This window comes from Macrotis lagotis, chromosome 4, assembly GCF_037893015.1.
Source record: "Macrotis lagotis isolate mMagLag1 chromosome 4, bilby.v1.9.chrom.fasta, whole genome shotgun sequence".
NCBI classification, from domain to species: domain Eukaryota; kingdom Metazoa; phylum Chordata; class Mammalia; order Peramelemorphia; family Peramelidae; genus Macrotis; species Macrotis lagotis.
Genome location: NC_133661.1, coordinates 31,040,600 through 31,184,778, shown reverse-complemented (window position 1 = coordinate 31,184,778; position 144,179 = coordinate 31,040,600). Strand labels below are relative to the sequence as shown.

General features: G+C 45.0%; 2 protein-coding genes and 2 long non-coding RNA genes across 6 annotated transcripts; 3 read left to right on the top strand and 1 right to left on the bottom strand.

Annotated features, from left to right (window-relative positions):
• The first annotated feature begins 27,502 nt into the window (after positions 1-27,502).
• NEUROG3 (neurogenin 3) lies at positions 27,503-28,180 on the top strand. The gene has a single exon (XM_074236310.1). The coding sequence runs from the start codon at positions 27,503-27,505 to the stop codon at positions 28,178-28,180; it is 678 nt and encodes a 225-aa protein (XP_074092411.1).
• Positions 28,181-82,248: 54,068 nt separating this feature from the next.
• Positions 82,249-137,089, bottom strand: TSPAN15 (tetraspanin 15). Of its 2 annotated transcripts, XM_074232431.1 has the most exons (9): positions 136,994-137,048; positions 109,825-110,002; positions 109,025-109,210; positions 108,297-108,371; positions 97,661-97,756; positions 94,153-94,269; positions 84,383-84,430; positions 83,365-83,481; positions 82,249-82,904 (listed from the first exon to the last, which is right to left on the bottom strand). In XM_074232431.1, exons 2-9 carry the CDS (start codon positions 109,828-109,830, stop codon positions 82,737-82,739), a joined length of 813 nt encoding a protein of 270 aa, XP_074088532.1. In that variant the 5' UTR covers positions 109,831-110,002; positions 136,994-137,048; the 3' UTR covers positions 82,249-82,736. The 2 variants fall into 2 exon arrangements, with proteins under 2 accessions (XP_074088532.1, XP_074088531.1); XM_074232430.1 differs by lacking the exon at positions 109,825-110,002 and having other exon boundaries at positions 136,994-137,089.
• LOC141520685 (uncharacterized) lies at positions 115,208-127,703 on the top strand. The gene is made up of 3 exons (XR_012477699.1): positions 115,208-115,260; positions 124,919-125,095; positions 126,681-127,703. It is a non-coding gene; the product is annotated as an uncharacterized LOC141520685 (long non-coding RNA).
• Positions 137,090-137,373: 284 nt separating the features above from the next.
• Positions 137,374-143,549, top strand: LOC141523010 (uncharacterized). 2 transcript variants are annotated; one of them, XR_012478304.1, is made up of 4 exons: positions 137,374-137,594; positions 138,700-138,749; positions 140,865-140,984; positions 143,391-143,549. It is a non-coding gene; the product is annotated as an uncharacterized LOC141523010 (long non-coding RNA). The 2 variants fall into 2 exon arrangements; XR_012478303.1 differs by lacking the exon at positions 143,391-143,549 and adding an exon at positions 142,791-143,007.
• The last annotated feature ends 630 nt before the right edge of the window (positions 143,550-144,179 follow it).

Below are 144,179 nucleotides of genomic sequence, written 5' to 3'. Positions count from 1 at the left end.
AAATGCAGCCTCAGACACCTACTAGTTATGTAACCCTAAAGTAAGTCCTTTCACCCTATTTGCCTCAGTTTGCTCATCTGTGAAATGAGTGAAAAGGGCAAACCACGTCTGGATCTTTGCCAAAAGAACCCTAAATGGGATCACGAGGAGTCAGATATGACTGAAAATAACTGAACAATAACAATGCCTGGCCAATATCTGATTCATAGTATCTCTGAAGTACCTTTCTCCTCTCTCTCCCTTTAAGGAGATCCTAGACTTCTTTAAATATTGCCAAGGTGAGTGCCTCACAGGTCAAATAGTATAAGACAATAGAACAACTCCCTCCACACACACTAGAGACCCAGCTTCACTCACACTGAACAACATACTTGATCCTGGAGCAGAGGGAGCCCCTGCATGGGGAAGGGAAAAGGGCCAGGGCCTCAGCCTCTTGGTCTGAATACAGGCTGGATGACCATTTGGTGGGTTTGCTCTAATGAGCATTCCTTTCACGTCGATCTGAACTAGATGAATGCTGATGCTCTTCATCATTCTCAAATTCTGTGATTCTATTATTTTGTGACTTGCTCAAGGTCACAACAGGTTAGTGACTGACCTAGGACTATGTCCATGTCTGTTGAAATCCAACACAATATTTTCCATTAAACTTAATGGAAATGATGGAGAATGAGATAGGAAAAGAAACATGAAACTGGATCTCCAATAGGAAGCTAAGGAAACCAGTGGGAGGTGGAAGTGTGGAGGGGGTTTATAAAAAGAAAGGAAAATCTAATGAAAAATTTAATGCTAAATAAAAAATACAATGAACTGCCTTAGCAAGTCAAGAATGAACTGTCTTTCTACCAACTAACTCCTAGACCATTCTTTTTCTGATCTCAAATTTGGCTAGAGTACTATGTCTTAGATATTATTGAGGGGAATTCTTGCTTCAGGTATAAAAAGTCTACAATTCTCAGCCCAGGTTGCATTTCTGAGGCAGCTATGCAGTACAGTAGACAGAGTACTGAACCTAAAGTTAGGAAAATCTGAATTCACTAGGTGAGTGATCTTGAACAAGTCACATAATCTCTCAACTTCAGTTTTCCCATCTGTAAAATGGGGATGATAAGAGAACCTATAGCTCTGGGTTGTTGGGTGGGTCTAATGAGATACAAATATATAAAGTGTTTTATGAATCTTAAATCATTAAATAAGTTCTAATTATTAATATCAATGCTGTATGTTAATATTTTGATGAGTAATATTTATATTATATACTGTTTTGAGTTTTATATTAATATTCTTTTAGTTAATTAACTAATGGACTCCCTTGACATTATGACAAATGCTATTGCTTCTTTTTCAGAATAACATTTTTACTGTATAGGATTAAAAAAGGAAATCAATTATATTAAAATATGATTATCAAGATATTTTAAGATAAGGTCATGAATACTAGATAAAGTATTCTTGTTCTAATTCATTACCATTCTATTAAGAGGTGGGAAACATACTTTATTTTAAAAAATATTTTATTTTCCTCCAATTACATGTAAAAACAATTTTAACTTTTTTTTGTTATAAGTTCCAAATTCTATCCCTCCCTTCTTCTTCTCCCCCGCCCCTAGACAGTAAGTAATCTGATAAAGGTTGTACATGTGCAATCAAGTATAACATCTTTCCATACTAGTCATTTGTGGAAGGAAAAAAAAGAAAGAGGGAGAAAGATGGAGGGGGGGAGGAAGGAAGGAAAGAAGGAAAGAAAGAAGGAAGGAAGGAAAAATATAGTACACTTGAGTCCATATTCAGATTCTATCAGTTTTTCTGTGGAATTGGATAGCAATTTTTCATCATGAGTCCTTTAGGATTGTCTTGGATCATGGTATTACAGAGAATAACTAAGTCATTCAATGTACAATGTTGCTGTTACAATGTACAATATTTTCCTGGTTCTGTTCACTTAATTCTGTATCTGTTCATGTAAGCCTTTCCAGGTTTTTCTAAGATCCCCAAGAAACATATAAGCTTTCTCAGTTCCCCTTAAACTTATTATATTTATTTCTTATGGGAAAAAATAATTCCCCAAAATTTATGTAACAATTTTTTTCAATTATTTCCCAACAAATAGACACTCACTTTGCTTCCATTTCTCTGTTATGTCAAAAAGAGGTTTGTGGGGTTATATTCAGTTCTTATCTCTTTTTACCTCGTTGAGGATTATGTCTATTGCTGAGCCAAAGAGTATGTACAGTTCAGTGTCATTTGGGTATAATTCCAAATAACTTTCCTGAATTGTTGATCCAATTCACAACTTCACTAGCAGAGTATTCCTGTACCAGCTATTCCAACAACTGCCATTTTCCTTTTTTGTTCTCTTTGTCAATCTAATAAATATAAGCTGATATGTCAGAGGCCTGCTAATTTCCATTGCTTTTGTTATGAGTGATTTTTATGAGCATTTTTTCCATGAATGCTAATCATTTGCATTCTTGTTTTGAAAACTGTCTGTTCCTATTTTCCGACCATTTATCCATTGAGTAATGGTTTGAGTCCAAAAATACTTATTTTGGTAAACAATTATATTAAATATCAGACTTTTATTAGAAATTTGTGACCTTTGACTTAATGATACCATTAGTAGGTATATAGCACAAAAAACAAGGAAAGAAAGAAGAAATGGACCAATATAAACAAAAAATTTTAGCAACTCTTTTGTGATAGCAAAGAAATGAAAACTGCCAATCAATTGGGGACTGGCTAAACCAGCTATGGGGTATGAATTTAATGGAATATTATAGTACTAAAAGAAAATGATGAACAGGAATTGTTTCAGAAAACCTGGGAGGACTTGTATTAGCTGATACAGATTGAAATTAGCATACCCAGGAAAATGATGTACAGCATTTCAGGAATATTGTAAAGATAATCAACTGAGAAAGACTTTGTAAATTTGATCAACCCCATGACCAACCACAATTCTGAAGGACACATGAAGAAATATGCTCTCTACTTCCAAATAGAGAACTGATTAATTCAGAGTGAAAATTGAAGCATATTTCCTCCTCTTTCTTTTTTCTTTTTGTTTTGGACAGGACTAATACAGAAATTTGTTTTGCATATATTTTAATGAGTTTTGTTTTTCTTCTGAATGAGCAAATAAGGGAGAATGAGAGAATCTGGAAATGAAAATAAAATAAACATACAATATATAAAAATACTTCTCTTGTTTTACATGTAATTATAGGGGATAAAATATTTATACAAATGTTTTAAAAATAAAGGTATGGGGGGGCTAGGTGGTGCAGTGGATAGAGCCCCAGTCCTGGAGTCAGGAGTCCCTGAGAGTCCCTGAGTTCAAATCTGATCTCAGACACTTAATAATTACCTAACTGTGTGGCCTTGGGCAAATCACTTAACCCATTTGCCTTGCAAAAACCTAAAAAATAAAAAAATAAAGGTATATACCATTCTGCTAGGTTCCGTATAAACCCTGAGGGTTCCTTGTCTTAGTCTATTTAGTTTGCCCTGAGTTCCTGATTCAGATACTGCCCTTGCTTTCCCAGGGATGCTGCTAGGAAGTAGATGAGAATCCCAAATCCTTTGACCATCCAAAGTCCATAAGGTCATCCTCTGTGCAAGGGAGAGAAAGGATATGGGTCCTTTCCTCCTCCATGCCCTCCCCTCCCCAGTCAGTTTCTTTTCAGGACCTTGGTTGGAATACTTCTACCACTTACTGGCCAGATACTGTAATCCTAGAATCAGAATTGGGGGCCAACCCCACAGAGCATGATAAAATTTCTTAAATCAATCCAAATATTTCTCCCATGCAGCTTTTTTTCTTTTGATCCAACCTTTCAAGAACCATTCGAGTCATTATTTGACTGAATTGATTGATTCAATAGAACAGTTCCACCAGGTTAAATGGGGGGAGGGGGGTGATTGAGCCAGTAGAGATGCCTTGTCCACAGCCAGTCCATATCTCTGATGACAGGGTCAAAGGAGAGGTCTAGTTGATTCTGACTTTATAGTAACTATAATCATAACAACACTTCTAATATCTATAGCACCTTCCTCATACCAACACGATAAGGCAGGTAGTATAAATACTACCGTGTCTATTCTACAGATGAGGAAAGTGAGAGTCACAGAAGTTGTGATTTAGCCATGTCTACATAGTAGTGCCTGAGATAGTTTTTAAACATATAGATATCCTAACTCATCTGAATTCTGCTCTTCAAATCCTAGGACAGTGTCATTTCCAGTTGTTGTACCTTCATTTTTCAGTCATGCCTGACTTTTCATGCCCCCATTTGGGATTTTTGTTGCAAAGATACTGAAAGGAATAGTCTCAAGGAATAGTCATTTCCTTCTCCAGCTTATTTTACAGATGAGGAAACTGAGGCAAACAGGGTAAAATGACTTTCTGAGGCTGGATTTGATCTTGGAAAGAGGAATTTTCCTGTTTCCAAGTCTAGCATTCTAGCCACTGCATCAACTAGGAGCTAAGTCTTCCTGCTTCCCCCCCACCCCCACACTCCATCCATTGCAGTCCCTGACACTCATCCAGATCCTTTATCTGACTTTTGGGCTTGTCCAAGTTAGAGCTAACTGTTTCCTTACATTAAGCTGAAATTTATCTCTTTATTGTCTCACCATTGCTCTGCATTCTGCCTTCTGAGGTCAGGAAGCCCCCTTTTCACATTACAGTCTTTTAAACACTTAAAGACAAGGAACACATTTTCCTGAAGTCTTCTCTTTTCCAGACTAAATATTTTCAATTCCTTTGACCAATTCTCAAATATTCCAGTTTTCCAAGGTGGGCACATTCACTTCAATTTTGATATTCAGTCATGTCTGACTTTTCATGACCCCATTTGGGATTTTTTTTTGCAAAGATATTGGAGTAGTTTGCCATTTCCTTCTCCAGTTCACTTTATAGATGAGGAAACTGAGGCAGAGTTATATGACTTGCCAAGGATTTGCAGAAAGGTGGCCCGAGACCCCCAAGAAGCCTCAGAAGGCCTAGGTAAGCCTCTGCTCTTTCTGTCCCATGGAAACAGTTGCTGATTCTCCTCCCACACTCTTTCTTTGATATCCCAAAGTCACATGAAATCACCTGAAGAATTGAAGGGAAAGAATAAACTGGAAGCCATCTCTATTTACTGATGCATCATTCTATTTTCCCACTGCTGTCACAAGACAAGAGAAGGTCCAAAGGACCAGTCAAAGTTTTCTGCATCATACTAAAGGGCCAGGTCATTCCACACTAAGCCACACTAGGTCCTAGCTGGGGGGGGGGGGGGGGGGGATTAGATGGCTCAGTGGATAGAGCATTTGACTTTACAGTCAGAAGGATGGAAGTTCGAATCCAACTTCAGACACTTGATATTTACTAACTGTATTATCTTGGGCAAGTCACTTATCCCTGACTGCCTCATATCTAGGGTCATTCCAGTCATCCTGATTCCTATCTGGCCACTAGATCCAGGTGGCTCTGGAGGAGAAAGTGAGGCTGGTGACTTAGCACAGCTCCCCCCTCACTCAAATTCAATTCATGTGCTTGTCATGGCATCACCTCCCTGATGTCGTGGTCTTCTTCAAGAATGAAGGACAAACATTATTATTATACTTGGCCCCCAGGTGTTACCTAAGGAAAGATAATACTACTTCTTCAACCTTATCCTCTGAAGAGACTGCAGAATACTGAATAGTAATGAAATATTCAAAGACAGGAGAAATTGGGGAAGATACCTATGGTGTTATAGACAAGTCAAGACAGGTGGTAGTTATGGAGAAATCAGATTAAAGAGTGAGGAGGAAAATCCCAAGTACTACAATTTGAGAAATTTGTTGAAAGATCCTAATATAGTTGATTTTTAAGAAATACTCCTAAAAAAAACCATACATACTCAACAGGATATAGAAATCTATCTTACCCTAGAGGGGAAAAAAAGGAGAGGAAAGTGATGAGAGAAAGAGGAAGGGGGGAGGAGAGGGAGGGTGTAGGTGATAAAAGACAGGAGATCATGGAAGAGGGAAGTCAAATGCAACACACTTTTGAGGAGGGACAGGGTGAAAGGAGAGAGAGAATAAAATAAATGGGGGTAGGATGGCAGGAAATGGCTAGCAATAACAACTGTGGGGAAAAAAATATTGAAGCAACTTCTCTGATGGATTTTGATAAAGAGTGCCATCTATCCCAAAGACAGGGCTGATGGTATCTGAACATAGACTGAAGCACACATTTTTCTCTCACTTTATGTTTCTTGAGGTTGCTCTATCGTTGTGAGGGGAGGGGGATTATGTTTACTTTTACAATGACAAGACTATTAATAAATCAAAATTTTAAAAAATACTACTGTAAGAAACTTGATTATGCCTCATTTGTAATCATTTTCTCTTTTTGGGGGGGGTGCTGTGGGCCAGTGAGGTTAAGTGACTTGCCCAAGGTCACACAGTAACTATCAAGTGTCTGAGGTGGGATTTGAACTCAGGTCCTCCTGACTCCAGAGTTAGTGCTCTATCCACCACACCACCTAACTGCCCCCATAATCCTTTTCCATATATCTCAAAAAAAAAAAATACCTGGATTCTAGACTTCCTGACTAGTAGAGGGATTCTTTACTTATTAAAAATTATTTGTAGCAAATCTTAAAATGTATTCTTTTGTCATCAAGAGAAGCTTTTTAGAGATTTAAAGCCTCAAAATCTATCAATAGTTGGCAAAGAATGATTAAGTTAGTTGGCTACTTACTGGTGATTTAGGACATAGATTTGGATTACCTGTTGGAGTTTATATTCATAAAATATTAACATGGTGGTAAGGCTGTCCAGAGATGTTGCTTCTGAGTGTAATTTTGCTGATTAACAACCAGGGAATCATTTTTCCCCGGAATTTCAGAAATTGATGAATTCTTCAGAATCTTCAGGCCTGTGCTGACCATAATATGACCAGAACTTAAACCACTGCAGGATTTTAAGAATACAATCCTCAAGAGGGATTGTTGGTTAGGAAGCCTGACCTACATGTCAAAAACCTAGATGAAACATGGCAGAGATTTGCTTTCTACAATGAGAGTCAATGATCTTGCCAAATGAATGTCTGGCAAACTGACATTGAACCATCTATATTTTAATGAACTAGTCAGTTAGATTAAGTAGCTTTCGCTCTCCAGCCAAATGTTTCCAGGGGATTTGCATCAATAATGAACAATCTCTTTTACTGTTAAAAAAAAAAAACTCTATCAGCATTTCTCTCAGATGTGTGTGTTTCCTTTCTTTGTTGTGAAACTAAAGCTTTCCTTTATTTTCAAAGATGTTACTTAAAACTGTTAATGTGCATATTGTGTTTCAGGAGCAGTAAAAAGGATCTTTATTCAAGATCTGCCTCGAGATAAATTGATTGAGTGGCCCTAGGTAAATCACTGATCCTCTCAGTATTACAGGTAACTCCATAAAACTGAAACCTGAAGATGAATTGCCAATCTGCATGAATAAAAAGATTTTCCACACTGAGTTCCCCACACAATGATATCATTGGCCCTTGTTGTTTTGTCATATATGATTCTTTGTGTCCTCATTTGGGGTTTTCTTGGCAAAGCTACTGAAGTATTTTGACAATTCCTTCTCCAGCTCATTTTACAAATGAGGACATTGAGGCAAAGAGGGCGGTGACTTGCCCAGTATTACATAACTAGTAAAATCAGAACTCAAATTTGAATACAGGTCTTCCTGACTCCAGAATCACTGCTTGATCCATCTAATTGTCCTATATTGATCCTTATACTAAATTATATTGCCAATTACTTGGGCATCATAGAATGGGCAGTTAAGGGCATCATTAGGGAGTTGTGTTATTAAAAAGGGGGGGGAAACAGCTGCTCATATAGCAATAACTAAAGGTCACAGATGGATACCCCCAGCACCCTTGATACATCAAAGTAGCTAGATCAAAGCTCCCAAAATTTGGGGTTAAATCTCTATGGAGAAAGAGCTGTGGAGTTTGAACAAAGTTCAAGGACTATTCCCTTTAATTTAGAAAAAAAAAACATATCTTATTGTCTGATCTTGCTATCTTGCTAACAGACTTTTTGTCTGTTCCTTAAGGATGTGATTTCTCTCTCATCACACTCAATTTGGATCAATGTACAACATGGAAACAAAGTCAAGACTGACAGATTGCTTTCCATGGTGGGGGGGGAGTAAGATTGGGGGAAAATTGTAAAACTCAAATAATATCTTTAATAAAAAATGAAATCTCTATGGAGGAATAGGGGATAGTCATAGACAAAGATTTCATGGAACACAGAACATGACCTATCATGATTGAAGATCCAAACCATCCATCTAAGTAACATAGAAACTTAAAGTGTACTATCCATATAAGTTATATGTATGTTCACATGGGTTATGTAAATGTAGCTCATGGAAAAGTATGGATAGATATTTCTGAAATCTTGCCCACCTCTCTCAGAGAGACTGAAATTCTTGGCTTTATGGGAGGAAGAGCAGGAGCCATGAAGCTGTACATTGTTCTCCTCAGAGATAAACAGTGCTGGACTACTCATATATCTGCCTTCATCCCCCAAATTTTGCTATGACATGATTTTTTTTATTTTCAAAGGCAGAAAATAAACAAATCAAAATCTAAAACCCAATAGTTTCCTTGGTCACTATTCCTTAAATTAGAAGGGTAACCTAAACTTATAACACCAGCCTTGCAACTAGATGATTGTTGGACATACACACACATCACAGGCACTCACACACATGCACACACACATACACACAATCATCACAAATTGTGAATTGTGAAGAAACACATTTCTCCAGACAAAACACTAGAAAAAAATTGCATATTATATAAATTAGAATATACCAGAAAACCAGAGAGAAAGATCCCAGTCACAATGTAGGCTGAGATTAATAGATCTCCTGAATGTAACAGTTCAACTTAGCAGTGGGCTATGCCAACCTTGTGTCCGAAATAACTTCAGTATCACTATAAAGTACCCCTAGCCATTAGGCTTCCTGAAGAGAGCTGATCCAATCTAGGTTGGAATTGGAACATTTTACAGTTTTCAGATTGATTAATAGTGCTATTGAACCCATGAGTAGCTCCTGTAATTCCAATCTAGGGAGACCCACTCTCAAAAAAGTAAAAAAAAAAAAACTATTGTGTTTCAATCAAAATGAATTCACACAATGGCCAGGTCCAGACCTATATGTGTCTTTCTGAACCTTAAGTCTATTACCTCTCTGTAAGGAAATGTAAGAACAACAAGGTAGCCCAGTGGATGGAGCACAGGACAGAGTCAGAACCTGAGTTCAAATCTAGTCTCAGACACTTTCAAGCTGTGTGACCCTGGACAAATCACTTAATCCTCTTTGCCTCAGTTCCCTCATCTATAAAATGAGCTAGAAATGGAAATGGCAACTCACTCCATTATCTTTGCCAAGAAAACCCCAAAAAGGGTCAGGAAGAGGCACACATGACTGACAAATTTCTAAAGCAACAACAACAAAGGAAATATGTCTTGAATCCTAAGCCTACTGGAAATATGATTAGTCATCAGAGTTTTTAAGTTTTTCACCATTGTTTTCTTGACAATTTTGTTATCTGTGGAAATTATTCTCCTGGCTCTCCTCACCTCACTCTCCTTCAGTTCACACTAGGTTCTCTGAAATCATCTTTTTTCTCAGTTTCTCCTGGTACAAAAACATTTCATTATATTCATATACCACATTTTGTTCAGCCATCCTCCGACTGATGGGCACCTGCATTAGATTCTAGCTGCTATTTTTTCCTATTTACTTTTCCCTTCAGGATCAGAAAACTTATTTTGCTTGCAGCTATTCTGTCATTATTAAATTCCCTCCTAACCACTGCCCTCTTCCCTGTTTGCTTCCTTGTTGCTTATTTCCCTCTTGAGAAAGATGGCCTTCTATACCAAACTGTGCATGTGTTCAACTTTCCTTGCTTTGGAAAAGAACAAGGTTCAGCTAATGCTATGAACCCCAATTATGTTAACTTTCCAATTTGGGGGTAAGCTTTTTGTAAAACTTATTTAAGGCAATGGGGTTAAGTGACTTGCCCAAGGCCACACAGCTAAGCAATTATTAAGTATCTGAGGCTGGATTTGAATTCAGGTCCTCCTGATTCCAGGGCCAGTGCTCTATCCACTGCACCACCTAGCTGCTTTATGAACCCCAATTATGAAAAATTATAAGTTCCTCTTCTTCCTCTATTCTATACTTGTGTTTTCCCTTTCCTTTCCCTTTTCCTTGATCTCTTCAGACACTCAGTATGGAAACAATCACTTTCAAGACCTCTATTCTTCTGATTTTCCTCCCTTTGAAGAAATTTAAGTTCTGAAGGGAGTCATTTCTTCTTCCTCATTAGAATGTTAGCATCTATATCATCTTACTACTTTCAAATTGTTCAAATAAATTTACTTTTCTAGTTTCCTTTGTACTATTGTGTTTATATTTCAAAGTTTCTATTCAGCTTCAGTCTTTTCATTGGAAATGGAGGAATTCTCTTTTCTATTAAAATAACTAATTTTCCCCTTGTAATCATTTCTGGCCATAAGTCTGTATATTTTGCTTTGATTCATATTTTATTACAAGACAATAAAAGCTGCCAGGTCTTTTGGGATTGTAACTAACATTCCTTGACACTTGAAATTCTTCTTTGTGCATGTTTGCAGTATTTTTTTTTAATTTAGAAGCTCAGAATTTGGACCATATTTAGCTATGACTCTTCAGTGGGATGCTTTGATTTTTTTGTAGGAGGCAAACAGGGAATTCTTTCCAGCTTCACTTTCCCCTCTGGTTCTAATAGATCTAGATAGTTTCTGTTTATGATTTCTTGAAATATAGTATTCAAGTTTTTTTTAAATCATGGTTTACAGGTAATTCAATAACTCAAATTATCCCTCTTTGACCATTTTTCCAGCCTAACTTCTTTTGATATCAGAAATCTTACATTTAAAAAAATGTTTTTCAATCTTTTGGTTTTATTCTAATCCTTCCTTACTGACTCCTGGTGTCATCCATTTCTATTTGAGCCATTCTAGCTTTCATACTACTCTTTCTTCTAAATTTTCTTTTTCTTCAGATCTTTCATTTCACTTTTTATCTCTTGTTTTATTTCTTCTGAGTTCTCATGCAGTCTTTGTGGGAAATCCATAGTTTTTAATAGTTATTTTCACTTTTCCAGAAATCTATAGAGCTACAATTTTTTTAATACTAGTCCATGTTTTATTTAGTGTTCTCATCTCTCTCTCATTTGGTCCTGAATTGAGGCTTTTTTCCAGGACTAGGCTCTGCTTCCAGTGCTGCTTTTGGATAAGCTGGTTAGCCTTGCTTGATCTCAAGGCTTCCCCTGAGTTTCTTCACTGTCTTCTACCTCCCAGTCTCATGACCCAGTGACATTTATGCCCAAGGTTGTCTTTGAGGTTCAACCTTCTGGATCTTCAGGGCCCTCTACAATATTTCAAGATGGAATGACAAATGTTTAAACACCTCTCTGATTGCTGCCAATTCCAGGGCTTCCAAGGTCCCCATCTGGAATTTTTTCATTACCTTGGAATTTTCTGACCTCCAGAGAAACTTCTTGAAAGTTGAAGGAGAAACCTGCATTTTTTGTTGCTTCCAAGCACAGCTTTTACCATTCTACCCATCTTCAACTCTTATCTGGTCTGGGGCTTGTTTGCCTTTGCCGATGATGACTTTGCTAGTAACCCTCATTTCTACTAGTTGAATGGGTGCAAGAAGTCCCTTACTGTAGTCTCTCCTTAGATTTTCTGATCATTCTTTAGTTGATGAATGTTATGTTGGTTTGGTTTTTTTCCTGGAGCAGATTGTTACATATACAAGCGTGTCTTCTAGTCACTTAATCATTTTCTCTGGTGGGGGGGGGGAGTGGAATAAGGAAGGAACTTTATTTTGATTTTGTGTCACCAGAGCCTAATGCTTGTTCAATTGAATTAAAGCCATAGACACTAGATATTAATTAGCTGTGTGACCTTGGGCAAGCCACTTAATCCCATTGCCTCACAAACCCTCCCTCCAAAAAAATTGCATTGAACCCCAAACTCCTGGGAGGGCTTCAGTTTCAGCTACCTCAGCCCATCCCTATATCCTCTATTTGCTAATAGGCCTTATAATTAGGAAGTTCCACTCCCCATGTCTTGGGTGCACTTTTCTCCTCATCACTAATGAGAATATCCAATTTTCTTTAAGATCTAATTCATATATCCCCTTCAACATGAAGCTTTGCTGATACCCCCCAGCTAGTAGTACTCTATTTCCTCCAAATATCTTATTATTAGTGTTTATTGGTTTTATATATTTAGATATGTATGTGTGTATATGCATGCCTTTGTATATGTGTGTGTATGTGTCTTGTCTCTTCTAAGAGAATGAAGTTCCTTAAAGGCAAGGATTGTGTCCCCAGTGTTTAACAAAAGACCTGGCATGAGGTCAACACTTTATAAAGCCTTGTTGATGAATGGATTGCTTGAAAGTTGATGCAGGTTGTTTCTAATTTAAATCCCTGCTACTCCAATCAAAGTTAGTTTCTTCCGGGTCTAACTTCTGTGCTTGTGGAGAACAGCTGGCCATCATCATCCATGTAATTACCCTTCACAGATGCTTATTGAAGGGCATTAAGGTGGTTCCCAGCTAGGGCACATGCCATCTTGCCACCTTGGCACAGGCATTAGCAAAACCAAATATGGGATTGGTGGGGGTAGGGGGTGGAGGTAGAGATGTCCATAGTGTCCTACATTTTGGAGCTTAAAAAAGAGATTAGGACTTGGATTTTGCTACCAAATCTTGTGCCCCTAAAAAGACCAAGGACAAAATGAGGTATAAAGAAACAATTCTTTGAGGTTCAATTATATTTATGACCCTGGATTCAGAAATTTTCTAGAGATTTTCCTTTGTCTCTCTTCCACCACCTTGAACTACAACCATACCCCAAGATACCTAAACAATGTTTACCAAATGGACAGCACAAGACTCCCTGCTGGGAAAGACATATAGTTTTGGGAAAACAATTCCCTATTCTTCACTGAGGTCCTTCATCTAGAAGGGGGGATAAAACATCAAGACAAATAGTTTTAATACACAAGAGTATGTGATAATCATATTGGGGACATGGGAAGAAAGGTATCTTGTGAGGTCCTAGGGACACTAGGAGATGAGAGAGGTGTATAGGATGTTGAGGGAAAACTGAAAATTCTGGTATGAGGGCTGTCAAGTCCATTTCAGGGCTTCCTATCCATCTTTTGAGTTTACTAGGCTTTCAATTCTCACTTCAAACTCCTTAGTGACTTATGGGAGTGCCTACCCCAAGCATCTGAAGATTTCCCAGAAAAGAATGGGTGGATGAGAACAATTTGCTTCAAGGCCATGAAGCTCCATTGTGGAACATTTAGAGTTTGGTCTGCCATTGGAGATGTCAAGGTCATCCCAGTCACTTTGACTTTAGTCTTGCTACTGGACTTTGATGACTCTAGGAGGGAAAGTGAGATTGACACTTTGTGCAATAAGTCTCATCTTAAATCCAATTCACCCACAAAGTGAAGACAGCACCCTGTGATGTCATTGGCCTTTTTTAAAAATAAAGGACAAGGTCGGCTAGGTGGTGCAGTGGATAGAGCACTGGCCCTGGAGTCAGTAGTGCCTGAGTTCAAATCTGACCTCATACACTTAATAATTACCTAGCAAGCCACTTAACCCCAATTGCCTTGCAAAAACCTAAAAAAAAAATTAAAATAAAGGACAAGCAACAGAAGATGAGTAGAAATTCAATATACACAGATAACAAGTTAACATCCTAGGGAGAAGGAACAGCTCAAATGAAGGCAGGGAAATGGAAAGCCCTGAATCTGTTTGTAGACCACTGTAGTAGTACATAGCATGAAGAGAAAGGGTTATGAGACAAGGTTAGAAAGGTAGGAGATTTTGGAGAACTTTGAACGTCAAGTAAGTGCTTCATTTTCTAGTGGAAGGACTATATAATATTCACAAACATGTTATTGAGTCAGTGTCAATTACTGAATTAGGTACAAGAGGTATAAAATAGCTAAGAATATAGCGCCTGTTCTCAGGGTGATTACATTTTGCTAGGTAGATACAGTAAGACCTATAGTGATGTATGTACATATATAATGTCTGTGACCTGTAAGACACACGCATATATAAGTATAATCCATAGTAAGGAATCATGAGAATTTATGACTATAATATCATTGTACTAGAAAAATTGATGAAGGAGATGATTTCAGAAAAAAACTAACTAGGAAACTTGAATGAATTAAAGCAAAAGAAGCAAGAAGAATCAAGAAAACAATTGATATAAAAGTAAAAATATTTTAATAACTTCAGGTCAGGTGAGCAACAGGATGGAGGACTAGACATTTTCTCTGACACCCAAAACCTCTCTCACCTATATAAACATAAATTATGTACCAAACACAACCATCTCCATGGCCTAGGATACCCAGAATTCTAAAGAATGTCAAAAAAAGCAAAACAAAATGAAACATGAATAATGCTTACTGACCTGATCTCACTCAGCACCCTTCCCCCACCTCTCATACTACTGCAGTAAGACTATATTAACAGACCCAAACACAGGATACAGATTCACAACAAAATCCATCCCTACATCCCAGTTCTCCTTCTCTTTTTCCAGGACCATGGAGACCTCAATTCCAAGTGATGAAAATTTGCCTGGGTCTTTCACAGTCAATTGGCTATAGACCTTCAGGAGCAAAAGTTTGCTAGAGGATGCAATCCCCAAACACTGCTCTGCAAAGTTCTGCAGCATTCTGCAAAGTCTGAGGGTAAACCAACAACATGACCCCAGTTGGGACCGTTTCTGACCACCCAAAAGTCAGTTGGAGCAGAGACCTAGGCTGGTGAACTGTGAATTACTGTGCATGGGAAGAGGATGAGACACTTTAAAATTCATCCTTCAAGAAAACCTTAATTAGAGGGGTGGGAAACAAAAAATGAATGATAGGGAAAAATAAAGGGGGAATAAAAACCTAAATTGCCAACAATTTCAAGAAGAAGAAAAACTCAGAGACCTTGAGTATAAACACATAAGCCAAGAAGAAAAATGGCTACCACAGAAGGAAATATGGCCTCCAGAGCTAATAAATGAGTTGAGATATCTATGAATAAATATTTCAAAACTAAGGAAATGAGACAGAGACCCTGTAGAATTTGAGAACAGAGAACCATAAAACACTGTTCCTGATTATTTCAAAATAAATGAGAGTTATACAAGCAGAATTTATCCTATATAGCAAAAAAACTAGAATCTGCAATGCATGGCAAGCCTCATCAAAGAGAAAAAAAAAGAGACAGACAGAGAGAATGATAAAGGGGGGGAGGAAATGAATAGAAGGAAAGGATATTCTAGAAGGAAAGAAGCAAAATACAATAATATTAAAAGGGAATATGCTCAAGATTTGAGCAAAATAGATTTATCTTCAAATGACAAAACAATTAGAAAAAACCTAAGGTTTCCCAAAAGAACATGACAGGACAAAAATCTTTAACACCAAAATTAAGGAAATAGTAGTAGAGAACTGCCCAGAACTTCTGAACATTGAAAATGAAATTCCAATTGAAAGAATTCCAGATTGCATCAACTCTTCCCCCCCCCAACACACATACATACACATATACCAGCAAGCCAAAGCTGCCAACTTCCTGGTGATGGTTAAATTTAATACTTCAATTCAGAAACAAGTTATCAGGAGAAAAACCTTCAAATAAAAAGGAAAGATCATTTGAATAATACAACATTATTTTGCATCTTCTAGAAACATTAGGGAATAGAATAATGAATCCCAAAGAATATTGGAGTTCAGAACAAAGTTAGGGATGATGATGTCCTGAAAATGTGAGCTTAACCATATATTCAGTAATAGAGAAGAGTTGGAGGGGCAGCTAGGTGGCACAGTGAATAGGGCACTGGCCCTGGAGTCAGGAGTCCCTGAGCTCAAATCCGGCCTCAGACACTTAATAAATACCTAACTGTGTGACCTTGGGCAAGTCACTTAACCCATTGCCTTAAATTAAAAAAAAGAGTTGGAAACTTTTTTTTTAGAAAGAAGCGCAGGCTTGAAGAGAGTATTTGCTTTCCAAATATCCCAAACAATGGAAATGTAGGAAAATAAATAAATGAAGCAGGCGAGGATAACAATAGCAACAAAATGACAAATGTGAGACCAGTGAAAGATTTCTCTAAACGTTCACAAGTAGACAGAAGAGAAGGCAAACACCTTGTAGAGCTAACAGTGAAGAGGTAGGCCTGTCTACAGGTGAATCCGATTTTCTTTGTGGGATCAAATTACAACATAGGAGGATACTTGAAGTGGAAAGCAGCCAGGAAATAAAGGAAAATGCGTGCCGTCCTGAAGTCAGATCAAGGGCTAGCATGGGGGGAAGATGACCTACATAGCCTTAGAAAGAGGACTCGTAGGTGGGTGAAGGAGGAAAAAGGGGAAATCTTGAAAAGGGGAGAAAAGAGAACTTACTTTGGAGTAGGAGAGGGCTCTACTGATGAATAATCCTATGGGTGAGGAGAGATGGTAAGTGAAGGGATATGAGGACCTTACACTGGATGAGACCTGGGGGAATTGGGATCCCTTAAATTGGAATGGAGTAGTTGGAACCCCTGGGGGCAACCGGTACCTGAAAGAGTGTGAGAAATTTGTGTCCATGCTCTTCCACTCTTGGGATTAATGACCTAGCTGTGTGGCCTTGGGCAAGTCACTTAACCCCATTTACCTTGTTAAAAAAAACCTAAAAAAAAAAGAAAAAGAGAATAATAAGGGAAATGGTGAGAAGTAGAGATAAAGAGAGAATAGTATTGTTAAACCTCAAACTATACTATAAAGCAGAAGTCTTCATCGGTTTTAAAAAAAATAGATTACATTGGTGCAACAGATTAGACAAGGGAGATACAGAAATAATAGACTAATGGAACTCAACAACCCAGGATTTGGAACAGTGGGATACGTAAGTTATGTAAGGGAAAATTCCCTATTTGATAAAAATCTTCTACCAAAATTGGAAAATAATTTGGCAGGAATTAGATTTAGACCAACACCTTATACCGCATACCCCAATGCATTCTACATGGATATAGGATCTTAATATTAAAGATCATAATATAAAAAATTGGGGGGCAGCTAGGTGGTGCAGTGGATAGAGCACTGGACCTGGAGTCAGGAGTACCTGAGTTCAAATCCAGCCTCAGACACTTAATAATTACCCAGCTGTGTGGCCTTGGGCAAGCCACTTAACCCCATTGCCTTGCAAAAAATAAAACAAAAAACTGGAAGACAAACAGATTATATGCTTCTTATATCTAGGAGTAGCAGATATATTCTTAACCATACGAGAGGTGGAGGCAATTACAAGAGATAAAACAGGTAATTTTGATGACTGAAAACTGAAAAGCTTCTGCACAGTGACAAAGATGATTTTAATTAGATCCCTATTTTGCTCCAGATCAGTATTAATCAATTTAGTGTGATTCTATAGGAGTAAATGGTTATTATCAGTGTAATCACCTAATATTAATATAGGTATTACATATATAAGCATATATTTTACATATATCAAAAATGGATAATTAGATAAGATGGGTTCTTTCTTATAGAAGATCTCAAAGTTTAAAACTATAAATCTGTCCTTCACCACTTTGCCTAAACACAAGAATGCTGATGACCAAACTCAGCATCAGGGCAATGTACTTGCTGTGATATGGAAAGTGCCCCAACTTATTTTCTTTCCTCCAGACTGTCCTCTCTTGCCCAACATGAGGAAGGAACCATCTTATGATCATTTAGTCATCAGAGATGACCTTATTTTAACCATCCTAGAAACACTCTTGCTGATTTCTAGCCCTGTTGAAGGGGAGAAAGCAAGATCTACCAGCCAATGAGATTCTACATATTATGTTAGTTCTTCTGGGTGTCTGGAAATCAAGGCCTACAAAAGTAAGACCTTGGGACCCAGAGGGTATCTCTGATCATGAGGATGATCCGAAGTCCCATTCATTGAAGGAGTCCAGTCCTTTTAATAAAGTCTTAATGGCTCAGAGCTCTACCTCAGTAGTTTTTCTTACAGATTAGCTAATTTTGGACTCCACAACAGACAGCTTGAACACATTTAGAAAACTGTGGTTGAATTGGGGAAAAATATTTGTTAAAGGTTTGATATTGGGACAGCTTGGTGGCACAGTGGATAGAGCACTGGCCCTGGAGTCAGGAGGACCTGAGTTCAAATCTGACCTCAGACACTTGATAATTATCTAGCTGTGTGGCCTTGGACAAGCCACTTAACCCAATTTGCCTTGCCAAAAAAAAAACTAAAAAAAAAAAAGGTTTTATATCCAAGATATATATAAATATCTGGTGTGTGTGTGTGTGTGTGTGTGTGTGTGAGAGAGAGAGAGAGAGAGAGAGAGAGAGAGAGAGAGAGAATAGAAAAGAAAGAACCTTGAGAGACATTCACACAGAATGAGACCGAGAAAGAACAGTCAGACAGATGGGAGAACCAGGAGAGAGCATTGTCACAGATGCCAAGGGAGAAGACCATGTGGCAAGGAGAGGAAGGATGAACCAAAAGTGAAAAATGCTAGGGAAAGATCAAGGAGACTGAGGACTAGGAAAAGGCCACTGGACTTTGCAACTGAGAAGTCAAGAATGACCTTTAAAAGAATAGATTGGTAAGAGTTGAGTGGTTAACAAAAAAGAGCAAACTGCTATTTCTAAGACTTCATCCATTAAAAGGAGGAGAAGTATAGTACATAGTTTGAGAAGATGACAAGGTCAAGTGTTTTTAGGCTTGATTTTTTTTAGACTAGAGAAGACTAGTTTTGTACCATTTTCAAGGCAATAGGAAAGGATTCATTAGACTGGAAATGACTGAAGAGGAAAGAGAGAATAATCAATAGAAAATGCTGGCAGAGGATGAGGGAAAGACTTAATCTTGACTTAATCTCCTCCACTTCTCCCAAAGAATGAGAAAATGAATAAAAACAGAAAGATATTGAAAGAATGCTGCATAAAACTCAAATTAATTCAAAAAGTGTAAAGAGTGACTGAATGGGCTCAGTCTTCTCATTAAGGTAGGGGGTCAGGTCATCTTCTGAGGTCTATGGGGAAGGGTCTCATCAGAGACAGACTTTGGGACTTGATCTGTAAGAAGTCTTGGGGAAATCATGATAAGGTTTCAATCACAGAGGAATAAAAAAGATTGCAGTGCTATGATGTGAGCCAAAGTTGCTATTGTTGAATCATTTTTCAGTCATGTCCAACTCTTTATGATGTCATTTGGGGTTTTGGGGTTTTCTTGGCAAAGATACTGGAGTGGTTTGCTTGTTTTTTCTCCAGTTCATTTTACTGATGAGGAAACTGAGGCAAATAGGGTGAATGACTTGCCCAGGGTCACTCAGTTACTAGATGTCTGTAGTTGAATTTGAACTCAGGTCTTCCTGACCAGCCTATTTGCCCCAATTATTACATAATATGATTTTTAATGTACCTAGTCATTATTTAGACCAAATTTCTGATGGCGATAGAATAGGTAGACATGTGGATCACTCAAGTTACAGAGAAGAGATCCAAAGGGCTCTAAGAAAACTTAGAGAGCTCACATTCAGTTGGAGAGGAGAGAGAGGTTGTGAGAGGAAATGTTCAAGAATGAGCAGGAAAAACTAGTTACATCCCAGCAACCCAGCATAGGCAAAGTCAGCCATTCTTAGGTTGAGCTCAACCCTGTCACCTCTAACTCAGCCTAATTTAGATTCCATCCATGATGACTATAAGGCCTGAAGCCAGTCTTTGCCAGGGCACAGAAAGGACCATCTGTCCTTTTCAGTGTCAAAACTTGAAGATATCCCCTCCCACCAAGTTCTACCTTCAAGAGGTTTCCAATAGCTTTCAACTCTCACCCCATTTGAAGACCTGATAAGATTATAACATCTGTCCCCAGATTGAATGCAGGCTGTTCTAACCAGTTAGATCAAAGTCTCAAGGTCAGGAGTCCATTTCCAGCCCCCCCCCCCCCCCAGTGCTCCCTTATAAGAATCTTATTTGGGAATTCTAGCGTTTAGAGTTAGGAGATCATTAAATCCAACCAAAATGAAGCCCAGAGAAATGTCTCACAAAGTTCCATGGATTGTACGACTGGCCAAGTCAGGACTGCTCCTAGGTCCTGTGAGTTAAGCCCACACTATACTATAAAGGCACAATGTCATCACATTTGCAAAATGAGGCTCAAGATTTCTGGCTCTTTGAGCCTATGATCCTTAGATTTCATATAGAAAGAATTTTTCTGTCCAGCCACCTGGATCTTCCCAGGTTCAGCCTTATTCCCTGAGTGGTTGAATAAACTTCACTCCTTGCTCCACAGAGACCTGAACAATCCCACAGCTTCAGCTACCACCTCCACTTGTCTACCCTATCTCCTAGCACACAACAAAACCACAAGGCAGAATGTAGACTTCCCAGAGCTGTCCCTGCCTCAGCAGACTCCTCTTCAGGAGCTTAGAACATGGGATTGATGCAGTCTGCAAAGGCAGGTTGTGATCACCACCAAAGCATTCCCTAAGAGAGATTTCTCCCAACAAAGATGGTTTCTTTGCTCTCTAAACTGACCCCCCCAAAAAAAACCCTAGACTGATGATCAAGATTCCATGAGATAAAGACCTAGGCAAAGAAGTGGAGGAGAAAGGAAAGGAGGGCTAAGAAGACTCCAGAAGGTCCCTCAGAAAAAAAGCTACCTACTCTTACAGGTAAAAACCAAAAGACTGGGTTGAAGTGAGGGGATATTGGCAGCGCACTGATACATCCTGGGGTCATGCTGCTTAGGACCTCCTTATCTCAACAGCCTACTGTTCCACTGGCCTTCCTGCTCAGGAAGTCAGGAGGAAAGTTCCACCATCTCCAGAAGTCCCATCTGTGAGAGTTGGAGGAACTTGGGGACTTATCGAGTCCAGTCCTCTTACTGTATACCAGGGAGGAAACAGAGGCCCAGAGGAATAGAAAGAGAGGTCGAAATGTTGGGTCTGGGCATTGGAAGGGGGAGCATCTGTACGCTGCCTCATGGGTGCTCTGCTGGCCAAAGCACGAGCTTCTGGCTGCTGGGACTGAGGAAAAGACAAAGGCCAGAAACAAAAGTCATGCGCTTTCCTTCCCCTCTTCTCCTCTCCTCTTAATTCTACCCTATGCAGATCTCGTTTCTGGGGACAGATGTTATAATCTTAGCAGGTCTTCAAATGGGTCGAGAGTTGGAGGCTATTGGAAACTTCGTGAAGATAGAACTTGGTGAGAGGGAAAACACTGAAAAGGAAAGTATATTCTTGGAGACGATCTCAGGGGACAGGCCGAGGTGTGAGATGAAGTGAGACCAGAACCTCCCTGGAGACGGAAGTGGCTACCAGCAGCCCCAGGGGGTCAAGCCAAGTCCCCAAACCTTCAACCTGCGGATGGACCAGGGAGGGTAGGAGCCCAGGCACGCGCCAGCGAGGGTTTCAGACCCAATTCGCTCCTGCCTCCCTTCGCCAGCTTTAGGCTCTGCCCTTCCACTGGCGAACTCTCTCTTCTGGCCCTTCCCTGCGTCCAGGCCTGGCCTCTCCTCCCCGGGGCTGAGCTGCACGGCTTCGAGCACTTGGGGAAACAACTGACGTCCCAAAGACACTCTCCAGCTTCTCTGTGCTTGGTTTTGGGGTTGTTTCGTGTTGCTCAGTTCATCCCCCAAAGGCTTAGGGGCCCAAATCTCTTCTGGCCGCTGGAGGAGAAGATAGAGACTGGACAGACCTTAGCCCCCAAGAGCTTCCTCTGCTGGGGGGGGGCGGGGGACGAGGGGACCGTCCATGGGGGCAGAGCGTAAAGCAGCCTAAGAAAAAGCGCCATGGCCTGAAGGAGAAACAGTCACAGTCCGTTAGAAAAACTCGCCAAGAGAAGGAGCTACAGTTGGGGTCGAGTGGTCCGGGAAGATCTCCCAAGGGAGCCAGACCAAGATGAGCTTCATCGGGTCTCGTTGGACCTGGCTCATTCAGGAGACCTTAGGGGCTTAGGGAGGGAGCCTAGGTCGGCCGAGTCGACCCCCTGAGAGACTGACTCCAAGAGTCATGTGAAATAAGGTTGGAGAGTGGGGATACTGAGGCTACTGGGAATCAAGAAGGGGGGATTTTCGCTTTTCGTAAACAAAATAGATTTAAATGGGGATAGGTGGGTGCCTTAGAGAGTCCGCAGTCCTGTGAAGAATGGATAGGAGAGGGGAGAAGCAGAAAGAAAGGACTGTGAGGAGGCTGTTGGAACGGTACAGGTGGGGAAGAGGAGAGTTGAGGACCCGAACTGAAGCGATTGTGAATGGAGAGCAGGGGGGTGGGTGGGAAAGAGGCTGCAGAGGCGGGCAGGGTAGGAGAAGGTGGGGGCTGGGGGGGGAAGAGGAGGGCAAATCTTATGGCTGTTTGAATTGGCTGAGGCCGCCCCAGAAATGGGCATATGGGCACCTTGCGCTCTGCATCTGTGTTCCTTGCTGTATTTTTCTGTTGCGTATTTGTGCCGGTTCCGGACCTGGGAAACAAGTGCGCATTTGTTAGCCCACTACAATGAGCTCACAAAGAAAAGCTGCCAAGATTGGGCTGAGGAGGGGGGAGACTGAGGGGAGGGAGAGCTGCCCTCTCAAGAGGCTGGGCACCACAGCTCCAATCCCAGGTAGTTATTATTCTGCGGGAAGGTGAGGGGAGCAGCTGCTGCTTCTCGCGGAGGGCGCGTCGCATGCTCCCCCTGAAGCGTGCACACCGATCTGTTCAACATATGTCGCCATAAATCACAGGACCTATCTCTGGCTGCCTCCCCTCCCCCCTCGCCCCAGCCCCGGAGGGCGAGGAGCTAGCAGAATCTGTGAGGGGCGCTGAGAAGAGGCGCGGTGGCAACAGGTGTCTCCGTGCGCCCTGCACCTTTTGAAGCATTCACTGGCTCCTTCATTCCCGAGTCCTAAAGCCTTTTTTTTCCCCTAGGGGCTGAGCCGGTTAGTGAGGAGTCAAGGCGAAGGGGGAGGAAGGCCGAGAGGGGGAGGGGAAGCTGGGAAGAAAGGGGCCTAACTGGCTCCCCCACACGCTCTGGCGTTCTCTGCGCTTTGTGTGGAGGCTCCTTCCCCAGCCTCTCCCCATGCGCCTCCGGGGTGGCATATGGTGCCCTCTCACCTAACCAAGGGAAAAACACATACCGAAGATTGGAGCGCACCAGGCCCTGTGAGTGGGGGCGACCTCCTGAAAAGGAGCAGGGCGAGAGGGAATATGAGTGGCACCGTCCTTATCTCTCCTTCCAACAACCCCCCCTGCCCCCCCGTAACTGGCACGCCAGCCGTTGGGTAAGCAGCGGCCGGGGCAGCCAGCTCCAGGTTGAGGAACCTCCCCAGTGCCTGGCAGATGAAATATGGGGCTCCTGAACCCCTGGTGACCATATGCTTTCAATAAAATAAGACAAATAGGGCTGAGATAGGACTTGAAGTCAACCTGTTATAAATGAGTCGTCAATTGGGGCAAAGTAAACGGCCGCTGGGCCCCCAGTGGGGAGGGCGACTCGATGCCAGGCCTGTGTGCAAGCTCCTAGGACAGGTGTGGCGAGAAGCTCCAGGCCAGGTCTCCCCTGGGGAGGGTTATCACAGCAAAGGTAATAGTGTGCGAAGTATGAGTAAACAGTGGTGGTGAGAAGCGCCGAGAGTTTATCAGAGACGGCCACGTCTGGGGCGGGGGTGCGGGGGGGACCTAACAATAAAGTGGCTCGCCTGGGGAGCAGGTGACGGCTGGTTGCACGGGCCGCCGTGCGCGAGCTTTTCCAAAGCCCTCCACTTTACAATCTCTCCCAATTATTTATTAAACGAAATCTATTTATTATTATTTTAGCAAACACTGGGGGCAGGTGGGGCTTTCTTCTCGTCCTCTGCTTTTGTTTGAAGGGCTGTTTGAAGTGGCCAGACTCGGCTGGGGAAGCTCGCTAGCCAGATTTTGGTCCGGCGGCCCTCTTTTAGTGCGGAGGCCAAGACGAGAGAAAAGGAGACTCCAGCTCCTTTGCCAGCTCCCTCGCTATTCAGCTCGCCCTGGCCCCCTGCCCCTCCCCCTTGAAGCGACTCTCAAAGCGCCCCATCAGCTGAAAAGATCCCCCCAGTACACAAGAGGGCGGCAGGCCCCTTCTGCCGCTTCCTTTCCCATACAATCCGGCCCTGGTCTCCAGGTGCCCCAGCTTCGCCCGGGGTCTCCTTTGCGCCTCTGGAGCCCCCAGGTGCGCAAAGGGGCCCGGGGGTCGGAGCGCTGGGGGCTCCCGGGAGCCCTCCCGATTCGGTGGGCCAGCTGCAGACTAGAGGGTTCAGCTCGTCCAACCAAGGCAGGAGCTGTTTCAGCACCAACGCTTGCGCACAGGGCGTCTCTGGCACAGCCTGCGTCTCCACCCCGGCTCCCGGGCTTTTTTGGATTTGGAGAGGGCGCAGCTGCGCCCCCTGAAGGGGGGAAAGAAGGGATTGGCCCCGATCCCCAAGCCCAAGGGGCTTCCAGACCTCCAGCACCGCCCTCTGGATCGTGGGGGAAAACTCCACAATAGCTCCCGCACTGGAGACTTCCCCTCATCATGGCGCGTCCAGTCCATGGATCCTTTCTTTGCGCACTGAAGAACCAGTCGTCGTCAACAGCTTTCAGGGTTGGCAGGGACTTGGCGACTCTGGGGAAGTTTAGGAAGGATTCCCAGGATGATTCCCAAGATCCTCTTTCATCGATTGAAACCCTCCCAAATCTCTGGAATCTACTTCCCCAGCAAGAGACTCGCACTTTAAACAACCAGGAGAGAAGCTCATCTCCCTTCCTTCCCTCCACTCCATAGCTAGTACCGTTGCTCTAGGAGGCAAACAGCAGCCAAGAGCGGCTCGTCTCCCACTGGCTTTCTCAGGCCTAAGGGGAGAAAGGATAGCTCTGACTGTCAGGGGCCCCGAACCGCTGGGGCGCTCGTTCCTTCTCTCTGTGTCTCGGTTTCTGACTCTGGTGTAGATCAACACTTGACAGTTGGGGTTCTCAACCTTCGGCATCACAGACTGCTAGGACTGAAAATCTCCTTCTAGAGATGAGAAAACGAAGGTTCTGAGAAAGTCAGCGGCTCCTCTGAAAGTATGGAAAGCTGGGGCAAAGCCAACATTCAAGCCCAGTTCAGCGGACGCCAAGTCCAGAGCTATTTCTCCAACTCCATCCTGCCCTGCTGCCTCCCATGGAGGTCTTGGCAACCAGGATGTGGAGAGAACAAAACCCACTGCCCTGGCTAAGAGTTTGGGGTGGGAAGGAAGAAGGAGAATCTTTTCTTAAATGACTTTCTTGGAATCCTGGGGGCTTAATCTGTCTCAGGAGAGGAGGGAGGATCCTGGGTCCCTTTGTCAGAACACTGAGATACACACTGCTCTAAGGAAAGATACTCCTAGGGGAGCGATGAATGGGGTGGGGGGGAGGGAGACTTCATAGCAAGGCCTGTCGAGATGGGGGAGGGGTGTCACTAAAGGGAACCCCAGTAGGAGAAGATACTGATTTAAAGGAGAATATTGAAATTGAAGCCCCCCCCAAATGTATGAGATGTATGACGTAAGGCAAGCTATTTAACTTTTCAGCCTTGATTTCTCCATTTATAAAACTGGGGAGGGGGAGAGACCTGGATTCAATGTCCTTGGAAGTGCCTTCTGGCTTCCAACCCTTATGAACTGAGGAAAGGCACAGGCTTGTCTTCCGATGACACTTCAGGAAGCAAGACTCCAGTTGTCTGAGGCAGGGTCAGGACAACATAAAAAAAAGAGAAAAGGGTGAAAGGGGCCGATGGGAAGGGAGATCTCCTTGCCAGCTTCAGTTGTAAGCCCTTGGAACAGAGAAATGAAGGGAACTATGGAATTCCCTGACCCAGAAGTACCTAAAAACCAGGATCAATGCCTATCTGCACCCCTGGGGAAAGGAAAGTAGACTGAATGACATCTGGAGAATCCTTCCAGGCCAGAGAGGGATAAGAGAGGAGAGAGATGTTGGGGGTTGGGGTGGGAGGGAGGTGAGGTTACATTCAGGAATCCATCAAAGACCTTAGAGACTCACAGAACAGCATGGTTGGACCTGACAGACCCCTTAGAGATCAGTTGTTCTAACCCTCACTTAACAGATTCGGAAATCTAAAGCCAGGAGAAGGGAAATGATTTGTCCAAGGTCACAGAGACCTGAGGTTTGAATCCCTGTTTTCTGACTCAGAATTCGGTGATTTTATTTGTCTTTCACCCCACTTTTCACTATGAGGCCCCTTCCCCTCCCCCATCCACCTCTCCTATTTTCTCTCTCACTTCAGAGAGACTTGGAGCGTGAGCTCTAGTGTCCATACTGCCATCCCCGGGAAGACAAAGAGGCTTCCCTGAAGGACATTGTTCCAGGTCACTGGGAGATAGTCCCCCAGCCCCTCTGGCCTTCTGCTCTGTACGCTATAGGCCAGACCCTTCCAAAAACAGGTTTGGTCCTTATCGCAGGTGGCCAGAGAATGGGGACAGTAGCCCTCTGTGACTCCCTCTCTGTCTTTCTGCGTCTCTTCCCATCTCTACCTGTCTCTCTTCCCTTTCTCTTCATATTCTCCAGCTTCCCAGGAAATGAAACGGCTCTCATCACAGGTTGTGAGTTAAGAGAGCGACAAGGTGGGGTACAGGGAAGAGAAAGAACTGGTGAGAAGCGAGGCAGGAGTGGGGGGGGGGGGGTGAGGAAGTTCTGGTCCGCTAAATGAGTGAGGGTCTTGGACGGAGCCAAGGGAGTGGGCCGCAGCGGGTGGAGAGCAGGGAACTCCGGGGCAGACTGAGTGAGCCCCCTCCCACCCCGCCCCCCGGGCCCTTTGTCCCTATCCAGCTGTGCCCTGCGGGGGAGGGGGGAGGGAGGGAGGGTTCGCGTGGCGGGGCCCCGAGGGCCCGGCGCTCTGATTGGCCCGTGGGGTGGCCAGCATTGGGGCCGGCACGCTCCGGGCCCGGGCCGATAAGATAAAGCGTTCCGAGGGGGGCACCCGTCTGGTGGCTCCGGAAATCCCCCGCTGTCCCTGCCGCGGCAAGCTCTTATAAGGAAGGGCCCTGCGCCCCTGGCCGACGAGTCGTGTGCTGGGCTGTCTCCCTGCAGCGTGTCTGGGCCTTCCTCTGCTCCTCCTCCTCCTCCTCCCTGGGGCGCAGGGAGGCCCCAGGAGGCCAGAGCCCGCACCTCCCCTGGGGACCGCGGGAGGCCGGGAGGAGGCTGTGCTCTGCCTCTTCCCCTCCGAACTAGGTACATTTTCTCTGGGAGCATCCTGAGGTCCCTGGGTGAGGGGAGGTCGGGTGTCCACTCGCCCCCAGACCCTTCCCCACTCCCAGGGGGCTGAGGTCCGGGGGGGCTGCCAGCTGGGGCGGGGGGCAGGGGTGGGCTTCCCGCTGAGCCTGCTCTCCCTGCCCCCACAGGATGGCCCCCAAGCCCGCCTGCCCGGTGACCAGTGAGCGGTCCTTCCCGAGAGCTGCGGAGGCAGCCACGGGCCCCGACGCCGGCCTCTGCGTCTCCTGTGGCTCGCCCCCGCCGGGCAGCCCCCGGCCCGGGCCCCCGCGAGCCTGCACCGAAGGCGAGGCGCGGGGCGCTCCCAAGAAGGGCCGGGCGCGGCGCGGGGGGCGCAGCCGACCCAAGAGCGACGCGGCCCTGAGCAGACAGCGGCGCAGCCGGCGCATGAAAGCCAACGACCGCGAGCGCAACCGAATGCACAACCTCAACTCGGCCCTGGACGCGCTGCGCGGCGTCCTGCCCACCTTCCCCGACGACGCCAAGCTCACCAAGATCGAGACGCTGCGCTTTGCGCACAACTACATCTGGGCGCTGACCCAGACGCTGCGCATGGGGGAGCACGGCCTCCGGGGGCTGGGCTTGGGCCTGGGGCTGGGCCTGGCCCCCCCGCCGCTCCCCCCGGGGGAGCTTAGCAGCCCCGGCAGCGCCTCCTCCACTGCTGGGGAGTGGGCATCGCTCTACTCTCCAGCCTCGCAGGCGGGCAGCCTGAGCCCCACCGCCTCGGTGGAGGAGCCGCCTCCGCTGCACCCCTCCGGCTCCCCGCTCTGCCTGGGGGCCCAAGGCCTGTCCTTTCCCGACTTTGTGTAGAGAGAGGGGAGCGGAGAGGCCCGGGGCTCTCAGGTCTCGCCCTTGGCCCTTTGGACAGCTCCCCCACGCCAGATTCTTCTTCCACAGCCCCCAGCTTCTTCCAGGTTTGATGGACTTCAGCCTAAGGCCAGGAGTCGCCTGGACCAAAAGTGGCCGCCGTGGAGGCAACAGGTCACGCCGATCTCCCACAAAGAGGACCAGAATGCTAGTGCCGGAATCAAATTCACGGGCGTCTGTCGGACCCGCTGTCTGCTGCCTCCTGTCTCTGACTCTCCCCATCTCCTTCTCTCTCAGTGTAGCTGTTATAGTTCGTCTCTGGGTCGGTCCCTCTCGATGTCTCTTCCTGTGTCTGTTTTGTTAGCGGAGTCATTTTGCCTGTGTTTCGGTTTCTCTCTAGCTGCCTAGATGTCTGGTTTTGTCTTTGTTGTCTCTGTCTATGTTCTTGTTCTCTCTCTGTCTCTCTGTCTCTCTGTCTCTCTGTCTCTCTCTCTCTCTGTCTCTCTCTCTCTCTCTCTCTCTCACACACACACACACACACACACACACAGGAAGACAGGTTTTCATATCACTTAAGTGCTTCCCTCCTCCATTGGGGGCTGCTTTCTTTCCTACTAGGAGCTTCCCCGCCCTCGTGGGAGGCCTGGAGCCCTCGTAGGAGCCCCCACTCCACGGCTCCCGACCCCCAGCTCCTTTGACTCACTCGCGGGAGAAGACACTCAGTCCTCTCCTCTAGCACTTTCCGGAGCTGCCGCGGGCGATGGGGGAACAGGGGTGGGGCGTGAACTCGGCGGAGCTCAGCCTTCCGACTTAGAAGGGGCAATCCGTCCCCCATTGGGGGAGCAGAGATGCGGACCCCGGCGCCGGACCTGGGGCGGGCAATATCTTTTCTTGAAATCAGGTCGTGACTTTTATGACGTCTTTTGGAATGATTTTTTTGGTATTCGGACCCAGTAAATTATATTAATTTTTTCATTTTGTATTTATTAATATTTCATAGCAGGAAAATATATATTTTGTAAATAAGATTATTTTGACCTCGGTGAAAGCCTTTTGATGCCAATAAAATCAATGGAAAAGAATGAGCAGGAATTAATTAATGAGCGACGGTCAGGGGTGAGGGTGGGCAGGGCGCAGAGTTAGGAGAAACCTTAGAAATTATCTTGAGGCAGGGTTCTTCACCTTTGCGTATCGTTTCCCCCTTTCCCCTCGACCTTCTTTGGACCAGGATCTGAAGGAGGTGCACGGAGCCCTTCCCTGCATCATGCTCTCAAATACTTGAAGGAGATGCTCCATTTCAGTTAGGGGTTGGAGAAAATCTGGATGGTTTTTTTCCTCATCCAAATTCACCGACTCCCACCTTGTCCCCGGGTTAAGGATGTCTAAAGTAGCTCAGTTCCGAGAGAGAGAGACAGAGACAGAGACAAAGACACACACACACACACACACACACACACACACACACAGAGAGAGAGAGAGAGAGAGAGAGAGAGACAGACAGACAGAGAGAGAGAGAGAGAGAGAGAGAGAGAGAGAGAGAGAGAGAGAGAGATTGCTCCAGTAAGCAGAGTTGGGATTCGAACTCCCATCCTTTGGCATTTAGAGGATCCTACTCCTGCGCAAGTCCGAGGGGAACAGAAATATGCTTCTCTATGGCCAATTACAAAAGGCTTTAGAGGTAAGTTTAACTATGGGGGGGCCGTTTTACAGAGGAGAACGGAAGCCCAGAGAGGTGAGTAGCCTTCTTAAGGCCACACACCTAGTAAAATGAGAAAGCCAGGATATGCATCCCTTTCTTCTGACTCCAAGTACATTGGTTTTGAGGCCAGACACCACACACACCACCACCCCCAAATCGAGTTTGCTGAGGTGTAGAATGAATTGAAGGGTAAAGGGAGAAAGAGGGGACCCTCCAAGAGCGATTTGTGCTTCCGGGACAGTGACCTACAGGTCGCTTGTGCTCGAAGTTTTTCTCGTCTGTTTTCTGGAGGAAGGTCCCTTCCTGCCAAATCCTAGGCTGCTCCAGGGCTGCAGGATCCCTTGGACTGAAGACAGATGATGGGGGATATACTTGGAAACCTTATCACCTTGACTGGAGGAGCTTCCATTAGCTGAAGAGGTCAGTGGCTCGTGCCCCCTCCTCCAAACTCACAGCTGGGAACTGCCGTGGTCTAGGACCTTGCATCGGGACTTGCTAATATCAAAGATGGAGTTAACTTGGGGACCTATAATCTGGAAGAAATGACCTTGGGAAGAAGTCTCTCGATAAAACCCCAAGACTTCCCCACACCTATGCTTCCTACCCAATCTAGTTCCCAGTTTCTTTCTGACCTGAAACCCACAGAATCACAAAATTTCAGAGCTTGAAGGACTGTCTAAACCATTTCCTTCATTTCATAGACAAAGAAATTAAGACCCAGAGAGAAGTAAGTTCCTTTAGTTCACATGGCAGGTATTACGGTGTGAAGAGCCCTGGATCTCTACTCAGAGGAAGTGGCTATAAATCTTGGATTCATTAATTTATTACCACTCATATTGGCAAATCATCTCTTCACTATGGACCTCCTCTGTAAAAGGAATGAGGTTAGACTAAGTGAACTTTAGGGTCCCTTCCAACTTCAAGTTCCATGGTCATCTCTTGGGACTAATAAGAGAGTTTTACTCAACAGTGATGCTCTACTATTCTCAGGTCCATGGATGCCAAATCAGGAGCTCTTTCTGCAGTGCACAACCACCTCTCTCCTCCTTCTACTTAGATTTAAAGGGAGGAGGTCAGGCTTCTGCCTTCCTGACTGGAAAACAGAAGAGACTGGTGGGATCATTGGATTTGAACTGTTAATGCCTCCCCCCCCCAAAAAAAAGATAATAGATTTAGTCAGAAGGGACCTTTGAGGTTCTTTGTGTACCAGTATTTAGCACAGTGCCATATATATATATATATATATATATATATATATATATATATATATATATATATTTATATATATAGTAGGCACTTAATAAATATTTATTAACTGATTCAATACTTTCATCTAACAATTGAGGAAACTGAGGTACAGAGTTTTAAAAAATACCTTGCTAAAAGCAATAAATAGTAAATAATAGAATTAGGGGGTGCTGAATCAAATTCAGTACTTTTTCCAGCTCACTAGCCTGCCTCAGATTTGAAAAGAAGGCACCCCTCACCCTATCCCAACCTACCTTCAAATTCCCAGGTCAGCTGATAGGGGAAAGGAGAGGAAAGGACAGAGAAGACTCACACAGTGAAGGTTCTAATAGTGTTCTGGAGTCTTATTTAGAATATTTCCATTTGGAGAAGGTAAGGGGAAGTGAGAGAGCATATTCTCCATTTCTCTGTTTCTCTCTTCTCTTGTCTCTCCCCTCTTTGCCCTCCTTCTCCTCCTCCCCAAGTCACCTAAGAGAAGATAGATTGCCTTAATCAAGAACTGGATTTGGGAGGGAAGAGGAGATGGCAAACATGGGAATAAAGGAAGGTGTTGTTTAATTCCTAGGGATTTAATCAGGAAGGAGGAGATTAATGACTTCTTGGTGGTGGCGGGCTGTGCTCAGCTGTAGTGTCAGGGCCAACTTTCCTTCCACCTGCAGCCCCATGCCTGAAGGCAGGTGTGTGGCCTAGTTTCACTGGGGGGGGGGGGGGGGGTGAACTCCAATACACTAGCAGGAACTGGAAAGAGGAGGCTTTCTCTGGTGGAATTCTATAAGGTAATGCCCCTGTTCACCACCACCCTTTGGCCTGACTCTCTGGAACTCCCTCAAAGAGTGGGGTACATGAAACTGGCATCCTGCATTATAGGTCTGTAAACTTCACACTCCCCCCCCCCAGGTAAGTAGAAGCCATCAAGAAAGCTTTCATCCAGGAATCATTACTCACCTGATAAATACAAGTTGACCTTCTGCTCCCTTTCCCCCTTATTTATTTAATTTAACTAGGAGACTGTTTAACTGCTGAAATGCAGCAGAGCTACTACTTCTGGGAATGGGGGTGGGAAGAGTGAAAGAGATTATAGTCTCTTTACAGTGGTTCTCAAAATTGGTTGGGGACCCACAGGAGGATCCCCAGACTCCCCTCAGGTCAAAACTATTTTCCTAATATTACTAAGATGTTTTACTTTCTAATATAGTAACTGTCAGTGGATATAACAACATAAACAAAGCTCTTTGCATTGTGGTCATCTCCGCCTCCTCAATAACTATTGTAGGTCCCTATCACCTCCAGATCAAAATAGGAAAGTTTTGTCTGGCATTCAGAGTCCATCACAGCCTGTCTCCCAACTACTTTCCAATCTTCTCCAACCTCACACACCCATCCCAGTGACACTGGTCTCCTTGTTATTCCTCATATAAAGCACTCTATCTCCTGATTCCAGACACATTTCACTGAGCACTTCGTGAGTGCTCCCCCTCTTCAATGCATTCTTCTTGGCTTTTGCCTTCCCTGTGTGGGTCATTTTCAATTCATCCTTTATATGGCTTCTTTATACAGAGCTGTTTATGTGTTACCTTCCCTTTTATTCAGATATCCTTGAGAGCAGGAACTGTCTGTTACTTCTCTTTGTATCCTGGGCACTTAGCTGCTGCTTTATAAATCTTTATTCCCTTTTCCTAGTAGGGACTTAATGTTTGACTAACTGTAAAAGGCTCCTAAGACCAAAAAGGTGTGACAATGGTCTAGTGAAAAGAGCCCTGCATCGGATAGTTTGTCACCTGGGTTTCAATCCCAGTTGGTTTTTGTTTTTGTTGTCTTGTTCTTAGTTCTCAAGGAAGACCATGAAATCAGAAATGAGCCATGACCTGCAAATGAATTGGATTTAAGCGAGGGAGGGCTGCAGAAAGTCACCAGTCTCACTTTCATCTGGATCCAGTGGCCAGATATGGATACGGGCCACCGAAGATGGCCCTGGATGCAGTGGAAGACCTTATCCTTTTCCCACTGCATTTTTGGCCATCTTCAGTTGGCCTAATCCATATCTAGCTACTTCCTGCCTAACGTAATTCAGTACCTTCCTAAACCACTCACTGCCTTGAAAGTGAATACTCTTGAAAGAAAGGGAGCAGCAAATTTACAAATAAGTCCAAAGTACCTACAGAGTAATGGGGAGGTGAAGTCAATGATTCCTACTTTAGAATAAAAAGCAAATTAGGTAAGGGAAAGAGGGAATCAACAATTCGGAGAATCAGGAAAGGCTTTCTTGTAGGAGTGTCACTTCAACTGAGCCTAGAAGGGAGGCAGGGATCTCAAGAAACTGAACAGGGAGTGAAGAAGAGCATTCCAAGACTATAGGTCAGTCTGTGTAAAGGTTCAGAGATAATGGGCAACAATTCCTTCCCCTGGACCTCAGTTTCTCTATCTATACAATGATGAATTGGATGAGTTTGAAGGTCCCTTCTAGATCCAAGGTAGGATCTCATTATCTTTCAACAGCCCTAAGATAATAAGACTCCTCTTTCCTTATTCCTTTCACTGAAAAGTTCCAGTACAATGTCATTTGGGCAACAAAGAAGGAAGCTGCTTTCAAATTTTTAAAAAAAGGTTACATTTTTAGGGTTCCCCCACAAGGAGAATATAAAGGAGGCAGTGCCTGGAATTTTAGTCTTCATTTTCACAGACAGGGAAACTGAGTCTGAGGCAAAGGAGATTTGCCCAAAGTCACACAACTTGGGGAGTCAGGCCTTGGACCCAGGAATGCTGACTTCCAAAACTAGTGCTTTTTCCAGGCTGCTTCCCTCAATGCTGTTGAAAACAAGCAGGACTGAGAGAATAGTTTGAAAATTCCCTTGATTTCTTCCCCAGGAGGGACTGTCAGTTTGAAGGCCACATGCTTGAAAAACTCAAAGTCTATCTGAGAAACGGGGCCCCTTTAAGAAGAGCTATGCCTTGTCCTCCTTGGGTCTCCTGGCCACCCCGGACGACAGCCACCCACAGCAGCCCCACGTGCACGCCCCATTCTGGTTGATTCCCAGCAGTGTGACTGGGGAAAATGCTCTCTAGGACATTAGGCCGGAGCAGGTGTCTCCCATATTGCAACAGGGTAGTGGAGTCCCTAGGGTGGGTCACCACTATCCCCCAAACCTTTATGTGCTCCCCTGACGTATTCAGAAAAGCAGAGCTTGAAAGTGGAGTCACCCCCCCCCCCAACCTCCAGCAAGCTGAGTTTGCTGCAGGTAGATTTATGAGACTCTATCCCACCCACCCCTCCCCCCAGCCCAGCCTGGAGGACAAAGCAGCCGCAGGTCTATTGGAATGCTAATGGATGGGCGCCAGGTCCGCCGCCGGCCAGCTAGGGGGGGAGGAGGGGGAGACGATTCGGGGACAAAGAGGCAGAGTTCTGAAGTCTCCGAATCTTCTAGCAGCCACGGGGCGGTCAGTCGCTGTGGAAGCGAGTGCCTGTCGCCTGTTCTCTGGGAGCCTTAGTCTTCTCATCTGGCTAATGGGGATGAGTGAGCATGAAAAGACAGCATAGTCATTAAAGCTTCTAGGTTTACTTTACTTTCAACAAATCTGTGAGCTAGGTGCTGTGTTACTAAAGCAAAGCTCCGGAAAACTCAGGGAGTACCCTGGCCGGGATGGAGCCCTAGTGTCCGGTCTCCAGCGCCAGTCCAGTTAGCCAATGGATACGGTTGCCTCTAAAGAAATACGTCTTAGTTGAATGATTAATGACTGAGTGAAAGGGAGCTTTACAAAGACTCGGACAGCAAGGGGAAAAAATCCGTGGTTTAGACAGGTTCTGGGGACTACCTGAAGGAGACTTTCCAGAAGGAGGGGAGAAAAAGTGAATGTGAGCAGTCAGGGCCGGGGTTAGGTGTAGGAAGGAGGAGGAGGGGAAGCCCAGAAATAAATACCCGCAGCTTCTGGTCCGTAGGCAGAACTGGACTCGACCTAGGCCCAGTGTCCGGTCCCCGAAGCCCAGGATGCTGCCTCTTCCCCCTTCCTTGCCCTCATAATGAATCACCGAGCTCCAAGGTCCAACCCGGTCCCTACCTCTCTCTCTCTCTGCCCTGGCTGGCTTGAAGCAAGAACTGGTTGTCGCGCCCCTGACCATGGTGCTGAAATGGAGATTCCTCGGCAAGCCGGAGAAGCGGGTGGCTCTCTTGGCTCTACCCTCCCTTGGATAGTCAGGGTCCCCCGAGCAGCGGCGTTCCCTCCCCTAGTCCCTCTACAGTTCGTCGTGACTCTCCCCACTTCCACTGCCGCCAACATCCAGGGCAGAGGAGAAACCGCTGCATTGTAGAAAGAACCGGAGCCTAGAACCTGGAGTAAGGAGAGACTTCAATGTGGTCTCTTCTCCAGTCCCTTAACCTCCGATCCCTAGACTCCTCATTTGTAAAATAGGATATTTACGCCATTTTTTTCCACAATAAAGTAAAGAAAGTGCTTTGACGTATTCTAATGCGTTTTAATGTATTTTTAAAGTTTTTTTTCAAGGCAATGGGGTTAAATGGCTTGCCCAAGGCCACACAGCTAGGTCATTATTAAGTGTCTGAGGTCGGATTTGAACTCAGGTACTTCTGACTCCAGGGTCGGTGCTCTGTCCACTGCGCCACCTAGCCGCCCCTTGTTTTAATGCATTCTTAATGAAAAGAACGTTGACCTAATATTCAGCACACTTACATTCTTGTCCTGTCTCTGTCGCTAATTCTATGTGAAACTATGTGGGCAAGTCTTTTGCCCTCTTTGCGCCACAGCTTCCTCCTCTTTAAAATGAGAAATTAGACTAGTTGATCTCTAAGGTCTTTTCCAGCTCTGTCTGTGATTCTAGAGAAGACAATCTAGGTTGTGCTGGGTGTTTACTTGGCCCTGGTTTCAGGATATATAGGGGACTGTGGAGTAGCGTGCCTTTAGTATTAGGTTTGTTTTTGGAGTCGGGAGCCCTGGATCCTAATCCTCGTTATGCTCTTTAACAGAGGTGTGACCTCCCTGGTACAGAGGAAAGAGCACTGAACTCGAAGTTTAAGAGAAGCTGTGTTCATTTACTACCCGTATGATCTTGTAGAAGACACTTATCTCCTCTGATCCTCAAAGGGGATATAAGAGGACTTGACTGAAGGACCTCTAAGGTTGTTTTGTGGTTCCAGATCTACTGTTCCTTCCTTTAGGTGCCAGACTCAAGATGCAGAATAAGAAATATTTTTTAAACACAGGCAATGACATTGTTTATGCTGCTTGCATAGTTGTTGCAAGGGCATGGCTTTTCTTTTTTCTTTTCCAGTGGAGGGAAGTGGAAAGGGGAGTGGGCCAAAGATGGAGTTGCAAACAGTAAATAAAGAAAAGAAAGACATTGAGGCTTTTTTTTTCAAATTCAGAGAACAAAAGGAAGGCCAGGAGGAATCACAGACATGTAGGACAGTTTTAATAACTGTAGGTTGAAATTTGAAAAACTGCCTAGGAGCAGCTAGGTGGTGCAGTGGATAGAGTACCAGCCCTGGAGTCAGGAGTACCTGAGTTCAAATCCTTCCTCAGACACTTAATAATGACCTAGCTGTGTGGCCTTGGGCAAGCCACTTAACCCCATTGACTAGCAAAAACTAAAAAACCAAAAAAAAAAATTAAAGAATTGTGCCTAATAGAAACTTTCCAATTGGTATGTAAGCCTTTTTCTGTTCTACTGTGTATAAGGAAATTTTCATTTTTTGTTTGGTGTTTGTTATATTCAATAAAAATAAAATAAAATAATGAACTCCGCTCTTCTTTTGGAACCTCAGCTTCCTAAAAGGTAGATGGAGTTGGGCTATGGTCCCTTCCAGTCCTGAATCTTAATTCTCTACCCTGTCACTTCAGATCCTATCATCCTCATTATTTGTCAGATTCCTCACGATTTCCAACATACACAAGTGCACGCAATTTGTCATCAGAACATCTTTATAAGAAACAGATCTAGATGGAAAAGGGTTCTACCTGTTGACAAAGAAGGAGTGGCAAAAAAATCAGTCTACAGGCATTCACTAAACACTTGTTGGATACTTGACATTATACTCAGGAAAGGGGGATACAAAGAAAGGCCAAAAAAAATCAGTCTTTGCCATCAAGGAATATTTATTCTAATGAAAGAGACTGTGTTGGTACCAGGTCATGATCTGGGTGGGCCTTTCCAGTGGGACTCCTGTGAGCCAAGAACTTTTGGTGTCAACCTGAGACAGTTGACTATAACGTTGTCCTCTGGTGAATTGAATGAGGTTTCTTTGAGCAAGAAGAATATAAAAGCAGGTTTTAGGACTTTATCAGGGAGTTCCCCAGTATAAGAATAAACAAGTAACAGCAAATGCAAAAATAGTCATTGTAGAGCAATTTAGAATTGGAGAACTATTTTACATACATTATCTCATTCAATCCTCACAACAACCAGGAGCTAGATACTATCATTATGCCCATTTTGCAGATGATGAAACTAAGGTAAGAACAATTAAATGACTTGCCCAGAGTCATACAGCTAAGTGTCTGTGTGTGTGTGTGTGTGTGTGTGTGTGTGTGTGTGTGTGTGTGTGTGTGTATGAATGTGTGTGTGACACCAGGTCTTCTTGATTCCAAATTCAGCACACTATGTGCTCTGCCATTTAGATGGGGAAGACACTAGCTGTTGAAGGTATAAGGAAAACTCTTCTTCAGGTGTCATTTTATAATAATGTCTGTCCTTCATTTTTGAAGACAACCACATCAGGGAGGTGATACCATGACAAGCATGTGAATTGGATTTGAGGGAGAGGAATGCTGTGCTAAGTCACCAGCTTCACTTTCTCCTCCAGGCATCTGGGTCCAGTGGCCCAATATGAATCAGGAAGCCTGGAGATGGACCTGGATATGAAGCAATCAGGGTTAAGTGACTTGGCCAAGGTAACACAACTAGTAAGAGTCAAGTGTCTGAGGTCAGATTCAAACTCCTGTCCTCCTGACACCAAGGCCAGTGCTTTATTCACTGGGCCACTTAACTGTCCCAAGGTGACATTTTAGGCAAGTCTTGAAGGGAACCAGAGATCCCAAGAGGTAGAGATGAAGAGCACTTTAGACATAAGAGATAGTCTTTGGGGGCAGCTAGGTGGTGTAGTGGATAAAGCACCGGTCTTGGAGTCAGGAGTACCTAGGTTCAAATCCAGTCTCAGACACTTAATAATTACCTAGCTGTGTGGCCTTGGGCAAGTCACTTAACCCTATTGCCTTGCAAAAACCTAAAAAAACCCCAAGAGATAGTCTTTGGAAAGGCAGAAAAGTGAGAGATGGAATATCATAGATGGAAAACAAATTTAGGGGTGTTAAGTAGAAGTGAGTAATTATGGAAAGATAGGATAGAGCCAGATTATGGAGGACTTTAATATTGATTCATCTGAAAATCATACCCCTTTCCTTACAACACATTAGTTAGGCTGGAAATACAAGTATTATTTCCCCCTTTTGACAGATGATAAAGGGGAAGCCCAAAGGTCACAACCTTAGTCTACTTCAACCTCTAATGGTTTCCTGAAATCATAACTGTTCTTTTAGGCATCTATTCCTTCATGCCCATACTAGGCTGATGATGAAAGCTATTGTGATCATTTATTATTATTCTGCAAAGACAATCCATATAGAGGTACAATCTTCATCTTATCTTCTTTCTCCCTTAAGACAGCCTGTAGGAGGGAGTGGGCTTAGAATTATTTTCCTCATCTTTCCAGGAACATGGAAATAGATGGATGCAACTTAGTTCTATTCTTAATCTAAAAAATAGCATTTTATTATTTCTACTTACATATAAAGATAGTTTTAAACATTCATGTTTGTAGGAATTTGAGTTCCAAATTTTCCCCCTTCCTTCCCTCCCCACTCCCCAAGAGAGCAAGCAATCTGATATAAGCTTAAACATGTACAATCATGTTAAACATATGTCATGTTGTAAAAGAAGGATCAGAACAAAAGAGAAAAACCACAAGAAAGAAAAAAATTAAAAACAAATTTAAAAAGTGAACATAGTGAGCTCTGACCTGCATTCAGACTCCATAATTCTTTCTCTGAGTGTGCATGGCATTTTTCCATCCAAAGTCTTTTGGAATTGTCTTGGCTCACTGTATTACTGAGAAAAAGTTAAGTCGATCATAACACAATTTTGCTTTAACTCCATCCTTCAAGAATCATTTTTTTAGGTTTTTTGCAAGGCAATGGGGTTAAGTGGCTTGCCCAAGGCCACACAGCTAGGTAATAATTAAGTGTCTGAAGCCAGATTTGAACTCAGATACTCCTGACTCCAGGGATGGTGTTCTATCCACTGCACCATCTAGCCATCCCCTTTAACTCCATTTTTAAAGTAAATCTGAAATGAGACCACATAGGAGACTAGGGTCTCCTGACTTTCCAGGACTAAATAATCTATTTGGAGTCTAAATCTACTTGAGTGATGAATCCAATAGTAGGAGGAATCCAGGGCTCAACTTTCTTGCTATATATGAGCAAGGTAACTTCCCTTCTTTGAAGCTGTTTCCTCATCTGTAAATGAAGAGAAGACTATCTTTTCACAGTTCTTATGGTTAGTTGGGGAGACAGGGGTAATGTGTGTTAAATAAGTGTAGTATTATGGTCCATGAATGCTGTCTACCTTCAGACAAAGAAGAGTTGAAAAGGATTCAGATAATCAGGAAAGAGGACGAGTTTAACTGCTGCTTCTGCTACTTGCTGTTTTAGAAAGAGTTATGGGGAAAGAACTTTGTAAATCTCAAGATCTGAAGCAATGGAGACTGGCATTATTATCCGACCGCTCTCATGCTTTTCACTCACTCCCCAGGAACAGATTCTCAGACTAGGAAAGATCTTCTAAGGTTATCTAGTCTAGCAAATGCAAAGAATTGCCTCTACACCAAAGCCCAGAGTTAATGCAAATCCTGTTTGAAGGCCTCCACTGAAGGGGCACCTATCTCAGTCATTTTTGGACAGTTCTAATGTTAAAAAGGTTTTCTTTGGCATCAAGATAAAATTTTCCACTTTTCCAACTTCTTCCCATATTCTAATTCTTCCTTCTGGCCCAACCAGAATGAAACAGTTCCTTCTTCTTTAGGAGTTTGAACTCAGCTAAATCCTTTCTTCTCCAGGCTAACACTCCCAGTTCCTGGCATCAGCTGCTCCTCATAAGGCATAATCAGGAGACCCTTCATCATCTTGAATGATCTCCTCTGGACATTTTCAACTTATCAATATCTTTCCTGAAATAGGACTTCAAAAACTGAAAACAAAACTATAAATGAGGACTGGTGGAGGTAGAGCACAAGACTAAGCCTTCCAGACTACTCACTGTCATGGGGAAGGGGGAGGGAAGAAAGGGAGGTAGAAAAATGTGAAACTCAAAATCTTACAAAAAGTGAATGTTGAAAACTTTGGATGTAATTGGAAAAAATAAAAAAAAGTAAATAAAAAGAATGACTAAGCCTTCCCCAGCCGTGACCATCACGGCTGGTTTGCATTAACTTTCTTTGGCTACATCATCATTGACTTATATTGAGTTTAGAATCCATTGAGAACCCCAGGTCTCTCTCTAGAAAATACTGTTTAGCCCTGTCTCCTTTTTCTTATACTATAAGAAATACATTATTATACACTTTTCCTTAACAAATTTTACCTTTTCAATGCATACTATGGGAATGATGTAAAGACTAAACAAATTGCCTTCTGGGGGGGGGTGGGGGGAGGGAAGCAAGATTGGAGGAAAATTTGTAAAACTAAAAATAAAGTCTTCCTAAAGAAAAAAAAACAAATTTTATCTTCCCAGATTTGGCCCAACGTTCTATTCTATCAAAATCTTTTTAGGGAACTCTGACTGACCTCCAAATGTGTTAGCAATCCTTCCTTTCTTAGAGTCATTCACAAATTCATCATGGAGCTATCTATGCCTTTATCTGAGTCATTAAGAACAATGTTAAGCTTTTGTTATTATTGTTGAGTCATGTCTGACTCTTCATGGCCCCATCTGCAGTTTTCTTGGTAAATCCTTTGGCTTGCCATTTCCTTCTCCAACTCATTTTAAAGACAAGGACACTGTGCCAGCCAGGGTTAAGTGACTTGCCCGGGCCACATAGCTAATAAGTCTCTGAGGCGAGATTTGTAATTAAGAAGATGAGTCTTTTTGACTCCAGATCTGACCCATCTCAAGTGGAATCCTGGAGAGATGATGATGATGATGATGATGATGATGATGATGAAAATAATGATTGTGGTGGTGGTAGCAGTGATGGTGATGGTTATGGTGGTAAAGAATAGTTGGTTAGTTCTTGTCCTTCATTATCAAAGAAAACCAAAATGACATCACTATGTTTAAGATAAACTACAGTGTATCTTCCTGTGGCTGATCAGACACTACAGTGTATCTTCCTGTGGCTGATCAGACCAATATGAGATTGGAATGCCCTACACCAGACTGAGCACAAATCGTCCAGGTGAACATCTGGGATGAGTATTCTAAACTTACATATGCCATGTTTCCTGTGAGCTACTCCAATTCTGCCTTCTGCATAGAGTGTAGCAATCTCACTGATGAGAGCAGACCATGCTGGGTAGTCCTATGCCGGTGTCCCCCCTGTTGGACAATCAATTCTAAAGTCCTTCACTGAGACCTTCAGGGTGTCTCAATATTGCTGCTTCTGACCCCCTTGTGAGCACTTGCCCTGGGTGAGTTCTCCATAAAATAGTGAAGAATAGTTCATTTTTATATAGCCTTTTCTGTGTACTCTATATTTATTATCTCATTTGATCTTCACAATAGTCCCAGAAGGTGGATGATATTCCAGTTTTACAGAAGAGGAAACTGAGGTAGACGGAGTTTAAGTGATTTCCCCAGAGTCACACTGGTAGTGAGTTTCTGAGGTTATATTAGCCCAATTCCAGGCTAAGGGCTCTTTCCATGTATCCCCAATTAGGAACAATGAAGCACTAAGAGTCTAAAGGTTCAAAAACATCAATCTATTTTTTTTAAAAAAATGATATTCAAATACCCTCTTGGCCAAAAATAGTTAGAAAGAAGTTCAGGAAAAGAAAAGGCCATGACAAAGAAGAGCTCTCGGACCAAATCCTAAAATCTACTATTAAATTATTATCTAAGAAACCCACAGCTGGGTTTCAGATCAGTCCACCTGGGCCCAAAGTGAATTCCAACTGTAATAGATCTGTAGCCCCTGCTTCCTTACTCATAGACAGTGTTGGGTGATGTTGTAGGGCCATTAACCCATGCCTCCTCAGTTCTACAAGCCTCCTGGCTCACTATATCTGGTAATTTGTCGTTTGCAGTCTGGGACTGGCTTAGAGAGACTGAACTGAGGAGAAAAATTTGAATTCTGGAGGTGCCGGGACTGCTCTCTGAAATAAGCTTACTGGCTTTCTTCTTCCCGCAGAGATTTAGGATGTCTGGGCCCTGGGCCTGGCAGCATGCAGGGAAATTTACTGCTTCTGGGGAGAGCTAGTCCCTGCCTCAGGGTCTTGAATGCATCTTTTTCCCCTTTGCCTCCACATTATTAGGTTAATCATTGCTTGAATCGGTTGCTATGGTTTGTGCAAACCCATGGTGACTCCAAAATGAAGACTGAAAGACTCTGTCCCCATTTATCTTCCCTGAGTGTTGGGGAGGGCGATCATTGGGTCCCACTATCCCAGAGTTCTCCTACCACCTTCCTGACAGAGCCCTTGCATCCCTATTAAGAGAGAGGCAAACAGGTGGCCATTTCATGTGTGGCATCTGGAAGGTATCTTAGAAATCATTTAATTCAATCCCCTCATTTCACCGAGGAGGTAACTTAGAGAGGAGAAAGATTACACAGGCAGTAAGCAGCCAATTGGGAATTTAACTTCAGTCATTAGATTTTGCATGTGCTTTAGTTTTCCACTCAGCTCTGACTCAAGGTACAAGCAGAGTGTCCCAGAAATCCTGCACCATCCTCATACTTCCAAGGGCAGCTACTATCTATCTTTGCTCCCATTGGCAGAGACACAGCTAAAACAGAAGAAGCTTGATTCCTGTCCTGATTTTCACAGGGAAGAGTGCCACATATGGGACTTTTTCTCCCTATAATTACAGAAAGGCAGAAGGAGAATCAATTTCATCTGAAAAATGCTGTCTACAATTTAGGAACAGGACAAGATTTTTCTTTCCTTCCTATGTGCAATAAAATTTGCAACTGCAAGGTCCTGTGAAGACCTAACTTTATATTTTTACAGAAAAGGAAAGAGTATTCCAAAAGGGTGAAGGTCACACGGAGAGTTTTGACAGGATGAACCCCTGACCTCTGTCTCTCAATCTAGTTTACTTTCCACTACCCTTTACTTCCTGCCTCCTAAAGGTCATGGTACCTTATACTTACATCATTCTTATGCTTTAAAGTGTGCTCTTCCATCCATCATAACAACCCTAAGATGGAGGCAGGGCAGTTATTCTTTGTTGCAGAAGATGAATAGATAGACTTCATCCACTTGGTCCTTCCTGTGTGAATGTTCAGGCCAAATTCTTTTAAGTGACTATAGATCTCTTCCAGAAGTTCTGCAATGTTCCAAACCTTGATGCTATCAACTCAATGATATCAGTCAACTGGTATTATTTGTTAGGAGCAAATGGGTGACTTTACCAACATCAGGAATTCTCTCAACTTGGACCCTGAGATAGCTCTTTGACAATATAGTAAGAACTAAACAGCAATTGGAAAAACTGGGACCCAGAGTAGTTAAATAGCATGCCCAAGGCTTACAGTGGAGTTGGGAAGAGTAAACTATGGTTTTTCAAATGGATTTAACTCAACAGTGATCTATAGGAGTTCTGAGAAGGGAGAGATCATTGAGGACTGGAAGGAGTAATAAGAGAAGAAAACTTCCTGGAGGAGGACCTTGGGCTGGGCCTAGAAAGAGGGATATGCTTTGGATCAAAGGAAGAAAGGAGAAGGTAAAGTGAGATATGAGGTGGGGTCTAAAGGAAAAGGCATGAATGAAAGTCAGAAAGTGAATCTCTTTGTAATCAGTATTACCTGAAGAATATTCTAGTATTGTCTTTCAAAATTTTTCTATAAGTTTCTGACAGTTTTAAAAGTTGTCTTCCTTCTGCTTAGGAGTCTGGCACCCCAGGTTCCCTATTTTGTCTGCCACTCATTGTATGACTTTCAAAAAGTCTCTTCTCCTTCATGGGTCTGTTTTCTTGTCCGTAAAATGATTATGTTTTTAATCTTTGAAGTATCTTCAACACTAAATTTTAATCTTCCTATCTCTCTTGCTATGTAGTTGAGATTTATCTCCTATCTCCACAAATCTCTCTAATACTGGTAAGCTCACCCAGAGATCTCAGCCTCATTTTTCTGACCCATCCCACCAGTTGGAATGGAGCCAAGAGGCTAGAGAGTTACCATGCCTCTTCCCAAGCTCCCCCCCTCCAATCCTGCTGCCTTCTCCAAGCTGAACAGTGACATTCAGGATGATAGGCAACCTGTGACCTGGAAGTGGGGCAGTCTAAAGCACCCCTCAACCTGGAGCCCCCATCTCAATCAGTTTGGAACCTAGTGGGCAAGTTAGTCCTCTCCTCCTAACTCCTGACCCCTTTCCTGTCCCCCCCACCCCCACTCCTTAAATGGAGCCGGAAGCACCAAAAGCCCCCTCCCCCATTTCCACACCCATCCCACCCCTTTCTACAGTGTGGAGTCATGGAGCAAAAGGGGAGGTTGAACCCTGGGCTGAATTCCAAGGGCCCTCTAAATAATTTACCGAATCCTCTATGGGGCCCAGGTGTCCCACTGCCCCAGCAAGGAGGGGGCCTGAAACCCCCTGACTAGAAGGGCAACGAATTGGGATCCTTTCACAGGGGTCAGAATTCAAAAGCCTCCCCACTTCTTTCTTCCCCCTTCTTCTTCCAGCTCTAATGACAATCCAAAGAGCTCCTGATAGGGTTTTAAAAGATGCTCCTTCATTCACTGTCCACCAAGCATAAAAATCCAGCTCATTTGTCCCCATTATTCGCCCTAACGGCCTCACGGGCGTTGAGGCTGCAGCCTCAAACTTGTCACTCACTTTTAACTCCCTTTTGTTGGAGTCTTCTTTATTTCATTCTTCTGTGTCTCCCACTGAATCCTGCCCCCCTCCAACCCAACCCACCCAGTCCTCTATCCTCATCCTTCTCTTCCCTCCCACCTCCTCCCTCCACCACTCCCCAGCTCCCCTGACCACATAAAATGAAAATTAAATACAGATAGAGGAGTCTGGGAATCTCTTTAAAATCCTTATATCCCTCCTCCTCCTCCTCTACACACACACACACACACACACACACACACACACACACACACACAGCTACACAGAGACAGACACATCCTAAAAACCTTCAACATATAGTCCAGCTACAATCCTTACTCTGTATTCAAGAATTCATAGTTGCAGGTACTTACCCCTCTCACCTTAAGTCAACAGCTATGTCTTCTCATCTCTTGAGATTTTCACCCCTTTCTTTCATTGTCTTCCAAATGGGTTTGCCCAAATTGAGGGAGGTTCTCCTCTGGATAGGGAGTCATTGGGGGGGGGTTGAAAAATAGTGCTTGGGTTGCCCTTCTGTTATCTCACCTCTATTTCTGATTGTACAGAGGCTGAAACCAAAAGGTCCAAGAAGAGACCTTAACAGGCATAAGAACTCAAATTTAGAGTAGGAAAAAGACTTGATGTTCCTGAAGGTTGAGCTCTTCATTTTACAGTTGAGGAAACTGAGGCACAGAAAGGTTAAGTGGTTTGCCAGTGATACCCAGGCAACAAGCATTGGAGCTGAGATTTGAACCTAAAGTCTCTTACTTAGAATCTGTCATTCTTTCTATTTAGGATAACTATGCCAGAAAGGAGGGAAAGAAGGAAGGACAGAAAGAGGGAAAAAAGGAGGAAGGAGGGAAGGAAGGAAGGAAGGAAGGAAGGAAGGAAGGAAGGAAGGGAGGGAGGGAGGGAGGAGGGAAGGAGGGAAGGAGGGAGGGAAGGGAGGAAGGAAGGAAGGAGGGAGGGAGGAAGGAAGGAAGGAAGGAAGGAAGGAAGGAAGGAAGGAAGGAAGGAAGGAAGGAGGGAAGGAGGGAGGGAAGGAGGGAGGGAAGGGAGGAGGGAAGGAGAGAGGGAGGGAGGGAGGAAGGAAGGAAGGAAGGAAGGAAGGAAGGAAGGAAGGAAGGAAGGGAGGGAGGAGGGAAGGAGGGAGGGAAGGGAGGAAGGAAGGAAGGAGGGAGGGAGGAAGGAAGGAAGGAAGGAAGGAAGGAAGGGAGGGAGGAAGGGAGGAAGGAAGGAAGGAAGGAAGGAAGGAAGGAAGGAAGGAAGGAGGGAAGGAGGGAAGGAGGGAGGGAAGGGAGGAGGGAAGGAGAGAGGGAGGGAGGAAGGAAGGAAGGAAGGAAGGAAGGAGGGAAGGAGGGAGGGAGGGAGGGAAGGAGGGAGGGAAAGGGAGGGAAGAAGGAAGGAAGAAACGAAGGAAGGAAGGAAGGAAGGGAGGGAGGGAGGGAGGAAGGAAGGAAGGAAGGAAGGAAGGAAGGAAGGAAGGAAGGAAGGAAGGAAGGAAGGAAGGAAGGAAGGAAGAACTGAATAGGAATCCATTGTTTGCCAGGCACTATGCTAAGTATTTTACAATTATAATTTTATTTGATCCTCACAACAACCCTACTATTATTATCCCCATTTTACATTGAAGAAACTGAGATAAACAGAGGTAAAAGATAGTATCTGATGTTAGATGTGAACTCAGGACTTATTGATTCCAGGCCCAGCACAGTATACACTGTGCCCCTAGATTGTACAACCTAAGCTAGATAGCACAATAGATACCATATAGTAATTCAAATCAGGAATACCTCAGTTTAAATCCCACCTCAAGATAATAACAAAAATATTGTCCATTTTGGGGGGGTTTTGGCAAGACAAATGGGGTTAGGTGGCTTGCCCCAAGGCCATACAGCTAGGTAATTATTAACTGTCTGAAGCCGGATTTGAAGTCAGGTCCTCCTGACTCCAGGGCCAGTGCTCTATCCACTGTGCCACCTAGCCACCTAGCTGCCCCTTATCCTTCATTTTCAAAGACCACAGCATCAAGGAGGTAATGTCATGACAAGCACATAATTGGATTTGAGTGAGGGGGGCTGTGCTAAGTCACCAGCCTCACTTTCTCCTCCAGAGCCATCTGGGTCTAGTGGCCAGATAGGAATCAAGAAGACTGGAGATGGCCCTGGATGGGAGGCAATCAGGGTTTAGTGATTTGCCCAAGGTCACACAGCTAGTAAGTGTCTGAGGTCACATTTGAACTCAGTTCCTCCTAACTTGAGAGCCAATGTTCTATCCACTCCACCATCTAGCCTATGTGACCCTAATTAAGCTGATAAACTTCTTTTTGTCTGTTTTCTTTCAGAGTTGTTGTAAGGATCAGTGAGTTAACATGTAAAATGTTTTGCAAATTTTAAAGCACTACACATGCTAACTATTCTTAATGTTAATGTTATATTTTTTTCTGAATTTAACTAGCACCAAAAATAATGAATAAGAGTATACTTTTCCATACATAAAGTAGAATAGAAAGAGATTATCTATGAAACATGCAGTACAGCTTGCTTTTCTTTAAAACACGTAATATATTAAATATGACTTTTGAAGTTGTACTGCTTCTCTATTTTTCTCTGAACTTCTTTCCATTTCCTTTTATGCATTAAAAAAAACACAATGACTCTTTTTTTCCCTTTTCTTCTTTTTTTTGGGGGCAATCTTATTTCTTGAATCTTCTTCCCCTCCAAACTCCTTAATTAAAAAAAAGAAGAAAAATGTAATCCTTATAACAAATGTGCATAGTTAAGCAAAATAAATCCATACATTTGCAATGTTCAAAAATATACTTCTTATTCTGTACCCTTCACTCCAGAGGGGAATGCACACTTCATCATCCACCTCTGTTGCTATCTTTGGTCATTAAATTAATCAGAATTCTTAAGTCTTTCAAAATTTTTTTTTCTTTGCATTGTTGTTTTTTAGATAAATTGGCCTCCTGGTTCTGCTTACTTCTCTCTGCATCAGTTCATACTAGTCTTCCCTGATTTCTCTAAAACCATTTCTTTTGTCATTTCTAATGTTGTAATAATATCCATAATCAGTGCAGCCAGTCCCCAGTGAATGAGCACCCCCTTTTTCCCGTTCCCTGAGACAACAAAAAGAGCTGCTATAAATGTTTTTACATATTGGTTATAACTGTTTTGCAGAATAACTAGCTCCCTCAACAGTATACTAGCAAGATGGTCTTCCTCTAGCTTCTCCAGCAATTATCACTTGTTATTTTAACTTGTGCTTCTCTATTACTCTTCTGGGGCATTTTTCACATGACTGTTGATTGCTTGGATTAATAGTTGCCATTCTGATATATCAGCTCTTTCTATGTCTTATGTTTCAGAACTTTATTTTTCAAAAAAAACTTGCTAAGGAGATTTTTTTTCCCACTTATCTCTTGCCCATCTTAGTTGAACATTGTTGTTTTTGTTCAAAAACTTATTAGTTTTACATTATCCAAATTACCTATTTTACCTTCTGTTTTTCTCTTTGTGAAAGATATTTACTTCTTTGTTCTTTTGTTTTGATATGATCTTTTATATCTGGATTAAGTATCCATTTGAAGTTAATTGTGGTAGATGATATGAGATCTTACTTTAGATCTAATTTATGCCAGGCTGCTTTCTAGTTTTCCCAGCAGTTTTTTCCAAAAGCGGGTCCTCACCCTAGTAAGGATCACTAATTATTCTAATTAATTTTAGTTAATTAGTTAGTTAATCCATTAATTAATTTTAGTTGATTCTCTAGGATTCTTTATGTAATTATGTTATCTGTATAAAATTATAATTTTGTTTACTCTTTGCCTAAACTGATTCTATTTATTTTTCTTGCCTATTATAAGTAGTATTTCTAGTACTATATTAGAAGTTGTGGTCTTTGAGTTTCTAAAAGAAATTGTATACCTAGTCTCTTCCCCTGATTGACTTTTTTTACTTTTTTTTATTTAAGACAATGGGGTTAAGTGACCTGCCCAATGTCACACAGCTAGGCAATTATTAAGTGTCTGAGGCCAGATTTGAACTCAGGTACTCCTGACTCCAGGGCTGGTGCTCTATCCACTACACCACCCAGCTGCCCCACCTGATTGACTTTTTTAATTAAATTTTTTGCATTTTAAAATCATTTTTTCACTCATACTTTCACCTCCCTCCCCTACTCACTAGAGTGGAAAAAATCCTTGTAACAAATATGCATAGTCAAACCAAACAAATTCCCATACAGTATTGGTCGAGTGCAACAATGTGTATCCCATTCCACATATTTGGCCAATTGTTTCTCTGACAGGAGGTAAGCAGAATTCTCTGTTATTGGTCCTCTGAAATCAGTTAGGCCTTGTGTTCATCACAGTTCTCAAGTCTTCAAAACTGTTCGCTACCTTAGGAGTTGTTTTCTAGTTCTGTTCATTTTATTTTCATCACTTAAATGTTTTGTTTTTTATCAATACCAAACAATTTTGATGATGGCTACTTTATAGTATTAAAATTGGAAATCTGCCATTGCTAGACCCCTTCCTCTACACTCTTGATTATTTCTGCCAAGAATTTTGACCTTTTGTTCTGAATTTTGTTGTTAGTTTTTAGTTTTCTAAAATAATGCTTTGTTAATTTGTTTGGTATGGCACTGAAAAAAGAACAAAGAAGAAAATAAAACAACAGTGGTTCAAGAGCCTGCCTCAGGATCAGGAAGAGCAGGGTTCAAGACTTGCCTCAGTTGTGAACAGGATATTAGATCCTGGCCTCATACAAAATTATATGAGATACTGACAGTATAAGTGATTTGCTCAGGCTCCTATCACCAGTATATGTCAGAGGCAGGGACTTGAAACCAGGGTTTCTTAACTCTCTGAGACCAACATTCCATCCCAAAAATGGGACCTGGAGCCCCCAAAGGGGTCCTGGCTTGAATTCAAGGTGTATAAGCTCAAACAATTAAAGGAGAGGAAAATGTATAGTACTAATCCCATCGATAACCCAGGAACTGATCATGTAGGGCAATTATCTATTCTGATGCAGCAAACAAAGTTTCCATACACCCCCCTCCATTTCCAAACCCACCTCCATCACTGATCATTCTCTAGCTCCTACAGGATCTCCTCAGTGGTAAGGCTCTATGTTTTGGGACAGTTACGAGTGAAGTACACTTTCCCCACAACAGATACTCCTTCTGTACATTCTTTTTTTTAATATAGGAAAACCGGAATAGTTCAAAATTAACAAATATATTACCTTACACTATCAAATCAAGTCTTTTACAAAACTTAAATTCCAATATAAATGTTAACTGCTATAATAATATTTTTAAATATAATATTTACATGATGATGTTATTTATTCCACCCACCCAATTGTCTTCTTTGGAACTTCTTTCTTTTTTTGTGAAGGACACCAACATTCTTTTTATTTAATTTATTGCAAGGTAACGGGGTTAAGTGACTCTGGTCATGCTTGACCTCAGACCCTCCTGACTCCAGGGTCAGTGTTCTATCCACTGTCACCTACCTGTCCCAAATCACCAATATTCTTAAGTCTTCCCGGTTCTCAATCTTCTTCTCATCCCTCATCCTTGGGTCCTCAATTTAACTGAAATTGTTCTCTTCAAAATAACTAATGATTCCTTAAAAATCAAACGGAATGTCCTTCTTTCAGTGTTCATCTTTCCTGACCTCTCCGAGGGCTTTGATGTTGCTGACCATCTTTCCTCCTGGATACTCTTTTTTATCTTTGTTTTTCTCCTATCTGTATGACTAATCCTCTTTGAAATTTTTTGCTAGATCAGTTTCCATATCCTGCCCCTATCAAGGATCTGTCCTGGGCATCCCTCTTTGCATATTCTCTCACTTGGTGACTTCATCAGCTGCCTCAGGTTCAATTATTTCTGTGTAGATGCCTCCCAAATCTCTCTCTCTCCTACTATAGTCTTCTGAACTCAATTTTCACATTTCCAGCTACCAATAATACATTTCAAACTGAGTATGCCAGTATCTGGCATCTGAAACTCAATACTCTAAGCTGAACTCATGACCCTTTCTCCCAAACCCACCTCTTTTCAATGCTTGTTGAGAGTTCTGCCATCCTTCTGTTTCCCCAGGTTTACAGTATGGTGTTAGCCTTTTTTAAAATTTATTTTTAATTATACATTAAACAAACATTGAATAAGAGACATTTTCACATACTTTGTAGAATAGGAAGAGATTGAAACTTTAATGCTATTATAAACAACTTGCTTTTCTTTTAAAGTATGTTAAAAACTCAAAGTAACTCTTTAAACATTTTTTATTACCACCAATGACGTGCAAAAACAATTTTAACATGTTTTTAATTTTTTTTGAGTTCCAAATTCTTTCCCTCGCTCTATCCCCTTTCCCCTTCATTGAGAAGGCAAACAATTCGATACAGGTTTTGAGACTAAAGTAGCTTTCAAAGCTGTCCAGTGTCTTTGTGATTTTTTCCCCCTCAATTCTTTTCTCTTAAACACATTAGAAGTACTTCAATGACCTATTATTAAAATTTTTCTTTTTTCTTTATTTTCTTTTTTTTCCATTTCTACTTCCTTTATTCTTCCTACTGCACCCTCAACTTGAAGAAAGGAAACAACCAAACAAATTCCCACATTAGTTTTATTTGAATATGTCTGATTTTTTCCTGCAACTTGAATGCATCATTTCTCTTGAATCCATCTTCCTCTGTCAGTAGGTGTGGGGATAATACTTCATGACTGGTGTTCTGAAAGAGTGACTGATCATTACAAGTTGTCAGAGTTTTTAAGTATTTCTAATTTTTCTTTATGTTGTCGTTTATTATATGGATTGTTCTCCTGGTTCTGCTTATTTCATTCTGCATCAGTTCATATAAATTTTCCCAGATTTCCCTGAAAATATCCCTTTTGTTACATCTTACCAGGCAATTACACTACATTGCATAAATATATACGTTTTATATATTTATATATGTGTGTCATTTGTTCAGTTATTTACCAATTGATGGGCACTCCTTTAATTTCTCTTTATTTTTGATTGCTAAAATATTTTTGTATATCTGAGTTCTTTGACTCTTTTTTAATTCTTTGGTTGTCTAAAGCTAATCATTCCTTTCTCTGGCTGTCAAAGATATGACAGTTTAATGACTTTGGGGACATAATTCCAAATTACTTTCCAGAATGACTGACTCTCACAGCTATACTTACACCTGAGTTATCTATGATTTTCCCTCATCCTCTAGATCCAATCAGTTGTCAAATCTCATTTCTATCTCCACAGCATCTCTCATAACTCTTCTTTTCTCTATTCACAAAGTCACTACTTTAGTTCAACTCTCACTACCTCTAACTTAAGGAGAGAGAGAGAGAGAGAGAGAGAGAGAGAGAGAGAGATGGATGATGGATAGATAGTGGATGGATGGATATAAAATAGAGAGAAAAATAGATAAACATACAGATTAGATAGGCAGACAGGCAGATAGATAAACATTTTATAAGAAGCATTTCTATATATTCATATACACACAAATTAATATATTTATATATTATATATTTGACACCTTTCTTCCAGTCTCTCTCTTTTCTAATCTATCCCACACACAACTGATTTTCCTTAAATGAAGATCTGACCACATCATTCCCCCTATCCAGTAAACTTCAATGGTCCATTTTCCCCCTAAGATCAAATATTAATTCATATTTAGTTTATCCTTTTAAAATTTCTAAGGGATAGTGGATAGAGCCTTGGAGTCAAGAGGACCTAAGTTCAAATCCAGTCTCAGATACTTACTAGCTGTGTGACCCTGAACAAGTCACTTAATTCTGATTGTCTCCAAAAAATAAAATTCTATTTTATGGAAGTAATGTATATAATACAGTAATGTGTGAATATAATTTAGAAGGAAGCATGTATATATTTATATTTATAATATGTAGAAGAGGGACTCAAAAATGCTACTGATAATGCCATGTAATCGGAAGAGTTTGTAGACTAAAACTCTTGCATTTTGAGGCTTACAAAGTGCTTTCTTTACAAAAATTCCATGAAGTAGGTAGTACACACTGAATATCCCGATTTATACAGATGAGGAAACTGAGGATCAGAGAGGTTTTGCACTTTGCAAAAGTCACATAGCTAGTAAGCATCAAGAGACAAGACTCGGGACTGCTGACTCCAAATCCATCATTCTTTCCACTTTACTAAGCCGTTTGTGTGTGGTTATGTGATGACTGGCTCTCTTCTAGCTAGGCAGAATTAAAACCAGTCTTGAGCATGTAAACAGCAGTCTGGATATGAATGGGGGGAGAAGGAGGAAAGAAAGGGTGATTCTTGCAGTTTCCCATACATCAGCCCCAATCCCTGCCCCCACCCTGTGTCAGGGCCCTGGCTCAGCAATGCCAGGAAGGTTTCACCTGGAGATCTCATTACCCACCTCTTGGGTCAACAGACAGACTCAGGACCCAGGGGCCCCAGATTCAGACAAGGGAAGATTAATGGAAACAGGTGCAGAACTCAGAACTGATAAAATCCCTCAGGGAGCTACATTGGGTTGTGAGTGCCAATAGCCAGGGTTTGAACCTTCAGGAATGTTATACAGTATTAGGGCTGAATGGGTCCTAGAGTTGCCTTTCTAGCTGAAGGACCAGGAGAAGTGTTGAAGCCACCCAACCAGAAGGGTGGTTTAATGCCTGCTTTTTTTCCCCTGTTCTCTGTAGCAATGTGGTAGGGAAGGAAAAATAGGATAGTCCCCACCCTTCAGACCTACAAAATTAGGAGTGTTAAGAGGCAAATGAATGGGGGGAAGGTGATGCAGAACCTAAGACAAGCTAAAGCAAATTAAAAGGGGGCTGGCTATCATGGAAAGATCACTCACTGGATTTGGTATCAGAAGACTCAAGTTCATCGTGTCTTGGCTCAGCTATTTACTCCCTAGGTGATTTGGAGTCATCACTTAATCTTGCTGTGCCTCAGTTTCCACCTCTGAAAAGTGAAGGGATTGAGTTTGGAGCTGGAAGGGAATTTGAAAGTCATGTCTCCTGTTTATAGATGAGGAAATAGTGACCTAGAGAGAGTAAGTGATTTTCCCAAGGTCACTTAGCCAGTGAATGGAAAACTCAAGTGTGCATCCAGATCTGTCCCCTACCCCTACCCCGAAAACCCTTAGTTTGGTTTTTGGATCCTCTGTACATTGCTTATTCCAGGATGCCAAATGTGGTTTCTAATTCTAAAACCTGTGAAGTACTGATTTTTCTGAAGGCCTCCAATTAATCAGCATTTCTTAAGACCCTAGAGAGGAAGACCTGGACTCAATCCTGCTTTGGACAGATACTCTGGGCAGGGCAGTTAGGTGGCACAGTGAGTGGAAGCTCAAGTTAGAGCCAGGAAGACCTGAGTTCCAATCTTACCTAAAATCCTGCCTGTGTCAAGAGCAAGACTCTGGTCTGCTGCCTCCAAATTCATCATTCTTTCAACTTTACCAAGCCATTTGTGTGTGGTTATGTGATGCCTTGTCTCTTCTAGCTAGGCAGAATTAAAATCAGAGATGAGAGACACCGTGGAGATTGAAACAAGATTTGACAACTGATCCTGGGCAAATCAGTTAACCTTGTTTGCCTTAGTTTCTTCATCTGTAAAATGGGCTGGAGAAGAAAATGGGAAATTACTCCAATTTCTTTGCCAAGAAAACTTCATTCATTCTTTCACATTATGATTATTATGGATATATGTTTAACATAGTTATACATGTAAAGCCTTTATTTGATTGCTTTCTGTCAGGGGGAAGGGAGAAAAATGTGAAACTCAAAACCTTACCCAAAAAGTGATTGTTGAAAACTATCTTTGCATGCAGTTGAAAAAAATAAAAAATATTAATAATAATATTTTTGACCTGTAGAGACATTTACTACTTAAAAAAATAAAACCCGGGGTGGCTAAGTGGATAAAGCACCGGCCTTGGAGTCAGGAGTACCTGAGTTCAAATCTGGTCTCAGACACTTAATAATTACCTAGCTGTGTGACCTTGGGCAAGCCACTTAACCCCATTTGCCTTTCAAAAAAAAAAAAACCTAAAAAAAACCCTAAATAAGATCACAAAAGAGTTGAACATGACTGAAGTGACTTAACAACAACAGCAAACCCTAGGAAAATCAGCTAATCTCTCAGTGTACTAGGAAATTCTCTAAGACTATAAATTTCAGAGATGACAACAAAAATGCGGGGACTGTCTTCAATGAACTCCCAATGAAAATTCAGGACAATGAAAACACAACTCCAATGAAAACACAGGACAAATCCCTATCTCTATTCCTATCTTGATCCCTTGACTTTATCCCTACAATTTGGGGAGATAAAGGCAAAAGTGAAACAACACCTGCCCTCAAGGAGCATATGTTCTACCAGGGAAGAGATCATATACATAAATATATCAAAATATATTCAGTTGAAATTTAAGGTGATTTTTGAGGGGAAAAGATCAGCTCAGTTAGTCAGAAGAGTCATCACAGAAAAGGTGGTCTTTGAGTTGAGCTATCAAAGAAAATAGAAATACTAAGAGGTAAAAGTAAGGAAGGAGGGCAACCCCCCCCCAATGGTGGGGATGCCTTTGCAAAGTGTGTAGATGAAGAATGACATGACATGTTTAAGAAACAGAAGTAGCCCAGTATAGCTGGGACTAGAGGGGAACTCATAAGGGATGTTATAGAGCCATGATCTCAGTAACTACATTTTATTCCATTCTGAGCTCATTTAGCAGTCCAATGAGGGACCGACTCTAAGGGTTGTTGTTCCAATTGCAGGCCATATTCTGGACAATAGACATTCTTCATCCATTTGGGTTTTTTCTTTGTGGTATAAGGGTCAAACTCATCTGATGTATTAATGCACTGGGTTAAAAAGGTTAGACTAGAAAAGGGGTGGATACCTCTGACAACAACAAAGTTCTATACTCCCCAAATCCTATATTTGGAAGGATGCTTGCCCTTGCTGGAAAAATTTCTAAAATTAACCAAAACATGAGGCCTTTTTGTCTTTCTGACTCTGAAATACTGGTTCTATGACTTCTCATCACTGCATCTCAGATTCCTCATGCATAATACAGGGTTATTATCCTGAGAGGCAAAAGAAACTGGGTTCAATTCTTGCCCTGCAACATAATGACTCTGTCACCTAACCTCTCATTTCCCTCGATCACTTTTTAAGACTATTACATGCCATCAATAGTCTGCTTCAGTAAAGGAATTTCCTCTCCATAGCATCAAAAAATGGACTGTATCATTGCCTACTTCAAGAGATTGCAATGAACACTTTGTCATCCTTAAACATTAACCAACAAATATTTATTAAGTTATTACTGTATGTCGACCATTGTCCAAATAGAGAAGGGGGAGGTTCGTGTCCTTAGAAACAATGTCTTTACTCCTATCTACTTCCCATTTGTCAGATTAATCATTTCAAAGGATTTTTTTTATATATGACAGGAATGGAGGTGAGGCATTTATGTAGGGAGAGAAAGGATCAAGGGAGACAGCCGATTGTTGAAGTGGTTATCCTCTAGGTAGCAAAAGATTCAGGGAAATTTCTGCAGCACGTTGGTTAGATCTTTTATAGAGCTAGCCACAATAGAGCACTGCCTCTGTGTCAGCATGTAGGACTATAGTGATAAAACACTGAATGTACTATCAAACTTAGCTGCTTTTATCCTTTGCTAAATCATTTCCCAGCACCAACTTCTCTTTTCCATTTATTTTTCATTACCAGAGATGACTCAGTAGTATGGGAGGGGTAGAGTTTTCAGAATAAAGGTTGTATGAGTATAAAATATATTGATTTTAAAAATTGTTTTTAACCTGATGCGGAAAAAAGGAAGGAAAGCAAGGAAGGGAGGGAGGGAAGGGGGGAGGGAGGGAGGGAAGGAAGGAAGGAAGGAAGGAAGGAAGGAAGGAAGGAAGGAAGGAAGGAAGGGAGGGAGGGAGGGAGGGAGAGAGAGGGAAGGGAGGGAGGGAGGGAAGGAAGGAAGGAGGGAAGGGAGGAAGGAAGGAAGGAAGGAAGGAAGGAAGGAAGGAAGGAAGGAAGGGAGGGAGGGAGGGAGGGAGGGAGGAAGGAAGGAAGGAAGGAAGGAAGGAAGGAAGGAAGGAAGGAAGGGAGGGAGGGAGGAAGGAAGGAAGGAGGGAAGGAAGGAACGAAGGGAGGGAGGGAGGAAGGGAGGAAGGGAAAGAGGGAGAAAGAAAAGCAAAGAGGGAAGAAGACAGTATTTTTTTAAGATTTTTTTTACAAGGCAAATGGGGTTAAGTGGCTTGCTCAAGGTCACACAGCTAGGTAATTATTAAGTGTCTGAGGCTGGATTTGAACTCAGGTCCTCCTGACTCCAAGGCCGGTGCTCTATCCACTGCACCACCTAACCTCCCCGAAGACATAGCATTGACTAAGGATTTAGGGCATTAAGACATTCAGGGTCACAAATTAGCAAGAGTCAGGTCATTAGGATTTAAATTCAGATCTGACTTCAAGTTCATAGAGCTTTCAGAGAAGGCCCTATTCTATTACAGACGTTGTAAGTTCACTCATTTGTTTGCTAATCAATTAATTATGTATTTATTAAACACCTACTATGGCCCAACCCTGTAGGAGGTGTTTGATATAAAAATCTTTAAAACTTGGCCCCAGTTCTCAGAGGAGATAAGGCTTAAGAACCCAAGAAGTTAGGTAACAATGAATACTTAATTGATTTGGTGTGGGTTTTCTTCTCCCCAGAAAGAGGGAATAGTGGCAGTGAGTCATCCAGACTATCCCACCCAATCTTTCTTGAGATCAGGGGTACTTATGAAAAAAATTATAAAAACAAATACTTGCTACTTGCCAGGCACCTTTCTGAAAATGTGAAAAACAAAGCTAGCCCAGTCCTCAGCAAGCTTGCCTTCCAATTGGGAAACAATAATCACATTTTAATGGTGCTGCTTCCTAGAGTCTGGTACTGTGTGCTAAGCTCAGTCACTGCCCTCCAGGAGCTTACATTCCAATATATAGAAAGCACCAGGTGCATACAAGATACTTAAAGAGTACTGTTCTCTCTTTGCTTCAGAGGACTAATGACATTATGGGGTGATGTCTTGAATTTGGTGTGAATTGTATTTAAGTGGGGCAGAGTTGCAAAGTCATCGACCTTACTCTCTTCTAGAGTCATCAATATCTGGTGGCAAGACAAAAGTCAAGATGACTGGTGATGGCCCAGGGTGCAGTGGTATCTTCAGTCTTAGACCAAGATCTTAAGCACACCCCAGAACCTGTTTCACCCACCTAAATGGCCATTGGAACAATTTTTGCTCATCCACCCAAGTCTTCACATCCTTCCAGCAGACACCTTCCTCTAAATCACCAAAGGTTTAAGGCCAATTAGTTACCCTCAACCTAGTTTAGCCCTTTGGTTGAGGCAGTTTTACCAGGGGTACAGCCACTGGGTATGTTACAGCTTCTTGAAGTCATGGGTGAAAGTTGGATGAACATAGACACTAAAGACTGATGAGCAGCCCTGAAGAGTTCTTGGCAGTTCCTCACACCAAAGGGGCTAGTCCTGCCTGAATACCCCCTCCTTACACCTCTATATAAGGAGAAGATGAGAACCAGTATGAGGGGGTAAACATTAACTATTGAAGGGATCGGGAAAGGTTTTTGAGAGTAGGTAGATTTGACCTAGATCTCCAAGGAAATCAAGAAACTGAATGAGGGTATGGCATGTTTCAGATTTGGGGGGGGGGGAGCAAGGTAAAGGCAGTTAGAGGAACCAAAAGTAGATCAGGAAAGAGTGGGGTCAGCAATAAAGTTACACATGGTTAAGGAGACCAGGGAAGCTCATTGGCTTCCATCCTTAGGAGTTTAAAATGACTTACTCAGTGTCAGACAGTTAATAAGTGGCTGAGTCAGGATTCAGGATTAGAACTCAGGGGCTCCTTATTAGGAATTCAGTGCTTGGGGCAGTTAGGTGGTGCAGTGGATAGAGTACTGGACTTGGAGTCAGGAGGACCTGAGTTCAAATTCAGTCTCAGACACTTAATAATTACCTAGCTGTGTGATCTTAGGCAAGTCACTTAACCCCATTACCTTGCCATAAAAAAAAGGAAGTTAGTGCTCTATCTATCTGTCTACCTCTTGAATTCTTGTAATTATAGATGAAAAGGAATTGGTTACCTCTAGATGATATGAGGGAGCCACCTCAGATTGGAAAGCCATGGTTAAATTTACAGTGGGCATGTTTATAATTTCAAAATCATCAAATGCTATAAATCAAAGCTTTATTTGTTGTTCTTTCATTTGTTTAGAAAATGATAGAGAAAAATGATAACATGTTAAATTTAAAGTATGTTTTTCAGAGATTTGGTTATTAACATTTAGCAGCACATCCTTGGACAGTTTTAACTAATTTTTTTTCTTTTCCAAGTTCTTTTTTTTCTTTTTGAATAGTATTTTATTAAATAACAGTCTTTCAAACACTTCTTTAACACTAAGGGTTGATATAAGACTTTATTCCTTATTTTAGGTGAGTTTTTTCTTAACTATGATTTTTTTTTTAAATGCCCGGAATAGAACAGAGGTCTATATACAACATTTGTAGATCTGACCTAAGTCATTGATACCATCAGTCCTCAGGGTTTACGAAAATTATGTTGAAATTTGGTTGCTCGGAGAAGTTCATTGTATTGTACATCAGTTCCATGATGATGTGCATGCTCGGGTTCAGGATAGTGGATGATGCTCTCGAGATCTCCCAGTCACCAATGGAGTGAAACAAGGATGTGTCCTTATTCCCATACTTTTCAGCCCTGTTATCAAACACCTTCACTGAGGATGAACATGACCTCAGGGTCAGCTACCACACTGATGGCCAAACTCTTCCACTTGAAAAGGCTATAAACCAAGACCAAAGTGGAGGGAGGGTTGGTGCATGATCTTCTGTTTGCAAGTGATGGTGCATCAATGCAGCCTCTGAAGCTGAGATGCAACAAAGTATGGACCAATTCTCTGCTGCTTCTGCTATCTTTGGTCTAACAATGAACACCAAGAAAGCCCAGGTGCTCCATCAGCCAACACTACACCCCTCCATATGTGGAACCATTGATTACAGCAAATGGAGAAGCTTTGAGTGCTGTGGACAAGTTCCCTTCCCTTGGCAGTGTACTTTCCAAGGAGGCATACATTGCCAGAGCTAGCTCAGTATTTGGGAGGCTCCAAAAGAACGTGTGGGAGAGAAGTATTAGACTGATGACCAAACTGAAGTTCTACAGAACTTTTGTGCTGATCTCATGGCTATATGCCTGTGAGACCTGGACAGTGTATCAGTGTCATGTCAAGAAACTGAATCTCTTCTATTTAAATTGTCTTAAGAAGATTCTAAAGATCACCAGGCAGGAGAAGCTGCCAGACCCTGAGTTCCTTTCTCAAACTAAACTGTCTAGTATGCCAATATTACTACAGAGAGTGCAACTATGATGGACTGGACACATTCTTAGAATGCCAGACATAACACTTGCCCCAAAAAACTAGTTTATGGAGAACTCACACAGTGCTCACAAGGGGGTCAGAAGAAGTAATATTGAGATACCCTGAAGGTCTCATTGAAAAACTTTAGAATTGATGGTATAGCATAGGAGCCACTGGCACAGGACTGCCCAGCATGGCATGCCCTCATCATTGAGGGGGCTGTACTCTGTGAGGAAGGCAGAATGGAAGCAGCAGAAAGGAAACGTGTTTACAAGGACTATTTGTGTCCAACCTGTGGGAGAGTATTCTAAGCTTGTATTGGTCTGATCTGCCACAGTCAGCACATTGTAATTTGTCACATAGTGATGTCATTTTAGTCTTGGATAACAAAGACCAAGAACCGTGATTAAAAGTTTAAAAAATATTTATTTTGTTCATTATTTATTTATGAAGTATATATTTTAGGAGCCAGAGACAAAAAAAAATAGGTTCTTATGAAATAAATTTGCTCATGACTTGAATATAATTGGAAAATAGGCCAATAATGCTACCATTTTTGTCATACTCTAAAGTCTAAAAAAAGGCCTTTCTTCACAATAATCCTATGTCAAGATGATGATTCTCATTTTACAAAGAAAGGAACTGAGTCTCTGAAAGGTGAAGTGGATTCCCTCTTTTCCTGGAATCCTGTTCCCTTTAAACACCGTCTCCTACATAAAGCCTTTCCTGTTTTCCACTCCACTCATAGGTCTTGAGCCTGACCTTGTATCTAACTTCTATAGACTTTTTTTTAGGTTTTTTTGCAAGGCAAACGGGGTTAAGTGGCTTGCCCAAGGCCCCACAGCTAGGTAATTGTTAAGTGTCTGAGACGGGATTTGAACCCAGGTACTCCTGACTCCGGGGCCGGTGCTTTATCCACTGCACCACCTAGCCACCCCCTTCTATAGACTTTCATATGGACTAGTTGTTTTCCCCATGGAATGAAAGCTTCTTGAGGGCAGGGACTGTTTGGTTTATGCATCGATGCTTAATAAATGCCAGAACTTGATGGCTGCCCAAGATTGACATAGTTGGTAGAGATCAGAGGTGTAACTTGAACTCTGGTCTGGCTACTTAGCTTATAAATATGGCAGCACAGTAGATAGAAGACTAGATTTTTGGAGCCTTCCTCAGATACTAGTTCCCTGGGAAAGCCCCTTAAACTCTCGGTCTTGGCTATCTCATCTGTAAAATGAGCTAATAACATCTACTTCAAAAGTTGTCATAAGGATCAAATGTAAAATGTTTTACAAACCTTAAAGTCTATACAAATAGTAATGATGGTGGTGGTGGTGGTGGTGGTGGTGGTAATAGTAGTAGTAGGTCTAAGAATTTATTATCTGAATTAGATTCCTATCTCCATCTATTGTCCTCCTACTCTTCAGGGATAGTATGGGCAAGGGTCTTTGGCTCTCAAGGTGGAGAGATGAATATTGCCTGGGAGGAACGAAGGCAGAGAAACCCATGCCCTCTTGGAGACATAGTTGACCAGTCTCTTGGGTGGTCTTAAAGTTGGGCCTTTCCTAGAGTCAGTCACCCTGAGTCTTCCCTCTTACTTGGGCTCTTCATATTTCTCTTCCTCCCACCTTGCTCCAGAGCTCGGCTCCAAGGCACCCCATTCATCTCTGCCTTCAGAGGCGAGTTCAATTAGCTCAGTGAATCACAGGGGGAAGGAAGCCACAAAGGGCGCCATGTGTGGCCCTGGCCAGACGGGCCCATGGCTTTGAAACAGCGATTTGCTCATGCTAGGCAGAACGAAGGGAATGCTAATTCACCTGCAGGGAGCCGAAGTTTGGAGGGGGAGGGGAAGCAGGGAGCTGTGGGCTTTTTCCTCAAAGCCAGACGGGCCCCTCAGTTCAACCATGGCCACTCACCAAAAGGGGAGACAGATTTGTGAACATGCTAAGCCAAGAAGTCATTCATTCTCTATTCTTTTCTTCTTTCCCTTCCTTTAGACCAATCCCCATACCTCCCCAACCCCCTTTTCTGAGGCTCCCACATGATTCTGGGCACACATGAGGCCTCTGAAAAAACCATCTCTAAGGGACATAGTTGTGGCCCATTCATCCTCCTTTGTGCCTCATGCCCATGGCTTGAACATAATTGGGAAAATAGGCTTAGAATAGTGACATTACCCATCCAGACAGGGGTCAATTGAGAAAATACTTAAGATTGTAAAGTTTAGAGGCAATGACAGTCAAGAGTCTAGAGCTGAAGGGGACCTTAACAAAAATCATTGAATTTTGGAGCTCAAAGGGTTCTCAGCACTCAGCCAAATTTATACACCAAAGGAATCAACTATAATTTACTCAACAAGTCATCCAACCTTTGCTTGAAGACTTCCAAGGAGGGAGAATTCACCCACCCCTTTCCCAAAGGAGGTCATTTCACATTTAGAAAGCTCTAACTGTTAGGATTTCTCTGTTCTTGGACCTTCCACCTATTTTTCTCCTAGTTCTACCATTAGGCCAAGAACAAGATTAATTCCTTCTCTGCATGAGAGCCCTTCAAATACCTGAAGACAAGGATAATGCATTGCCCTCCATGGTCTTTTCTTTTTCAAGCTAAACAGCCCAAGTTCCTTCATCTGATTGATCCTCATTTGACTTGGACCCATCCTGGTTGCCCTCCATCCTTGAAATTTTTATTAAAATTTAGTAAAATTATTTCATTAAAAATTGTATTTCTTATTCTTAATTTAAACATGAAATATAAGCATTTTCATAAACATTGCAAAAGTGAAGGAGAAGATTATTCATGGAATTTGTCTGTACAATTTGCTTTTCTTTTTAAGGTCATAATAAATTTGACATGTACCTTTAAGAGGGGCAACTGGGTGGCACAGTGGATAGAACAAGAAGCTTAGATTCAGGAAGATATTCTCATGAGTTCAAATTTGACTTCAGACATTTACTAGCTGTGTGATGCTGGACAAGTCACTTTATCCTATTTGCTTCAGACTTCTCATCTAAAAAAGGGGCTGGAGAAGGAAATGCCAAAACCACTCCAGTATCTCTGTCAAGAAAATCCCAAATGGGGTCACAAAGAACTGGACATGATTGAAATGATTCAACAACAACAAAAAATCTTTCACAACTGTTCTGCTAGTCTCTGATTGCTTTTGACCTTCCTGTTTGGTGGAAGAATCCTATTTCAACTCCCCTTCATCATGATAGCTCTCTTCTCACTCTTACCAAATAAAGGGTGAAGAAAAAAACAAAACCCTTGGAACAAATGTGCATAGTCAAGCAAAACAAATTTCCATACTGAACATGTTTGAAAAAGCACATCTCTTTCTACTTATCAGCATACTTTTTAAACTGTGTTTCCCTAAATTGAAAATGGTATTCCAGAAAAGAATTCCATATTCTTCTGAGCAGAAGGCAGGAGGACCATCACTGTCCTATTCCTGGAAATTAAGTCTCTCGTGATTATTTTAGGCTTACACATCATACTACTGACTTATACTGAGCTTGCAGTCACTAAAACCATCAGAAATTTTTCAATCCATGTTTTCTCTAACCATGCCTCCCCCATCTTGTATTCATGAAATTGATTTTTTGGATCCACATGAGAAAACTTTACATTTATCCCTATTGAATTTCATCTTATTTTACCCATCCCAGTGCTCTAACTGTGCCAAGATTGTTTTGGGTCCAGATTCTGGTAATCCAGTGTATTAATTGTCCCTCCTAACTTCAAGTCATCTATAAATTCGGTAGGCATGTTCCCTATGCCTTTATCTAAGTCACTGGAGACTTCTGCCATGCTGGCATTGACTTAACCATTTTTTAGTACAACTCTCCAACTAGTTCTTTACCATATCTCTCCATCTTTTCTACGAGAATAGTATGTGATGCTTTATCTAAAACTTAGCTAAAATCTGGTAAATAATATTCATAGCCTCCTCCTTATTTAACAAACTATTCTTGATGAAAGCAGGCTGACCTTTTGTAGTTACTGCTACCCTTTCTAAATGTTCTTTCAAAAATTCAAGAATTTTTCCAGGAATCAAAGTCAAACTCATTAACCTATAGTTTGTAGATTCTGTTCTCTCTGAAAACCAGGACAATGTTTACTTTCTCCAAAGTTGTGACATCTCTCCCATTTTCCATGATCTTCCAAATATTATTGGCAATGACTCACCTATCATAACTTCCAGCTCTCTCATAACCCAAGTATGTAGTCCACTTGGGCTAGGGAATTTTAATTCCTCAGAGACACTAAGTGCTTTCTCCTTACTTATCACAGATTCTCAAGACTTGGAAGCGACTTCAACCATCATCCAACAACTATAACATACCCAACAAGCGGTTAGCAGGTGTCCTCTTAGGTATCAACTCCTTGCTAGTCACTTTTGCTTTGTCAAATCCAGTGTAAATGTCATTCTCTTTTGACAGAAGAACAGAAGCAAAATAAAAACTATTCTTAGTCAATATGCATTTATTAAGTGCCTACTATGTACTTTTATGTGTTATCATTGTCCTATCCTTCTCAAGGAGTGAGACTGTGCCTTTTCTGATCTCTTGTCATCAAATATTGCTAAAACCATCTTTTTTTTTTTGTTGGTACCTTCATTATTCAGTCCCTAGGAACTGAGGTCCAGAGGGGAAGTGACTTATTCAATGATACTCAATCATGAACAGAGACAGGTTTCGAACTTAGATTTTTTTGACTCCAGAGTCAGTTCTTTTACCATTTTTTTCTTTTCTTGAAAGAATCTATGATTTTTCTCCTTTTTTTTTGGCAAGGCAATAGGATTAAGTCCTCCTGACTCCAGGACCAGGGCTCTATCCAATGTGTCACCTGGCTGCCCCCTTAATCTATGATTTTTCCATGTAGGGACCTGTGGCGAGGAATTCTCTTATCATGAAGATTAGAGATAAAGAGTTGTCTGGGACACTGAATGTAGTGATTTTCCTAGAGTCACACAAACATTCAAGATGCTCTTGAATTCACATCAGCCCTGTGTGCACATATATTCATATATATGTATATATATATATGTGTGTGTGTGTGTGTGTGTGTGTGTGTGTGTGTGTGTGTAAATATTTATGTGTATGTGTGTGTGTGTTTATATGTTTTGTCTGTGTGTGCACATAAACTCATAAAGAGGAATTGTGCGAAAGGAGATTAGAGAGACTAGAGATCAGATTGAAAGCCAGGCTTGGTAATATTTATTTTCTCCTGAAGACAGCAGGAAGCTGTGGCAAGAGTGACATAGTGACCTAGTCTCTCACCCTTCTTATGTTGTATGGCTTTCCCTCCACATGAAGGACCCTTTGTTATCTCTCTGAGTCGCAGGTTTCTGCCTTTTCCTGCCAGGCTCTTTCAGTGTTGTAGGCTGCTGGCATCTATGTACCATAGACCACAAAAAGGCTTGAAAGTAGATTTTTCTGCTTCCTGCCTGTTCCTCAGATTGCCACAATGTCTGCAAGGGGATTTGCCGCCATCACATCTGTCTCGGAGGCATCTGGCCTGGGTCATAAAGTCTTCTTATGTAGATACTACCTGTTTGTCCATCAGGAATACCCGTGAAAATGAAAGTCTCTTTCTTGTTATCAATAATAATAATTACCTTTTCTATAGGCTTTGAATATTACCAAGCAGGCCCCGCAAAGTCGGCAGTTCAAATATTCCATAAGATAATAAATCCTGAGCTGAAGGGGATCTTGGAGGCCATTAGATCTCAGAAATGAGGAAACTGAGGCCAAGGAAAGCTTGGCCATTTATCCTGCATTCCATCAGGGAAGAGAGACAGAATCGGGATCATTCTCCTTATTTCACAACTGAGAACACTGATTCCCAGAGAGGCTAAGTCACTTGCTCAAGGTCACCCAGCTAGTATCAAAGCCAGGGACTGAACCCTGGCTCCTGGCTTTGAGTCTCAAACATTTTCTACTCCACTGATGTCTTAAGAGATTTCAGCACCTTTGAACCAAGCACAACATGATAACACATTTGTAGAAAACTTTGTTTTACACTTTACAAAGAGTTTTCTTCCCATCAACCTTGTTTAAGGTCAGTAAAACAAAGTCAGTAGTTGAATGATCCTGGGCAAGTCATTTCACCCGGGTTCTCTCAGGAATTCTCTGAAAGATGCACAACAGTGCTAAGTTGCATTAGCAGAGGGAAATTACTCACCTGGGAGCTCCCTAGACCATTGAAGTTATAGTCCTCTATTTTACACAAGGGGAAACTGAGGCTCAGAGAGACAAATTTCCCGTGATTGCCAGCCCTTAATGGGTCAGAGCTGAGGATGAAACCTAGATCTCCTAACTCTAAAGAGTTCCCTTTTCTCATTTCCTTTAAAGTTCAGCTCAAAGATCCCCTCCTCTAGGAGAGCTTTCCTAATCCCCCCCACCCTTATCTCCAGTCATCAGGGCTCCCTTTCCCCAAATTTCTCTATATATTTCAAAGTCACTTGTGGACGGTACTGTTAGGTCTCACAGTGGATAGCGTTCGAGGCCTGAAGACAAAAAGACCTGAGTTCAAATTTGATCACAGATGCTTCCTAGCTGTATGACCCTGGGTAAGTCATGTAACCCTGTTTGCCTCAGTTGCCTCATTTGCGAAATTAGCTAGAGAAGGAAATGGGGTCATGAAGAGTCAGTCACAATTGAAAATGAATAACATTTGTGTGTGAAGCCTCAGTTTCCAGCACAGTGTTTAGCCTATAGTAGGGGACTAATAAATGTTAATTGACTGGTTGAATACAGACTGAGAACAATGTGGGAAGAGAGGAGACACAGCGTCTCAGAGGAGGCCATCCTGCCCTGCTGCCTGGGGTGACTCTCCCAATATCTGGCAATAATTTAGTCAATAATTTGTGGATAATTTTGAATTAAAAAATGGGGTCTTGGGGCGGCTGGGTGGCGCAGTGGATAGAGCACCGACCCTGGAGTCAGGAGGACCTGAGTTCAAATCCAGCCTCAGACACTTCATAATGACCTGGCTGTGTGGCCTTGGGCAAGTCATTGAACCCCAGTGCCTCGCAAAAACTAAAAAAAGGGGGGGTCTTCTTGAATCCCAAGTAAATCAAGTATCCAGGACTGGCTCGCCGCCTGATATTGCGTTGGCTATTGCAATTATCGCTGAAGCTCACAGTCCTTACTGTTGGTGCCCAGTAAGGAAAGAGCAGCCCCTGGACCCTGTGTTAGGAAGGGGAGAGCCTGAGCATTTAGTCATCTCCTAAAGGGCTGGGGAGCCCCTCCTTGCGCAGTCCAAGCTGCGGAACGCTGAAACTGTCCTAAGGGGCGAAGCTTCAGACAGTGCCACAGGCCTAGAACCTTCCCTCCCCGGGGCCGGCCGGCTCTAGCACACACTGGCCGGCAGGTCTGGCCATCTCGGCCTCTGTAGCTGCTCCCTCCCTCCTCTCCTGTTCAGCCTGCCAGCACCAGGTCGGGTTGGGCCCCCCGGCCCTGGGGCCGAGCTGCCCGACTCCCCCCCCCCGGGGGGCTTCCCAGCGGGGCCACCTCCCCTCCAGACTTGGGGCGGGGTTCATCCGCTTCCCCGAGGAGCTGCCCCCCCCAGCAGCATGGCCCGTTAGTGGGGCCCATTGTGATGTAATCGGATTTCTCCCCTTGTTGGTCTGCAATGAGAAAGTCTTCTAGCCCCGGGCTGCGGGAGGGGAGCGGGGAAGGGGGGGCTGGGCAAGGGGGCGCTGGGCAAGCTGGGGGGGGGGCTGGGCAAGCGGGGGGGGCTGGGCAAGCGGGGGGGCTGGGCAAGGGGGGCGCTGGGCAAGCGGGGGGGGCTGGGCAAGCGGGGGGGCTGGGCAAGCGGGGGGCTGGGCAAGCGGGGGGAGGCTGGGCAAGCGGGGAAGGGGGGGGGCAAGCGGGGGGCTGGGCAAGCGGGGGGGAGGCTGGGCAAGCGGGGGGCAGGGGGCAAGGGGGTTTGGGCAAGCGGGGGACTGGGCAAGCGGGGGGGAGGTTGGGCAAGCGGGGGGCAGGTTGGGCAAGTGGAGGCTGGGAAAGCGGGGGGGCTGGGCAAGGGGGGCTGGGCAAGCAGGGGGAGGCTGGGCAAGCGGGGGGCAGGTTGGGCAAGTGGGGGCTGGGAAAGCAGGGGGGCTGGGCAAGGGGGGCTGGGCAAGCGGGGGGGAGGCTGGGCACCCCATTCATGCTGAATTAAACTCTCTCCGCTGAGCTGTGAAACTATTCAGGCGGTGGCTGGCAGCTGCAGCTGTCCTAGCCCACCCTGTCCCCTCCCCCAGCCCCTTCCCTGCACCAGGAGGGGTGGCTTGGGGCTGCAGGAGACTTGCGGCTGCCACGCTGGCTTGGCGCGGCCCCTGGGGGTGGGGGGCTGGATCTGCACAGGAGGGCATGGGGAGGGGGAAAGGAAGGGAGATGGGCTGACCTTGTGGGAGGGAGGGACCCGCAGCCCAGCGGGCAGGAGGACTTGTAGTAGCTGTGTGATCCTGGGCAAGTCACCTTCTCCAGGCTTTACAGGCAGGTCGACAAAGAGATTGGTTTTGTTTATCTGAGGACCGAGGACTTGGAATTAGAAGATCATCTAGACTAGCCCCCTGGCTTTACAGAGGAGGAAACTGAGGCTACAAAGGTGACTTAGCCAAAGGTAGGCCAGTAGTGGCAGTGGTAGTGCGAGTGTAGTGATAGCAGGGAGGAGAACAGTAGCAGTGGGTTAGCACCAGAAGTAGTAGTCTAGTAACAGCAGCAGCAGCAGCAGTAGTAGTAGTAGTAGTAGTGGTAGTGGTAGTGGTAGTGGTAGCAGTGGTAGTGGTAGTGGTAGTAGTAGTGGTAGTGGTAGTAGTAGTCATAGTAGTAAGAATGGTAGAAGTAGTAATCATAATAGAAGTAGTAATACTAGAAATAGTAAACAGGAGAGCCAGGACATAAGGCCAGGCCCTCTTATTGACTTCCACGGAGTTGCTTTACACCTCACTACCCCCTCCAGATTACGAGCATGGTGCCATCCACTGATCCAAGCAAGCATCAGTTTTCACCTCCCCCTCCCCAGCAAAATGTGATGTTTTTGAAAGGAAATATATATGGGATAGATAGATAGACAGACAGATGGTCAGATGGAGAGATAGATGGAAAGATAGATATTTAGATAAATGTAGATAGATAGAGATGGACAGACAGATAGATGATAGAGAGAGAGAGAGAGAGAGACAGAGACAGAGAGATAGACAGATGGTCAGATGGTCAGATGGAGAGATAGATGGAAAGATAGATATTTAGATAAATGTAGATAGAGATGGACAGACAGATAGATGATAGACAGAGAGACAGACGAGAGAGAGAGAGAGAGAGAGATGTCAGACAGAGAGATAGATGGAAAGATAGATATTTAGATAAATGTAGATAGATAGAGATGGACAGACAGATGGGTGATGATAGATAGATAGATAGATGATAGATAGATAGATAGATAGATAGATAGATAGATAGATGATAGATAGTTATAGATGACGGATGGATGGACGGATAAATGTAGCTAGATGAGTAATCAGTCATATGGATAGATAACCTTATATAGCTAGGCAGCCAGATGCATGCATGGATGGAGAGCAGTATACCTCTGTGTATCTAGTTATATATGGAGACAGAGCTAGAGATGACTTGAGTTATGTGACTAGGGCACAGGCATACTGGAATACAGGCCCATGCGTGTGTATAACCCAAATACACACACTCAACAAGTATGGGCCAAATTAATGTCCTGGAGGACAAAATGGGAAAAAGTCTGTACCTTTGAGGAGGCTGCAGTCTGGGGGGGGGGGGGGCGTAGAGAGGGAGGGAAAGCGACAACATGGGAATCCAGAAACATCTACAAGATAAATACAAAACAATTACAGAGTGATGAGAAGTGTCGGAGCAATTGGGAAGTCCAGGAAAGGCAGCTGGTAGAAAATGGCCCTCAGGCTAAGCCTTGAAGACTTGGGGACCCAGGTCTAGGGCCCAGGGGAGAAGGGCACAGACTTGGAGACAGGGAGTAATGTACAAGGACTAGCAGGAAGCCCAATTTGGCTAAAATGCTCCTGGAAAGGAATAATGGGCCTTAAGGATGGGAAGGAGGGCTGGAGAAAGGTGGAGAAGGGCTTGGAACGCCTAAAATATTTCATCCTGAAAGTGACAGGAAGACACTATTTTCCTGCAAGGTTTTCCCTGCCAGGGATTGACTTGTCTGCAGAAATGAATTAAACCAATATTTGCTGAGCCCCCGCTCCAGGCCAGGCAGCAGATCGTTTTCTCACTCCTAGCCTGAGGAGAGTAAACACCCCTGGACCCTGAAGTCTGCCTTCTGGACATTAACCTCCCTCTTGGCCTGAAAGGATTCTGGCTCCAGGGAGTGAAAGTGGGAAGACGAGGAGGGGACACCAAGCCTACCAGGCACGGAGCAGACAGACTCCAACCCACAGGATTATACTAATTATTACAAGGGTGCAGAATGTGTCCCATCCATGGCCACAAGGCAACAGAGAGTGGGAGCCGGGTGGCTTTTGTACCCACTGGCCTTCCTGTCTGCCAGCCATGGAGAATGCCACCTCCCAGGGTGCCAATAGAAGATGATGCCATTATTAAAATTCTTCACACAGGATGCTAACCACCTTGGCTTGTGGCCAAAGAAGGCAGTGAAGTAGAACAAAATGACAGCACCAGGTCTGGAGTCATAGGCTCTAGGTTCAAATCCTACCTGAAAGTCTTACAACCCATGTGACTTTAGGCAATTCTCTGTGCCTCAGTTTCCTTATCAGTAAAAGGAGGGAATTGAACTCAATAGCCTCTGAGGTCCCTTCCAGATGGTGCTATGACCCTCTGGCTAATTTTTGATCTCTGGCCTTTTCTTCCTGATGGTCTGAAAGTTTAGGAGACTAAAATTAGAGGAAAACTGTGTGGTTCCTCCCAAGGAGACATACTTCTCTCTCTGTGTCTGCTATTCCCCCACAAGTTCCTTGGGGATAGGAGCCAGACTAAACTCTGCATCTCAGCTTCATAAAATGGAGTGTCTCCATCCTTCTCACCCACTGTGTGCTGAGTAAAGCACTTGATGAAAACTTATTCATTTGACCTTCCCAACCATCCTGGGAGGTAGGTGATACTCTCATCCTCATTTTAAAGATGAGGAAACTAAGGCAAAGAAGGTTAAGTGACTTGCTCAGGGTCACACAGTTGCTAAGTGCCTGTGGTTGGATTTGAACTCAGGAAAATGAGTCTTCCTGATAAGGCCCAGGGCTCTACGGACTATGGCACCATCTAGCGGTACTTTGGATATTTATAAATTCCTTTAAAATTTGCAAAATAACAGTTGCTTTGGTGAAATGACTTCCTACCACCATGTATTCTCTATGCTAGAAGTGTCCAAAACAAGACCAATGACCCTCCCAAGTCCTTTATAATGTATTAGGTGGAGAACCTGCCTGGGAGTCAGGGGGACCTGAGTTCAAATCCAGCTTCAGACACTTGCATCTTACAAGCTGTGTGACCTGGGCAAGTCACTTAACCCCTATTGCCTCAAACCATTCCCCTCCCCCCAAAAAAAACATGTAATTAGGAATCATTTAATGAAATAAATAATTTATAACAAAACAGATAATATTGCATGTTTTAAATGAAGGCACTATGTGCCAACAGGTCTGGATCTGTGGTGCAGGCTACTGACCACATCAGCCGGACATATTGAAGGGGTGGGGTAGGTCAGTTCTGGAAGTCCTCACCCCCTCTCAGTGGCCAAGACATGGACATTTGCGAGGTGACTAAGGCAGCTATGGGACTAATCAAAGGTTCTAGTCTGGCCCCAGATTAAGGTTTTCTAATGCTCTTGTTCCAGCACCCTGGAGAGCCTCCTAAAAAGATCCACAAACATCCAAAAGATGCCCAGCTCCTCCCGAAGGAAAGATCAAGGGGCTGAAGAATGGCTGTTGCCCAGACCATGATATTGAACTGGGTGGACTGACCAATGAGTTAACTGGGCCAAAGCTAAAATGTCTTGGACAGATACTGTAGGTGCAAAATGAAGTGGTCCCAGTATTCAGAGAATTACGGAAGGGCAAGTGGTGATTGTGTGGGTGTGTGATTTTCATGTTCTTGTTGGTGCTGAGTTGTGTCCAACTCTTCATGACCCCATTTGGGATTTTCTTTGCAAAGACACTGGTGTGGTTTTCCATTTCCTTTTCCAGTTCATTTTATTGATGAGACCAACCGGCTTAGGTGACTTGCCCAGGGTCACACAGATGATCTAGACTTCTAGATAAGCATTCTATCCACTTTGCCACCTAGCTACCCTGTGATTCTGTCCGAAACAAAAGCCTACATTTAGACACAGTTGTTAAAAGAGAAGCAGCCTGACATGGTGGAGTTAGGACCAGACTCGAAGTCAAAATACCTGGGTTGGGCTCTTACCTACTAACACCTGAATGATCCTGGGCAAGTTAAAACTTCATTGAGGGGCGGCTAGGTGGCACAGAGGATAGAGCACCAGCCCTGGAGTCAGGAGTACCTGGGTTCAGGCACTTACTAATTACCTAGCCGTGTGGCCTTGGGCAAGTCACTTTGCCTTGCAAAAACCTAAAAAAAAAAAAACTTCATTGAGTCTAATTTCCTTCAACTATAAAATGAAGGGTTCACATTATATGACCTTGAATGTCCCAGTTCTAAATCTCTTTCCCACCAAATTGCCTTCCCATGATTCTTGTTTTATTTTTATTTGTTTTTAAGAGTGGGGCTCCCTCTCTTGCCCTGGCTGGAATTGCTGCAGCCACTCATGAGCCCAAGTCCAATACTAAATGACATGGGAGCGTGGACTGGCTCCATTTTTGAACTGGCTCTTCCCATCTTGGGCAATTGGCAACTCCTGGATGCTCGCCACATTGGTGCCCAGCTTAATTGGAACACAGGACAGGGTTAGTCCTATGACAGTGGAAGCAATCCACCAGCCTCTGACTTACTTCACCAGCCCCCCAAAGTGGGGCCAGGACTTGGGAGGTGAGGTGAGGTGGAGGTGGAGAAGGTTATGACCTTCTGATCGAGACCCTCCTTCTCAGTCTAAAGTTGAGGAAACTGAAAACCTGAGAAGTCATGTTATATGTCCAAGACCATCCAGCTTGTAAATACTGGGTGTGACTCAAGTCCAGATGCCCTGGCTCTAAGACATATCAGGCACACCTCCTTTCCCTTGTCAGCACCCAACATCACTAAAATAGGGTGTTAATCTGCCTGTGTGTCTGCATGCATCTAGTGCTATCTCATCTCCCAGTTACCCAGCCTGCCAAGGGGAATTCATTCCTTTAGATGCCAAGTTGGAGACAGGTAGGTTTTGAATAACAAGTGGGCAATGCCCCCTGGTGATCAGATGGAGTACTGAAGACTTCTCAAGGGGAAAAATGGGGCTACAGGATCTCTATTGTTTGGAGAATAGAAGGGAAGACCAAGTTTTGCCTTTGGGATGCTGAAAATGTCCTTAGGGAGAATGATCAGATCAAACCATAAGAAGGGAAGGTCAGTCCATTAAGGAAAGGTCATAGTACAGTGGGAAAGAGATGTAAAGGAATCTGGGTTCAATCCTGCCTTTCTTTCTAGTTCTGTACTATTGATCAAATTACTCAATCTCTCTCTCTGTCTCTCTCTCCTGTCCCCTCCACTCAGTTCCTCATTGTACAATGAGAGAATTGGTTCAAATGATGGCCAAGGTCCCTTCCATATTCAAATTTGTTGTCTCCTCTTCCCCTCCATGGTATGGTCTTCTGAGGTTAGAGTACTGAGCTCACCCGTAAGATTAGAACGGGAAAGGAAGTAGACTTGCAGGACATTGAGAAACCACCCAGGCAAACCCAGACAAGAATGACACTGGATAAGAGTGTGTGAAAGGATGAGAAAACTGGATTCCACCAGTGTAAGGTAGAATGTATTTACTATTAAAAAGATCTGAATTTGAATTCCTTTTTAACTAGGTAGCCCCAACCTCATTTCCTGCCTCCCACATCCCCACCTCCAACCTCATTTACCTTCTCTGTAGAATGAGAGGACTGAATTAAAAGGTCTTTTGTTTTAATTCCAAATTCTCTCCACCCACTCATCCTTTACCCATTGAGAAGTCAAGAAATACAATAAACAGCATATCACTAGATGGTTTCTAAAGCCCAGGATAATCTCTCTATATTAAAAGTAAATCCATTACTTTCTCTGAATCTCAGTTTCCTGCTTTGTAAAATGAGGCCATTGGAACTGCTGACCTCTAAAGACTCCTTCTACCTTTGACATGATCATAATACCAACTCCTATGATTAGGGTCCTTATTTCTTAGTTTCCAAAGTACTTTCTTCACCCTAGGCCTGAAAAGATAGATGGTGCAGTAGATTCAGTACCAGCCCTGAAGCCGAGGATCTGAGTTCAAATTTTGGCCTGAGACCCTTGACACTGATTTGCTGTGTGACATTGGACAAGTCATCTAACCTTGATTGCCTCAGATCCAGGGCCATCACCAGTCATCCTGATTCATATCTGGCCATTGGATCCAGATGGCTTTGGAGGAGAAAGTGAGGCTGGGGACTTAGCACAGAGCCCCCCTCACTTAAATTCAATTCACACGCTTGTCATGGCATCACCTCCCTGATGTCAGTCTTCTTCCAGAATGAAGGACAAACATCATCATCACCAACATCATCATCAGTGAAGCAAATAACACTAGCATTATTATCCCCATTTTATAGGTGAGAGAATTGGGGCTGAAAGAGGATCACACAGCTTAGTGAATTCCAGGCTGGATTCCAAAGCAGGTCTTCTGATTCTCAGGCTTCAAACACTACACCATAGACTTCCAGAATATATGGAATCAATCAATAAATATTAAATATTTATCATGTGCCAAACACCATACTAGAAGGATCCTTGATCTCAGAATCTAAGTAGAATGGGCTACCTTGGGTAGGTTTCCCCTCATTGGAGGTCTTCAAGAGAAGTCTGGATAATACCTTGTTAGGGATACTTTGATGGGGACTGTGAGTCAAGGAAAGGTTAGAAGTCCCATCCAACTGAGGTTATGTGACTCTGCCTTGAGGGTTAAGGGTAGGCTAGCTCTATCTTATCAGACCTCTCTCAACTTCTAGAGGCAGCCAAGAAGTGGGAAGACTAGGGAATGGGTGAGGGAGCATCCAGGTGTAAAGATCACTGTATGTATAAGTCAAAAGTCCTGGGTTCAAAAGCTGTGTGACCTAATATAAATCATTTAATCTTTCTGGGTCTCATGCTTCTTCATCTGTAAAGAGGTGATAAGACCTCACAGGTCTGTGAAGAAGAAGACACTTTATTATTGTTAAATTAAATTTTATTTTCCCAATTAACAAAAATCTTTCTCTTTCATCTCCATAGAGAAAGCAAGAAAAACAAGTCCTTCCTACAAACATATATAATAAAGCAAAACAAATTCCCTCATTGGTCATGTTAAAAAAAAAGTCTCTATCTGCCCTCTGAATCCTTCACCTCTCTATCAGGAGTAGACAGAATTTCCAACGTTAATTCTCAGATAAAGCAATTGTCAGTAAGCTGATCAGAGTTCCTAAGTGATTCAGAATTGATTATCTTTACAGTATTGCCATTATTGTATCAATGGTTCTCCTGGTTGTGTTCACCTTGCTCTGCATCAGTTCAAATATGTCTTCCCAGGTATCTCTGAAATCCTTCCATTCATCATTTATTATATCATGTAGCATCCCATCACATTTATGAGGAAAATACTTAAAAAAAAAGGAACTGAATGACCTATAAAAGTGAGGCACTATTTTGTGTTGGGAGTGACAAGGGAACTCATCCCCTGCTCTGTTGTGAGGTGGGGGGTGGGAGGAGAGGGCAGGAAAGTTGCTTCTTTGGTTCTCCTTGAAGGGGGCAGGTTCACTCAAGGTCTAAAAGGCTAAGGGAATGATCCATTTACCCCATCTTGATCTAGCCTCTCTCTCTTGCCTGACTGCATTATTTCCATTCATACCCTCCACATTCTAGCCAAACTGGAGTACTTACTTTTCACCAACTAGCCCCAGACATTTACCCAGCCTGGAATGTGCCCCACTTCCTGAGCTTCTTCAAGACTCAATACGGGGGCAGCTAGGTGGCACAGTGGGTAAAGCATAGGCCCTGGAGTCAGGAGGACCTGAGTTCAAATCCAGCATCAGACCCTTAATAATTACCTAGCTGTGTGACCTTGGGCAAGTCACTTAACCCCATTGCCTTGCAAAAAACCTAAAAATACCTTTAAAAAAAAGACTCAATATGGGGACTACTTCCTAAGTGAAGTCTTTCTTCCCTCTCCCTAGCTATGCTTCTTAGATGATTATGTCTGTATGTATGTCTATACTGTATCCCCCAATAAACTTCAAGCTCCCTGAAGGCAGGGTTGCTTTTAATACCTTGTCAATCCCTTAAATCCCCTTACAATCCAATATTGGATTAGAAAGTGGAATCTAGGTATGAACATCTTCTGAGTTCTGATCTCAGCTCTTTTAGAAGCCATACTGTGGAGTTTCTTAACTTCTTTGAGACTCAGTTTCTCTCTTTCTGAAAAAAAGAGATCTTGTATCTCTGCCTGCTCTTTTATATGGCAAATTTTAGAAAGTCGATTTCTCAAACCACATTTTTTGTGGTTTCTGGAAGTCTGAAAATTCCCATAGATGTCATCACTTTACTGAGTTCTACCAGAGCCCTCTCCAGCCTCACTTTTTGGTTCTGAGATATTTATCTATCTGAGATAGCACTTTAACACTATGTCCTAAATCCTTTCCAGTGCTTATATTCTCTATTCTCAGAACCCTCATAGCACTAACATCCCACATTCTACGTTCTAAGCACCTTCCCAGCTCTGACATTCTTATTCCAAGAGCCCTTCCAGTTTCCTGATGCCCTATGAGCTACTCAATTAGGTTGTCCTAGAGAGTGGAGATCTGTCACTCCCTTGCCCACAAAACTGGACTAAGGCATTCAGAAGCAAAGAATCCTTCCCAAGTTGGGTCACTGAACTAAGCAATTAAATTTAAAAAGACCCAAGAGATCACCTGTGATCACCAGCTTCTTTATACTCATTGGGTGCCTTCTGTGGAGCTAGACTGGCCATTAAAAGTTTGTAAATGGATCAGATTCTCCAGCCTTGGTACTCAGGGGAAGTTCCCCATCTTTGGGGCAATAAGGGAAGCTGGGGGTAGGGAGAAGGTAAGGGCAGGTGAGAAGCCTGCAATACTAATGTATTCCACCAGAGGGGAGCACAACATAAGTTATCTGGGCATATGTGTTTTGGGGTTTTTTGTTGTTGTTTTGGGGTTTTTTTAGGTTTCTGTAAGGCAAATGGGGTAAAGTGGCTTGCCCAAGGCCACACAGCTAAGTAATTATTAAGTGACTGAGGCCGGATTTGAACCCAGGTACTCCCAACTCCAGGGCCAGTGCTTTATCCACTACACCACCTAGCTGCCCCTGTATGTGTTCTTGGAAGGAAAAAGGGTCCATATAGCAACAATAATTTTTACACAGTGATTTAAGACTAGAATTGGGCTTCTAATGCAATCCATCCATATCTGATAAGAAATTCTATGTATATACAAACATATATAGGTATTCCTAACAAACGCTGTCATCCAACCCCTAATGGAGACTCCAGAGATAGGGAATTTGTTCTTCCTTGACCCCCAACCCATCTTTCTCAATCTATTTAATTTAGTTTTCTTACTGAAGAGCAGGAATGTCTGTGTACATGTGTGTATTTAAGTATATTTATATAGTAAGCACTTGAACGCTTCCTGATTAGCTTAGATGTTCCCATGCTTGTACAGGAATGGTGGTATGGTTCGACAGAAATCAGTCTCAGGGTCAGGAAGTCCTGTTTTCAAGTCCTACTTCTGACACATCCCAGCCGTGTGACCTTGAGGGAGTCAAAACCTCCCAGTGCCCCAGGCAGCTCTTTTTACATTGAAGAACAGACTCTCATCTTATGCAGATGAACCAAGATCCAGTCAAAATAAAATGTGTCTACAGACATGTGTGCTCACACTGGGGCAAAATCTCTGAAAATGACCTTTATAAGGAGCTTTGGGACCTTTTAACACCCTAGTATCTTGCAGGCCTCTGCCTTACTCTTTGAACACATTTCCAATTTCTTTCAGCAAATCATTCAGCTTTCCCAAGACTGTTTCCTCACCTGTAAAATGAGAACTTTCGTACCTGCAGCATCATTTTCAAGGATGATTCTCAAGTTCAGAGTGATGCCCAAACCACTCACCACATTTCAGTCTTGATATTTTAATTAGGTAACAAGTCATCTCAAAGAACTTTTTCATGAGCTTTTTTTTGTGCCAAAGCTTTCTGAGCCATTGGAGGAAATGATTGCAGATAAGAAAATCTGTTGTAACTTCTGGCTCTTTTATCAACTCATAGAGTCAAGAAGTTCCAGAGAAAGAAGTCTAGTAGAAAAGCATCCCAAGCTGTGTGGCCTTGGGCAAGCCACTTAACCCCATTTGCCTTGCAAAAAAAGAAAAGCATCCCAAGAAAAATGCAGGGGGAGGCTATGGTTGATGACTCAACAGCTCGGTTCAAGGTCTGGGCAGATGCCCCCTGGGCGCCCATCTCCTCGAGGACAGGCGCAAGTTGTGAGAAAACATTCCTCCTGGTACCTGTGCATCCACAGTCTATAATTTGCTCCTTCATGGCCCAAATGTTTCCAGTCACCTCAATTTTGTCTTAGCTACAAAGAGGCCAGGGGCTAACTACTGAGAACTGTAACTGCAAAGTAATCCAGAACTCAACCTCTGCCAGCAATTTTCCTAAGGACTCAAAATGATTGACATTGGACTTTTTCTTTTTGGCCTAAAATAAACTTCTTAAAAGTGAAGACAAACACTGTGGACCTGAATGGTCATTACAGTGTGTCCTCCAAATCTATTAAAACTATTCAAGCTTAAGACGTACTAAGACTTTGGAGAACATCCTGTACAGTTCTTAGACTTTGTTATTTTGTCTGACTCTTTGTGGTCCCAATGGGGGTTTTCTTGGCACAGATACTGGAGTGTTTTGTCATTTTCCTCTCCAAATCATCTTACAGATGAGGCAACTGAGGCAGGACTGAGTGACTTGCCAAGGGTCACACTCGTGTCTGAAATCAGATTTGAACTCGGGTCTTCCTGACTCCAAGCCCATGCACTATCCCCATACTTAACAGGTGTTAACTACTGTAATGGTTAATATTAACTACTTAGAAAACTCAAAGTAGCTCCAAATTTGTCAGCTCTCAGCAAGCCCCCTCGCCTTCTCTCAGAAATGTGGTCTCTTTCCCCTCTAAGGGAAATTCAGGGCTTATAACAAACCCAAAGCCTGGTATCTTAAGCTTTTCTAGATGCCCAGGGCCTTCCCTGCCTAGGATTTTCCTCCTAGAAGAAAAGATTTCCATACATGGATTGCACCAAACTTCTCCCAGTCAGCTCACCCTGCTTTCCCTCTCCCCCTCCCCCCAGTCACCTTCACCCTATCTCGTTGGGAAGTTCTGTGGACTCTCCCTCTTGCTAAGAGACAAGATCCAGGGGGTGGAGGAAGGACGCTTTTAGGATGGTTGTGTTCAGAGAGGACCACTGTAGGAGGGAGACTGGAAGTTAGAAGAATGTGGAATTAAGGAGAGGGAGAGAAGGGAGAGAATTTCCCCAGTAGAATGGAAATGCCTTGAGGGCAGGGATGGCTTTGTTCCATGCCTGTCTCCTAGGACCCTCATACTTTGCACATGAGTAACAGAAAAGGGCCAAGACTTGTTATTTCACTGGCAGAAGGCACCCCCAGATGAGGGAACTCCATCCATGCAGACTGACACCTTCTCTGCACCTCAGTATTAGGGTAGAGGTTCTCAACCCTTTCTGGTTGAGATCCCTTTGGCTGCTGGTGAACCCCTTCTCAAAATAATGGTTTTAAGTGTAAAGAAAATCAGACACTAAAATAAAGCTGTCATTTCTCTCCCATCCCCATCCCCATTCATGGACCCTCTGGCCTCTGCCCAGGGGTGGGTGAGGGTTGGTGGATCTCAGGTTAAGAACTTTTGTTCTAGTGAGCTCACATGGGGCTTGTTAACCAGGTATTACAGAAAAGTCTGAGCCAGAGGGAATCAAGTCCTGCTGATACTGGTCCCAAGCTGCCCACTGCTGCAAAAGGCAAGTTTCTTCACGCAGGCTAGAGGTGATGTGTGGAGTGCCACAATTTAAAGTTGCAGGTATAATGTGATGGAAAGTGCATTGGACTTGAGATCAGGAAAGACCTGGGATCGGATCCTGCTCAACGATAGCTATGTCATCATGGATGAGACCCTTCACCTCTGGTGGGACTAATATATACATCCCTGCATTCCCATAGCTCAGGCGACCCGATCCCACACAAGGCTCTCCGATGAGAAGAGCCACCCCAAGGCATGCTGGTCACTTGCCTTCTCCCTTTAACCCTGACCCCCAAAGATGCTCCCCAGAACTTGCCCAGGTCACTCAGGAATTGGACACGATGGGACTCACCAGCTCCAAGCCTTGATCTCTGACCCTCCACTGGGTCCAACATTGGGTCCATAGGACCTGAGTGTGAGCTGAGTAACATTAAAATGTAATTAGGAAATTTTGAACAAAAACAATTAAAAAAGAAATATTGGAAACGTGCAGTTTTCTAAGTCAATATGTGGTCTCAGGGAATCTCTGCACATGATTTAGTGGCCTGGCTTCTATTTGAGTGTTCCAGGCCTTTCCATGTCTCTCAGGCCAGTCCCACCATGGAACCTCTTCTGGCCTTTTCTCTCCTGCCCCAGAACTGAGCTTCTTTTAGTGCTGTTTCCCCCCAACGAGGATTGTTCACTGTCTGCTGGCATTCCCAGTCTTTGATATAGATGGGGCTTCAAAATGCTTTTTCCTTCATTCATTTATTTGGCAAAGTTTTGTTATTTTCTTCCCACCCTGAAGGGATGTAGGCTCCTCCCCAGCGGGGCAGACTCTCTTTCTGTCTAGTCACCCCAGGGCCTGGCTCTGGAAGACCCTTAATCCTGTGTGCCTGTGTATGGAGAATGCTTTGTCAGCCTTTAGGAAGCAGGGCCAGGCTTGCAGTGGATCAGAGAGAAAGAAAAACAAAATGTGAGGTTTAGATGAATCAAACAGGTCTGTTATTTATGTATAAAACCCTAATTACAAAAGTCACATAAAAATGGAGTCACCAAAGCAGCAGCCCTCCCAAGGGGGCTCAAGGCACTGGTCCAAGCCAGCCGAGAGGATGGGCAGAACCATGAAGTTATGGTACAAATGGTCAGTTGGGGGACATTCATCACTCCTCCAGGTTGGTGAGAACCAGGCAGGTAGGCACACGTATGATGCACATCCATACCCCTCTCCCGCTCCCTTATAAATCAATACAAAAATAGTCACAATTTCATTTCAATGCCCTAGGACCAGCCCCTGATGCATCAGTTCAGGGTCAAGCTAAACTTGCCTATTCCCACACACAGCATCACAGGCTTAACTAAGAAATCTCTTTTTTTTTTCTTTTTTCCTTTCTTTCTAATTTTTTTTTTTTTGGCCCCTGAACTTCCCAGCTGGGATAAATAGATCATGAGACCTTATTGAGTGGGCCCAGAAGAGAAAGAATTCCCAGAAGGACTGTGGCAGAGAGGGAACCTGGGGGTGTATGAAACCCCAACACAGGGTCATGGCTGGGGGATGGGAGGTTCCAGGATTCTGGGACCCCCAGACCTGCCCCTAGGGCTATGTTACTATCCCTGAAGAGGTTGAGCCCCCACTATCAAACAACAGGCACAGTGTGAGCCAACAGGATGGGGGTTCTGGCCTGGGGTTTTCTTGGTCTTTGGGGGAGGGGAGGGCTGGGTTAGAAAAAGGGTTTCTCCATCCACTTCAAGTACCAGAGAAGTCTGGGAAAGAGGGGCATGGGCTTGTGGGTTCCTCCTCTGCTCCCACAAATGAGCTGAGGGAGCCGGAACCAAGGACAGAAGCCCAAGGGGAGGTCTGGGCTGGCATCCTGTGGAAGGACAGCCGGTCCAGCTCGGTCCCAGTCACAGTCCCTCATCTGGGGTGGTCTGAAGTCAGTCTGTCACAGGCCCGGAGGATGCTCCCCAGGATAGCACATGCAGCAGCCGCCTCCCGAAAACTCCATATCTGCCCTTTTCTCTCCCCTGAGGAGGCCGTCGGTGTAGGAGTACTCAGAGATTATGTCTTCCACCCTCGTGATGTAGAGAAGAGTGAGTAGCACACCTAGGAACTGCAGGGGAAAAGAGAGATGGGAGATAAAAAGGGGAGTTGGGGGGGGGAACTCGCCCTCCCAACTGCTACCCCAGTGGAAAGGCCACCCTTCGCTTTGAAGTCCAAGGCTCTGGGTTCAAATTCTGATTCTGCCACTTACTAATAGTATGACCCTAGGCAAGCCCTTTCACCTCTCTCAATCTCAATGCCCTTACCTGCAGGACGGGTGTTAAGAAAAGCGCCGCTGACATCATCAGGCTGAGGTGAGGAGCTTTACAAATCTTAATGACTATATGTACAGGCTCGCGATTACGACTATTAATCAGGGACATCAATGAGAGGTGTAGTACTGAAGCCAGGAAGGTCTGGGGGTCTGTTCTGCTGTTCCCTGGTCTAAGGCTCCTCCCAGCTCTTACGTGTCCCACCTCCCACCAGCCTCCCTCAGGAGGTTCTGGGCAACAGGCTGACGGACGTCTCACCTGGGGCAGCAGGATGCCCAGCAGCACAGCCGCCATGATGGTGTAGTTGTCCATGAACCAGATGATCACGGCATTGGTGCAGCCACGGATGTAGATGACGTCCAGGACGCTCAGGCGCTGCCAAGGAACAAGATGGGTTGGGAGGGGGCAGGTAAGACACCTGCCAAGGCCCTCACAGAATCACAGAACATCAGAGACCTCACAGGTCTCAAGCTCTTTCCTCCCCTTCTGCCAATCCCTGAAAAGGGAAGAGCCTGGCCCACTATCTCATAGGCAGATGGTGTGGCAAACGGGATTAGAAAATGGGTCATCTGCCTCATTCCCTTGGGCTCCTTCTGACTCTACACTGGAAGAGGAGGGTCCCTAAAGCACACCCCTGGCCCTACTCCCCCACCAGCTGTGTCTGGTCTGGTCTGACATTCTAGATTCTAGGCCCTGACACCCCCATTCTCAGACCCCTCTCAACTCAGACATTCTCGAGTCTAAGGACTCTGCTAGTTTTGATATTCTAAGGGGCACAGTGAACCAGGAGTCAGGAGGACCTGAGTTTGAATCCCACTTCTTAGCTTAGTGTGACCTTAGGGAAGACACTTTAACCTCTCTCAGGTTTAATATTTACCCATAAAATGGGGATAGTGATACTATCTCCCACACAAAGCTGATGTGAAGGATAAAATCATGTATGTCAAGAGCTTTGCAAATCTTACTCCTCAATCAGACTCACAACTAAAATAAAATATCCAAGGACCCTTCCAGGTGGGACATCAGTCAAGATGCCCAAGATCTGGCCAGAGGCCTAGGGTTCTCCCAGGACACCCAATGAGGCAGTGAATGGTGGAGGCTGGAAAGGCTTTCTTCCCTTCCTTCCTCCTTTACCTTCTATTTGTCTCTCCTGACTCTTGGACCCAACCTGTAGATGACCCAGGCCAGATTCAAAGCTCTCTCTGAACCAGCCTGAACAGCTCCCATCATCACTAGGGGAAAGGGAAGGAAGCACTGATGACTTCAAAGGACTCACCTCCCGGTCAATGGTTTTGTAGCCACACATGGTGTTGATAACATCGGACTGAAACAGAAAAGTACAGAGTCAACAAGGAAAGATCAGAAGGTTCTAACCTGAGCTCCATGACCTTTTGAATTATATTTTGACTTCATTCACAACAGCATGGATAATTCTACTTTTAAATTTTATACACTTCAGGGCAGCTAGGTGGCACAATGGATAGAGCACCAGCCCTGGAGTCAGGAGTACCTGAGTTCAAATCTGACCTTGTGGCCTTGGGCAAATTCACTACCTCAAATAAATTTTTTTAAAAAAATTATACACTTCAATACAAGATTCTAAGAAGGGGCCCAGGAGACAAGATCTTTACTGAAGGGCCCCAGCTCACAAAAGATGAAAACCTCCAACTTAGTGTCTCTTATCTTTGAATTTTTTTAAAAAAATTTCTCCCACACAGCTAGGTGGTGCAGTGGATAGAGCACCAGCCCTGGAGTCAGGAGGACCTGAGTTCAAATTTGACCTCAGACACTTAATAATTACCTAGCTGTTGTGGCCTTGGGCAAGCCACTTAACCCCATTGCTTTACAAAAACTAAAAAAACAAAAACAAAAATCAGGAGGGATGGGAATTCAGGGAAGCCTGGGAGGATTTGTACGAACTGATGCTGAGTGAGATGAGCAGAACCAGAAAACACTGTACACCCTAACAGCAACATGGGGGTGATGACCAACTTTGATGGACTTGCCCATTCCATCAGTGCAACAATCAGAGACAATTTGGGGTTGTCTGCGATGGAGAATACTATCTGTATCCAGCGAAAGAACTGTGGAGTTTGAACAAAGACCAAGGACTAATACCTTTAATTTAGGGGAAAAAGATATTTTATTGTCTGATCTTGCTCTCTCTTATACTTTATGTTTCTTCCTTAAGGATATGATTTCTCTCTCATCACATTCAATTTGGATCAACATATTCCATGGAAACAATGTAAAGACTGGCAAATTGCCTTCTGTGGTAGGTGGGGGAAGGGAAGTAAGATGAGGGGAAAAATTGTAAAACTCAAAATAAATAAAATCTTTAATAAAAATAAATAAATAAATAATCATGCAAAATATTTCCATATTAGTCATTTGGGGGGGGGGGGTGACCTCAAACAAAACAAAGAGAGAGGGAGGGAAGAAGGGAGGAAGAAAAGAAATGAGAAAAATAGTGTGCTTTGAGTAGTATTCAGATGCCCTCAGCTCTTTTTTCTAGAAATGGATAGCATTTTTCATCATGAGTCCTTTGGGATTGTCTATGATTGCTATATATAGAGCTAAGTCTCTCATAGTTGATCTTCACTCCTCACTTCACTCTCTATCTGTTCATAAGTCTTCCCAGGTCTTTCTGACATCATCCTGCTCATAATTTCTTGTAGAACAATAATATTACATTAAAATCATATACCTCAACTCGTTCAGTCATCCCCCAATTGATGAGAATCCTTTTGCTTTCCAATTCTTGGCCACCACAAAAAGAGCTGCTATATTTTTGCACAGTTTCTTTTCTCTTTTTAAAAAAATCTCTTTGAGATACAGACTTAGTAGTGGTATTAGATCCAAGAGTTTGCAGTTCCAAATTGCTCTCCAGAAAGGTTGGAGCAGTTCACAATTCCACCAACATGCATTGGTGTCCCAGATTTCCCATATCCCCTCCAACATTTATCATTTTCCTTTTCTGTTACATTAGCCAAACTGATAAGTGTGAGGTGGTACCTCAGAGTCATCTTAATTTGTATTTCTCTAATCAATAGGAATTTATGGAACTTTTCATATCATTGCTGATAACTTTGATTTGTCAGAAAGCTGCCTGTTCATATTCTTTGATACTTCTATCAATTGGAGAATGACTTCTAGACTTTATTCAGTTCTCTATATATTTGATTTTCTTCTAATTTTGGTTGTACTGGTTTTGTTTGCGTGAAAACTTCTTAATTTTATAATCAAAATTATCCATTTTACATTTCATAATACTTTCTATATCTTGTTTGGTCCTAAATTCTTCCCTTATCCAGGGGATCAGACCAATAAACTATTCTCTAGTGCCATGGTATCACTTAAATCTTGTAGCCTTTGACCTTATTTTGTTTTAAAATATGTCTACACTTAAGTTTCTGTCATAATATTTTCAATTTTCCCAACAGTTTTTTTTGGTCAAGTAATGAGTTTTTGTCACAAGAGTTTGGATCTTTGGATTTATCAAATGCTAGATTATTATGGTCATTTACTACCATGTACTGACTATCTAATCACTAAAATCCACTGCTCTATTTCTTATCCAGTATCAGATTGTCTTGATAATTACAGCTAAGTTGCCTTCCTTCACTTTTCTTTCCAATGATCCCCTTGATATTCTTTTTTAAATCTTTTTAAAATGTTTATTTAAGCAAGGGGGTTAAGTGACTTACCCAAGGTCACACAGCTAGGCCATTATTAAGTGTCTTAGGTTGGATCTAAACTCAAGTCCTCCTAACTCCAGGGCCAGTGCTCTAGCCACTGTGCCACCTAATTGTCCTGATTCCCTTGATATTCTTGACCTTTTGCTCTTCCAGATGAATTTTATTATTTTTTCTATCTTTCTAAGATAATTCTTTGGTAGTCTGATTGGTATAGCATTGAATGAGTAGAACAATTTTGGTAGAATTGACATTTTTATTATGCTGACTCAGCCTACCCACAAGCAATTAATGTTTTTCCAACTGGGCCTCAGACACTTAATAATTACCTAGCCGTGTGGCCTTGGGCAAGCCACTTAACCCCATTACCTTACCAAAAAAAAAAAAAACTGAAAAAAACCTGAAAAAATATTTTTTCCAATTGGTTAGACCTGGTTTTATTTGTGTGACAAGGATTTTGTAATCATATCCACACTGTCCCTGTGTTTGCCTTGGCAGGTGGTCTGCCAAGTATATTCTACTGTCAACAGGGATTTTAAATGGAATTTCTCTAACTCTTGGTGCTGGGACTGTCTTTGGGTTATAAAAAGATATCTGGATCGATTCATGGGCCTGTTCTCTTCACAGGGTTTAGAGTCAGTCAGTAAATATATATTAAGAGCCTGCCGTCCCCCAGAAAGTCCCTGCTGGGGGAGCTGGGAGGCTGCTCTCTCCTGTTGGCTTCAGCTCTCTACTGCTCATTCTTTCTCATAAAAAAGAACCAAAACAAATCAAAATGTACATGAACAGAAGCAGCACGATAGTGGGCAGAATGTGGAGGCTCTAGGTTCATATTCTACATAGGGACCAACCTACTAAATGATAGACCCTTCACCAATGAGGGGGGAGGATTTCTACTCTCTGGGCAGACAAAACCACAGCTCCAGAGGGGATCTGTGTATTTGAAACCAGAAACTTCCCCTACTCAAAGATCTTTGGTCTTCCTGCAGCTGACAGTCATTTCCTTATTATGGATGGCCAAAGTCAGTAAGTGACCTCAAGCTGAGTCAGTCTCTGCTCCCATCTCTGTCATTCTCCACTAGGGATTCTCATGTCTCTGTGTCAACTCCATTTGACCAGATTTTCCTTTATTTCATGTGTGTGTATCTGTGTATGTATTTCTACGTGTGTCTGTCCATGTGTCTGTGTGTGTCTGTGTATGTCTATGTCTATGTGTCTGTGTGTGTCTCTGGGTGTCTGTATCTGTCTTTCTATGTGTGTCCCTCTGATTCTGGGGAGACCCTGAGGAAACTCCCTCCCAAGGTGTCAGTCAGCTCCTTCTGTGAGGTTCTATGACTTTACCAAAGGCACCGCAGTGGGCCAGGGTGTCCCACAGGTAGGGCTTTATACCTGTCTCTTCCTTAATTAACTTTGATTTATTTGTTTTCCTATTACACAATTTCACAAAAAAAAACTCTTGCTTGCTGAGAGATCTCTTCTAACAAAGCAAACTAATTAAATAAAACCAATAATATTCCAACCTCCTCTGACAATGTATGCCACGTTCCCCATCTGGAAACTACCATTTCTCTCTTCTTTTAAAAGTAAACAGGGATCTAACTAGTAAGATACAGCAGAAAGAGCTAGAAAGAAAAATCCCATTCAAAGTAACCTCAGACAAAATAAAATACCTGGGAGTCTACCTGCCAAGGCAGACTCAAAAACTTTTTGAAAACAATTACAAAACTCTTTTCATGCCTTCTGTGGAGGGGGGGAAGCAAGAATTGGGGGGGATTTGTAAAACTCAAAATAAATAAAATCTTTCTAAAAAAGAAAAGTAAACAGGAGCAGCTAGGTGGCACAGTACAGTTCAGTGGCCCTGGAGTCAGGAGGACCTGAGTTCAAATGTGGTTTCAGACACTTAATAATAACCTAGCTGTGTGACCTTGCACAAGTCACTTAACCCCAATGCCTTGCAAAAAAAAAAGTGAACTATTCCTGCCCCCCTCATCCATTCCCACTGGGAAAAAAAAAGTAAAAAGTCATTTCTTGTAGAATGAGAAGACCCTGCTCACCTACGCCACAACCCTTCTAACCAAGACCTTCCCAACTTCAGCTACAGAAGAACTGGAAATTTTGGTGACTGCGTGGACAGTGGGAGAACCAGGAAACTCCAACGCACACCCACCCCCCACTCAGAGACTCCACCAAGCCTGAGTCTTCCCTTATTCCAAAACACGTCCTGGAGACCCCACTGCTTTACTCCCTTGCTTCCTTAAATAAGGGACTCAACACTTGGGGGTCTTTTATCTTTAGGAGTTATGTCTTAAATGCGTAAAACACATAGGATTCAAAGAAAACCAAATTACCATGATCAAAATTTTTTTTATAAACAAAGTCACAGACCCCCAGTCAAGAATTCCTGCACTAGAGGAAAAAGACAAAAACAACTCATTCACTGTGTGATCCTGACAACAACCCTGAGAGGAAGGGAGGGGGAGAATGGGGGAAACTGAGGCTCAGAGAAATGAAGTGATTTGTCCAGGACTATCAGTGATGGGACCAGGACTCAAACTCAGTTTGTGATTCCAAGGGGAGTTGGCCCTCTTTCCATTCATCCTCCCTCAGGGCTCTCTCTAGAATGTCCATCATCCCATCTTCCTTTCTGAATCCTCCAGTCATTCTTTAAGGATCAGGAAATTTCTTCTAAAAAATTCCCCAGGGGCAGCTAAGTAGCACAGTGAATACAACACCGGCCCTGGAGTCAGGAGGACCAGAGTTCAAATCTGAATTCAGACACTTAATAATTACCTTAGCTGCATGACCTTGGGCAAGCCACTTAAACCCCATCGCCTTGCAAAATTAAAAAAAAAAAAATTTTAATTCTCCAGAGAGAGAACTGCCAAACTCTAAGGATAGATGAAGCTGACTTTTCCCCACCAAATTTGTGCTTTTTGCTGAATGTGTGTGTTTACAACATGGTTAATATGGAATTATATTTTGCATGACTTCACATGTATAATTGACATATTGCTTGCCTTTTCACTGGGTGGGAAGGTGATAATTTAGAACTCAAAATTTAAAAAAAATAAATGTTAAGCAGATTTTTAAAAATGTAATTGGGAAATATTTAATGTAACAAATATAAATATTTTTAAAAAGAAAAAATCAATCTCATGAGTCAATATTCACCTGTCACAGCTAAAAGCTTGGGCCTAATTAGGTCAAACCATGTTTATCCTAACATGAGCCAAAAGAGGAGTCATAGCATCAGAATGAGGAGTTTTTTTAGACACAGCACCCTCTCGAGAATCACAAAAAAATGCCACCCACGAGAATGAGGAGGCCAGCCTGGGCCAAGAGAAAAAGCAGAGGGTCTTGTTAACATCTCCTGTCAGCAAGAAGCCTTTCTTGGTGGTAACTGTGGTGTCTGTTTAGGAAAGGCCTGGCTCTTGTCAGAAGCTGGATTATTTAGGGGTCATGCCCGCCTTTATGCTCACTGGAGGGGTCTATCTGCAGTGCCCGTCATGAATGTGACAGCTGCCATTCACAAAGAGTGTCCCTCTTGCCCTAACAAATACTCTCATTGACTCAATCACAACCAACAGGGTTGTTGTCTTCACCAGGAGCCTGGCCAGCCCCTGGTGCAGGGCCCTTCACCCCTAGGAGCTTAATAAATGCTCCCTTAATTTGAACTGAACAAAATAATTACTCTTTGTGGTAAACTGTGATTTTTTTTTCAAATAGATTCTTTGAAGTTAAGGGAGATGGGACGGGACTCCAACATGAAATCCCTTAGGCTAAGAGGTCCTGCTGACCCTACACAGAGAAGCAATGACAGATAGCTATATTTTTCCATTGTTCTTCCATCAGACATATAAACCATTGAGGTTCCAGGTCATCTACCTTTCTGGAAATTCCAAAAACGGATTCAAACCCTCAACTGATTTCTGGTCCCAGTTAGAAAACGCCTCCACCAATCTGGGATTGTAAGTAGGAGACCCTTGGCATCTTCCCCCAATCTGCTTCTGAGTGGAAATGCCCCCTCAGAAATCTGGATCAATGACTTGTTCTCAACGACGCCCAACTTTAAGGTCTCAAACCTCCCTGCTCATCGCCCACTCTGAGCACGCCTCTGCTCACTCCTGCCTCATGGGAGAAACTAGCACAGCACGGTCAGGTCTCTGTGGTGCCAGTGTGTGTGTGTGTGTGTGTGTGTGTGTGTGTGTGTGTGTGTAGGGACGTGTTGTGTATGTGACATATACATGTTATGTGTGTAGTGCCTGTGTGTTTGTGTGGTGTGTGGTGCATGTCTCTGTATGTGTGTCTATGTCTCTGTGTATGGGGGGGTATGTTTATAATCTATCTGTGCATGTGTGTGTAGTTTGTGTGTCTTTCTGGGTCTGTGTATGTGTAGTTTCTCTCTGCTTGGCTTACCACAGGGCCTGGTATACAGGAGGCACTTAACACATGTTGACTGATAAGCTCATCCTCGCACTCACTTCCTGAGGAGCCACTTGATGCACGCCCTCCAACCCAAGTCCTCGCTCTGACTGGGCCGCACTCTTCTCTTAGCCTCAGCTATTCTCGTTATTCTTCTATTACTGTCTTCCCAGCCTTGTTTGCAGGTCTAACGAGTAGCATCTGGGCAGCTGGTGCCTCCTACGGCTGCATCTGAGCGGCAGGGTCTCCCCTTCGGCCGCACCATCCAAGGAGACTGGAAGAGCGAGGGTCGTTGGGAAGACTAAAATTTACCCAAAAAACCTCCATCCTGGATGGGTGGGCCTGAGAAATGAGTATTAGTACTATTATTAGTTAGGGCTCTGTGTGTGTTTGTGAGGTTTGAAGCCTTACAACTATTAAACCCATCTTAAAATACCCAGACTCAGACTTTTGGGTCTCTGCATAGCAAAGTGTTAAACCAAGATTCTAAAAAATAAGGCAACCTAGCCAATCACGATGCTCTCACCGAAAATTCAGCTGTAAGTTAGTGAGTGCCCAAAGGGCTTCTGCACCATGAACACAGAAATTGTAAATGATTTCCTTCCTCTTTATCACATCCTATTTTAATCTGTATTTTGGGGTGTTTTCTAAGGTGTGTGATACATGACCATAGTAATCCATCAGTAGGCACAGAAATTAGTAAATAGCAGAAAGGCAGCCTAGCACAGCACATCCAGAGCTGACACCTGGAAGATCTGAGTTTGAACCCTGCCTTGGGCACCAGACTGGCTGTGTGACCCTAGACAAGTCACTTTGCTTCTCAGCAGACCAGATAATTCTCTTAGGATCAGAGGTTGCAGAGACAGAGCCAACCGGGCTTCTTCAACTCCCAGGTCCAGCCCTAGCCCTCCATCCAGGTACCAACGGTCCCTCTCAATCTTAAACTGATAGCATGTGGTCAGAAATGTGGGGACCGCTGCACCAAGCAGGGCAAGCCCCTTCCCCCTCTGGGCCTCGGTTTTCTCTTCTGTTGGACTATGGCCAGATCACCACAAAAGTTAACTTCTACCTCCCCACCCCCAAGCAAAGATGGAGGGGCTGCCCTTTTTTTAAAAAAAACTACAATCCCATCAGTCTTTGTTGGACGGCAGCTGATGGTTTACAGCGCCAGGCAGCAAACAGGCGGGAACAGGGGACGTTTCAAAGCACTGTAGGCTTGGAACAGAAATTTTCCATGACCATTAAGCTCTCTGCTCCTAGACAGGAATCTGGTGAATAAGCATATTCATCAAACACTGCACTGATGGAGGAAGCGTCTACTTGGGGACGAGGCCCACGGCCCTCGTCAGCAGGTCTGGCAGCGGCCCTAAAAACTGGGTGCTCTGAGGAGGGTCACTGCCTTTTTGGTCCTCAGGCTCCTTCTCTGCTAGAGAAGGAGTCTGCACTCCTAGTGGGTCTCTTCCAGCTCTCTGGCTTGGTGGGCATCCCAACAATGTTCTCGTGGGTTGAATGTCTGCTGGGTTCCAAGTCCCAGGCTTGAACCAAGAACCTAAGCTGAGAGAGCGACTGGTGGTGAGCGACATCAAGAGCTGGACCGGGGCTGAGGAAGTCCTAGGTTAGAATCCTGTCTCTTCCCAGACTCCCTCAACCTCAGTGTTCTCTTCTGTACGAGGGGGATAAAGTGTAGGATCAAGATGATCAAAGTGTAGGATCAAGATTGTAAAATGCTCAACATAGAGACTGGTATACAGTAGGCACTTAACAAATGCAAAATTCCTCCCTTCCTACCATCTGCATGCTAGGCACACAAAGAGCACAGTTCCGGCTCACAAGGAGCGGCTGGTCTACTGGGGAGATACAACAGATGATTAATAATAATCTGAGTTTATTTAGGACAAACTTTGAGGATCAGAAAAGGCTTCCCATAAGTAGTAGCCCTAAGTGAAGGCCCATGGGCGGTAGCCCTGGGTCGCGAGGGCAGCCTTGTGGGGGGCAGCCGTGGTGGGGGGCCAACCTGGACAAAAGCCCAGTGGCCGGCAGTAAGAGGCAAGGAGACTGGGAGGATGGGCATCCTGGCGACAGAGGGGCCTGAGCTGTGAGGCGGAAGATGCAAGGCTGATAAATCTGCCTCTGAGTATGTAGTGGCAGGGTTCAAGCAGGGCCCATGGCCCCCAGGCGCCTTCCTCATTAGGCCATGAGATCATAAACTACACAATCAGAAGGGGCCTCAGATCATCCAGTCTGGGAAGTCCGTGAACTCACCGGTTTAATACTTTGATAACTCAACTTGAATATAATTAGAAATCTTATTTTCAGACATTTGAAAACATGATCAGAGAAGGGCTCCCTACCCATCCCCAGTCACTGCCCAAGGGGACCATGACCCCAGAAAAGGTTGGTCTAGTCCTTCAGTTTTACAAAAAGGGGAAAATCCTTGAGACGAGATCGAAGGGAGCTCTGCCATGGCTGTAATTTGGGGGGGAGGCGCGAAGGGCTGTGTCATAGTGGTGATTTACTTGGAAGGGGTAGAAATTTGGCTTCACATCATGGCTGGCACATCATAGCCATATGTATGTCCGTGGGCAAGTCCCTAAACTTCCTCAACCTCAGTTTCCCCATCTGGACCAAGGCAGAATGATCAGTACACTCAGCACTTCCTTGAAGGTGTTTGTGAGGATCAGCTGGCGACCAGGACCCCAAACTCCTGCTGTCTCTCCGGCCCCGGCTGTGTGGGGGAGCCTGGACCAACCCTATTTGCCATCGACTTTCACAATCGCCACACTCAATTTCTCTCAGAGGTCAATGCAGAGCAAGAATTCTCACTTGCCCCCTTCACAGACCCCACAGAAGCGCACCTACAGACGCCAGAGGAGGAAGGACCCCTGATCCAGGCGTGACATCAGCCTCCACCTCTGCCGCCAGCTCTTACCGTATTTCTGAAGCAGCAGGTATACGGCACCCCGCAAGCCAAGGGTCCGGGGGCATTGCAGTCGTGGTACTGGTTGTTGGCCCAGTCCTTATAGTCTTCCCCACCACAGCACTTAAACTAAAAAAGAAAGAAAAATCAGTGGAGAGGAGAAGGAGAGGGTGGACAGACACAGGGAGCTGCCCTCAGACCGGGCCCCCCAAGTCCTTCCACCAAAGGAGGAGTGCAAAGGAAGGAAGCCATTTCTGACAGGCATGGGCAGTGAGTTGAGTGCCATCTCCTGCCTCAGTTTCCCCATCTATAAAATGAGAATTCAGTCCTGATGGGACTGCGGATTCTGGAGGTAACCAGGACAGCAACAGAGGACAAGTGAGCCCAGAGAAGCTTCGGGGACAAGTTCTTGGAGATGTGTCAGGAAGAAGAGGGATCCATCTCTTCTGCCCAGCCCAGAGGCTTCAGCCCTTGGAAGCCTGTGAGGCCATCCCAGAAAGGCACGGACCCTCCAGTGAGTCCCTCTCAATGACCTGGGAGATGGCCTTTGAGACCTCCTGCTGCCAAAAAAGACATCCCCTTGAACCCAAGCCCGAGGGAACTCCCTGGTGAAGAAATGAAGTCTGCTGATGCTGGCCAGCCCCCTCTGTGTTGTGGAGTCCCAGAGAGCTGGGGGGCTGAAGGATCTGTCCAGGGTCCTACAGCTAGTGTGTGTCAGAGGTGGATCTGAACCCAGGCCTTCCTGGTGCCAGGCAGACCCTGGCCACCATGCCACATGGCCTCTGCGATCATAATGTGGACATATTTCGTGGTGCGCTCCTTACAGCAGTTCTGAAGTCTGTGGGTAGTAAGTCAAAAAATAAATACAAGGGCTCTTACTCCTTGGAAAAGTGATCCCACCAACCCCAGCCCCTGTTCTACCAGAGACTGAGTCTCTGGGCCAAGGGAGCATGCTCTGAAGCACGACCCACCCTAGGAGAGCCATAGGGGCCTTCCAGGCAGGCCCCGTATCTGCAGAAATCATGGGAGGGAGCTGGGGAGCCAGGGAGCTCCGAGATGGAGGACTCCCGTCCAGGGCAGGTCAGCTCAATTCTAAAGAGCCGCCCTCTCCACCTTTCTGTCATCGGGGATGTCCACAGGCATCCAGGGCAGGACCCCGGCCAGAGGCCCCGAGCAAACACTGGCTCCAAGGGGCCGCTCTCTGGGCCGGAGATGACAGGGCTTCTCCTGGTGAGGTTGTGAGTACGCTTGGCATCGGGAGCCAAACTGCAGAGGACAGAGAAACAGCGAGAGGAAGGAGAGGTGGGACCCCTCCACCTCCTGATGTGCTGGGACCCTGGGGGTGCATCCACCAAGGCCCTGGGTGAGGGCCAAGGAGCTACCTTTACTGGTGCTGGGGGAGGATGGAAAGAGAACCAGGGGCTAAGAAGAACTCCTGCTTCTTTTGGAAGCTTCCACTGGTGAGGGGACACCTGCTCCTCCTCCCCCTCCTCCTCCCCTTCCTCCTCCTCCTCCCCTCCTCTTCCTCCCCTTCCTCCTCCTCCTCCCCTCCTCTTCCTCCCCTCCTCTTCCTCCCCAATCCTCCTCCCCTTCCTCCTCCTCCTCCCCTCCCCTCCTCCTCCTCCCCTTCCTCCTCCCCTCCTCCTCCCCTCCCCCTCCCCTCCTCTTCCTCCCCTTCCTCCTCCTCCCCCTCCTCTTCCTCCCCCTCCTCTTCCTCCCCTTCCTCCTCCTCCCCTCCCCCTCCCCTCCTCTTCCTCCTCTTCCTCCTCCCCTCCTCCTCCTCCCCCCTCCTCCTTCCCTCCTCTTCCTCCCCTCCTCTTCCTCCCCTTCCTCCTCCCCTTCCTCCCCTCCTCCTCCCCTTCCTCCTCCTCGTTCCCCTCCCCCTCCTCCTCCCCTCCTCTTCCTCCTCCTGGTTCCCCTCCCCTTCCTCCTCCCCTCTGCTGCCCAAGACACTGGAGTGAGGCAGGGAGCCCAGGAGGGAGGTGGGCCATCAGCCAGGGATGGGTGGGGGTCTGGAGGGAGGAAAGCGACTTTGAGCACACTATGGAAGGGAGACCCGCTCCCCCCCATCTGCGTTAAGGTTTGCAAAGTGTTTCACGTAGTTTACCTCACTTGAGTGTTAAGGGGAGCTGCGGCTGGGATTCCTTCCATTTCACAGAGGAGGAAACTGAGGCAGATAAGTGTCCTGTGCAGGAACTGCACATGTCTGAGGCAGCATTTGAACTCTTCCCAACTCTAGCCCCGGTGCTTCATCCCTGAGACGTTTGAGCCTTGGAGGCCAGGGATCAAACACCAGTGAGGACCTTGGCCCAGGCCCCACTGTCATCACAAGGACACAAGGACACTGGTACCATCGGTGCTCACCAGCTCCCTGAGGGCAGGGAGGGCACAGGAGAGGTGGTGTAGGAAGTGCCTGGCCCCAGGGGAAGGTGGAGCTGGGGAGTTTGGGGACCAGAAGCCTCTAGGGGCAGGGAGAGGACCAGAAAGGCCATCAGGAACCAAGAGATCAGATGCGGCCTGTTTGTTCCCATGATTAATTTAAGTTGGCCACAATTCCCAGTGGGATCCTCCTCCTTGGGGGTCTTCAAGCAAAGGAGGGATACTCCCCCCCCCAAATTGTGTTCAGGAAAAAACGGGCCAAAATAACTCCCCCCAGTCCCCTTCTGGCTGCTTGATCCAACCAGGAGTATCTGGGCCCAGGTGGGCCATGGAGCGGTCACTCAGTCAATCAACGCACATTGATTAGGCAATTTGCCTGGCCCTACGGAAGGAGGCTTTTAAATGGCTTTTCACCCATCCCAGGCTGGGCCAGGCTTACCAGGGGCCTCCAGGGAAGGCCATATCCAAGGCCAGTAGCCCCAAATCTGAATCCAGGTTCTGACCCTTACCATATGACCTTGCTCCCATGAGCCTCAGTTTCCCTATCTGTATAACAAAGGCACAACTCCCACCCCAGCTACCTGATAAGTCTGTTAAAGGGAAATGACTTTTTAAAACCTTAAAATTTGCTCAGGAGCTACAGCAAAGCTTCAAGCATGATAGAAAGGTCCTTATAATTATTGCTGCCACTGCTGCCTCCACCCAGCCTGGTCAGTCCACAGCGTCCCAGCTGGGCCTGGATGGGACCTTAGGGACCCTACACTTTACTGGTGAACAAAGCCATGACCAGGGAAGCCCCGAGAGAACGCATCCAAGCCAGGATTAGAACCCAGATCTTTGGAGTCTGAATCCTGTGCTCTTTCCATCACGGTGACCTGATCTCCAGCAGAGAGCGGAGTCAAGGTCCGAGGACTTTGTGTGAATCCCCCTCATCCCTCTGACCCCCTTTGGAGCCTCGGTTTTCTCATCTGTAAAATGAAGATGCCGGATCCCAGGCCCTCTGCTCCCTCTAAGTCAATGGTCCCTTGTCTGGGAGGGGATGAGGGGAAAAGAAGGGTGGAAGAGAGAGGATGAGAGAAGCCCCTCTTCCTCCTCCCAGTGCACTTCAGGTTTGACTTCAAAGGGAAAATCCCCATCTCACCTGCTCCTGGACAAAGTCCATGATGTTTTTGAAGTCCAAATCGTCATAGTAATTCTTAATTCCTCTCCGGATGTTGTCGTTCAGAAACTCGATGGTCTGTTCAGAAAACAGAAACTCAGAGAAGGTGGGATGTGGTCTCAGCCCCTCCCTGCTCACCGAATAGCTTCACCTCCCCACCCCACGCTCTCCAAAGAGCTTCTCCCACTGGGCCTCGTTCAGCCAGGTGGGGAAGGGGCAGAGGGACCCACCCCCCTCACTTTGGTAAGTTAGAAAAAAAGGTCACGGGAGGAAGGGTGCCGCACAGGCTGGGCCCAGGCTATCACCCCGCCTCAGCCCAAGGACACAGGTACAGAATGCCACGTTTGTGGCCTGCCCATCCTTTGAAGCCTGAAGTCCAGGGTCCGTGCCTTGGCCCCCAACACTCCAGGGTGATCCAGATGGACTGAGTTCAGCAGATTCCCAACTGAGATGAGAATCACAATTCACAACTGCACGGCCTCTTCAAGTTTACAAAGCCCTGGACGAGCTAGTTATTTTGTATTATTCTCCCCATTTTACAGATGAGGATAGAGAGGCCCAGGAGGGGGAGGTGGCTTCCAGGATCCAAGGCTCTGGAGCCTGACCCAGAGCCAGAAGGGACCCAAGTGGTCAGGGAGGGGACAGGACTCGTCCAAGGAAAGAGCCGGGCCCGTCTCCCGGACCCCGCTGCTCCCGGCCCCTGCCGTCTGGCTCATGTCCCACACCGAGTCACGCTCTGTTGTCCGCCCTCACAGTCCATCTGTTGTGTTCGAGCTGTGGGCACACAAAGGGCCTCACAGCAGCCGAGGGTGGGCGAGGCCCCAAAAACGGGCAGGCGGCTCTGTCCGCCGGGACAATAGGAGCTTTCAGGCCACGGAGGACCACGGCACAGCCGAGGCCGGGCACAACAAGGGACCTCCTCACATCCAGGAAGAAAAGCCAGACAGAAGAGCAGTGGGCGAAGGCCAGAGGGGGCCCCTCCCCCCGGGCAACGCCGTGCCTGGCAGGTGCCTCCAGCCGGCGGGGGCCCATGGGCTTCACCCAGGAAGGGAACTTCCCATCCGGCCGGGCCAGGATGTGCGCTGTTCTTCACGGGGTCATCTCAATTAGGGAGAAGCAGCAGGAGAGCGCTCCCAGGAAGACCTGGATGTGAATCCTTCCTCTCACAGTCAGTGCACGACTCCAGGCAAGTCCCTTAAGCTCTTGCGGCGACTGGCACACTTCAACACGGGTTACTGAGTCGGCCCCCTGTAGGCGACTCTAACCCCAGGGTGCTTACGGGGTCCATGAACTTGATTTTTAATATTCCAACAACTGTATTTCAATGTAATTGGATCCTGTTATCTTAGGTATTGAACAAGGCCTGTTAGTTCCCCGGCCTGTCAAGGCGAGGAGACCCAGCTCCGAGATGATCAGTAGCATCGAAGGAGCCCAGCTGTATTGGTGGTCTTGCCCCATCTGGGAGGTCTCTGGCCTACTCTTTCTATCAGACACAAACTCACTGCTCCCTACAGAGGGGTTCCCCATAGCCACAGCGGACCTGGGAGTTTTGGCAGACTGGGGACCCCTGGTATGTTTGCTGAATTGAAGCAGCCGCCCAGGGTCAGAGGCAGTAAATAGATGCTCCAAACCAGGGCTCCTCCACCCTCGGTCCTCAGAAGAAGGAACCCAGTGGACATTTCCCTTGACCTCTGACCAGCCTGGATCCAAAGTCAAGGGGAGGGAACCAGACCATCACGTGGCCTTTGCTCCTCCAGGAACCACAACTCCTGATCAAGCTACCGAAGTGGGGAAGGGCCATGCCCAGCAACACCACAGGACTTGGAATGGCTAGGGGCCAGGCCATCTGCCCGAACTGGTTCCCCCGAGGCAGAGCAGATGGAGGATAAGGGGAAAACTCACAAACTGCCCAGGCTGAACTTTGACCAACACACCCAGGCGAGCCAGTCCTCAGCCTTGACCTCAGATCCCTTTCTACTGCCAGTTCCTCCAATGTCTCACACCCTGGTCAGTGGTCCAGCTCCCCCACTCCCTCCCCATCAACCCCCCAACAGGACACCAGAGCATCCAAGCATTTCCAAGAACAAACACCACAGGATGAGCCAGCCTGAACCCCAAATGAAGAGCATGAGGACGACGGGCCAGGGTGGGAGTAGGAGGTGGAGTACAGGAGGAAAGCCAGCCTGCCCTTCCCCCAGAAAGGGGAGAGAGTGGTTGAGGGGTCTGAGACAGACTGAGGGGTGGGAGCTTAACGACCAGCAGGGATATTTGTGTGTAGGTTTGTGTGTGTGTATGTGTGCCCTTTGTCTCTCTTTCTTTCACCCCGGGGTCGTATCTCCCAATTTATCTCAAACTTAGAGGCTGGAGTCCCCAGAGTGTGGTTGACTGCTTTTCCCCTCAGGTTCCTGGGGTTCACGCATTAGATTCTAAGTTCCTTGATGGGAGTGACTCTTTTTTTGTCTCTTCTTGTAAGCCTAATATCTGGCACATACTAGGTATTCTATGTGCATTTATTGATCGATTTGAATTAAGTTAACCCTGAGAGGCTGGAGTCTATTAGCACTGCTGCTCATGAGCCCCCACCGGCGGGCTCCCGGTGGATTATCAGCCAGGCTCCATTAGCCTTTAGAAGACATTTACTAAACATGTGTGGCACGGACAGACACATCCTGCCTCAGATACTGTCCGCACATCCTGCCCACACTAGGCCCCTGAGAGAGGCCACAGGGTAATTAAGCATAGCTCCTACAAGCCCCCATCCTCACTAAGCTCCCCATAGATGGAGCTCTCTGGGTCTCCTCTGGACTCAGGGTCTCCAAGAGTCCTGAGTTGCATGTCCTGGATGAGTCTTGGCTCCCAATGAAGACGCTGTGTTCCAATGGACACAGCCACATTCACTAAGGGAAGGGCCAGATCTTCTGAACCTCTGAAGTTGGAAAGGACATTGCCAGCTGATATTGCAGGGGTAGGAGAGGAGAAGAAGAAATATCTCTCTCCTTCTGTCTCAGGCTTTTTCACCATTCAAAGTGTCCACAGTGTGCCCCTCCACTGGCCCAGAGATGGAAATGGACTGTCAGCCAAACACAGGATCACGTCATTCATGGCTTCATCTCCTTGTAGATAATGACCCCACGACCGCCATGACCCTTCCATTAAAGTGTTTGTCGCACCTTATCTACTATGGATTGATTAACTGATTCAAGAGATACATCTGCTGTGCTAAGATTATATGAACTGGGAGGTGGAGTTAGGACTCCTTCCCCCTGAAAAGTGATGGGAGAACAGACATGACTGAGCATAACCAAAGGGTGCTTAAAACACAGACCAGAAATAGCACAGGCGGGCCCTTAGAACACGCAGAACAGGACACGGCTGGAAGAGCTTAGACTGAAATGGGAGGAGTAGAAGTCATTAGAACATAGAGCCAGGATGTCACCACTGGATGGGAGGTTTATGTATTGTTTTCTTTTACATTTTCACATGAGGAACTGATGCCCAGAAAAGCAAAGAGGCCCATGCATGCAGCTGCTGAGCTGGGGTGCAAAACTCCTCCAATGCACAGAAATGTGAATCCCTGCTCTCGGGGTGATGGGGAGGAGAACTGAGTGAGCAGAAAATCGGGAAAAGAGGGACACTGGGGGAGCAGGAGTAGAAGAGAGTAGCGGACCGGTCTCTTCTCAAGCCGCGGGTAGCCGGCTCGAGCCTGGGAAGCTTGGTGACCTCAGCTCCCACACCCACAGCAGCATCTGGAGGAAGCAGATCATCAGACCATGACTTCAAGCTCTGCTGTCCCCGACGGGAAGGGGCCAGAGCAGAGAGAAAGAGAGAGAGAGAGACGCCCAGGCCCCCCCTTTGGCAGATGACCCGGGGAGACGAGGTTCACAGGAAGGAGGACGCAAAGGGCAAGTGGAGCTGCTGTCTCTCAAGGAAGAGAAAAGGGTGGTGGCGCCCTGGCCTCATTGTCCTTAGTCATAACATAAGGGGGTCTCTAAGGCTCCTTCTGACTCTTCATCTACACAGCAAGGTTGCACAGTTGGACATTCAAGGCTGGATCTGGAGTCAGCAAGATCTGAGTTCAAATCTGACCACTTCCTAGTGTGTGACCCTGGGCAAGTCATTTAACTTGTCTGCTTCCACTTCCAAGCATGTAGAATGTGGAAGCCCCTGGCTCTACATCTATGATCATATGACTTGCTCAGTTATCCACTGAACAGTCCCTAAGTGCCTGTTGAGGTCCAGGTCAGCATGCCTGGTACAGGAGTAGATATATTTACATAAGCTGGTCCTTGGCCTCAGGGGACACACAGTTTAGAAGAAAAGTTTATTTTAAATTCTTTCCTCACAAATACCCTTTGGGGAGGCAGGACGGGCATTATGGTTCCCAATTTGCAAATAGGGACACTGAGGTTCAGAGAAAGGAAGCCTCACATGATAGCCCCTCTGAGTTAGAAGAAACTTCAAAGACCATCTTATACCCATCCGGTAATCAAATGTAGCAATGAGAGCCCAAGCTTTGTGGAAGTTCCTTCCATCTTCTGAAGCGATCCATCCCCCGCCCCGGTCGGAAAGGCTGAAATTGGCCTCCCTGCAAATTCTGCTCCATTGTTCTTAGTTCTGCCCTCAATCGGAGACACCCGCAGAGCAAACCTGGTCTGATCTCCAGTGAGGGAAGCCAGGGCCCACTGAGTCTTCTCTCCTCCAGGCCAAGCCCACAAGACACAGCAGTCTTCTTCAGGACAAAGCTCCAGGTTTTCAATGTTCTTCCTCAAATACGGTGCCCAGGCCTGAAGAGGACAGCCCCAACGTGTTGTACTCAGCAAGGAGGGCAGAGGCGCTGTCACGTCTTGACGCGTCCCAGCTGCTTCTCCACATCCCATGTGACACCGAGGATTTATGTTCATCTTCAAGTCCACTAATACCCCTAGATCATTTTCACTAGAATGGCAGCTTCTCTGCTTTCAACCAGGGATAGTTTTTTAAACCTAAATGTAAGAATTCACCGAGTCCCTGTCCTCAAGGATTGCTCTTGTTCAAAGTTCTTGCCCACCAAGCCCTCCTTGGGCCTCCTTCACCTAATATGTCTGTGTATAGGCACACACAAAATAAATGCCGGTGACTCGGTGGGGAGGGCATCGGATGCTTGGAGGGGAACATCAACCCGCTTCCTAAGCCCCCGCTATATCTCCAGCACAATCCCTGCCCTTGGTGAGCCGACCCTCGAGCAGGGTGGATGAAGTAGAGCAAACAAAGCTCCCTGGAAGCCCACGGCCACTAGCTCGATGGTGGCCTGTGACCACCGCCCAGTCCCAAGGTCAGCCTTGTCCACAAGACTAGCATGAACAAAACAGGAAACTACTCCACTGGTGACGCAGGTTGTTGCCACCCCTCTGCGCTCTGGAGGAAGAAGGCAAGATTAGTGGGGCAGGAGCCAGACTGAAGAAGCCCGTGGCTCCTGGCAACCACTGCTGCCTTTTCCATACATGCACTCACCACCCCTCTACAAGGGGGCTCTAGCATCTCGCCAGGATCACAGTCAAGTCTATAGTTTAATGTCATTCTCTTCTCTATGAAACTGGGATATTTTGTTTTTATAGAGCAGTGTCTGGGCTCAGACACTTCCTCCTGAGTGACCCTGGGAAAGACACTTCATCCTGTTTGCCTCAGTTTCCTCATCTGTAAAAGGACATGGCAAATCACTCCAGGATCTTTGCCAAGAAAACTCAGGAAGAATCAAACGGGACAGAAAAAGGACCAAACAATATTTTCCTCTTTCCGATCCTGCAGTACCCTTCTCATTCTCCACAATCTTTTGAATATCACTGACACAGACCCAGCAACATCTAGCTCCTATCTGCCAATCCAGAGGATCATAGAACTACCTTCTATTCCAACACCATTTTACAGATGAGGAAACTGAGGCACAAAGTAATTCAGCTGGGGTACATAGGATACAGGCTCTTTAGAATATCTTTTCTTTTTTTTAGTTTTTGCAAAGCAAATGGGGTTAAGTGGCTCGCCCAAGGCCACACAGCTAGGTAATTAATTATTAAGTGTCTGAGACCGGATTTGAACCCAGGTACTCCTGACTCCAGAGCTGGTGCTTTATCCACTATGCCACCTAGCTGCCCCTTTATAATATCTTAAAAGCAGTTAGGTGTTCCTTTCCCATAACTAGAACCTAGAGGAGAATGGGACTGTGGTCAGGCTGGGAATTCTGGAGACAGAACCACCCCCCCCAACCCGGCCCCGGGTTCTCCTTGACTGTAAGGACACATCAGCTAGCCTGGAGGAAGTCAGGAGAAAAAAACACCATCTCACCCTCTGGGTAAAAACAAAGGCAGGAAGGAAATGATATGAGGATGGAAGGCCAAAGGGCCCAACTCCAACCTGTATTTACAGAGACCTTGGCCTGCAGCTGGGCAGGCATCTGGAGCAAGAAGAGATGAAAGGGATCCCAGGGGGATGGATGGAAATGACCTTGGAGTTGGCAGACCCGGATTCAAATCCTGCCACTCCCATTAACAAAATCTTCCCCCATGACTCAGTTTCCCCTATGTAAAATGAGGTGAAATTCGGGTCTCTTGGGTCCCCAGCAGCTCTAAAGCCCATGACTTCTATGATTACATCTGGACCAGTTAAGAACAGTGCTGCCAGAGATCTCAGCCATCCCCGCCATTCCCCCACCACTCCACGCCAAGATCTTGATTTGCAGGAAGGAGAGGAAGGAGTCAAACATTACCCAGAGGAGCTGGGGCATTTCTGGAAGCCATGGGAAACCAGGGGCGGCTGCACATCTGGGCAAGGCCAGCTGCCCCAGGCCAGGGAATGAAGGCCCCACATGTCCAGCCTCTCCTCCTCTTCCTCCTCTGGCATCAAGAATGCTTCTTTTACTCATTTCACTAGGAAGCAGATTCTGGGACGACCACTTAGGTGGGAGTCACCAGACCTAACTGTGCCAAATCAAGGACCAGAATCTGAAGGTTCCTAATCTATCTGTCTTCAGTACTGCCCCATTCATCTCACAGGGCCAGTAACAGGCTCAGGGACAGGAAAATGTCCTGAAAATTATAAATCTTCATGTGTGAGGCATCATCACTACAAAGGCATTTTTTTTAGAAAAACAATTTATTCCATCATAAGCACTTACAGTTAGTTATGGACAGTAACGAGCTTCTGGTTGGACAAGTTACCCCAAAGGCTATCGTATAAAACGAGTGGTCAAGGACTAATTCCATTTGTGTGGGGTAAGGCATTTTTTAAGGCTTCAAACCTCCATCTATCACTTAGTGAGGCTCTCCAATCAAATCCAACTCACTTTGACAACTATTTGTAAAATGCCTATAATGGAGCAGGCACCTCAGCTGGGAATACAAAGGAAAAACTAACAATCATCTCTGCCCTCAAGGAGCTTACCTTCTACAGGGACCACCTGCCTCAGGGAAGCAGCATGGATGGTACAGGAGCAGGAGAGGGAAGAGCTGGGTTCTCATGCCACCCCTACAGGTGGTGAGGTGACCTTGGGCCCAGCAGGGAGACATCTCCCTAAGGTTCCTCATCTCTAAAACAAGGGCTAGACTTGGTGGCCTCTGGGGTCCCTCCCTTCCAGCTCTGGACCCCAATCCAGTCACGGGGATCAGAGGAGCACAGAGCTAGGGCCAGGAGGGACTGAAGAGATTAAGAGTCTAACCCCTGCACTTTACAGTTGAGGAAATGGAAGCCTGGAAAATTAAAAAAAAAACAAAAAAAACTTGCCCCAAAGATAACAGGTAAACGTCTGAGGCAGGATTTGAACTCAAATCTTTCTAACTCCAAGTCTGACCTCCCTAGCATCCTCAGGAAGGGGAGAAATGTAAAATAAAACTGTCAAGGTTGGAGAGTCAGATTGTAGGGGGTCTTAAATGCTAGTTGAGACCATTAACAAATGGAAGAAATCCCTACCAAAAGCTTTCTTAGGGAGACAAGCCAAAAGCTGTGCCGCCATCCTGGGTTGCATCGTATCCAGAACAAGGGAGACAATGACCCCACTGTCCTTGGCCCTCATCTAGAGCGCTCTGTCTGCTGCCGGCCCTAAGAGGGCCCAGTACAAGGGCCCAGTGGGCCAGGCTGGACGAGAGAAGCCGAGGAAGGATGAAGGGACCCTGCCATGGAGAAGTGGGGTGGGAATGGGGACGGCTCAGCTCGGTCCTAAAAGACAGAGGTGGCACCAATGGGTGGGAGTTCCAGGCAATGAGATTCAACAAACTTCCTAACACAAAAATAATCAGAGCTGGAAGATGCTACTTCATTAAGGTAGTGAGCTCCCCATCACCAGAGGTATGGGAGCTCAGGCTGGATGACAGCTTTTTTTTGGGGGGGGGGCTACATGATTGGAGACCACAATACTGAATTTCACTATACAATGACAATGATACTAATAGCCACGTACACAGCAGCAGGCGCTGCAACCTTCACAACCCTTCACAACTCTGGACAGTGCTTTTATGTTTCCCATTTACACATGAGAAAACCGAGGCTGATAGTGGGTAAGGCACTAGTCACAGAGCTAGGAAGTATCTGAGGTCATCCTGACTCCAGCCCCATTTCCTAGCTGCTCCCAATATACCTAATGAATCGGGACTGGTCATCAATAACACTGATCAGAAGTCTCTCTGGGGGGCGGCTAGGTGGCACAGTGGATAGAGCACTGGCCCTGGAGTCAGGAGTACCTGAGTTCAAATCCAACCTCAGACACTTCATAATGACCTAACTGTGTGGCCTTGGGCAAGCCACTTAACCCCACTGCCTTGCAAAAACTAAAAAAAAAAAAAAAAAAATGTCTCTCTGGGTAGGACTGAAGGACATAAGGGTCTGTGATACCCAAATGCAGCCTCTTGGCTGGGCTCCTGTTCTGAGCCTGGGGGAAGGTGGGGCCCCTGTTATGAAGACCATCATCCTCCAGGGGAACAGGCCCCATGGAGCCAAGCCCATGCTTAGCCATTCCTTCCCACAGAGGCGGAGAACCCCCCACTCCCCCAGCCCAGCCTTAGTCACGGAAGCCACTGTCAGTCCTGAGATGGCCAGCATCCCAGAGACAAGGGTGTGTTTCCAGACAGACTGGTCTTCTCAGTGGGGTCTGCAAGGGAAATGACTCCCCTTGGAGCCCCAGGAAACTTGTGGAAGCCCCACCTCACCTGCCTCCCCAGGAACCAAGAAACTCCCAGATCTCAGATGGACATCTCTGCCTGGCCATGCCAGGTGGGCAGGCTTGGATACACTGACTCCCACAAGCTAGAAAGGACCCAAGAGATGGTCTAGTCCAAGGGATCTTAACCCTGTGGCAGGGTCTGGGGAAGTCTGCAGTCCCAAGCTCAGAGATACCCAATGAACCAAAGAGCCAATGGAGAGGAACAGGCCTGGCGAGGCCCAGAGAGGGTGATGGCAGCCGGGTCAGCTGGGACTTCATCGGTGGGTTAACCAGGACTCTGTCTGTGACTTAGCCAGGAACCCTATACCTTTCCCTCCTCCTTCCACCCCAAGGAAAGGGGCTGATCTTTCTGCCAACACAAACAGATTTCAATTTTCCCCTACGACCAGCCTCCTTTCCCCTGGTTTCAATTACCTAACCTGATTAAAAAGCTGATTTTATCAAGGAAGTCTCTGAGTCTGTCCTTGGAAGAGAGATTCAGGCAAGGTTCTGATTTTGGAGACAAATGGATAGTGAATGAGGAGCTACAGCCCTGGGGTCAAAGTGGGAGAGAGGGAGGGAAGAAAAACATTATCCCTTACAAAAGGCCAACTGGCTTGAGGGTCTTCTTCAAGGGTAGGGTGGTCTTCATCAAATTCCTGCTTTTGGTCCATCCCAAGAGGATGTGTTTAAAGGCCTTACTTTCTTCATCTGCAAGATGGAGTCAAGAATACCTCCCCACCTAAGCCCCCTCTGTATATTCCCATTCCACAGTAGTGCATGTGATACTTGAGGCCTGATTAATTGATCATAACCATGAATCACTATGAAAACACATTAGTAAAAGGACCACAGTCCTAGATTTAAATAGCGGCAAAAGACTGGGTCGGATCCCATTTGGTAAACTGGTCGCGTATGCCGACAACAGTGGGACATAGAAATCAAAATCGTTATTTATTATTATTGTTATTAATTATTATTATTATTATCATTACAGAGCGCAGACCCAGTAAGAGTCACCAGACTTCAATGAAAGCTTCATCATCACCATCATCATCAATAGCAATTATTATTAATAACGATTATAAAAGCAGAGAATGATGACGATAATGGTAACAACAGATGATAAGCATGTGGGTCTGGGGTTTGCACAGAGGTCAGCCCCAACAGACCCTTCCTCTATGGTCCTTCTCAGCTCTAACTCTATGTTCCCATGATCTGTAATTATATTAACTAATTAAATAGTTAAATTAACACAATGCATACTACTTCAGTGAGCAAGGACTCCCCAAAGAAGGCGTAGAAAATAAAGGGAAGGGTCACCCCATGGTGACCTTGTTACCCAGTCATGCTCTTGAGCCTCAGTTTCCCTCTTCCCCACGACTCTGCATGCAGCAGTCTCTGAGACAGGTCACCAGCACCACTGAGTCAGAATCCCCCATCCTCGACACTCACCTGGTTCCTGAAGGTTAAAGCCACCACACCCCCGATGAGCTCGATGATGAGGCAGATCCCCAGGATGTACATGAACTGTGGGATGGAATTGAACTGCCTCTTAGAGATGGAGAACCCCAAGACCCATTTTAAAGGTGAGGTAACTGAGACTCCAAAGCAGGGAAGCTCCTTATCTAGAATTACATCATATTCCAAGCAGAGTGCTCAGGCCTGGAAGACCCAAGTTCAAATCTACCCTCAGACACTTACTAGCTGTGTGACCCTGGGCAAGTCACTTAACCTCTCTGCCTCAGTTTTTTTCATTTGTAAAATGTGAATAACAGAAAATGTGGATAATCAACTTGACAGCTGTGGAGAGGTTCAAATAGATGATAAACACCAAGGCTTTGAAAGCCTTTGAGCGTGATGTGAATGCTAGCTAAAATTATTAAAATGTATGACTTTAGAGATACATGTCCTTTCAAGATTCTGCTCTGACCCCCTCCTTTTGCAGGAGGCCTTTCCCCATCCCTCCCCAGGAGTTGCTGGGAGGTCTTCCCCTTCAGAGATCACCTGCCCTCTATTTTGTGTATCTGCCCAGTTATTTACCTGGGGTTTGGGTGTCACACTCTCCAGCCCAAGTGCACCAACCTCCCACATCCAGGATGCCCGGTCCTGCCCTGGAGGGCAGAAGGACAAGACAGGGAGAGGGTAGGAGCAGGGGATAAGAGCAACAAGGACTGGCTCACCGCTTGGAGGAGACAGAAGTTATCCCGAAGGGAAGCCAAGACCCCCACGAAGGAAACGATGAACATGACAACCCCGAGAAGGATGAGGATGATGGCAGGAGCGAGGAAGGCACTTTCAAGAGTTTTGTATTTCTGGCGTTCAACTTCTGCATAGATCCCCACAGAGAGGATTAAGGCCCCGATAAACTGCAAGCAGAGAAAGCAAATGTGACTTTTTTTCCCCAACATAAAAATGAGAGAGAAAAAAATAAAATGACAGATTTGTCTTTACGGTGGTCAAGAGAAACAGGCCAGGAGGACAAGATGTACTGGACAAAGGTAACAGAACTGGCCCCTGTGACGTCACTGCTCCAAGAAGTCCCTGCCCCAGTGCTGGGCAGCACCCTCTCTGTGACTTGGTCTTAGAGACGGGCCTCAAGTCTCGAGGAGTTAAGGGACAGCCTCTATGTGTCTGAGGGAACATTTGATCCCAGGCCTTCCCGGCTCTGAGGTCAGTTCTTGACCTACTAGGTCATGTAGCCTCTCATCACCTAAGTGTGTGAAGTTGAAGCTACAGGCACCATGACAAAGAGGGGGAAGAAGAAGCAAAAACAAAAACGGTTCCTACACACTCTAATGGAGGAGACAACATCCATATAAGTAGTCTACAGAGCAGATGGAGGAGGAGGAGGAGGAGATATTAGCAGCTGGGGAACTGGTGGAAGGGGGGCTACTGCAGGAGGTGGTGTTTGAGTTGAGACTCTCAGCATTGGAACCAGCCACAGGGAGACTCCTAAATAAACCTAGAAACCAAGATTCACCTGCATTTTCCTTGGTAGACCTAGAACCAGTCACAAAAGAAGAGGCAGCAAAGCAGTATTGTGGGTAGGTCGAACTTGAGACTTGAGTCAGAAACACTTGAGATCAAATCCTACCTCGGATTCTCATTAGCTTTGTTAATGCAGGAAGGTCATCTCCCTTCGCCAGTTCTTTCCTCATCTGTAAAATGAAAGGGTTGGATTCGGTGGTCTCCAAGTTTCCTTCCAGCTCTAAATCTGTGTTCCTAGATCTACCCTGACCCTATATCTTTCCTTGATATGGTCCCTGTAGATAGCTTAAAAAGCACAGAACCTCCTAGAGTTCTAGGCAGGCTTTCCTTGATATACCTAGAAACCTGGAGACTCCCATAGGAATATTCCTAGATACACCTAGAACTTCAGAAATTCTGGATATATCTAGCTGTCTAGATACAGAATGCTGGAGATTGCTTTGACATATTCAGAAGCAGGGTTTGATTTTTTCCCTCATCTGACTCTGCCTAAGTCCTGGGAATAGAAGCCACTCACTCCTCCACGAGCTTGCTACTCAATTCTCACATCCAAAAAGTCCAATGAGAGGTCCAAAGAATCCCATGTCTCTCTGGGCGGGTCTTTCTAGATAATCCTTCTCCAGGGGAGGTGGCAACATCTGAGTTAGTTCATTTGAACAAGCTGTTTGTTTAATGGGCTGTCCCTCTTCGTTCCACAGAACTGGAAGCATGTGGATGAAGAGTCAGATAGAAGGGGTTGGCATGCCAACCAAAGATTTAGGTAAACATTTTAACAAGAGAAGTACATAATTTGCCAAAGATAGGTCATCACACAAGCAGGCTCAAAAATAGCCCATGACACTTTTTTCTGCCTTTCCCCTGCCTCAAGCGATGGCCATCAATGGCTCCTCCAAAGCTAGAAACATATTTCCATAAAACATGGAGAATCTCCGGTAGACGATGATGTAATGATGATGATAACTGACATTTCTATGGTGTTCACTATGCGCCAGACCCCCGGAATGATTTCACTTGATCTTCACAACAACCCTGGGAGACGAGAGGGCTGTTATTATTATTCCAATTTTACAGACAGAGGTGAAGTGACTTGCCCAGGGACACCCAGCTGCGGACTTCTCCTGGAAGGCTTGTGACTTCATAGGCAGCCTCTCGATGTCTGAGACTGAATTTGAACTCAGGTCTTCCTGACTCCAGTGAGACCATCTCTAGTGCACCTGGGGTACTCTGATTCTAGTGATCCTTCTCTTTGAAAGTACAAGAGGAAGGGAAAAAAGCTTAGAACCAAACTATCCAAGTGCTGCAAGGGCACAGACATGGGCATTTCTTCAGGATTCAGACATATGATTCCATTAGGGGCTGAAGAAAGGAGCACTCTCTCTCTTTTCCCATCAATAGGGATCAAAAACTCATTAGTAATGCATATCATCTGAGAGAGTTGCCTGGAAACCTGAGAAGTTTAAGTGACTTGTCCAAGGTCACACAGACAGAGGAGTTGAACCCAGGTCTTCTGAATCCAAGGCACTGGGCCCACATGATCTTTTAACATTTTTGTTGCTGTTGTTCAATTGTTTCAGATGTGTTTGTGTCTTCTGTGACTCCATTTGGGGTTTTCTTGGCAGAGATACTGGAGTGGTTTGCCATTTCCTCCTTCAGCTCATTTTACAGATGAGGAAACTGAAGCCAACAGGGTGAAGTAACTTGCCCGGGGTCACCCAGCTAGTGTCTGAGGCGGGATTTGAACTCATTGGTCCAATGTATACAGTGTCAGTACCAGAGTCAAGAAGACCTCTATAAAGACCTCTATAGCACAAATGACATGAAATGAGGTGACCGCCAAAGAGTTACCCACAGAGACACCAGAATGTAAGTTCCCTAAGGGCAGGGACTGTCTTTAGCCTCTTTTTTTTTTTAAACCCCAAGGCTTACTCAGCACAGTGCCTAATAAATGTTTATTGATAAGACAAAATCAAAGTCCATCTCTGCCCTGCCTCTAAGATTCCAAGATCCCAAGGAGTAAAATCTGATTCCAATAAGACTAGTGGATCACCTCCTGGACCTCAAGCCCCAAAAGATGAGAACATAATAAAAATAAGTTTTCAGATGCAACTAATTTCCTGTGTATCCATGTAGAGCCAGGCTCTGGGGAAGGAACTGTTTGAGGAAGGCTTGGCCAAGACAACCCCAGTCCAAGGGCTAGAACGAGAGGTTGCCTATGAAGTCACGAGTCTCCCAAAAAGTCCACGGGCTAGCAATTCTGTAATTTTAAGGTTTATAAGGAACTCAAACAGCCCTGGGCATCCCCAAACAACCCCCAAGCCCAGAATGAACATTCCTTCTTCTGTTGTTACAAAGAGATGCTGCAGAAGGCTGGTCCCCTGGCCTTGATCTCTTCAGGAACCGGTCAGTCGGCCCAATAGCCTCTTCCTCAGGAAGTCTTCCACTTCCTTTGGACTAATTTGGGGCTCTTTTGTTGGAATTTCACCCTTTTCTCTTCCTCAGCAGGGGTGCAAACATTCTCTGTGGATACCACAGAGTGTTGATGAGAAGGCCCAAATGTGGAATGCTTCCAGTTTTCTGGGAGAAACAAAAACCACAAAAATTCCTTCTTTCTTTCTAAGTATCACTTACAAACATAAGAGTCATTTTAATCTGGGGGCTGGGGCTGGGGCTGGGGGAAGGGGGGGAGATTGCTCTGACCAGGTGACTTCCTCAAGCCTTTGAGCCCCAACGAGACTCTCTCCAAGGAAGTAAATCGGCAATTCGTTTCAAGTGTAAGGTCTCTGGGGCACCCAAGGCTTAAGTGATTAGTCTAAGCCAAAGGCAGGGACGGAATCTCCAGCTTCCAGACTCAAAGACCAGCCACTAGATCGCAGCTGGGTCCACCTGGCCTCTGTTTTCTAGTTTAGAAAAAGAAGGACAATATGATTTGCTCAGATAATGCTCTCCTCAGCTTATTAAAAAAATATGAAAATGCAAAAATAAAGTGAAAATGTCTAAAAACAATTTTATTGGCTTTTTTTTTGGTTGGGCTTTTTTTAAAGTGGGGCGAGATATCAAAAGGCCCTAAAACAAAACAAAAAATCAGATTCCCCACCCTCACCCCAGGCCTTCAGTTTGGTAAAATGGAAAGATCACTAGACACAAATAAGAGCACTTGGGTTCTAGTTCTAATCCATCATTTCCTTGATGTATAACCTAGACTCTTCTAAGACTCCATTTTTCTTATCTTGATCATGATCTCTAAGAAGGTCCCTTCCAACTCTGACATTCTGTGATTCCCATCTCTACCACCGGACAACCAAAATGAGGTAGACAAATGGTCTGCCTGGAACGGTCAGGACTGAGGCCATGGGCTCCATGAAGTCACTGAGACAACTTCCTGCTAGATAATAATAATCTCCAGATCTATTTATGTAGTAACATCAGTCCTTGGGCCACCTGTCCTAGGGGCAATAACCAGGCCAAGAATACAGAGCTTTGGTGCCTACCAACACTCCTGGGAAAATGAGGAGAGATGGGCAGCAGCCACTGTGTTGGTAAGGGCAGCGGCAGTTATAATAATAGTGAGTATTTAGCAAGGTACTCCTTGTGTTTTATCTTATTAGATCTCACATTAACTATGAAAGGCAGGGGCTATGATTATATTCCCATTTTACAGAGGAGGAAACTGAGGCAAACAAGTTAAGCAGCTGACTCAGGGTCACAAGGTTAGTAACTGTTTCAAGTGTCCCAAGACGCCACATGCGATATTCTTATTCCCTACATTTATAGTGGCTCACATTTATTGAGAGCCTTAAGAATTACAAAGCTCATTTTATTTCCATAACAACTCAGGGAGGTAGGTGATATGGCATCACCAGTTTTTTTACAAGATGAGGAAACTGAGATCAATCACTAGTGTCTGAGGCTAGTTTTGAATCCAGGTCCTCCTAATACTAAGTTTAGAACACACCAGCTAGAAAACCAACCTATCTTCCACATCATGATGGAAGGTTCCATCCAATATACCTCAGCTGAGCTATACTGAAAAGGTAGACAAAGAAATGTTCTTATTCTCAAGTTAGCTTCTTTTCAAAATGTGAAAATCTAGAAAAGAAAAATCAGAAATAATCTTGTTATCTTGAGAGGAACAAGATGGGACACAGTTGGACAGCTGGAAAAATCTTCAAGCTCCCCTGGGCCAAGCTCCTCTTTTTAAGGATGACCACATGAGGTCCACTCAGATGCCTATGGTCACACAGTGAGCTAAGAGGATAGCTGGGTCTCCCAACTTCTAGAAATCAACCCTCCCATCAACAGGTATTTTCAGGACCGGCATCCTCTAGGGACCAGGACTGCAGCACTGTGTCACAAAGACAGAATGGGCTTTCCACTTGACCCCATTAAACAAAAGAGAAGGTTTCAGTTTAGGTGGCAAAAAAAAAAAAAAAATGGGCAGGCCAGGCTCTCCTGGCTCCCCAGACCTCACTGGAGGAGGGTGAGAGAGTAGGAGAAGGTCAGAAGACATTCCATCAGCTTATCATAGTTCCAGCCTAGCTGGAGTTACTTCTCAGTGGTCAGTGTGAGGAACACTGAGGTCTGGGACCCCATAAAATCCCTTTCTGCAACTTCAAGATTGAAAACTCTAATTCTCTATTCCTTTGTCAACCATATTTTATGTTTCTCTCTATGCATAGGGATTTCTGCCAGCCTCAAATCCCTTGCCGGGCACTCTTGGCTAATTATAGGGCTCAGTCATCCGCAACAGGAAACAAACAACTCATTTTTCAGTGGTGATGGCACCCGGGATAAGGCTTGCGGAGTGGGGAGCATGGGTAAGGGAAAAATACCCCCCTCCACACACACACACACACACACACACCCCAAGTCAAAATGAGTAACACCAACTCCCCTTCCCGGCAGAATATGGCGCAGGCTCAAAGCCTCAGGGTCTTGGTAATTGAATCTCCTTCTGCCTTGGTCTTCTGGTCCCCATGGGCAGTCATTCTGGTGACCCATGGACCCCTTCTCTGAGTCAGGTTTTTAAATGAATCTAATCCAGAGGATTACAAAGGAAACCAATTACAGTGAAGTATAGTTCCTGAAATGGATACTTCATTTGAAAATCAAGTTCATGGACCCTGGCTAAAAATCTCAATCTTGAAGACAAATTGCTATGGACAAAAGGTCCTGGTCTCAGTTTCCTTCATTAGAAAACCACATTCAGGGTTGAGGATGGGAAGGGCAGGGAGTAGTTGGAATAAATACAAAGCCAGTTTGGGCTGGAATGCTGGGGGAGGGAGTCAGATGAGACTAGGAAACTAATCCTTTTTCTTCTTCTCTTTATTCTGTATTAACCTAGGTTCCTGTTGCCCCTCCTCCTCAGAATGTAATCTCCTGGAGGGACTGTTTCATTGAGCAAGCGCTCAGTACAAGACTGCTGTGATCAGTAAGTCACTTAACATACATTTGCCTTGCTTCTTAACCTCTCAGCTGTACCATATAATTTTATAAATGTTAGGTGACCCAGGGTGTTGGATGAAAATTCAATACTGCCACGGACTGACCCTGTTACTTGTGTGACTCTGAGAAAGTCACATCGCCTCTATTTGCCTCAGTTTCCCCATCTGTTAGATAAGGATGACAATGACCCCTACCTCCCAGGGAGGGTTGTGAGGATCAAACCACCACCACTACTACTACGGCATTAAAAGTATCCTACATAAAAAACAAATTTAATTTTGTGTTTCATTAAATATCTGTTTTTATATGCACTGTAGCGACTATGGTATCCTGAAGCTCTTTCACAAGGAGGCCACTTGGTTCTTAATCATCATAAATGTCAGTTCTGATGGTTAATCATTCTAATTACATTATTAAAGTTACAATTAATCATTCTAATTAGTGGTACTAAAGTTACAAAAGCAGCCTCCCCTGGTCCTGCTAGGACTTCTCCTAAGTTTAGTCAAGGGCCGGGCCAAGGGCCTGCCCAGCAGACAGCTGCTCCCCAGGAAGGCTGGTCAGGGTTTCCATTACCCTCTCCTGCATATGATACCCCACACCCTCTCCAGTCTGAAAATAAGAAGCTGCTCCCCCAGGCCAGGCCAGCGGGCCTGTCAGCTGGAAAGAACCCCCCACCCAGAGGCAGCCCCTCCCAGCCCCCACCATCAGAGTCCATTTCTCCCAGATGGCTCCAAAGCAGTTTCTCTGGTTTTCACAAACAAGGATTGATTTTCCCAGGATCAGCCTTGGGAATTCAATTCATTCCAACAATCCCTTATTATGGGACTTGGTAATAATAAAAGCAGCTCTCATCTATAGTACCTATAGCTAGGCCCCCTACAAACATTATCTCATTCCATCCTCACATCAACCCTGGGCTTTAGAGGGGCTATTATCCCCATTTTACAGATGAGCAAATGAGGTAAATAGAGGTTAGATGACTTGGCCAAGTTCACACAGTTAAAAAAGTGCCTGAGGTCGTTCCACTGCATCACCTTGTATGAGTTGTCTCCTGAGCCCCAGGAGACTTTCTTTCTATTTATCCCTGACTTAGTACTTAATCATTTCTTTTCATTCATTCCAACACATAGGAGTCTCTCTACTTGCCCTCAGAAAACAAGGTAGCCCAGTCCCTCCCAGTAGAGGAGACATCCAACGCCAGATGCAGTGGGGAGAATGCTGGAGATGAAACCAGAGGACCTGGGTTCAAATATCAGGCCTGCCACTTACTAGCTGTATGACCCTGGGCAAGTCATTTAGCCTGGTCCTCAGTTTCTTTATCTGCAAAAATGAGGAGGTTGGACCAAATCAGCACTATCAGATACTCTCTAGGGCTGAGGTTGTTGGGAAGAGAATTTCAAAGGCCCATACCAGCTATGCATGCAGATGGAAGAAGACTTTTTTCACTTGTTTGTTTATTTATTTTTTTTGAAACACAGCTAATATGGAAATAGGTTTTGCATGATTTTCTATGTAAAAATAATTTCATATTGCTTACCTTCTTAATGGGTGGGAGAGGGGCTAAAGGAAGGGAAAGATTTCACACCCTCTCTGATCACAAAAAAAGCCAAAATACATAAAATTCTCATTGGTAAATACTTAACAAAATAAGAAAAACAAGGGTAATGCTAATTTGTGATTTCCTAAGTCCATTGCCCTTAAGGATTCATTTCTTTGAATATGACAGCCCTGGACTGGAGGCCTCTAAGCTCCAAGCTCCTTTCTGGGTCTATGATCCTAAGTGACCTCGGGGGGGTCCTCAGCTTCTTACTTCCTCCCCTTTCAAATGAGGAAGTTGGGCAACAGGACAGAACCTCTGAGGTCTCTTCCAGTCTCAGACGTGAGATCCTAAGTGAGACACGAGGTATGGGAGATGATAACCACAGTAATAATGTCACTAACATGGTGCTGTGTAAATGTGTTCACATAGATTAATAGATACACTCATCTGGTTCTCATTATAACTAAAATAACTTAGGTGAAGCCCTTTGCAACCCTCAAGGATGACAATGTGGGTTTTGTTATTTGTTATATCACATGATTGTTGCTGTCATTATTTTTACAATTATTTTTACAGTCAGGCAGGGGCTAATCTGCCTCCCGTCCCCATTTACAGTCCCCCTCTGGGTTCATCCTCCTCTATTCTCCCCCACACACCCCCCTCCCAGCACAATCTGGTCATTGGTCTGCCTCCAACAGACCCCCAGGGCCCACAGTGACCCCGTGCATATGGCGGACACTTCAGAGTGGTTACTGGGCAGAACTGCGCCATGGTCCCTTACAATCTCCTCAGGCCAGCCATTTGACACCAGCCTTTTCTAGATGGATCCTAGGCCTCTAAGGCTTGTTAGTCTAAGGTCTAGGACCCTTTTAAAGCACATTCTGAAAGCTGTATCTCAGTTTAATTAATTTCCTCTATAATTCTGTATTTTTTATGTATTTAAAAAAATCCCAGTGAAAAGGGACCCACAGGTTTCACCAGACTGCTTGTCCAAGGAGGGCCAGACACAAAGGGAGGTTCAGAAATCCATTGCAGGAGCGGCTAGGTGGCGCAGTGGATAGGGCACCAGCCTTGGAGTCAGGAGGACCTGGGTTCAAATCCGACTTCAGACACTTAATAATGACCTAGCTGTGTGGCCTTGGGCAAGCCGCTTAACCCCATTGCCTTGAAAAAAAAAATCTGAAAAAAAAAAAAGAAATCCATTGCAGAGGAGCAATGGCAATAGGTGGCACAGTGGATAGAGCACAGGCCCTAGAGTTAAGAGGACCTGAGTTCAAATGTGACCTCAAACATTTAATAATTACCTAGCTGTGTGACCTTGCAAAAACAGACAAACAAACAAAAAAAAAAAGAAATCTGCTGCTAGGGCAGCTCAGATTCTACAAATCTCAAACAGGATACCCTACCCTGCTCCTGGAATCACCCAGGTTCACCATCTTAGAGTCATCCTTGCCTCCTCCAGCTCCCTCATCCCCCACATCCCATCAGCCCCTTCTCCTTCCTAAGACCCCTATAAGGACCCTCCCCATCTCTCCTCTGGATTGGGTCATAGAACTCACTAGACTCCCAGCCTCAGACCTCTCTCTGCCTGGCTGCCACTATGACCTGAACCGTGGCAGTGATTCCCCTGGCGGGGTCTCTGCTGTTTGGCATTGGCAGCCCTCACAGCCTGACTCGGGTCCTTCTGCCAGCTTCATCTGGACATTCTGAGTCTTGCTTTGTGCTGGGTGGGTTGTGTGTTGTGTGTGTGTGTGTGTGTGTGTGTGTGTGTGTTGGGGGGGTAAGAATTCTCTCCCTCCACCTCTCAACATCTTGGGCTTCCCTCAAAGCCCAAGGGTCAGCTCCTACAAGATCTGTGCCAAGCCTACCCCCTTCCAGAGTTCCTCTGGCACTCTATTCATCTACTTCTCTGGGTATAGCTCCCCCCTATAGTATAAAAGTTCTTGGGGGGGGGGGTAAAGAGCTCTTTCCCAGGGTCCAGCACAAGTCTATTGGACACTTCAGCATCAATTCTCTGACATCTCACTCAATGACAGAATTAAAGGGGGAAGATCTGAAGCTAAAGGTCCTGGGTTTAAATCTTGGCTGAATTACTTCAAACCTGGCTGACCTTGGGCAAGTTCCTTCCCCTCACCCAGGAAAATGGAAAGTTTGGACTAGATGGACTCTAACTGCCCCCCACCAGCTCTAGTCCTGTGACCCTGAAATGATATCAGTAAGATCACTAGGGATGCCACCGTAGTCCTACCTTGGGAATCACCCTTGAAGACTAATCCATCCTGGCCCAAAGACCCTCCAGGAGAATCCAGAGACCCCTGGGCTGCCCGTGGTCAACAGCACCCCCTGGAATGGAATTCCAGGACCCAATCATCACAGCAGCATGTGTAGGGGCTTAAGGTTTGAAAAGTGCTTTGCTTAGGTTATGCCACTGGGTTCTCAAAATAACCTTGTGAGGGAAACGTTTTCTTATCACAATTTTACACATGAGGAAACTGAGTCAGAGAGGACTTGCCCAGTGTCCCACAGTCATTAAGTGTTTGAGATTCCAATATTCCATCACTAAATGTGTTATAGCGAGGATTCCTTTGGGAAGTGCATCAGATGGTCAACAATCTATTCTGGGAATCCCTAATAGTGAATGGATGAATATAGGAGAATAAAAAAGCAGACTTTGGAAATGATGGTGTCCTTGGGGACCATCTAGACTCAGGGGTATTTTAATCTTATTGTATCATAGATCCCTTGGGTGATAGTCTGGGGAAGCCTATGGACCCTTCTCAGAATAAATCCATAAAGGACTACCTACAAAGGAAGCCAATTATATTGAAAAACAATTATCAAAAGATTTTTTAACTGTTTTTATGGGCCTCGGGCCAACAGCCTTTGATCTAATTCATCTTCCTACTTTCTGAAGCCCAGAAATGAAAGAGTTTATCCAAAAATCTGATCATTGGCAGCGTGAGTCTTGAACCCAGGTCTTCTGACATCTACTTCCACTTTTTTTTGTTAGTTTACTGAGTTTTTCCCCATTACTATTTACTGGTTCCTTCCTTTCCTCTTTTTAAAGGGTGAAAACAAACTAAAAACAAACACAGAAGCCCAAATCATAAATGAATCCTAGGAAAAGTGGCCAGGGGATGATGGCAGCTTCCCAGGGAGGGGTCAGTCCAGGAAACTCTGTCTCCTGACCCAACTATCAGGATGCATTGAGCACCCCAAAAAAGGAACCTGGGAAAGGCCAGCGCCAAAACAAGAGGAAGTTCCCGGAAATACTACTGCAAACCAAATAAAAAAGACAAAATGAAGAACAATTCCTGTCCTCAAGGAGCTGCTAATTCAGTCTCAGAGATAACATTTAAAAGAAGCCAAGAGCACATGCCTAACCACTTCTCTGTTGGATTGGACAAGAGTGGATGAGATGGCCACTGAGGTCTCTTCATTTCAAGGATTCCAGGACTGTTTTAGGTCTAATGTCAGTCTCAATTCTTGGCAACAAACATTTATTAAGCACCAACTATGTTTCCCATCTCCACTCCCTCCAGAGGCAGCCCTTTCAGGTTAGGGACAGTTAAACAACACTAGATCTTCAGGCAGAAAATTTGAATTCACAAGCTGACTATGTATGTGATGTTGGGGATGGCGAGGTGGCACAATATAGGACTTGGAGTCACTGAAGACCTGAATTCAAATCCAGCCTCACTCCCTTCCTAGCTGTGTGACCTGGGCATACCATTCCATATCCAAAAGATTGGTCAAGATAGTAAACAAAGGAAATAACAAGTAGAAATGACTAAACAAGTTATGGCATGTGAACATGATAAAATGCTGTTCTCTAAGAAATGAAGGGGGGGGTCCAAAAAGATTTGGGAAAACTTGTACAAACTAATACAAATTGAAGTGAGAAGAACCAGGAGGGCAAATTTACATGATGATAGCAATATTGCAGGATAATCAGTTATGAATGACTTAGGAACTCTGGTCAACACAATGACCAATCAGGATCCCAAAGGATTCATGATGAAACATGTTGCCCATTTTCAGATAAAGGACCGATGGAGTCAGAGTGCAGAATGAAGCAAATTATTTCCTTTTTTTTGAATATGGTCAATTTGGGAATTTATTTTGCATGACTATACATGTTTGTTTTTCTTGTTTTCTCAAAAGGTGGGGAGAGGATGAGAAATCACAACTGAAAATATAATGAAGTTGAGTCCTTAAAAAAACAGAAAGACACATACATATAGGCACAATAACTAATCCTCTATCTTATATTTGGAATTTGTTCTATACCAGAAATTCTTTTATGGGGGGAGGGGAGTTTTTTATTACAATGAGCTATTGCAATGATATGGAAGGGGGGGAGGCAAGGGGGAATGAGGGAACCTTCACTCTCATCAGAGGTGCCTCCGAGAGGAAACAGCAAATATACTCAATGGGGTATAGACATCTGGAATAAGAAGGACAGAAGGGGGACAGGGGGAAAGGGGGGGATGTAAGTGATGGAGGAGAAGATGGACCGTGGGGGAGAGTGGTCAGATATAACACATTTTCTTTTTTACTTCTTACAAAGGGCTGGGGTTGGACGGCCTGTCTGGGACCACAGGGCCAGGTGGATGCTGGGCCTAAGGGGTGGTATATGGGCTTGGGCCCAGGACTGGTGATCAGTCTGCTGCACCACTCAGCTACCCTACAGCACATTTGAGAAGAGGGACAGAGTGAAAGGAGAGAGAAAATATAGTGTATGATAGTGGGGAAGTACGAATGGAGGGAGTTGCGATCAGCAATGGCAACAGAGGAAAAATATGGAAATAGCTTTTTTGATGGATTTATCCTAAAGAATGTGATCCACCTATGACAGAGCTGGAAGTTTTGGAACACAGACAGAAATTCTTAATCTGAGAAACTTAACATGAGCCTCCCCACCCAGGGGTTCAATGAATAGATTTCAGAGGGTTTATTTATTTTCTTGATTTTCACCAGCCTCTAACTGAAATTTAGGCAGCTCTTCACTAGACTACTGCAGGAGTGATCTAGTCTTACCTCTCCTTGACTCTCTCCATCTCCCACATCAGGGCCACAGACAAAGCAGAAATCTAATCATGGAATTTCCTGAGGCTCCAGGTCCCAATGACTCCCATGCCTCCCTTCTCATGCCCATCATTCCAGCCTTTCCAGCCTGTCCAACTCAGCCTTTCTCATCTGAGACATTCCATCTCACCCACTCCTTTGGCACCTCCTCTCTTGGGAGCCCTGGCTCTCTTCAAGGATCAGCTGAGGGATGTCACCCCCAACAAGGCCTCACCCATTGTCCCCAGTTATTAGTGGTCCTCCCCTGCCCACAAGCCCTAGAAATGATGCTGCGGGTATTTCTGTGTTCTCTGATCTGAGTAGACTTGGTAATCCCTTAAAAAAAAGGTGCTAGTTGGGGCGGCTAGGTGGCGTAGTGGATGAAGCACCAGCCCTGGAGTCAGGAGTACCTGGGTTCAAATCTGTTCTCAGACACTTAATAATGACCTAGCTGTGTGGCCTTGGGCAAGCCACTTAACCCCATTCGCCTTGCAAAAAAAAAAAACCACTAAAAAAAAAGGTGCTAGTTGAGTTGAATGTGCCAGACCTATCAATCATAAACATCCAAGTCTCTTGGTGGAATGGAAGATACACTGGTCTGAGGGACAGGAAAGATGATTTCTGGTCCCATCATTCTCACTATCACAAGGGAAGGCCCTGACCACCCAGGATATCAGCTATTAAATGGAATTAAAGGCATCCTACTTGTCTGAAGGCCAAAAATCAGATAGGATCAGAGTGTGAAGGGTCCTTGGAGTTCTGAACAGAATAGACTTATTAGTTAGAGGGTCTGGGTTCAAATCACTTCTGACACCTGTCTGTTGACTTTGGACAAGCTGCTTCCTCCTCCAGGTTTCAGTTTCCTCCTCTGTAAAATGAGGGGACTGGACTAAATGATCTCTAAAGTATCCCCGCCCCCCCCAGCTCTACAACCTACATGCTTATAATCATCAAGCCCAAATCCTTCTATCTGACAGAAGTGGAAATGGAGGCCAAGGTCTGGTGGGTGACTCATCCAAGGTCACACAGTAAGCTTGCAGAGCTGGAATGGTCTCTGGAGGTTCTAGATTTGATGCCTGTGATTGAAGGAAGGTAGAACTGAAATCCTCAGGACTGGAAACAGACCAGAGCTCAGAACAAAGCTCGGTTCAGGCTTGGAGGAGCTGGGTCCAATCCAGCTCCAATACTTACTAGCTGGGTGAAATTGGAGGAGCCTCTTAACTAAGTCTCAGTTTCCTCATGTGTAAAATAAGGGGGCTAGAGGAGATGACATCTATGACCCCTTCCTGCTCTAAAGCCATGACTCTGTGATGCCCAATCTGGAAGCTGGGAAGAGAACTTAGAAATCCTCTCATAATGAAAAAGCAACGATGATACAAACAATTCTATAACCCTTTAAGGTTGGAAAGCCACTTGCTGCGCACTGTCTCATCCTATCCTCCCAATAGCCCTGTGAAGCAGGTGCTAAGTTCACACAGCTAAGTGTCTAGAGTGAGAGTCAAACCCCAATAGGTTAAGAGACCTATCCGCCATGGCATAGCCAATAAATATCTGGATTAGATTTGAATCCAGGTCTTACTGAATCCAAGTCCTATACCTAGCCACCCGGTCACGCTCCTCCTGTATCTAGACCAGGGCTCTCATTTTACAAATGAGGAAAACAAAGGACACCAGGGGAAGTGATTGGTCATTGAGTCAAAGGCAAAGCCGCAATTAGAAACTTGTTTCCCTTTCTCCCTTGTTTTTACAGCATGCCCTGGGACCCCCAGACCCAGGCCCAGGAGAGGAGGAAAGTGTTCAACCAAAGTTCCCCAAATAACGACTTGGGGTCTGTTCTCTACCTGGGGCCTACTGGGAATGGGAGGGAAGGGGACAGGGATAACTCCTGGGGAGGACACCCCCTGCTCTGAAACTTGTCTTAGGGGGTCAAGTGATAAATGATTTACCTGGGGCTACACAAAAAAGCACATAGGGTGGGGCCAGGAGAATAATGGAGAAGGTACTTATTAAGAATTTACTTCTCTCCAAGGACTGGGCAGAAACCTGGAATAAGCAAGAAGGACAGAGTCTGCCTTCAAGAAGCTTATATTCTAATGGAGGGAGGGGAGATGTTGAAAAAGATAGGGAGAGCCCCCCAGGGGAGCAAGGCTGGGGTCCCTCCTGAAATGGTGGTCCAGCCTGGGTGCCCCGGCAGGGGCATCTCCTAGACAGGAAGAAGGATATTATTAGTGAATGGACACAGGAGGCTTATCTTCCCCTGGTGCCCCCAGCCACCCCTGCCTGTAGACAGAGAAGCTAGTACCAGTTCTGCTTTATAGAGGGGACTGAAGGGTCCAGAAGAGCAAGAGGGCTGGCCCAGAGGGAGGATTGGAACCCAGGACTCTTCCTGATGCCAAGGCAGCGCTCCTCAGTCACAACTCCTGGAAAGGGAAAAAAGTGTAGCATTTTCCCAGTAGAAATCTTGATTGAATTACTCAGGAATAACTGGATTTCAGGGCCCCTTGATTCCTCCTTTGTGTGGCTAGGGCCCACTGCAGGATGAGTCACATGGGTGATTCAGTCCTCCTCCTCCTCCTCAACCCAGGCAAGCAAGCTCCTCTCAGTAAACAGGGCTGAGAGCCCTCATCAAAGCACTTTTATCAGTCAACCTTCTCCAAGACCCTGGAAAGTGCCAACTGCTGGGTGAAGGCCAGTCCTCCCCCCACATCCGCAGGAGTCAAAAGTCACTCCCCTGGGGGACAGCCTGGGCCAGGAGGAAGCTTCGAGGTGAAGCAGGTGTCTGGGGGACCATCTGAGGAGCCGCTTGGCTCCTCCACTCATTTCTCCTGTGGTGGGCCTGCCTGCCTGCCTCCCACCCTCTCTCCCTCCAACCATTCAGCCCTCCATCCATCTATCAAATCAGTCAACCAACCAGTCAGTCAGCCTCTGTTAAGAGCTCAGCACCCACTGGGCTGAGCCCCAGCCTTATCTCTGACTGCTGATCGCTATGTACCCACTTGATGTTCCTGACAAACCACATTCATCTCTTCCCATCCAGGAGTCCTGGAGAAGCCCTTTGCCGGTGTCTGAAACAGCCTCACTAAGGTTAAAGATCCAGAGCCAGAAGGACTCTCAGAGACCATCTAGCCCAGCCCCTTCCCCATTATACAGATAAGAAAACTGAAATCCAGAGAGATCGTGTCTGGTCCCAGTCCCCCAAGCAGGATCCTCCAAGGTAAGAGGCAAGGCTCTTCTCCCTCTGTTTCTATGCAGTCAGCAGGGTCCTTCCCAGACCTCCACAGGCCAGAGAAGACCTCAAAGACAAGGCTGGCCTTGTAGAGCAGAAAGTGGGATTTGAGAAGAGGGGCAGGGGGGAAAGAGGAGGAGGAGAGCCACCAGGTCCAGGGAACAACCTAGGGAAAATGTGGAGAAGGATGCTGAGTGTCAGAAGGAGGCCAGCCTCACTGGAGCCCAGAGCACAGGGGTACAATCCCTGCCTTCAGGGAGCTTACATTCTATCCAAAGGGAGAAGGCAGCTAAGGGGTGATCTACGTGGTACAGCTAATCTACAGGTACACAAAGGAAGCACCTGCAGTCAGGAAGACTATCTTCCCAAAGTTCAAATCTGGTCTCAGACACATCCCAACTGGGTGACCGTTTGCCTCAGTTTTCTCTTCTGTCAATAAGCAGGAGAAGGAAATGGCAAACCACTCCAGAATCTCTACCCAAGAAAACCCCAAATGAGGTCACACACAACCTTAAGATCTGAAAGGTGTTTGAAATAAAAGAGATCATAAAATCCTAGATTTAAAGTAGGAATAGACCCTAGGAATCAGCTAGCCCCTCCTCTCATTTTAAAGAGAGGAGAGGTGACCGGCCCCAGGTCACACAGATAGGAAGAGGCATGGCCAACAGCTAGTGCTATCTTCTTTTCCTTGGGTCCTCATTGCCACCAGGTTCACTGCTCTGGCCAGGACCCTTCTGACATGGACAGCATCCTGAGCAAATCTTTTCAAGTTTCTGAAATGTTTCTCTTCAGCTTCTTCATCTGTTAAATGGGGGCAGACAACACTTGTCCCAATAACCAGAGAACACTTTACCAAGTACTTTGTAAGCCCAAACACACTACATAATTAGGAGCTGGTGTTATTTCCTCATTTTACAATGGAGGGGAACCAAAGAGAGAAAGTTCAGAGTCTTGTCCAAGGGGACCCAGCCTGCAAGCACCAGAGCCAGGATTCACCCCCAGGTCCTTGGCCTCAGTCCGGGAGCTTCCTAACCAGGGAAGAGTAGGAGTTTATTTATGATCCCTATTTTACAGATGGGGAAACTGAGGCTCACAGAGTCCTGGGTCACAAGCAGAGCTTTTTCACTCCCCCACAACAGCCCCACCTGAGTTGATGGTTGTAACCGGTCAAGGGAAACTGGTACCAAGCTGGCACGGTGACTAGTGCCTCTGGGAGTCCCTTCCTCAGCCACCCATATCTACCCCACCCTAGATAGCAGGGGAAACTCCAAGGGGAAAAGGAAGCTCTAGGGGCCATCCCATCCAAGCCTGGAGGAAACCTGAAACCTAGGAAGCAGCCCAGGGTCACAGACGCCTTCTTGGTCCTACTTCTGGCAGAACAGCAGTTTGGCGGGGGGGGGTGAAGAGACCAGCAGATGGGCCCTAAGGGAGATGACTCCGGGGACAGGAAGAGGAATGTCAGAGGGAAGAGAGATTAGACTGGTTCTGGGGACAGGGGTAGGGGCATGGAATCACTAACTGGGTGTGAAGGCAAAACAATAAACTTTAAAACTTTTTTTTTTTTACATGGAAGAGGAAGAAAGGAAGCCACTTGAAATCCAGAGCCAACCCCCGAGACCCAGCTCTGAGAACGGCTTCATCTCTATGGGCTTCACCCCACAGAGTCCTGATTTTGTCATCCAGCCTCCACTAACCCAGGCCAAAACCCCTCTCTCCCTGCCTCAGTAATCTTTATTATCTGCTTGTGGCCAAAAGAGTAGACTACCCAGGGACCAACTGCCCAGAGCCGAGGCCCTCTACGTGATGCTTCCTAAGTGAGATTCTCTAAATGAAGCTCCCTAAGCTGAGACTCTCTATGTGAGGCTTCCTTTGAGGCTCCCCAGTGAGGTTTTCTAAGTGAGGTACTCTTAAGGTGAGGCTCTCTGAGTGAGGCCCCCTACGTAAGGCTCCCCAAGCTGAGGCCTCTCTAAGTAAGGTTTTCTAAGTTGAAGTTCTCCAAGTGAGGCTCCAATAAACTGAGGGTCTCTTAAGCTGAGGCTCCCTAAGGTGAGGCTCTCTAATCAGTTTGGGGTGACCTGGTGGCCAGAATGCTGAAAGCTTTGAGTCATAAAGCCCAGGCTTACTTCCTGCAGCTGAAGTTAATGAGCTGTGTGACCTTAGACAACTCACTGAACCAATCTGGGCCTGTTTCCTCATCTGTGAATGGAGAGACTAGATATCTCGTGCCACCCAAAGAAGAATGTATAAAAATGTGGGTAATCTCAAAACCCTCTCTAACTCAGGGAGTGGAAGGGAGAGGCTAACAGGATTTCACAAGTGTGGGGAATTCTAGGGGTACAAATTTCCCCCAGCAATGCAGACTGGTAATTCAGAAAGTCTTGGAGATTTCTCAGTGACAGACAGATTGAGTGATGATCAAATTCTTTCAAAGGTGGTCTTTACTCCAAGTCCCTATCACATCACATTGCCCAGAAGCACCATGGGAGGTGAAGAATTTACTATAATTCCCATTTTATAGATGAGGAAACTATAAAACTGACTCTCAATGGAAATGGCAATTGTATTTTCCTGCTGGGCTACTCTCTTGATTTTTAAAACTGGCTTTTTTTCAAATGCTTTATATTTAATTTTTATTGATTTTAATTAATAAAAACATGTATTAAATAGATTATGATAAATCATGTTATTAAATTTCTCCAAGAACTGGTAACAATGTCCATTAGGATTCTGACTGTTACCTACTTTCAGACAAAGAAACTCAAAGACCTTCAGAGTTCAAAGACCAGGTCGGTCTTCAGACCAAGCCCCAAGAAACTTTTCACCTGATCTTGGAACAGGCTGGTACAAAAATCCCTCTGGAGGAGCAGCTTATCAGGTTTATTCAGAACTCCACCCAAGCCTCAGGTAGAGTCACCAGAAAAGAACTCATTAAGGAAGATAAATCGGGGTCACAGAATCTCAAAATAATAGAAGCTAAGAGATTTTTCAGGTTCTTCAGGTTTTCTGTCAATGTATTACATAGTTTGCTACATCTATAACTCTGCATAACAATAATATAGTAACGTTACATCTCTGGACCCCACTTCTAAAAAAAAAAAAAAGAGGGAAGGAAGTGTCTTTAAACTCCTACATCCCGGAGCAAATAAAATAAATCATTAGTCCTGTCAGAAAAAAGCCCTAATCCCAAGGGAATTAGCCTTTCCAGCAAATACAATGATTGTCTGAGCATCACAAGGGAGAGGCAACCACCAAGGTTAACTGGGACCCTAGCTGAATTCTTCCCAATTCTCCACTAAGGTTACCCTCCACCTATTTTAAATGCATCTCCTAAACTAGGTATCTCCCAAATAAAAAGTTAACTCCTAGAGGGCGGAGGCACAAAGATAATTAATAAACTCCAGAGCAGTGGATAGAGCACTGACCCTGGAGTCAGGAAGTACTTAGCTGTGTGACTTTGGGCAAGTCACTTAGCCCCATTGCCTTGCAAATCAAAACAAAAAATAAAAATTCTAGAGTATATATTCCCAATTCTTTTTCACAGAGGAGTATGTCCATTATACTCACACAGTTTTCCCTTTTTATTCTTTCCCAGCACACAGGCTAAGTGGAGATTTCCCACATTTTGTTTACTTCCTTCTGCTTAGTACATAAAAGATTTCCCAAGCTTCTCTAATTCTTTGCAATCAGCAGTTCTTATGGCACAAATATTCCATTATGCTTATGGACCCTGATGTGTTTAACCATTGCCCAACTGGTGGGCATCTACTTTGTTTCCAGTTCTTAGATCCCACAAAAAGTATGGCCCCCAAAGAACAGAAAATCTACCCATTGAACTTCACCTTGGATGAGAGAGGGAAGGGCTTTAGATGGTCAATTTTAATCTAGGGACTATCAACAACTCTCCTCAGACCATGGAAGGCTCCAGAGTCGAGTCCTAGCTCTATTCTTTTTAGCTTGGTGTATAACTTTGGGCAAGCAAACTCTCTGGGCCTCAGCTTCTATATTGGTGAAACAAAGTGGATCTCCAGTGGATCTCCAAGGATCTACTTTCCACTTTCAGCTGCAGTCCCATTGATGCTCCTTTTCTGCTCAGCTCTGCAAGTGCAAGAGAAAGGTCTGAGAAAGGGCTAAGGAAGGACACTGGGGTCTAGTTCCAGATGGATCAGTGATTGGTTTGATCAGCTGTGTGACCATAAGTAGGTCCCTACCTGCTCAATCTCCTTGTCCTCCCAGCATCCTCTGAGATCATATGAATTTCCTTGGTTCCCTATCATGATGTGAACTCACACTGAGCCAAGACCTCACCCACCCACCCAAGCTACCATCCTTCATACCTTAATTGAACTACACTTTCTACTCCAACATAACTCCACCTCTCCTTGTAGAAGGCTCTCCCTTCAAGGACCTCCAAGACCAAGAGATCTTCCCAGAAAAGTCTAGAGAGGCCTTTCAGGAGAGCCTATCTCTCTCTCTCTCCTCCAACTCTAATGATAACAAATTCTCCCTCCTTCCATTTCTCATGACAGGACCCTTCAAACTCCACAATGGGGCATTCTATGTTCTGAGATCCTTCACAGCTCTGATGTTCTATGTTCTATGACCCTTTCCAGGTCTACATTCTATATTCTATGGTCCTTCACAGTTCTAATGTTCTAAGGTCCCTTTCCAGCTCTGCCATACTATGTTCTACATTTTAAGGTTCTATCCCTTGCCTCATTTTCACCTGTAATTTCACATTATCTTTAATTGGCACCAAAGTCTATTGGAAGGAATGAGGGAGGCTTCTCCCTACCTCTGAATCCAATATATTAGGAAATTTAAAAATAAAAAAAAACTAAATTTAATAAGAAAACAGCTTCTGAAGAACATGCATTCACCTCAATGCTGCTGGCTCAGAATATTATATAATTATGAGGCCAAAGCACTTTTCCTGAGGATGTTGGTTTGCAATCCTAGCAATGGCGTCAGTTGAGATGCCCAGGGGACCTATTGAGTAAACCTGCTCTTCCAAAGTCTCTGCTCAACTCTGCTCTCACTTCCCTTCACATCAGTTATTTTCTTTTAAGATTTTATTTATTTTGAATTTTATACTTTTCCCCTAATCTTACTTCCCTCCCCCCACCCCCCACAGAAGGCAATCTGTTAGTCTTTACATTGTTTCCATGGTATACATTGATCCAAATTGAATGTGATGAGACAGAAATCATATCCTTAAAGAAGAAACATAAAATAAGAGATAGCAAGATCAGACAATAAGATATCAGATTTTTTTTCTAAATTAAAGGTAATAGTCCTTAGTCTTTTTTTTCAAACTCCACGATTCTTTCTCTGGATACAGATAGTATTCTCCATTGCAAACAGCCCCAAATTGTCCCTGGTTATTGCACCGATGGAATGAGCAAGTCCATCAAAGTTGATCATCACCCCCATATTGCTGTTAGGGTGTACAGTGTTTTTTTGGTTCTGCTCATCTCACTCAGCATCAGTTCGTGCAAATCTCTCCAGGCTTCCCTGAATTCCCATCCCTCCTGCTTCACATCAGTCATTTTTTAAAACATATTTTTCTCCACTATGAGAAGTTCCTCCCTATCTCTGGATCCCCAGAGCCCAGCACCAAGATTGATGAACTTTTGGGTGACCCAAACAAAGACTACTCTTTCCCTCATGATCCAAGGGTCATCAATTAGAAGAGGATGGGAACTCAGAGGTCATCCAGGCTGACCCCCTTCATTGACCATATGAGTAAACTGAAAACAAGAAAAATTAAGTGACTTGTAAAAGTGGGTCTGTGGTAGCCTGAACGCTGAACTTCTGGACTCCAAGCTCGCCTCATCTCTCCCTGTCGGAACCCTCCCTCTTCAAGGTCCAATGCCAAATACCAGTTCAAATTCAGGCTGTCTTCCCTGACCCCCTCCTTAGCATTCTGCTGGAATGATAACCTATAAAAATGGCAGCTAACACAATTCAGGTTTATGAAATGTTTTACAAGCACTATCTCATTTGAGCCACAAAACAACCTTTTATTTTAAATTGACCTGGGATTTCATTAGAGGAGAGGTTCCAAGGAGGGGCTCTCCCACTCCAGTTTTCTACCTAACAATCTTAGAAAAGGGAAGACTGGTTCCAGTTCACTTGGCCACCGATGTGTTGGGAGGGGCTCCTGGACCCCAGATCTTTCTGATTGTAGCAACCAACTCTGTATCTACCAGTCCATGATCTCTCTTTATCTAGCATGACAGTAAGGACCAAAGGCAATATTTGAACTCAGGTCTCTCATGATCCCCATCAATCTGGTTCAACCCCTTCATTTTACAGATGAGAAAGTTGAGATTCAGAAGCATAAAGAAACTGCCCAAGGTCATATAGACAGAAGGTGGCACAGCTGGAATTTAAACTCAGGTCTTGTAGCTCCCAATGACATAGGAAGCTACTTCCTCATCCCACAACAGAAAGAACATGGTACTAATAAGTCTTTGAGTTTCCAAAGTTTCAGGGTGAAATTTGGTCCCCAGAGATAATAAGTGATCTTACTGAAGGTAATTTTACAGCTGTGGGTGGGTGGACTGGGGAGGGGGGGAAGGGAGGGGCCGATGAGAATATATCTTTGGGCACCTAAGTTTCTTCTACAAATGGAGACAATGATCCTCATAGTCCACTTATGAGGCAAATGCTTTGAATAAACTTTCAAAATACTATAGAATGAGGTTGTTATTACTTCAGTTCCCCAAACTGCAGTTTCTCATCTCTCATTTGTTTAAGCAGATCTTGATTTCATTTGATATAGGAAACTGCAAGTGAGCAAATTCCTTCCCCAATGCAGATCTTCTGAGTCGTCATTTGTAAAACTGGGATCTCATCACTGTGGTCCTACCTCTCTCCCAGAAGAACATGGAAATGCCAGGTTCATATCAGCCACAATTGGGGAGCTATGATGATCAAAGACTGGGTGTTGGGGGGAAAGAGGCAACAGACCAGTGCTTCATTAGCACACACATCTCTCAGAAGAGATGCCAGCTCACATTGGATTGAGGCAGATTGGCCATTCTCCTCTAGATAATTTATAGTCTGAGGGATTTAAATGATTTACCCAGAGTTAAAAAACAGATGTGCCAAAGAAAAGGTCTCTCTGACTCAAAGGTCATTCGCTATCTCTTCATTCAAGACCCTCAGAGAGTCAGTAGAAAGAACAGAGGACACGGTTTTCAATCCTATCCCTGATATTGCCTCGGAGTCACTGAAATTCTCAGGGCCTCAGTTTCCTCATCTGTAACATGAGGGGATTAGATTGGAAGGTCTGTGAGTTCTTATTTTCATATTAGCTTCTACAACAACACTGAAACTGAGACATTTCCCCCTTACCCTCCCACTGGAAAATTGCCTTCACTATGGTCCCTCTGACTCTAGGAACCAAATTTCCCCCTGAAATTTTGTACCACCTCAAAAATGCTCTACGGAAAGATTCTTCTCCAGCAGAAAACCCCTTTTTAAAATGGATTAACACCCTCAGAGAGAAACCACTTACAGAGTGGGAGATGTTTATCACTGCAGAATTCTGAAAGCAAACAGCCCTTTGCCCCAGCTCAGAAACAATGACAACTGGGTTTCACTTTGAGAGGTTTCCAATGTCTGGGCCCAGCCTGCCCTTTTGTTTTTATTTTTTGCCAGGCAAGGCCAACTGGAAAACCAGTTCCTGATAAATCTCTCCTTCTGCCTCCCTCTGCTTGCTAGTCAAATGCTGCAAGCTTCTTAATACTAATGAAATTTGTGGCCCTTGGAGGCATAGGGTGTCAGAGATTCTCAGCTCTGCCCCTTATGAGCTGCATAACTTGGGAAAAATCATAGAAGCTCCTCTGTAAAATGGAGGGATTGAACTAGACCAGTGAGTTCTTACTCTGGGATCCCCAAACTTAGAAGGTTTTTTTGTAAATATAGATAGATAACTATATTTTCAGATAATTGGTTTATTTTGGAATCTTACATAGTTTATTTTATATAAAACATTTAAATTTAAAACATTCTGGGAAGGGTTCCCCAGTCTGTCTTCACCAGACTACCAAAGGAGTCCAGGACTACCTAAAAAAAAAGAATCCCTAGTCTGGATAACAGCTAAAGTCCATTTCAACTGGAAAAAATCAGGATCCTCCCCCATCCCCAGTGCTGCTTCCTAGAAGACTCCCTTAAGCTTCCCATGGGATGCAGACCGGAAACCACACACAACTAGAGGGGCAGTGGACCTGGATGAGCAGCCCAGGTTGCCAGGCTCTGGCCCTGCTGCTTTGCAACTTTGGGGCTAGGAAGAGCCTTCACACACCTGGACCTTAGTTTTCACCTCTGTAAAATGGGGTAAAACAATCCTGCAGTAGTAATCACAGACAGCCATACTTGGGGGGAGATAAAGGAAAGAGGGGAGGGGAGAGATTTGAATTCCAAAGAGGCCAAGAGGAGGAGATAAATATACAGCACTACTTTTCACTCTAGCTATCAGTCTCACATGAACTTCAGTAAACAAAAAACTGAAGTTAGGAAGGGGAGGGTGAAGGGAGACGGTATTTCTCATAAAAGGGGAAGGGACCTAGTTCCAGGTTCTGTAAAAGCCAAGATTGAACTTGAACCTGACTCATTAGAAGAACAGGGCGGGTAAAAGATCAACTTTTCAGGAACTAAGTTAATCATGAGTCTAACTGCTAGAAGCCTCCTTTACCTGGGACCCAGGATTCCAAAGAATCCATGGGCAGCTCTAAAGGGGACTCTGTACTTGGAGGAGAAAAATGTGACCCCTTTATGTTGACCACCAACTGCTAACTGGGGTTTGGAAACAGGTCTCAAAATACACACAAAGTAATTTGGGAGGGGGAAGGCACTGAAAACTTGGGGGGAATCAGGAAAGGCCGGAAGAGTGGGGAAGAGGGGGAACCACTTGATTAGAGTCTTGGGAAAAAACAAGGAGTCAAAGGTGTCAGGAGGAACATTCCTGCCTTGGTGGGAAAGGACAGCAAATTGGCCAGCTTGTTGGAATAGGGGGTGCAGGATGGGGGAATAATGTGAAAGGGATCTAAAAAGCCCCAGTAGAGACAGACTATGAAGGGCATTCAATGCCAAACAAAAAAGTTTTACATTTTATCCAAGAGTGGATGTGAACCAGAGGTCTGGGAATTTTTTTGGTTAGCTATAGACAGATATATTTAAACACAATGGGATCCCTGGAGGTTTCACCAGTGAGCCCAAGGGGCCATGACACAAAGCAAGTTAAGAGCCCTGTCAGAGGCAATGAGAGCCACTGAAACTGCCTGAGCAGGGCAGTGACCATCAGACCCCATGTTAGAGGCAGGTGAGGAATAAGTGATTGGGAAGTCAAGAGGAAAGAATAGGAGATCTGGCCAATGCCTGTTGGGGCTGTGAGCTCAGAGGCAGATCAAAGATAGACAAAGGCAATGAGTCCCATTCCCCCAGCAGAGTGGGGTGGCAGGAGGCCATGGTTTCAGGGTAAATATGCCATCACACTTGTTCTGAGCCAGCAAAATTCAAAGATGGTCACAGTGATGAGTTCTGGAAGCACTCCTAGGAGATCGACCAGTCACATGCACTCATTGTAAGATGTAGGACCTGAGGCCCTAAGGATGATGTGATGTGTTAAGACTACACAGCTAGTCAGGTGGTGCAGAGAACTGGGTCTTGACTCAGAGTTGAGTTCAAATCTAGTATCAGACATTCCCTAGCTATGTGGTCAAGTCACTTGGCCCTGTTTGCCTCAGTTTCCTCATCTGATAAACAAACTGGAGAAGGACTGGCACACCACACCAGTAGTGTTGCCAAGAAAACCTCAAAAGGGGTCGCCAAGAATTGGACACAGCTGAAACTACACTATAACAACACTGCAGCTAGCTCACTGGAGGGGCTGGGACTACAAGATTCCTCATCTGGTCCCCTTCAGATTGTACACCAGTGCTTAGAGCAGTTGGAATGTGAAAAGACCCATTTATCGGGAGCGTGGGGTCGCGTGGGGTCACATGGGGTCGTAAAGAGCTCACCTCAGGTTTTAGAATGAGATCTGGATTTGAATCCCATCCCTGGGCCATTAGCTGCCAGACCCTAGACAGGTCAATGACCCTCTCTTTGCCTCAGGGGAGACAGATGGAGACTAGTACCCAAGGGCTGTGTGTACCCTCTCAAAGAGGGTTTTTTTGAGTAAGATTTAAAAGATCTGTCCTGGGCAGAAGGGGTCAAAATTTTGAATTCGAGGAATGGCCTAAGGTCACTCACTGCTACCTTGGGCTGATCTTTTCTTTTTGCAGTCTCAGTTTCCTCATCTGCAAAATGGGAGGGGGGGGGTCTGGGGATTAAAAGACCTCTGAACCCCCTTCTGGCTCTTAACTAAATGATCCCCTGAGCTATAAGCAAATGCACACAATATGTAACATTTGATGTATTTCCTATGTTTTTAGGTGCATTCTGGGCATCTGATGCTCACCGGAGAGCTCACACACACCAGGATTTGCAAACTGTGGAGGACTTAATGAACACCAGCAGGTAGTTACACAGGGATGGCAGGGGCATGGCCCTGGTGGTGAAGGAGAGGTTGTGCCGCCTCTTGTGCCCTGTGTGAAGCCGACTGATGCCTTCTCCTGAATGTCATTCTGATAGGTCATTGCAGAAAGTGGGTGACCAGTCCTGGCACAGAGCTTTCTGGGAGAGCCAAGTTTTGGGGGCTGCCCCACTGATGTCTCTAAAACAGGGCCCTTGACCAGCGGGCTCACTCCTCTACTCCAGCAGCTCCGGGGCTCCCTAGTCCCCCCAGATGTCAGCTCACCGGTGAGGAAGCTGGGCCCATCCTGTGTTTGTGGAAAGCCACGAGGGGTCGGGTCCCCGGGGTCATGGGGGGGCGGGGTCTGGTCATTAAGCCACACTGCCTTTAGGGGAGGGCAGGAATCCTCCGGATGGGCACCTCGCACCCAGGGCCGGGGCCGTGGAGCTGAAAGCTGACGGACCGGGGCCAGGCCCGGCCTCAGCCTCGGCCTGCGTGGCTCTGGGCCGGAGCCTCGGCCCCCGGCCCCGGCTTCGGCTGTCTGTCTAGGAGCCTCCACTCGGGACCGGGGGGCTCGAGTCCTCGCATCCAGCCTCAACCGGCGTCTCGGGATCGGCCTCCCCGGCCCGGCTCCCAGCCGCTGCCCGAGCAGGTCGGGCCCCCGGGGAACGGGCGGCCGGGGCGAGGCGCCGCGCGCGTCCGGGGGAGCCGCTCAGTCCCCGAGTTTCCCGGGTTCCACGGACAAAGCGCTGCGCCTCCCCGGCCTCCCCGGCCTCCCCGGCCTCCCCGGCCCGGCCTCCCCGGCCTCCCCGGCCCGGCCTCCCCGGCCTCCCCGGCCTCCCCGGCCCGGCCTCCCCGGCCCGGCCTCCCTGGCCCGGCCACCCCGGCCTCCCCGGCCACCCCGGCCCGGCCTCCCCGGCCTCCCCGGCCTCCCCGGCCTCCCCGGCCCGGCCTCCCCGGCCCGGCCTCCCTGGCCCGGCCACCCCGGCCTCCCCGGCCCGGCCTCCCCGGCCACCCCGGCCTCCCCGGCCCGGCCTCCCCGGCCCGGCCTCCCTGGCCCGGCCACCCCGGCCTCCCTGGCCCGGCCTCCCCGGCCTCCCCGGCCCGGCCTCCCCGGCCCGGCCACCCCGGGCCGCCCCGCGCGGGGCTCACTCTGCCGCCGCCGCCGCCCGCACTCCCTCCGCGCGGGGCCTCGTCCCGCGGGTACCGGGGGCGCCCGGGCTGGCGGGGAGCTCGGGTGGGCGCGGGCGCCGCTGCCCGCGGAGGCTCCGCTGCCCGGGGAGGCTCCGCACCTGCGCCCGCCCGCAGCCCCTCCCCGGGGTCCCTCCCCGCCCCCCAGGCCTGCCCGGGGCGGGGCCGCTCACCCAGAAGAAGGAGGCGTAGGCGACCAGCGAGAACTTGAGGCACAGGTAGGAGAAGCGCGCGCAGTAGCGCACCTGCCCGGCGCCGCCGCGGCCCATGCTGCCCGACTGTGCCCGGGCCGCCCTGCCCACCTGCGCCCGCGCCGCCCCGCCGCGCCCCGCCCCGCCCCGCCCCGCCGCGCCCGGCCCTCGGAGGCCGCCAATGAGCGGGCCGGGGCGGGGCCTCCGGGAGGCGGGGCGGGGCGGGGCGGGGCCCCTGCGGGGGGAGGGGACGGGGAGGGGTCCGGGCTGGGGGGGCAGAGCCTGGGGAGGGGAGGCGAGGGAGGAGGAGGAGGCTGCCCCCCGGGGTCAACTGCCCCCCGGGGTCAACTGCCCCTCTTAGGTTTACAACTGGGGGAAGATGGCACTTGCCCAAACCTGGCAGGCCTGGGGGGAGGGGGGAGATTTGAACCCGGAACCCGGCTCTCTGATGTCTGAGAGACGCAGAACCTGTAACCATCACGAACGTGAGGAGATCCGCGGCTTTGAGCAACGGGGGCGTGGAGGGAGGAGTGATCCTCAGCGGACCCCAGAGATTAGAGAGCACCTCCGTTGCACCTAAGAGGTGGGGGTCGATCGGGACAGAGCAGTGTACACGCTGCCAACCAAGGTTTCTGTATCTTTGTTCTGTTCGCTTGATTAGTTGGAGTTTTGTTTCGGTTGGTTTTTTTGCTCTTGAGACAAGGCTCAAAGTCAAGGGCAAGTGAATGATGTAAAAAGACAAAAGGCAACCAGGGAGCAGGTGAGAAAAATTAATGGTCCCTAAATGGCAGCTGCTTGGCTCTTACTTCCTGGTTCTTCATTTCAAAGTGCAGGCCGAGGGGCACCGGGCAGGGGTAGTTTCCACGTGGAGGGCTACACATAGTCCGTGGATCTTAGTTTCCAGATGAAGTGACCAAATGGCCACTATACAGTAAGTGACACAGGTGAGATTGGAACCCAGATCCTGTTTCCGGAACCAGCACACTTCCCAAGGATGGGAGGCGTTTCCAAATGGATCCAGTGTAGGTTTCAAAGCCAGCAAAGGGATCTGCAGAGATCCAATCCTCTCGTTTTACTAGAGGGGGAAACTGAGGGCAGGAGAGAGACAACTATGAACTCAGGTTCAAACCCAGGGTTCAAGTCCTGCGTTCTGTCAGGGGAAACGATAGCACAGAATGGGGTTGAAGAGGGAGGGGGGTAAAGGGACCTGAAAGGATGGTAGTGAAATCTGAGACAGAACCAGAGGCCAGCAGGCCTGGTTCGTACCATAACACAAATATTATCAAATTTGATCCTCACAGGGCCGCTAGGTGGCTCAGTGGATAGAACACCCGCCCTGGAGTCAGGAGGACCTGAGTTCAAATCCAGCCTCAGATACATAATAATGACCTAGCTGTGAGGTCTTGGGGAAGCCACTTAACCCCATTGCCTTGCAAAAACTAAAAACTAAAAAAAAAAAAAAAAAAAATGATCCTCACAACACAACAATTTGATCCCTCCTGGGAGGGAGGGGCTATTATCCCCCTTTTACTGGTGAGTAAACTGAGGCAGGCAGAAAGGAAGTGACTGACCCAGGGTCACACGGCTACTGTATCTGAGGCCCCAAGCCCAGCACGATACCCACCGGGACATGAGCTGCCTCTGTGAATGATTGCCATCAGTCTAACTTCCTCTTCCCCATTTCATAGGTGTAACAATGCCTGTCGCAGCAGGTTGTGCTGAGAATCAGTGGGATAATGTAAGTGAAATTCCTATGTAAATGAGTTGGTGTTTTTTATAGTTGACATACAATGCATTAATCCTTAGCTCAGGAATCCACACATAATTTTTATTTTTTCTCAATCTCAAGTAAACAAAAATATTTAATATTCTTTTTTTTTAATTTTGAATTCTGTATTATCTCTCTCACTCTCTCCCTTCCTCCCCCCCCCTCAGAAATCAAGCAACTGGATAAAGTTTTTACATGTACAATCATGCAAATAATTCCCATATTAGCCATGTTGCAAAAGAAAACGCAGATAAAAAAACAAAAAATAATAAAGTTTAAAACATTCGATGCAATGTGCATTCAGCCTCATCCATCAGTTTTCTTTCTGGCAGTGGACAGCCACTCGGGAATCTAGGGGACACAGCGGTGTCAGGAAGACCTGAGTTGAAATCTGCCTCAGATACTGGCTGTATGACCCTGGACAAGTCATTTAACCACTGCCTCAGTTTCCTCATCTGCAAAATGTGAATAAAAACAATAATAGCACCCACCTCCTAGGCATTTTCTGAAGTTAAGATGAGTTAATAATTACAAGTGCATGTCAATTGTGTAAATGCAAGTTATAATAATAGCACCCCCACACCTTGGGCCCCCCATCCCCTAGATCTCAGAGATTTTTAAATACCTTTAGATTTAAAATAGGAAAAGCCCAGAAAAGTCCTTGCATGACTACTAAAGTCCCTATCTCTACTCCCTTTGCGGGGGGTAGCAAACTTTTCCACTTAGTTCCATAAAATTTAGTTAAGAATTACTGAGAACCAAATGTACTTGGACCAATCTCTCTGGGTAGCTATGCCCATTTTTTCCTTCCGAAGTCCACTTCCTATGTCTACTTCCTAAGTCAATCAAGGGGAACTTGCCTCAACTCTTCACACCATTCAGCAACCTTCATGGCTCTTTAGGGACCTGCAGCTTGAGTTCCTTGGAGATTTGAGTGTGCATCACCAGGACATAACTGGTATTAAAAAGATGGGAATCGATACAGGTCATAACTCCTATTTTCCTGTCACTTTAGGGTTTTCTTCTTAGCACCCCTACACTGTATTATAGTTAATAAATATCAGCGGTGGTTTTCAAACTTGGGCCTCCTAACCCTAGGCTGATGGTTCTTTCAACAATATTGTGTTGCCCCAATACCTTCCTGGGATTTCTGAAAACCATCCCAGAAGGCTGAGCCTGTGGTGAACCATTTCCAAGGCACTTGCCCGCTACCAGCCCCAAACTGAATTCCTATCTCCAGAGACTAGGGGTGTAGTCTAATACAACTAGTGAGTGGCTTGGCAGGTGTTCAAACTCAGGTTCTGACATGGGTCACTCACTTGACTTCTCTGTGCCTCAGTTTGCCCATCTAAGAAAGGAAGATGAGTCTTGCACTGCCTCCCTCACAGAGTTGTTAGAAAAGTACTCTAGAATATTTATTACCATGCTGATAGGAATTGTCTATATATCTTTTAAAATTTTTTTTTATTATTATTTAAGGCAATGGGGTTAAGTGGCTTGCCCAAGGCTACACGGCTAGGTAATTATTAAATGTCTGAGGTCGCATTTGAACTCAGGTCATCCTGACTCTAGGGCCAGTGCTCTATCCATTGCGCCACCTAGCTGCCCCTTCTCTATATATCTTTTCACTTTTGTCAGATTATAAACTTCAAGAAAACAGGGAGAAAATCTGTCTCTTTCACTGAGTCTAGGGCAGGTACGCAGTTTATTTTTTGTTGTTGTATGTGATTGGGGACAGAAGACCTCAGGCCAATTCCTAGCTTGGACTCCTTCCTCTAGGACTCAGTTCCTCATCTGCAATATGAAAGTATCAGACAGGATCCTCTCTGAATACCTTGCAACTTTAAATCCTATGAAAAAACTGAGTGACAGAGATAGTTATAATTCTTCCCTAACCACTGATCTGCATTGGGAAAGAAATTCCTGGGAACAGTGAAATCATAGGGTCATACCAAAAGAAATAAAAGATTCTTTCTCAAAATACATATAAAAACCCCCCAACATTCTGGCCCTCCAATCTAATCTAATCTAGTTCCATCTATATATGACGGGTCTCATTTGTTCCCCCTTTTCTTATTTCTCCAGATCTTCTACCCATAGGATCTTTAGATTGTTCGGTTCAGCCAAAAGATTTTGGAGGGGTTTGCCATTTCCTTCAATGGCTCATTATGACGTAACAGAAGCAGACAGTTAAGTGATTTGCTAGTAAGTATCTCTAGTCTCTTCTAGAACTTTATCATCTTTTGGAATTCCACATTGTTACTATAGTAGAGGGAATATTAGAGGAAAACATGGTACCAGATAGTATTTTTGTTTGTGTTGCCATGCATATCCTGTGGTTGTATGATTCCCATCTCATCATTGTCTAAATAAATAGTTCGCATTGTGGGCCACCTGCAACTTATATACTGAACTCTATCTTACTAGAAGGGGAGGTTGGGTCAAACAGCTACTAAGTGTTTGAGATTGGATTTGAACTCAGGTCCTCCTGACTCCCCTGCAGTACCCAATTGCCCCTGCTTTGCTCCTTTCTTATGACATTCTAGCTTTTTCCCAAGAAATCTAGCCCAGTTACAAAATTTGTAACTGTCCCCAATTTCTCTTCTTTATGCTACTCACTTCCTACTGGTTGCAGCTGATCAGTCCGGCTGCGACACTTGTAACTGGCCTTACTTTTCTTCTTTACTAGGCTAAATTTCCTAGCTGCTGCTCATGACCTTGCAACTGCCTTTTCTTATTCTCTCTCTCTCTCTCTCTCTCTCTCTCTCTTTCTCTCTTTCTCTCTTTCTCTCTCTCGCTAAATTTCCTTAAGAGATCTAGCCCTTATTACTGCTTAATTTATTAACTTTTTGTTACTTTTTCAATCACAATAATATTTAATGAACTTTCATGTTCCTATACCTTTGAATCAGACAAGAGTCTTTGTGTGGATCCAAAGAACCCAGAACTTTCTTGCCCTCATCCTCACCCTCACTTTTTCATTACACCCCTTGTAAAACTGCCTGTGAAATCCAGCTTTTCAGGTCATTTTAGTCCAATAATTCATTCATTTTACAGATGGGGAAAATAAGATCCAAGAAGGGAGGGAATTTACCCAAGGTCACATATTGAGTTAAGTGCAGAGCCAGGACAAACCCATGTCTCCTATACAAAAAATTCATTTTTCTTTCAGTAATGATGAGGCCCATATCAGCAAACCAGAGAGATGATTTCTAATGGAAATTTACAACAAACTTTATCTAAATATATTCTTCTGCTGATTCTGAAGTTTAGAAAATTTGTGTTCTGTGGTCTAGCATTTTATGGTCTCAAATCTCTTCCAGCTCTAACATTCTATATTCTAAGGTCCCTTTTTATACTATTCTTCTGTTCTAAAATTCCTCCCAGTTCCGACATTCTATGTTCTCAAATCTCTTCCAATTCCAATAGCCTTTGTTTAAAAATTCCACGGCCTGAAGTCCTTTCCTGTATTATTATTCTACATTATAATTCCTTTCCAGCTTTAACATTCTGTAAAATCTTTTCCACTGGTGAATACTATCCCTCCCTACCCCAAGCCAAAACTGCCTCTCTCTGTCTGTGTCTCTGTCTGTCTGTCTGTCTGTCTGTCTGTCTCTCTCTCTCTCTCTCTCTCTGTCTCTGTCTCTCGTCCTTTGCCTGGCTCTCTCTTCTGTTCCTATTCCAGTCAATCAGATATCATTTATTTGTGTATATGTCATATAATGCCATTTGAGCTACAAGCTCCATGAAGGTGGAACTCTTTTTTCCCAATCTTATTTTCCCAAGCCCCAATGAAGGGCCTTGCACATAATAGAAACTCAATACATTTTGTTAAATTGAATTGAAAGTCATTTCTGTGCTCCAGGATATGGAACTTTCTCAGCAAAGTCCAACCAGGCATTCCAGGAAAGTGGGGTAGGGAAGGCACCTTGACTTAGGCGTTGTTCCAGGACCTTGGCTGACTCACACTGCCATAACTGAATTTATCTGAACCTGTTCACCTCTTCACAGACCTCACCTGGGACCTTTCTCAGGGCCTGCAGGCTTATCCTACTAACCAGAAAGGTTACTGCCCCAAAAGACTAGACCAGCCTGTTGGGAGCAGTTCCCATCGGGGGGCCTCATCATCTTCAAATTCTCCTTCATCAGAAATGACAGGAGATATCCAAAGATGGTATCTCCATTTTTTAGAGCTTCTTTAATAGCCCCATAAAATCTCACACCCGATAAGGGAGGTGGGGTCACTAGTTTTTGCTTTTCTTACCTTCATTTTTCTTTTCTACAGTACATGCACCCCAACCATCATTGTAGCTAGCTGCTTCATCTTCCAGATCCTCCTCTTCCTCAGGAGTTAATTCATCAGGAGGAGGATCTTCCTCAGGCTCATCTCTAAGAGATGCCCTTAAGTTATTTCTAGATTTTATTAATAAAGGAGTTTCCTCAGTTGCAGCACAAACAGCAGATGATAACTTAGTACTTATTTTTGTAATTTCATGGTCAGGATTGAGAGTGTCCTTGCCCAGGCTCCACAAACTGAACACATCTGTAGGAACTTTCTCTGGTCCTTGTTCTATATAATATTTTCTGATGTCTTCTCCTACTTTTTGCCAGATATCAAGATCTATTAGACCCACTTTCAGGAAACCAAGGACAGCAATTATGCACAAATGAGATGAATCGAGTGACTCGGACCTTAGAAACCTTGATTCCTCTTTTATGTAATAAATGAGTCAGAATTTCAATAAAAAGAACTCTCTGCCTACTTTTATTATTACCCATGATGTTCTTAAGATTACTGCGCTTTCTCGCCTGATATAACTCTCATCAGGGGGCCTGCAGATTCCCCGAGCAGAAACCTATCTATCCTGCTAAGAAAAGGGGCGGGGGGAGTATATTACCTGTCAAGTCCCTGTTTGTGGCGCCAGTCTGCAGGGGTCCAGACTCCGATGGGTCCTTGGAACCTGACAGGAGTTAGAGAGTCGGCAAAATGAGTTAAGTCAACAAGTGGGTAAAGGCAGGAGCAGGTTGACTGACTGTCAGCTGCTAAGATTTGTTTTTATAGTCTCAGAATCATATGAAACAAGCAAACTAAAGTTATTTCCTTGGTTACAAAAGTATACAATTTTCATCATTAATCACATAGTTCATATGGTTACAAGTTTGACCATGTAGGGGTTACAAGTGTGATTATCAATCATGTAATTAATTTTCTTGTCCCTGTTCAGACCGTGATGACTTCAACCTGCCTGCTGCCTAGTTTGTTGCTGCATAGGAAAGTTATTAATTAAGCAGAACTTTCCTTATAATGATCTTTGATATAATTTATTTAATGGAATGCTTCTATGTTTTTGTGCTGCATATGCAATGGTTTTCGATATGCTCCCTTGACAACCTATAGTG

What these genes read in the sequence shown, in the direction of transcription:
- NEUROG3 (XM_074236310.1), top strand. Translation starts at nt 27,503, where the DNA reads ATGGCCCCCAAGCCCGCCTGCCCGGTGACCAGTGAGCGGTCCTTCCCG.
- TSPAN15 (XM_074232430.1), bottom strand. Translation starts at nt 137,089, where the DNA reads ATGGGCCGCGGCGGCGCCGGGCAGGTGCGCTACTGCGCGCGCTTCTCC. An exon ending in CCTACGCCTCCTTCTTCTGG is followed by an intron (nt 109,211 to 136,993) that starts GTGAGCGGCCCC and finishes CTCTGCTTGCAG; the next exon opens with TTTATCGGGGCCTTAATCCT. An exon ending in TGGGCATCCTGCTGCCCCAG is followed by an intron (nt 82,905 to 83,364) that starts GTGAGACGTCCG and finishes TTTCCCCTGCAG; the next exon opens with TTCCTAGGTGTGCTACTCAC.